At 37.7% G+C, this 124,190-nt stretch overlaps 4 protein-coding genes and 1 long non-coding RNA gene across 5 annotated transcripts; 4 read left to right on the top strand and 1 right to left on the bottom strand.

Moving 5' to 3' along the window:
- The first annotated feature begins 13,959 nt into the window (after nucleotides 1-13,959).
- Nucleotides 13,960-16,098, top strand: LOC124223640 (UDP-glycosyltransferase UGT5-like). Its single transcript, XM_046635857.2, has 5 exons — nucleotides 13,960-14,536; nucleotides 14,604-14,974; nucleotides 15,063-15,285; nucleotides 15,393-15,612; nucleotides 15,683-16,098. The coding sequence occupies exons 1-5, from the start codon at nucleotides 14,059-14,061 to the stop codon at nucleotides 15,978-15,980; spliced, it is 1,590 nt and encodes a 529-aa protein (XP_046491813.1). The 5' UTR covers nucleotides 13,960-14,058; the 3' UTR covers nucleotides 15,981-16,098.
- A 1,848-nt stretch (nucleotides 16,099-17,946) lies between these two features.
- Nucleotides 17,947-20,847, top strand: LOC124223637 (UDP-glycosyltransferase UGT5-like). The gene is made up of 5 exons (XM_046635853.2): nucleotides 17,947-18,593; nucleotides 18,913-19,286; nucleotides 19,376-19,598; nucleotides 19,667-19,886; nucleotides 19,975-20,847. The coding sequence occupies exons 1-5, from the start codon at nucleotides 18,119-18,121 to the stop codon at nucleotides 20,270-20,272; spliced, it is 1,590 nt and encodes a 529-aa protein (XP_046491809.1). The 5' UTR covers nucleotides 17,947-18,118; the 3' UTR covers nucleotides 20,273-20,847.
- A 350-nt stretch (nucleotides 20,848-21,197) lies between these two features.
- On the bottom strand, nucleotides 21,198-103,167 carry LOC138191210 (uncharacterized). Its single transcript, XR_011177552.1, has 3 exons — nucleotides 102,213-103,167; nucleotides 60,511-60,681; nucleotides 21,198-21,279 (listed from the first exon to the last, which is right to left on the bottom strand). It is a non-coding gene; the product is annotated as an uncharacterized lncRNA (long non-coding RNA).
- Nucleotides 23,014-26,454, top strand: LOC124223638 (UDP-glycosyltransferase UGT5-like). Its single transcript, XM_046635854.2, has 5 exons — nucleotides 23,014-23,643; nucleotides 23,724-24,097; nucleotides 24,187-24,409; nucleotides 24,478-24,697; nucleotides 24,786-26,454. The coding sequence occupies exons 1-5, from the start codon at nucleotides 23,169-23,171 to the stop codon at nucleotides 25,081-25,083; spliced, it is 1,590 nt and encodes a 529-aa protein (XP_046491810.1). The 5' UTR covers nucleotides 23,014-23,168; the 3' UTR covers nucleotides 25,084-26,454.
- On the top strand, nucleotides 26,737-35,074 carry LOC124223266 (uncharacterized). Its single transcript, XM_046635070.2, has 11 exons — nucleotides 26,737-27,361; nucleotides 27,451-27,821; nucleotides 27,885-28,107; nucleotides 28,810-29,029; nucleotides 29,129-29,424; nucleotides 30,113-30,168; nucleotides 30,926-31,487; nucleotides 31,602-31,972; nucleotides 32,055-32,277; nucleotides 32,385-32,604; nucleotides 32,695-35,074. The coding sequence occupies exons 1-11, from the start codon at nucleotides 26,860-26,862 to the stop codon at nucleotides 32,993-32,995; spliced, it is 3,345 nt and encodes a 1,114-aa protein (XP_046491026.1). The 5' UTR covers nucleotides 26,737-26,859; the 3' UTR covers nucleotides 32,996-35,074.
- Nucleotides 103,168-124,190: the final 21,023 nt, after the last annotated feature.

Raw genomic sequence — 124,190 nt, 5'->3', positions numbered from 1 at the left:
CGGTTAGGCTTACCCGAATCTAATTAAAATTCTGCCTTTCACAATATTATATATATATATATATTACACGTATAAGAATGCGATAAATACAATACCGTAAATATGAAGTTTGATTCAATTACGTGCCTAATTTAATTATTCGTCGTAAGTATAATAACGAAGAATAACATTAAACGGATGAAAATAATATTAATTATTTCTCGGAAGGGTTGGGTCAAGAGAGAGTGAGAGAGAGATAGATGAAATTTCTTCCACACACATACCTTTAAAATTTCCATTCTATTACAGATTAATTTTCAACGAAATCGTAAAACCGATTAAAATTTCAATATATTTGGACGTTGGTCAAATAGCTCGTGAAATAGCGCGGGTAATGCAATATCAATAGAAATTCGCCGACTGCCGAATGGTAGCAAAAATAATATTTATTCCAGCAAGTTCGATGATGCGACGTTATATAATAATTCGCGATGTCAGCCGGGTGAGTTTAACCCGCACACTAGCAAAATGGGAAAAACACAAACGCGACCCGGTTTTTTGCACCGTTTTCCCCGAGGGAAACCCGGCAGCCCGCCGCGGTTTCCGGTCGAGTTCGCTCCGCCCTTCTCATATCTTGGTAAACCCTCGACTACACAGAAATGCTGCCCCGGCGGTCATGGAGCGCAAGAAATAGTGCCAATGCCGCCTCTTCGGTATCTGGATAACCGCAAACGCGACGCGTCCTCCCTTCATATTGTTACTTCGAGTGAGCCCCACCCCCTCCTCATCCGCCTCTTCATCTTTCTACATTTTTTTCATTTTTTTTTTTTTATTTTCCTCCCACCTTTTCTTCCGAGAGATTTTAAGCCGAATTTTTCGTCAGGACGAAGGATGCGTCGTTTTTCGTTCTTTTCAATTTGTTGTTTCAACCGGGGATTGTATTTTTATTTTATTTTATTTTTTTTCTTTTTCTTCTGATAACGTATGAAAATTGAATTGTAAATTTTTATTTGAGAAGAATACAAGCTGATATTTATGTTTGAATAAATTTCGTATTTATGAGGGGGTAAAAGAAACGGAAGTAAAATTCAAACATTTTTCAAAAAAAAATAAATACAAAAAATGAAAAAATCCCTACAACAACAACGTATCGAGTATATTTAATAGAAAAAAAAATTGCGATCTTCTTTGGTATTCGTTAAAACTGTTCAACGTTTTTCCTCGCTATCCACAGAGTTTCTTTATCGTTCGATGCAAGTTTTTGAAAACAATCGAAAAACGTAAAAGAGTAGAAATCAATCAATTACAATAAAAAAAAAAAAAAAATAAAAAAAATATATTAGACAATCGCTGTTCTAGATTGAGTGAATGAAAAACACATTGTTCTTCTCCACTATATATAAATACTTTTCGTGTCATTGCCTACTACGTTTACAACAGGTGGTAAAAAAAAAAAAAAAAAAAAAACAACTAAATCTACACCACGTTTGTAAAATTCCATGCGTTAAATACACATGATGCGAATTTTAAAAATATTCCTCGTGCAATAACGAACGGAGTTAAGACGTGTAATTTATTACGATGGATCAGTTATTTTCCAGATATTCATAAATATATTACCGTAAAACAAAGGTTATAATGATGTATGATTGTGAATTTCATTACAAGTTTGAGACACCTCGAGTTTTTATTATCGACCCAAGGTTACGTATAATACGTCTAATTCTCCAACATATATCAATTCTGTGTTACACCAACAGCGGGACGAAATTATATTCGCATTAGTTTTGTATCGCATAACAAGTATAACGTTGTAGACAGAATAATTACAAAGGTGCGTGTGAGGCAGCTGGGAATAGAATAGACGGTGTTTATACAGAGCAAGCAAAAGATATCGCGAGTGTATTATATTTAGCTTAGAGCCGGCCGTGAAGCGAGTGTCGGAATCGCGAGAGGATGCCTGATATTAAAAGTCCATTAATCCGCGTAGATCGAGTTCGCAGATTACACTTGTGTTACATGTGCCTGAAATTAATTTATACGCGAGAAGTTGTGAATACAGATGAAGTGAAAAAGGTGAGGCAAGAGAGAGAGAGAGAGAGATAGAGAAGAGATGAATTGATAAAAGCTCTCGGGTAAAAATAAACTATACCCATACATACGTGCCGGTTAAAAATAATTTTTAATTTATTACCATTTGATACCTTTTTTTCCACTAAAAGGTTTGAAAAAAACAGATATGAAAGGAAACGAACCGCAAAAAAAAAAGAAAAAAAGAAAATAAAATTAAACGCATCAAATTGTAGAGAAACATTTTTCATGCGATTTAATTGATTCATGACGTTTCAAATACAATTTGTACGTATGCACGTATATATCTGTATGAAAATTCTAAAACTGATTCCCATTCTCTTACCTTCTCCCTTTACTTTACTGATTTCTCTCTTTCAACCCTTTTTGCACTTTACGCTCGGTTCAACGGGAAATTATTTCTGTTGTTGCTGTTATTATTATTATCATTATTATTATTATTATTATATACGTATACTGTGACGTATAATTGAACTCTGCAGAGTGAAAATCAATTGGCCACGATGTTGATTTCTTGAGAGAGAGAAGTTGATTTGATTTTTTTTTTTTCAATTTTTTATAATTTATTTTTATTTCGCAACGATGATTTCTTCTTCCCTCGTCCTTTCTATCCGAGAATTCAATTTCTTCGAATATTGATCATCTCACGGCATCGAATTATACACGAGTCTCGAGTGATCAAAATTTCCATTGGCATACCTGGTTGGTTATGAAACTTTGTAAAAAAAAATAAAAGCACAACAAAAAGAAAATGTCAGTTAATAGAAGAATGTGAAAATCGACGTTATAACGCTACGAACTGCACATGTAAATTCAAAACGACACTCGTCCTTCCGCCGGCTGCATCCCCCTCCAGCCCCGTCTGATATATTAGAACCCCTTTCATCGCCATAGCGCACCGGACTCCGGCAGTGATTGCCTTTTTAATTAACGCTCCGCGAGACGCGTATATAACTGCTGTTCTACTCTTTTTTACTCCTTTTCTCTTTCCCTTGCCTTTTTCCACCCCTCGTGGCCGACTCGGTTCTTCGTTCTCTTTTCTTTTTTTTTTTTTGCTGCGCGCCCTTGATCAACTTTCCGATGTTATACGTGTACGAATTTACTTGTTTTTTTTTGCTTTTTCTTTCTCTTATTATTTGATTGCAAGCTACGGTTTATGTATGTATTTCTCTTTTACCAGTTATACGTTTCTTTTTTTAACCTCTCGTTGGATGGTTACGATTACGCAGAAAACGTCACATCGCTTTGACAAACTATTATTTATTAGTTATGAAAACTAATACACGAAGATGAGTGATTCGGTGATCCGGTATCCTTTATTTCTTTTTACTTTTCATCAGCTTTGGTGATGCAAGAAATTCACTTTTTTCTCATTTCAACGAATCTCTAGGGTCCGAAAAACTGGTTTTTACAAAAACGTCGAACTGCCCGAAAAAAACTGGTTGAAAAAATTAGGAACTTACAGGATTTTACAATCTAATGATGGGCATGAAAAACTGCCATGTCCTGTTCAATTTAGACTTCCGGTTTTTCTAAATCAACAATTATGTTTTTCCCAGCTTATATGTTCATTAGAAATAAGATTTCTAACCTTTTTTTTTTTATTCCATTTTTAAAAACTTTTTTCATTTGCCTCCCAAGTCCTGTCAGTTTCAGATTCTTCACTCGGCCGTTTTCGAGATCATCGCCAAAATTTGTCAGACAGACCGACGGACTCATTCATTTTTATGGCGATGAAAAGCATCGCGAAAAGAACCGTTCTTCCAGTTTACTTTTCATTTACTTTATTTTGAATATTCGATGAGCGTGTATGATAAAAAACCACCGTCTGTATAATTTCACGTAAATACTGTGTTAAATGATTTGAATCGCGAGTTTCGTTGAAAAAAAATCGCCAACTTTCCGACTTGCACGTAAAATAAAAATTTCCCATGGAATGCGGATGCGACTCGTGAGGTTTTTTTTCTCCATCGCTTCGTATAACCGTGTAGCCAGATGTGCGTGCCTGTCGCGAATATCACATGTACGAAAAAAAAGACGAATAAGATAAAAACAAAAAAAAAAAGTGAAAAGCAAACCAAAAAATAAAAATAAATATAAAGATCAACACGCGCAGGGTGAAAAATAGGAAGTAAAAAAAAAAGAAAAGAGAGAGAGAGAGAGAGAGAAACGGAGAGACGGAGACAGTCCCGGAAAGAAAAAATTTGTTTTCGCGGAGATTCGCGAGCAGTGTGAGAGGCGTTATAGGTGGCTGGAATACGAAATGGCGTCGAAGGGCTCGGAAGGAACGGCGAGCTTGGCGGTGGTATTGAAACGTCTCGGGGTATAAGATGGGCGCAAAGGACGAAGAGGGATGACGAGGGATGCGAGCGGGATATATCCGAGGGGTCCTTCGCCACACGCGGAAGCAATAGCGGAAGAAGAGTGGAGAGGAGAGGAGACGAGAGGAGAGGAGAGGAGAGGAGAGGAGAGGAGAGGAGATGACGGTGTTTAGGGTTTCGAGTCACGGCCGCGAGTCACAGCCAGTTACAGCCAATAAAAAGAGATTAGGACGACGCTCCATTCTCCGGTAGCCTTTTTTTCTTTTTGCTTTTATTTTGCTTTGCTTTTTTACCTTCCTCGCCTCTCACCTTCCACCTTTCTTATCCTTGTTTCTTTTTATTTTCTTCGTCTCTTCTCTCTTTACCGTTCCCAATGGGGAAAAACGCGCGTTCAGGACGGTCTTCCGCTCTCTTTATCTTACTCGAGCTGTTTTTTTTTTTTTTTGTTTTTTTCACGTGTACCTGCAGGGGTTGAGAGACAAGATGAAAAACGAAGAGGAGGGAGATCCGGAGTAAAGTGCGAATACCCTCCTACCGTTTCGGCTAATTCGAAATTTCGAGAGCGATGGAAAAACAAAAAATTTAAAAACAAAAAAAAACGTAAGAAAGAAAGAAAACCAAAATATGTCGAGCTGTCGCATCGAAAGGTTTTTTTCTGTAACTTTGGTTGAATTAAGAGGGAAAAAAATTCTCCTTGAATTTTTCTTCTCAACAAGGACGAAATCGAGGAAAGGATCAGAAACAAGGATCGCTGACGACGCAGACGAGAGGATATGCCGGGCGCTCGGTTGGATTTTCGGGTCGCAATTTAGATTAGCAAACAGCAAGAGTTTGCAGCAAGGAGTGGTATTCGATGTCTTAGGAAGCCCATTCCGCCTGGCCTTCCCAATTCTCTCTTCCTCCCGATCAGCGGAGTCGCTCTTCTTATCTGACCGGCGGTGGCTAGGTGCAATTATCCGTACACGTGGTGATATCGGTAAACGAAGCTCGAACCGACTAAAGAACGCGAAACGGTTTCGAAGATAAAGAAACAGCTGAATTCGGAGAGGAAGACGAGAAACGGCAGAAATAAAAAGTAGACGAAGAAGAAGAAGAAGGAGAAGAAACTCGCGGTTCTCGAACGCTCTTCGAGCTCTGCACCTCTTTGATTCATTCGGCGTCAGCAGCTGCTTTCAGAGCTGAGAAATCCGAGTGCAACTTCGACCAGATCATGATCTCCAATTCGGTGAAGATTCGAGGATTATAGCTACCTCATTTTCTTTCTCTCTCTCTCCCCCTATGCAACATTTTTCCTTTTTCTTTCTCCTTTGAATTCAACGGAGGTAAGCGATTTGTCAATGTAATGAAATATATAACGTATACATGGGGAATTCCATGCGAAATCGACCAACGTCTGACCGTGATAATTTCTGATCTTGTTTAAAAAAATTTCTGCAATTGTCCCGACTCTGAAAAAGTACCCTGAATTTTTTCAGATTTTTTATTCAACTGCTGAATTCTATACAAATATTTAAAGTGATTTTAGAAAGGACCTTTCTTAAAATTCTCAGGAACTTTATTTTCTATTCCAAACATTTCAAGACCAGGCCTATGATGTGTCGATTTGTTTTTTCCATTTTTTTTCCAGCACTTTCAATTTTTACGGTCAACTAAAACATCGGTTGCAAGGCCTGAAGATTCCGGAAAAATTGTCAACACTTCTGTTTTTCACTTGGAACATTTCTAGACCGGTTCCAATATAGAGCGATTTTTGTCTATTTTTATGTAAATTGAACTTTCTTGTATCAACTTCATAATGAAACCGATTTTCAAATGTTCTAAGTGAAAAATAGAAGTTTTGAGAATTTTTTCGTGAAATTTTCAGACTGTTTGAATAATGTTTTCGTCGATAGAAACGTTTAACAGTGATAAAAAGAAAAACCGAAAAAAGTCGACCCATCACGAGGACAGTCTTGAAATGTTTTTAAGAATTTTTAAGAATTGTTAGAGAATTTTGACAAAGGTCCTTCTCAAAATTCCTTGCAATATTTATGAATAATAAACCACTGACATGAAAAATTCAGGGTAACGTTTCAGAGTTGGAAGAATCGCAGAAAAAGTTTGCACAAAATCAAGATTGGTGAGGTCCAAACGTTGCATGGAATTCCCCATACGCATGTTGGTACAATAATTTTGTTCTGAATTAAAAAAGAAACAAAAAAATTACCTGTTATGTATAAATTCTCCCTTTTAGTTTCCGTTTATAATTTTCTGCATCGTTTATTCTTTTACTCGCTTTTTATAAGTACCTAACGAATAAGGGTGAATTGCACAATTTATGTATTCTAGGTACTTTTAACCAATTTTCATATATTTTATTTCCATTTCCTGTTTTCCTACCTTTTTTTTTTTTGTTTAGTCTTTTTTTTTAAATTTACTCTATTGGTTTCAACCTCGATCCGGTTCCCGATTTCAGGATAAAAGTCAGTCCCTTGTTGGGTCTGCGATGGGATAGTTAGGATAAGTGATAGTCGGGTTCATTCCCGAGGGATTTCCAGCGCTGTATTTTTTTTCCCTTGATTTTTCATCGTATTGTTGATAAATTTTTTTTACTGTCAACGGTGGACGTAAAATATGCAAATTGATTAAACTCCGCACGCTGATTTAAAGGAAAAAAGGTAAATTGAACGAATACCGCTAATTTCTATATATCCCCATCTTCGTTGAGAAATAAACCGTACGCAGAGAGAAAGAATTTGTGTTCGCTTTTTTTCATTCGTGTAAGAGAATTCGATTAACGAAGTAAAACTGGACATTAATTTTTTTTTTTAAACCCTACAAGATATTTCTTTCTCTTGTCATATTTTGTAAAGTTATCAAATGTATATGTTACACATATGTGTGTAATTTGCTTTTTTTTCATGCTTTTCTTGGCATCCCTTGAAATTTCTGAGAAAACGAAAGAAAAAATAAACAAAGAAATGAAAAAATCACGCAGCCTCGTCGCAGCTTGAAGAATGGGAAAAATTTCGCAATTTCGAGACGTTGCGAAGGAAATCGAAGAATCCTAGGTGAAATTCCGAATCATTTTTAGATTCGGCAAAGTGTTTAAAACGGGGAAGTAAAGAGGGATGGTAATTGACCGGCGGTAATTGCGGCCGGCGCGGCGGCGATCGGGGAGGAGGATGCTCTCGACTCTGTGTTACGGGCGATTTGAGGTCGAGGATGGCCAGGATGGCCAGGATGGCAAGGATGGGGCAAGAACGCCACTCGTGTTTTCCCTTGGCAATCTCTCGCCCAGACGGCCGGCGGACAGGCATGGCGGAATGAAACGGCCCGCCTCGAATCCCGTCGAACCCTGGAGGAGACCTGAAAATGTGGGAGTGTTTACCGCCTCACTTTGGGAAAGCGCTGGCAAACATTTGAAGGTCGGGAAGAGTGACCGCAGCTAACCTGAGCACAAACAAATCCTAGTACCAAACTACCGGCCACTCGCTCGGCCAATTCGACGCCCTGTTTCAATCCTGTTTTGCAATTCGAGATTACGCCCAAATAATCGGTATAAGCCGATAATGATATTTGTTCGAATTAAACTGAAATCCGAATATGAGTCTATCAGAATTTCGAACCTTATCGACGTGCGATAATTGATAATAAAGGGGGATGAATTTTTTAATTTTTATACCTAAAAAAACGTTTCAAGTATAAATATACACAAAGTAATAAATTTTTATTCTATATTTTCTTGTGTGTGTGTGTGTTTTTTTTGTTTTTTAATTGCTTATAGAAACAATTGGTAAATTTATATTCATTTCGTTACGTGAATTTGGAGAGTATTTTTGTTCGGTACGAGGAGTTTCTTTGTTTCTCGGTCTGATAATTGAAGAGAAAAATTTTATTCTCTACGGCGTTTTTGCTTCTTGCAATTTCTATTTCCTTCGTGTTCGCATAATTCTTACTGCTTTTTTTTTTCTTTTTTCTTTTTTGTTTTATCTCCGGCTAGTCTAGGAAACTAAATTGGAGAGAATTTAGGAAGAGCACTGGTGGCGGGTCTCGGTGTTAAAACATTCGAATTACCCTCGACGCTCTCGCCGAGCAATGAAATTAATTCTCGGTGTTTTGGAGCAGGAGTAACGAAATTATTCCGAACGAGAAGCGAACTCGGGACGTGTGTACGGCGAAAAAGATAAAGGGGATGAAAATATAGGGAAGAGGTGGAAGAGAGAGAAGAAAATATCGAGGCAAGAAATTTAGAAATTCACACCTAAATATGTTTCAAAAATAGGTATATTATATGTAATTATTCAAGCTAAAATTTTTCCCATCATATTATCAGAATTATTGTTTATAATCTTAAATTAGGAATGAATTTTCCGACGGTATCTTTGGCTAGGTAATTATTTATTTGAAAATGCCTGTGCATAGTTACAAGAAACTTTTAATCCATGATTCGATGGTTAATTTGTAAATTTCCGTTTTCTTGACAAACAATCGTGTAGTTGATAAAAATTCTTTACGAATGATAATGATTTTACAATTTATCGACAACATGTCTTTCGTAGAAAGAAAAGAGCCAAGACTCCTGACTTGAATAACGACGTACACTTAGTGCTCACCGCAGCTTGAAACACAAAACCTGAACAATCTTTCTTCGGCTTCGTCTCCTTGTGACTTGTTACCCTTTTAACTACACGACAAGGGGAATGAGCGAGTGAGTAAGGGTCGTGCATAACATATAAGAAGTTTTTTCGGCCCGCCAAGGGTCAAGGTCAGGGTGAAAAAAAAAGTAGAACATGGAAAAAAGGAGATCAACAAGAAGAGAAAAAAGAAAAGAAAACGCGTAGAAGAATGGAAAGGGGAAAATTCTCGTCTGTTGTACTCATGCAAAGTAACGTGTGACACAAACTTGTAGATTGGAATTTCGGAAGCGTATATATACATATATGCAATTTTCGAAATTAAATTTTTATCAGAGCGGGCACAACAATTTTATCAAGTTGTTTCTTTTTTTCTTTTTTTTGCTTACACCATATTTCAGGGTTATAAAAACAATATCCGTTTGGACGTATGGTGAAAAAAATTTGAACGAATTTTTTTTCGAAAACACGTTTTTCAAACTCTCAAGACAGATTACTTGAACACCGTTGCATGGATCGATTTGAAATTTTGACAGTAGCTTCGAAATTACATTCTCTATGGAAGTGTGTAACCTTTGTTTTTTTTTTTTTATTCAACGTAAACTTTTTTATATAAACAATGTACTTGCTTATTTTTTGGTTAAAAACCGATTCATTATTTTAAAAGTGTACTATATCTACAAAATTTGATTAAGAAAAAAAAAAAAAAAAAAATCCTACGCACTTCCATAGCCTACAATACATAGATTATAAAATTTTTCAGTTTTTTATGCCAGGTCTTATACTTCGCGAGAAATTCGTCCTCCCGTGAAGGAGTTTAAAAAAAAAAATCGATTTCAAAGAAGAGGTTTTTTTTTTTTTTGGCAATTAGAGTGGCGTCATCATCCCTTAATCGCATAAATTTCCATCGCGATGCATCGTTTATGGTAGTAAAAACCAAAAACCGATTGAGAGTAAAAAATTATCGAGTTTGAAAAATAAATCGATTACTCTTTAGTCGTTCTTAGAGAATAGCCAACAAGGCTGTTCTGTTATTCGGATCGGGAAGCTAGGCTGTATGGAGGTTCCGAGTTAGGCGCACCTAATCTTTTTCGGTTAAGTAATGGATGCCGTTCTGATAAAGTTCACCCTTCACCCTTTTCATCCGTGAGCCTTCACGTCGCACCCAGCGTCGTACCCCCGGCCTACTCTGTGTTCAACCCCCGCTTGCTTGCCGCCAGACTAAATTATACATACTTAAATGATGGATGGTGGTTGGGTACCCACTTAGCCTCTCTCTCTCTCTCTCTCCTTCGCTCTCTCTCCCTCACCATTTGCTCACTTCAACTCGCAAATATCTACCATGTCCCGTGCATAAAAATTCAAGCACAATATTTTGCACCCTTATATACATACACATGTATATTAACGTTCTTGTTTCAAAATATACTCTCGCATAATTTCCTCACTTTTCGATTCATTCGACAAATTGAGTTATTATACCTCGATAAGTACATTAATGTGAGAATTACAAAGAATTGTTTATTCTTTTTTAAATTTTTTACGAAAAGAAAAAAAAAAAAGAACAATGCCTGACGATTCATTCCAAAAGTTTTCCGTATGCCATTTCTTTCAACCACCTTCTCCTGCGAATTCGAAATTAATTTTACAGCATATTCGGTGAATAATAAATCATTTTTAAATTAAGTGTACTTGGTAGATTGGTCGAAGCAGTGAAAAACTTGACTCGATATGTACATGCAAGAGTTGGAAATGAATGACGTGAGGCATGATAGCCTTTTTCCTTTTTTCACTCTCTCCCTCTGTCTCGCTTCCTCCCTTTCTACAACAGTTCCGTATTTCAGGGGAGAGAAATCTTTACGCCGCAGAGATTAACGTCTCGCGTAAATAAGGGGGATGAAATAGGAAAAAAGAAGCATAAGAGCGAAAGAGCGTGAGGAGGTAAAAGCAAAACAAAAAATAAAACAAAAAAGAAAAAAAGGTGGGGAGTGAATAAAGAATCGGTATACCGGTGCCCACAAATCTCCAACTCCCCTTCTTCCGCTCCTCCGCCCTTCTGGTAATTACCGATTAGGACCAGAGATAAGAGGCTTTGACGCCCTTGTATATATGAAAAAAGGCAAGAAGAAAAGAAGAAGACGAAAGAGAGAAAGAGAGAGAAAAAAAACAACACCGACGTCGAGTCGAACAAAATGCAAAAAGAAATGTTTTTGAAGCGAGAAGTAGCTGACAAAAAAGAAGTATAAGATATAGAAGATAAAAAAAAAAAAATAACCGTACACGTGCCCAAACAAAACCATTCTTCTCTTACATATATATATATATATATTATTAGAAGAAAAAATTTGACGGAAAATTTTTGTCTCTCTTTCCCCTAGTCAGCTTTCAAACAGGCTTGTGGGGGGTTAAAAAAAAAAAAAATAAAGCTCGTACGGCTTGAAAGACAAAATGTGAAATATGTAAAAACGTTCTGAAGGATGTAAAAAAAAAAAGTACAAGAAGAAGAAGAAGAAGACGATGCAGAAGAATAAAAGAACGAAAGAAATCAACGACAAAAAATGAGAGCTAGCAAAAGAAAAAGGTAAAAAAAAGGAATACCAATGCCATTTCTGGCACGCGCCTCGCTGCTTATCATCCCTATATATTGCTCCATCTTTTTCTCCACTCTTGTCCGCTCCTCTCTCTACGCGTCGTCGCGGGGTGTCGGGGGTTTATAATATTCGAGATGGAATCGAAGAAAATCGAGCTGAGCTGAGCAAAACTTGTGCAATCAGCACGAGCGCCCGAGCGGTGAGAAAATCACAAGGGGACTGCAGGGACAAAGAGAAATAGTCGGAAGTCGGTGGAAAGGGATGTTTCACTTGATTCCGACAACCGTACATATCCACGAGACTAAATTGTAAGTGATCACGACTATCGCGCGATTTTCCTACTTTTAGGCCATTCGCTGCTGCACCCTGAATCAGGAAAATAACCAAACACGTTCGAAAAAATTATAAATAAACTATGCGAAACGGACGAACGCTTTCCGAGTTTCATTCGCTTGGAATTAATCCGCTACCACAGGTAATTTCGAGTCTATGTGAAGTCATGCGATGATCACCACAGCTCAATTTTCCGTACACCTGACATAATTTGGATTCATTTGAAGTCGTGTAAACGTCAGAATACCACGTCAAATACTACCGTGTGTACATCAACCCGTAGTGCAGGTCCGCCTCAAGCCTTCAACTTTTGCACGAATTGTATACCTACCAACGATGGATTCCCTCGGGCAATGTGCGTTACTTCCGCTTCTGAATAGGAAAAACCTCAGTGAAGGGTGGTTGTATAAGTTGTTGGAGATGCAGTACTTATACGAGTGTAAGGTAGATTGTTTACGGATCCCTCTGGCAGTTCTCGTAAACGAAAATCAGTATATATACGGGGTAATTTACGAGGGTACAAAGAGGCTGGAGGCGGGGGTGCGATACGTTACTTTGCGAGTAGGAAACCCAGGGTTACTGACTCCAGGCTGCCGAACCATCGGCCGACTTGACCGTGAACATAAATCAACTCTGCATAGGCTCTGATTTTTCGCCGTTTCGTTTTCAAGAAAAAAACTCCCTTCGCTTTTTCATCCGATGTACATTACAACGCTAAAAACAAAATTACAAACTCCAAGTACGTGAATCATTGGTATGCCTACGGATCACCAGAATTTTTTAACTTTCGGTCAATTTCGTGCCACAGAAATCGCGAGCTTTCGATACAGTGTTTTTTTGTCAATTTTTATCTGTCATTTAAAAATAAATCATTCAGGTTAATTCGAATTTGTCCCGATTTCACTGACCTCAACGGTATCGAAGAAATGAAAATCGTGGATGCAAACGGTCCTCAAGTATACTTTGTTAATTTTAACTGACCTTTCGATTGAAGCATTCAAAAATGTTTGTACAAGGAGACCTATAAACTATTATTAAAAGGCAAAATATTTCGTCCAGTTCAAATTTTATTATCAAACTTGTTGGAGTGAGTGAACGTGAGTTAAATTCGAGGTCATGATCGTTTGGAAAATGAATGTGTACTTTAACGTTTGATTTACTTAGTTCTAACAATGTTCATCAAAGGCAAACACCCTTGCAATGAAACATATCAAACCAAATTTGATTATAATTATTAGAATCGAGTAAATTAAACGTTAAAGTACACATTTAATTGCCCAAACGATCATGACCTCCAATCCAACATTTGTTTTGGTAATTCACTCGAACAAGTGTAACAATAAAATTTTCATTTGATGAAACTTCATACCTTTTAATAATGATTCATAAGTCTCCTTGTACAAACATTTTAAATTATATAATAGGTTATGAAGATGGTTGAGCATGCTTTGACCGAAACGTCAGCTAAAACTAGTAAAGTATACTTGAGGACGATTTATACCCACGAGTCTTATTTCTCCAATAATTGTCTAAAGTCGAGAAAAAATGTCACATTAATTGAGCGGTATCGATATTTTAACGAACGAAAACTGTTCCAAAACAAACTTTCAATGACGGTCCGTCGATAACTAATTCGGCAACATAATGAATAATGATCATATCCATTATTTGACAAGTCAATTATGTTAGTGCAGCATTTGGTTAATATTGCTTTGAAAGTCAAGTGGCAGCTTGGCGCAATAATCATACAAATCCAGACCAAGTGAAGTCACTGTAATTCAGAACTAACAAGTGGGTAAAAATCTCGATCAGATAAAATCGTACCAATGGTCACTTCACTTTATATCCTAATTTGTGTCTGCATTATTTTTCAACGGGCTTAAAGACGTCTTTGTTATCGGCTCACTAACAATCGAGGTTATCTCGCATACTCGGAATGCACGGTTCAGTAATTCCTAAATGTAGAACTAACGTATACGAATCCAAGTCGACTGGATAAGCTACTTCACTTGCGTCTCCCACTTTACGGTCGAGATTTGACGGTCTATCCATCATCTGGATAATAATTTGCTCAGTTACGTTGGCAACTCAGCGAAGTGAGTCTCCGAGTTTGGTATCAGAAGTGTGATGACGTCGCAGTGTAACGTGTTTGTTGTTTTCGCGATTTTGGTAAGCTGTTACCATTGCGGTGATGGCGCGAGAATATTGGGCCTATTTCCAACCGCCTCGATAAGCCATCAAATCGTGTTCCGTAAGCTGACGTTAGAATTGAACAAACGAGGCCACGAACTCGTCGTCTTGACAACGGACCCGGTCAGAGATCCAACTTTGAAGAATTACACCGAGATAGACATCAGCTTTCTTTACGAGAAAGTGACCTTGATAGGTAACATAGTTGATTACCGGGGGAAATTCGACTGGTTCGATATGGTTTTAGCAAATGAGCCAAAGATGCGCCCTCAGATCGCTCAAGTTTTCGGGCATCCGGAGTTGAAGAAATTGTACGAACCGAACAGTGGTGAAAAGTTCGACTTGATATTGATGGAGATATTCATTACACCCATCTACTTGGCTCTTGGTGAGCGATTCAAGGCTCCTGTGATCGGTAAGTAACTTGGTCCGAATGACCTTTCGAAAATTGAACTTTCTGTAAGCGTATATGCTTATGGCAGGCATTGCGAGCACGACTTTGCAGATACATTTGGAATATGGAATCGGCAATCCTATACTGTCATCACACCCATCGAACTGGGGAATAACAGAGACGGCTGGAGCATCGTGGATGTTGTGGGAACGGTTGAAGAACTTCGTGAAATGCTGGAAACATATTCACTATATGAGGACTGTAGTTTTGTCAAATCAACAGGAAATGGCAGAGAAGTTTCTCGGGACTGGTATATCCAATCTAGCCGATTTGGAGAAGAACATTAGTTTGATTTTTGTCAATCAGCAGAGACCGATATCTTTTGCTAAACCGAGCGTACCGAATGTTATCGAAATCGGCGGCATGCACGTGCCAGACACGATAAAACCTCTGCCTACAGTATGGAATAGTTGTTTTTTTTTTCATAAAAATGTGGATGAACCAACGATTCTCATTAACGATACGGTGTTTTCATTTCCTATTACAGGATCTTCAGAAGACTCTGGACGAAGCTTCCCAAGGTTTCATTTACATGAGTCTCGGATCAAACGTCAAAAGCAACATGTTGTCGGAGAAAACACGAGACGCTTTCATAACCGCGTTTTCAAAGCTTCCTTACAAGGTGATATGGAAGTTTGAGGATGACCAGCTCAAAGGCAAACCGGACAACGTGATTATCCTGAAGTGGGCGCCGCAACAGGCAATTCTGGGTACTGAAATTCACTGCGGATGGGACGAATGAACGCCTTCTGTAACAGGCGCAATGTAAGATTGATAGATCTCGCCATGATTTTAATTCTCAATCACGTCTGTCTAGCTCATCCGAACATCAAACTCTTCATCTACCAAGGTGGACTCCAGAGTACCGAGGAAGCCATATCGCACGGTGTGCCTCTGGTCGGGATACCAATCATGGGTGATCAAGATACGAATGTAAAAAAAATGGTATCTCTTGGCGTTGCCAAGAGCATAGAGATCACTGACACGAATGCAGACGATATTCTGCTCGCAATACGTTCCGTTGCACTTGACGACAGGTGAGATGATCTTGGCTTTGAGTGCACAACCTCTCCTAAACACACATTACCGTTCACATTCATATTTCAGTTACAAACAGAGGATGTTGAGTTTACGCTTCCTGATCAAAGACAGACCTTACGATACACTCGAGAATGCGATTTGGTGGACGGAACACGTGATACGCCACAGAGGCGCTCCACACCTCCTTTCCACAACCGCGAACGATCCGTGGTACCAACGTCAGGACATGGATATAATAGCGTTTCTTTCCGCTACATCCGTTACAATTTTAATATCGGTATTACTAATAACGTACAAATGTATTATTTACAATATCAAAGCCTTCAGGTACCGGCCAGTTAACAAAAAAGAGAAAAGAAATTAGCCTCATCTTGCAATCCACGCTTACGATGACTTAGACCACTTTTATAATCAATATTCAGGTTCCAATTTCACGATTCCACGTCATTAATTTCATCAAATAAATCTTTAATAGTAATAAATCGATTATATCTGTCCAGCATTCTCTTATCTTGAATTGCGTAAGTCGACTTTGATAGCAAAATATTTGCTCGATTGTATCAGGTTGAAGGAAGTAACCAGTTTTATGATCCCACGAATTTCGGAATCAGTCTTTATCCATTGTACGCCAATCGTAAATAACGTATCCGTACCGATATCATTTTTTCCTATTGATGAAAAGCGCATTGTCACTCATTTACGTATGAATATATGTACGTTGGCATTGGGTGATCGTCCATAACGCAGGACTTGAGACCCATACGAATTAGACTCTTGAAACAAGCGCTATCGAGTGTGTGACTTTACCTGTATCAAGATGTCACCGTCTCTTATTGTCGCTGCATCGGCGTTTCTCGAGACTGCGTTGCACTCTATCGTCAACGTACGCATCATTAAAAATTTGGTTGAAAAATAGCTGAGTCTGACCAGCGGGGAAGGTTTGACTTGGTATTGAAAGAGATTTGTCACTTACCCAAATCTTGTTGGCTCTGGTCATCAGTCTGTTAGTCGTTCCGACATCAAAGACCATTATAATTCACCGAGTTCTTCAGTCCTGTACAAATTAGACACTGTTTAATGCTACAAGTTTGGAGTATCGAGAAAGAAGCGAAAAATATCATACATAATGGATACTGGGGCGTTGTATTAACTTTATCGAAGGCCTTGAACACAGTGGCAGATCTTTTTTTCGCTCAGATTGTGTAACGACAGACTTTAATGCGCTGTAATATATACCGAAATTTTTAAATATTCTTTATTATTATTGTCAGTGACTTTTTCACAAATAGGCATCGTCAGAACAATCAAAACATCGGGATTTATTCGCGAGCGGAATGTTACCAGTCCCGAAGTATTTCGGCGTTGCGCAACGAGTCAACAATAATTAGACCCGTTCATGACAACGTCTGTTCGTTTAGCAATTTTTACTCTGGATCCTTTAATCACCAAAGTCTTCAACAAATGATGGAAAAGTCAACAGTTACCAGGTGACACGAATGGAATTGTGATGTTTTTGATTGGACTGGACACGGTAAAGCAGAGTGTAATTACTGAAACTGTGACTTGCATTCTTTCAATTTTGCCAAATGATCAGTTGGCGATAGGTTGAAAGACTGACTAAAACCGAACCATGGATCAGCCCTAAATGAAATTCGTGCCAAGCCGATCGCACAGGACGTCAATTTATTTATTTTTTTAAGTTTGTACGGAAATTCGAAAAGACAGGAGGAGTATATAATGGCGTACAAAGTCACTATTGGAAGTCAGAACTTCCTCGTAGGGAACAGGGCGAAAGAGAAGTTTTTATAAGGCATTTATCTTTGGATTTTCTCTGCTTATTTCTTTTCCTTTCACTCTTTATCTACCTCTCGAGTCCTGCAGTGTCACCCGGTTTAATCCCCCTACTATTGACGAAATTCAACCCCATATAACGTGCATCTTCATGTCCCTCAACGATATCGTCGTTTTCATCTCATGACGATTTATTGACATTGAGTAAAACAAGCCAATGGTCCGGAAAAATGAATCGATTAACACCATTTTAATCTGCTTCGAAAAGTGCATCGAAGTAACCACGTAACACTGGAAATTGCAATCCAAAACTCCGACCTTCACTCACCAAATCATTGGATCCTGTCAATGTTTGTAAAAATAATCCCTGTTTGCTAAAGAGTAAACGCGAAGTTGTAATGCGTGAGCGTATTTTATTTTTTTTATCTACAGTGTGTGTACAGAGCGACCCTACGCATAACGTCTCCGTACTTATCTCACACACTGAATATATGGCATCTCACTCTAAATCTTCTATTTGGAAGTTCAGATAGGAGGGCTGTACCTATTTGCAATATCTCGCTGACAGAAAATCCCTTGGCCATTATAAACCAAGGCTAACTGATGTTACCAGCAATTTGGGTTTTGGGAGTGATTGTAGTAGCTGCTGGTTTCGGGAGATCGAGATCTTGAGAGGAACGCGATTCAGTCTGTGAATTCATCAGTGCGAAGATGTCGTGCCGTGTTATTTTCATCGTCTTTATGCTATTAGCGAGTGATTGGCACTTCGGTGACGCAGCGAGAATATTGGCTGTGTTTCCTACAGCCTCTATAAGTCATCAGATCGTATTTCAGAAGCTGACACTGGAACTGAACAAACGAGGTCATGAACTTGTCGTCGTTACACCGAATCCGGTCAACGATCCAACTCTGAAAAACTACACGGAAATTGATGTCAGTTTCCAGTACAATGACAAAGATAGTTTGCCAAATATAATAGGCATGCGAGGAAAAGTCGACTGGTTTGGGTGGTTGAAGGTTCAAGTACCGATGATAACCAGGCAAGTAACTAAGATATTCGAGCAGCCAGATCTCAAGAAACTGTACCATCCTAACAGCGGCGAGAAGTTCGATTTAATATTGATGCAAATGTTTTTCACCCCCGCCTTCATGTCATTCGCCGCACGATTCAAGGCCCCAATGATTGGTGAGTGAGTCAGGTTTATGGTAATTACTTTTTATCCGTTATAAAATCCTAACGAAAAAGACGAAAACTTTCTATTCATACATTCCAAGCACAAGAAAACAATTTCGAACTTGCTGGTGATGAGAGGAATTAACGACAACAGAGTCGGGGTGGCTAGGAGGTCTAGTGGAGTAAGGCTCCGGTCAAGCATCTCTAGATACCAGGTTCGATTCCTGGCTCCGTCGTTAATTTTTCGAATTCACCTGATTTTCAAATTTATATCTCCGACATCAAATCCTAACCTTGATTAAAATCGAAATCTCTGTAATTTTGATCAAAGGTATCCACAGTGCGAGTCTACAAACAACCATGCAGTACGCGATCGGCAATCCAATATTGCATTCCGATCCGTCGAACTGGCAGCTGGATATGAAGTTCCCCGAGTCATCATGGATACCGTGGAGAAGATTGGACAACTTCATCCAAAGTTGGAGATTCATCCACTATCACAGGACCGTGTATTTGCCAAAACAGCAGAAAATCGCTGAGAAATATCTAGGAATTGATATTCCGGACCTCCACGACTTGGAGAAGAATATCAGCTTGATATTCGTCAATCAGCAGGGGCCGATTTCTTTTGCCAAGCCGAACGTACCGAAGGTTATTGACATTGGTGGCTTTCACGTCACAAATAAGATAAAGCCATTGCCAAAGGTATAATCTTAGAATTCCATTCATCTAAATTATTTTGAGTGGATATACTCTTGCATAGTTTCATGAAACTGTTCTCATTATTTTGACAGGATCTTAAGAAGGTCTTGGACGAAGCTACGCAGGGTTTCGTGTACATGAGTCTTGGATCAAACGTCCATAGCAAAATGCTACCCGAAAAAGCACGAAAAGATATCCTCACTGCGTTCTCGAAGCTTCCCTACAAAGTGATTTGGAAGTTTGAAGACGATACGCTTACAAATCTACCGGAAAACGTGATTATCCTGAAATGGACACCACAGCAGGCTGTTATCGGTAAGAAAAATATACGGAACCCGGTTGGATAAGATTACTAAATTAATATACTCAATTATTTCCAATAGCTCACCCAAACATCAAGGTATTTATATACCAGGGTGGACTTCAGAGTACAGAAGAAGCCGTTTCAAACGGTGTTCCTTTGATCGGATTGCCGGTTATGAGTGACCAGGACATGAATGTCAGGAAAATGGAGTCTGTTGGTGTTGCTAAGAAGCTGGAAATTACTAACATAAACGAGAAAGATTTCTTTGAGGCGGTACGCACTGTCGCAGGTGACGACGGGTAAGATTCTTGAGGCTTCACGAGTTCCCTATCAATGTTCTCATTTTCCTCCATGATTTATATGTACGAACCCTTTGTTATTTTAAAGATACAAGCAGAGGATGCTGAATTTGCGTTCCCTGCTTAAGGACAAACCTTACGATATGCTTGAGAACGCGGTTTGGTGGACGGAACACGTGATAAGACACAGAGGTGCTCCATACCTACACTCCACAACCGCTGACCAGCCGTGGTATCAGCGTCAAGACATGGACATAGTAGCATTTCTTTCTGCCATGTTTGTCATTTTATCAATCCTATCGCTATTTATTTTATATAAGTATGTAATTTATAGTCTTAGAATAGACAGTGACCCGACAGTCGAGAAAAGTAAGAAGCGGAATTAGATTAATCACTACAGTTTACATAATGCATTTTCATTTGCTGACGCAAGTCGGTAGTTTGATAAATATTCCGCTGTAACGTGAATATGAAACAGTAAGTTCACTTTCCATTCAAAGCTATTAACGAATTCTGCTGAAGTTGACTGAGACTGATCTTGATGCTCGTTGTGCAAACGTCATCACACCTCATCCACGAAGAAAGAAGGATAACTTAAGTTCAATTTTTGGCAATTTTTGTAGCCAGGATTACTGAATTTCATCAAAATGAATATATTTGGGGCATTCCATGATGTTTCGATCAAGATTCTATGTCGATATCTCAAATTGGATTTCAAGTTTTTTATGTGAAAGTACGTGACTAAAAATAAAAATGCCAATTTTCTTCAGAATGTTTTAGTCCCAGCGTTTCTGAGGTACGAAAACGTGAAAAACGTGAAAAAAAAACCACTTCCTAAAATCTGTAAAAATTTAGGAAATTTGTATAAAATATTTTCAAAAAATGGTGACACCTATTGAAAGATGGAGATTTCATAAATTTTGAAGGATAAATAATAAATATGATGAAACAAAAACAAAAACTTCATATTATTCGATTGAATTTTTGACATATGAATGAAAATGAACGCTCATTATAATATGGGCCGAAAAATTTCATAGCTCATCCCAACATCAAGCTATTCGTGTACCAGGGTGGACACCAGAGTACGGAAGAAGCCGTATCGCGCGGTGTGCCTCTGGTCGCGTTGCCGGTAATGAGAGACCAAGATGTGAACGTGAATAAAATAGTGTCACTACGGATGATCTACTGGATGCGATAAGTACCGTTGCACGTGGTACGAGGTAAGATTCTTAATTTTCAATTCGTTGATATAGCAGACTGGCCAGCGGAAAAAGTTTGACTTGGTATTGAAAGAGGTTTGTCACTTAGCCAAATGTTGTTGGCTCTGGTCATCAGTGTGTTAGGTGTTCCCACATCGAAGACCTTTATAATTCATCCGAGTTCTTGAGTTCTGTAAAAATTAGACACTGTTTAATGCTACAAGTTTGCTGGCATCGAGAAAGAAGCGAAAAATATCGTAGATCATGGATACTGGGGCGTTGTATTAACTTTATCAAAAGCCTGGAATATAGTGGCAGATCTTTTTTTTCGCTTCAATTGTGAGACGACAGACTTCAATACTCTGTAATGTATACCGACATTTTTAAATATAATTTATTATTAGTATCAGTGACTGTTTCACAAACAGGCGTAGTCCGAACAATCAAAGCATCGGGATTTGTTCGCCAGCGGGATGTTACCAGTCCCGAGGTATTTCGCCGTTGCGCAACGAGTCAACAATAATTGGACCCGTTCATGACAACGTTTGTTCGTTTTGCAATTTTTGCTCTGAATCTTCTGCTCCGGATCCTTTAATCACCGAAGTCTTCAACAGATGATGGGAAAATCAATAGTTACCAGGTTACACGAATGGAATTGTGATGTTTTTAATTGGACTGGACACGGTGGAGCAAAGTGTAATTAATGAAACTGTGACTTGCATTTTCGCAATTATACCAAAGGATCAGTTAGCGAGAGGTTGAAAGACTGAGTCAAACCGAACCATGGATCAGCTCTGAATGAAATTCGTGTTAAGCCGATCGTACAGCACGTCGGTTTCTTTTTATGCTTGTACGAAAATTCGAAAAGGTAGGAGGAGTATATAATGGTGTACAAAGTCACCATTGGAAGTCGGGCCTCCCTCGATTCAATATTCCAGTCATTAATCATCCCTTTCAACGGTATACCAGCCCACTCACACACATAAATTCAGCCTTACCATCATCGCAAGATCAGCCGGGATACGAGCGAGAATTTTTACCGTGGTAAAACAGGCTGAGAAAATGGTGTATAGAAAAGCTAAGAGACAAACAGAGAGAGAGAGAGAGAGAGAGAGACCGAGAGAGGGAGGGAGGGAGGGAGGGAGGGAGGGAGGGAGGGAGGGAGGGAGGGAGGGAGGGAGGGAGGAAGGGAGGGAGAGAGAGAGGGAGAGGGAGAGAGAGAGAGAGAGAGAGAGAGAGAGAGAGAGAGAGAGAGAGAGAGAGAGAGAGAGAGAGAGAGAGAGAGAGAGAGAGAGAGAGAGAGAGAGAGAGAGAGAGAGAGAGAGAATATATGACGATGAAGAAAGACTGAGACAAGGGGTGAAAAAATTGGATCGCAGGGGACAGGGCGAAAAAGATATTTTTATGAGCGTTTATCTTCGGATTTTCTCTGCTTATTCCTTTCCCTTTCTCTCTCTATCTGGGTCTCGAATCCTTCAATGTAGCCCAGTTAAATCCCTGATTATCGACGAATTTAAACCCCATATAACGTGCATCTTCACGTTCCTCAATGACACCGTCCTTTTCCTCTCACGGCAACTTATTGTCGTTGAGTAATACAAGCTAATGGTCCGGAAAACGAACGGATTAACACCATTTTATTCTACTTCGAAAAGTGCATCGAAGCAACCACGTCACACTGGAACATTCAATTCAAAAATCTGACGTTCACACACCAAATAATTGAATACTGTCAATGTTTGTACAAATATTCCCAGTTCGGGAAAGAAGAAACGCGAAGTTGTCATGAGTGAGTGTTTCTTTATCGACAGAGTGACCCTACGCATAACGCCTCCGTACTTACACGTCATATACTGAATATATGCCGTCTCACACTGAATCCTCTATTTGACCGATCAGATACGATGGTTGAACCTATTCGCAATATCTCGCTGATAGACAATCTCACGGTTATTAAAACCAAGGCTAACTCTTCTTACCAGCAATGCAATGTTAGGAAGTGATAATAATAACTGCAGGCATCGGCAGATCGAGATCTTGGTAGGAACGCGATTCAGTCTGTGAAGTCGTCAGTGCGAAGATGTCGTGGCGTGTTATTTTCATCGTGTTTACGCTATTAGCGAGTGATTGGCACTTCGGCGATGCGGCAAGAATATTGGCTGTGCTTCCTACAGCCTCTGTAAGTCATCAGGTCGTATTTCAGAAGTTGATGTTGGAACTGAACAAACGAGGTCATGAACTTGTCGTCGTTACACCGAATCCGGTCAACGATCCAACTCTGAAAAACTACACGGAAATTGATGTCAGTTTTCAGTACAGTAACAAAGAGGCTTTGCCAAATACCATAAACCTGCGGGGAAACGTCGACTGGTTTGGGCTCCTAAAGGTATTTGAACCGACGCTGAGCAAGAATGCAGTTCAGATATTCGAGCACCCAGAGCTCAAGAAACTGTACGATCCTAACAGCGGTGAGGAGTTTGATTTAATATTGATGCAAATGTTTATCACTCCCGCTTTTATGTCATTCGCCGCACGATTCAAGGCCCCGATGATTGGTGAGTGAGTCAGATTTATGAAAATTATTTTGTAGCCGTTACAAAATCGTAACTCGAAATTTCTGTAATTCTGAACGAAGGTATCGTCAGTGCAAGTTTGCAAACAAGCGTGCAGTACGCGATCGGCAATCCAATATTGCATTCCGATCCGTCGAACTGGCAGCTGGACATGAAGTCTCCCGGGTCATCATGGATACCGTGGAGAAGATTGGACAACTTCATCCAAAGTTGGAGATTCATCCACTACCACAGGACCGTGTATTTGCCAAAATACCAGAAAATCGCTGAGAAATATCTAGGAATCGATATTCCGGACCTCCACGACTTGGAGAAGAATATCAGCTTGATATTCGTCAATCAGCAGGGGCCGATTTCTTTTGCCAGGCCGAACGTGCCCAAGGTTATTGAAATCGGTGGCTTTCACGTCGCAGATAAGATAAAGCCATTGCCAAAGGTATAATCTTAGAATTCCATTTATCAAAATTATTCTGAGCAGGTAGACTCTTGAATAGTTTCATGAAACTGTTCTCATTATTTTGACAGGATCTTAAGAAGGTCTTGGACGAAGCCACGCAAGGTTTCGTGTACATGAGTCTTGGATCAAACGTCCATAGCAAAATGCTACCCGAAAAAGCACGAAAAGATATCGTCACTGCGTTCTCGAAGCTTCCCTACAAAGTGATTTGGAAGTTTGAAGACGATACGCTTACAAATCTACCGGAAAACGTGATTATCCTGAAGTGGACACCACAGCAGGCTGTTCTCGGTAAGAAAAATATACCGAACCCCGTTGGATAAGACTACTAAATTAATATTCACAATAATTTCCAATAGCTCACCCAAACATCAAGGTATTTATATACCAGGGTGGACTTCAGAGTACAGAAGAAGCCGTTTCTAACGGAGTTCCTTTGATCGGATTGCCGGTTATGAGTGACCAGGACATGAATGTCAGGAAAATGGTGTCTGTTGGTGTTGCCAAGATGCTGGAAATTACGAACATAAACGAGAAAGATTTCTTTGAGGCGGTACGCACTGTCGCAGGTGACGACGGGTGAGATTCTTGAAACTTCACGAGTTCCCTATCGATGTTTCCATTTTTCTCCATGATTTTTATGTACGAACCCTTTGTTATTTTAAAGATACAAGCAGAGGATGCTGAACTTGCGTTCCCTGCTTGAGGACAAACCTTACGATATGCTTGAGAACGCGGTTTGGTGGACGGAACACGTGATAAGACACAGAGGTGCTCCACACCTGCACTCCACAACCGCTGACGAACCATGGTACCAACGTCAGGATATGGACATTATAGCGTTTCTTTCCGCCATGTTTGTCATTTTATCAATTCTGTCGGTATTCATTTTTTACAAGTGTGTAATTTTAAGTATTAGATTAGCCAGTCACCCGACAGTCGAGAAGAGTAAGAAGCGTAATTAGATTAATCACTACAGTTTACATAATGCATTTTCATTTGCTGACGCAAGTCGGTAGTTTGATAAGTATTCCGATTTGACGCGAATATGTAACAGTGAGTCCACTTTTTAGTCAAAGCTATCAACGAAATTCTGCTTACACTAACCGAGGCTGATCTCGATGCTCGTTGTGCAAACGTCATCACACCTCATCCACGAAGAAAGACGGATAACCTGCGTTCAATTGTTGGCGATTTTTGTAGCCTGGATTACTAAATCTCATCAAAATTATATATATGGGGCATTCCATGATGTTTCCATCAAGATTCTATGTCGATATCTGAAATAGGATTTGAAATTTTTCAGATGAAAGTACGTGTTGAAAAATGAGAATGCCAAGTTTCTTCAGAATTTTTTAGTCCCAGCTTATTTGAAGTCTGATTTAAAAACTTGAAAAACACCCCACTTTGTAAAAAAATTCATGAAAATCTTATCGAGTATAAAAAAAAATTTTGACACCTGTTAGAAGATAAACATTTCATAACTTAAGAAGATAAGTAAGAAAAATGCTAAAAAAACAATTATTTCTTATTATTGGATAGCATTTTTGACACAAGTATGAACAGAAAATCACATCATAATATCGATGAATAGGAATTTTTCGGCTTACATGTAAAAAAAAGTTTTAACACCTATCAGAAGATGGAAGATTTTGAAGAAACAAAACACCATGCATCAACGTCCCAAATGAGCTTCTACGTTTCTTCTCATGTCAAAAATCCAATCTAATAATATTGATAATCTTTTTTTCATCATTTTTCTTGCTTATCTTCTAAAGTTATGAAATCTCCCACTTCAAATACGTGTCAAATTTGGAAAAAAAAATTCATAAGCATTTCCCGGGTTTTCGCAGATTTTAGAAAGTGGGTTGTTTTCCAAGTTTTTAAATCATACTTCAGATATGCTGGGTCAGAAAATTCTGAAAAAAATTGCGGTTGCGTTTTTTGTCATGTATTTTCATACAGCAAATTTTAAACCTAATCTGAGACATTGATGTAGAATCTTGATGGTGATGTCATCTAATGTCCCATACATATATAAATGACAGAGCGTGTATAAATAAGCGGTACGTCGAAAATGAATCTACTCATGGAAAGATATTGTCGTATTCATACGAATGTATACACACGTCATGTTGGTCATTAACAGCGACGTACTAGCGAGCCTCAGTCTAACAACAGACTTCTTCGAGTTAACTCAATATTATCTAATCTAAGCGCTTGTTGTTATATTCCCGTTCATGTAACATGTATGTGTGAAAGTAGTGAAATATTACGAATAGAACTGAAATGTAAATGATTATGAATTGATAATGAACTCGTAAGCTTGAAAATTACGAAGTTTGATAACTTTTTGTCACAGATTTGTACTGATTTGTCAAAAAATTATTTCCAGATTTTCATGATTAACTAATCATAAACCAAAACAATATTTGCAAAATTTGGTGGCTGTGAAAAATAGGGCATGCCCGAAAAATGGAATACTAATTAAGTGATCCAATTTATTTAATCAATCCTGGAGTTAAGCTACTCAAGGTCATATTATACATAACCAATGCTTGATCTTTTGTTATCGATGCTTGACTGATTGGCGTCTTCACTACACTCATCTTTTTCAGTTCAGTTATATAAGCAAGTGTATTTACGCATAATTGTCAGTTGAGAGCAGTAATCAACTTCAGCCTGGCAGCCTGGGTACAAAAGTTTAACTGCTAAGACGAACGAAGTACAGAGTGTGAAGTATGGAAGTGTGGAAGATCAGTAGCAACATGCCACGGTGGACTTTTTTCACGGCGTTGATGTTACTTGGGTGTGGATTAGATTGCGGTGATGGAGCGAGAATATTGAGCATATTCCCAGCACCATCGATAAGCCACCAATCGGTATTTCGGAAGCTGACCTTGGAACTGAATAAACGAGGCCATGAACTCGTTGTTGTGACGACAGACCCGATTAAAGACTCGACTTTGAAAAATTACAAAGAAATCGATATCAGCTTCCTCTACAAGGAGAAAAACTACATCGGTAGTGCTGTGGATTTTCGAGGAAAAATAGACTGGTATTCAAGGTTGCCGATGCTTGAAACGGTTATGAGGTCGCAGGTTACTCAGATATTCAATTTTCCGGAGTTCAAGAAATTGTACGAACCAGGCAGCGGTGAAAAGTTTGACTTGGTATTGATGGAGATATTCTTTTCGCCTGCTTTTATGGCCTTAGCCGAACGATTCAAGGCTCCGTTAATTGGTGAGCGATGTATATTCATCTAGAATATTCTCTGTCAACCTATGCGTTAATTTTTTTTTTGACATATAAACTTTTTTCATCTATTCGAGGTATCGCCAGTGCGAATCTGCAGCTAGGTGTGCAATACGGAATAGGCGACCCTATATTACCGTCTCACCCATCGATTTTGGAAATGAACGTGAAAGGGGGTGATTCATGGATACCGTGGCAGCGGCTTCAAAACTTTATTTACAGTTGGAGGATAATTCATTATTACAGAACTGTCACTTTACCGAAACACAAGGAACTTGCCGAAAAGTATCTCGGCATTGAGATTAAAGATCTTCACGAAATGGAGAAAAGCATTAGTTTAATTTTCGTTAATCAGCAGAAACCGATTTCCTTCGTTAGGCCGAATGTTCCAAAGGTCATTGAAATCGGTGGCTTTCACGTGTCTGACAAAAGCAAGCCTCTGCCTAAGGTAACGTTCATTTTATGGTATCATAATCTGGTAACAAATAAGACTTTTCAATCCCTTTGACAGGATCTTCAGAAAACTTTGGATGAAGCTACGCAGGGTTTTATCTACATGAGTCTTGGATCGAACGTCAAGAGCAACACGTTGTCGAAGAAAACACGGGACGCTTTCATAACCGCGTTTTCAAAGCTCCCATACAAAGTGATTTGGAAGTTTGAGAACGATGAGCTCGAAGGCAAACCGGACAACGTGATCATCCTCAAGTGGGCACCGCAACAGGCTATTTTAGGTACTGACAACACAAGTCTGCAAAACAATATTTTTTTTCAGCTACACAGGATGTTTTTGAGAAATGTTATGTTTTCGATTGTGCTGAATTCAAAAATGACTTCCATTTCCCTCCAATACGTACAGTGTTCTTGCAAAATACAAGGTATTTGCATAACAAAAAGCATAACATTAATGACAAAAATCACCATTTTATTACAACGAACTAAACAATGTTTTTTGTAAAATCAAACAAAAAATTTCTTCATAAAGTGTGTTTAACATTCCGTATTTATTCTTTTCGCCTATGAAATACGCGTTATATCGATGCTTGACCGAACACGCTTCAGCTTTCCATTTTCTATTTCTCTGTTTGTATATATTCTCGAATCTCATTCTTATCCATATCAAATGGAAGTAAGAAATCACTTTTGCTTAGGGTTTTTAAAATCAAGAACAGGATATCTGATTTCGAATTAAACCGGAGTTTCACTCTGAATGAAACTACAAACACGAATTGAACAAACAACGTGACGTGATGGAATTTTTAGATTATTTTTTCCGGCTCCAGTGAGCAAAAATCTATTTAAAAAACAGTATAAAAAAAACCTGTGCAGTTTTTCGGTTGCAGACCTGTGTAATTCTTACGGCAAAAACGATTGTACGCAAGCAATGATAGGTGTGATGTACGTTGTCATTTGAAGCCTCAATTTCGTTGGCACAGCTCATCCCAACATCAAGCTCTTCGTGTACCAGGGTGGACTCCAGAGTACGGAAGAAGCCGTATCGCACGGTGTGCCTCTGGTTGGGTTGCCGGTAATGGGGGACCAAGATGTGAACGTGAATAAGATGGTGTCTCTTGGCGTAGCCAAGAAGTTGGAGATCACCGACGTCACCAAGGATGATTTACTGGATGCGATAAATACCGTTGCACGTAATGCGAGGTAAGATTCTCAATTTTCAATTCGTTGGTATGACATTTCTCTCTGAATCCTGGTATCAACTGACAAGTAATACCTCATGCTTATCTATCCATGCTTTAGCTACAAACAGAAGATGATGAATTTGCGCTCGTTGCTGAAGGACAAACCGCAAGATTCACTTAAAAGTGCGGTCTGGTGGACGGAACATGTTATACGACACGGAGGTGCTCCACACCTGCATTCGACTACCGCTGAGGAGCCGTGGTACCAACGTCAGGACATGGACATAATCGCCTTTCTTTCCGCTGCGTTCGTTATCACTTTGATCCTGACTAATCTCATATTATACAAGTGCGTAATCTACAGTATCAGAGCGTTCGCTGTTCATTCGGTTGATAAAAAGAAGAAACGAAGTTAACCTCCCAGACGTTGCGTTGGTTTCAATTAGCTATGTTCTATCGAAATGATATTTTTTTGATATTATCAACTCTTGAAATATCAGTCAAAGTTGGAATGGCACGAATGAAATTCTAACATGTCTCTAGAATTTCTCGCCAGGCCGCGATAGAAATAATTAAACCTACCCATCATAATATCGAACACTTTCACGTCATTGACTCATATTTTCAGTTTACTTTACTGTACTGAAGTCTTTTGAGAAATAAACTTGCAATACCCATTTCTTGGTCGAATTTGATTCCGGTATCCTCATCCAGTCCTTCAAAAGTTGACTGTAATTATGACGAGGCACTTGATTCAGTAAATCAGCTCGAAATGAACATAAGATAAATCATTGTGAAACATGGTTGTGATCGCAACGATTTTTTAATCAATCAGTAATTCAACACTTAACCATTCAATTTACTAGATTCAACCAGTGAATAATCTTTTTATTGTCCCAGCGTTGCCAGTAACTGCTCGTGGCTAAGAACCGTGCGTTGACTTATCAAACATGATACGGCATTATCTTTATCCATTAGTTTTCTTAGACTCATCATACTTTAATGCGATCACAACTTCTCTTCATGCTTTCGGTATGCCAAATGAAATTCTTATCTGTGACCACTGAAACGAGAAATGCCATCCTGTCTTTTCTCTTTTCAGATATGTTTCACAGACTAGTCAAGAGTATCGTGCTTTACAATATCACTATTTGGACGGTAAGTATATCGATTATGCTAGACCTTGTTTACACATTTGTAAGCTATACTTGGCTGCAAGTCACCGTCATTAACCAAATCGTAGACCAAGAGGCCAACTGCCGAAACAAACACAGCTCAGTTTGTCGAATTGCTTGTATACACAGCCATCCGGGGTTTAACAAAAAAAAAAAAAAAAACCACGAACCGAACAGTGGACAAAAGTTAAGTTTAATTTCTCGATAATAGAGATGCTTATGGCATCCGCCTTCATATCTATAAGAGTACAGTTATTCGTATCAAAATTTAATTCAATTAACGCTTTTCATGCATAACGTGACATTTTCTTCCCTCCTAGAGGATTTTCAAAAGACTTTGGATGAAGTTACGTAAGATTTTATATTCATGAGTCTGGGATCGAACGTCAAAAGTAAAGGTTCAGGTGTGTTTCTAGTCAATTTTTAACCTTCCTTGAGCAGCACTTAAGCCGTACTGTGCTCAACATCGATGGTCACTACCTCAGGTTGTGTTCCGTGAATCACCGACGCACTAATAGTATAATAATAATCTCAGACAAACGGGTATCACGTTTTTCTTACGCTAATCTACAATCTTATCCCTGATTCGTCGGTGAAAAACGCTGTCTCACGTCGTTACGGCTTCCACCCGCCCGACAGTTCCAAGATTTAAACGACACATCGACACGATTTGTTGTGATAATGAACAGCTTATAGTGGGTCGCGTGACGTAATAGTAGAGCGTATTGGGAAGTTTCTAGTCAGTCTGCTGGTGCGCATGGCCTGACGAGTTGATAGAAGAAAAACAAGTTAGTGCAGTGCGTGACTCCAATTGCACGAGGACAATGTCACGGTGTCTTAATATCGCCGTATTGGCGTTAATTGTTATTTGGTTGAACTGTGGCGATGGCGCGAGAATCTTGGGCATATTTCCCACCGCTTCAATAAGTCATCAAGTCGTATTCCGGACGCTGACTTTAGAGCTGAATAAACGAGGTCACGAACTCGTTATTGTTACGACAGACCCGGTCAAGGATACGAGCATAAAAAACTACAAAGAAATTGATGTCAGCTTTTTATACGATGATATTGCAAAGGGGGTCATAAATATCATAAATTTTCGCGGTAACATGAATTGGTATGTGCAGTTCACAATGTTTGAATCAATGGTGTGGGAACAAATGGGTCGGATATTCAGTCATCCGGAGTTTAAGAAAGTGTACGAACCCAACAGTGGAGAAAAGTTCGACCTTATACTGATGGAAATTTTCTTTACACCTGGTTTCATGGCTCTGGCTGAACGATTTAACGCTCCGATAATTGGTGAGTAATCCAGTTTCTCGTCTCAAAACTTTTCAAGCTATTCGGTAGCTCGACTGCGTTTCGATATACCTATCTAAGAACTATCAATAACTCTGCAATATTATCGTTGGTCAGGTATTGCAAGTGCGAGTTTGCAGCTGAGTTTGCAATACGGAATCGGCAATCCCATTCTGCCTTCTCATCCATCGAGTTGGGAACAGGATGTCAAATTTCGTAATTCATGGACACCATGGCAACGGCTGGAAGAGTTCTACCAGTGCTGGAGAATGATTTACCACTATAGGACTGTCTCCCTACCGAAACAAAAAGAGATCGCGGAACAATATCTGGGAATTGAGGTTTCGGATCTTCATGATTTGGAGAAAAACATCAGCTTGATATTCGTCAATCAGCAAGGTCCGATTTCCTTCGCCAGGCCAAATGTTCCGAACATTATTGAAATCGGTGGATTTCACGTGTCTGATAAAATCAAACCTCTGCCCAAGGTATCGTGCAATATTTTTCATAATAATGTGCTTCAACCAACGATTCTCGCTAACGATGCGGTGTTTTCATTTCCAATTACAGGATCTTCAGAAGACTCTGGACGAAGCTACCCAGGGTTTCATTTACATGAGTCTCGGATCGAACGTCAAGAGCAACATGTTGTCGGAGAAACCACGAGACGCTTTCATAACCGCATTTTCAAAGCTTCCTTACAAGGTGATATGGAAGTTTGAGGATGACCAGCTCAAAGGCAAACCGGACAACGTGATTATCCTGAAGTGGGCGCCGCAACAGGCAATTCTGGGTACTGAAATTCACTGCGGATTGGACGAATGAACGCCTTCTGTAACAGGCGCAATGTAAGATTGATAGATCTCGCCATGATTTTAATTCTCAATCACGTCTGTCTAGCTCATCCGAACATCAAACTCTTCATCTACCAAGGTGGACTCCAGAGTACCGAGGAAGCCATATCGCACGGTGTGCCTCTGGTTGGGATACCGGTAATGGGTGACCAAGACATGAACGTGAAAAAAATGGTGTCTCTAGGCGTTGCCGTGAAACTAGACATCCTCAATATAAATGTGGATGACTTGCTCGAAGCAATACGCACTGTTACACTTGACAATAAGTAAGACTCTTGAGGTCAAATCATGTGTCAGCTTTTGAATAATATTCTTGGGACATTGAAGACGAGTTTATCCCCATGTTTCTATTGCAGCTACAAACAGAGGATGCTGAATTTGGGCTCGCTGTTAAAAGACAAGCCACAAAATACCCTCCAGAACGCGATTTGGTGGACAGAGCATGTGATACGTCACAAAGGCGCTCCGTACCTGCATTCGACAACCGCTGACAGCCCGTGGTACCAACGTCAAGACATGGACGTAATAGCGTTTCTAACCGCAGGATTTGTCTCTATTTCGATCTTGGCAATTTTGATATTGTACAAGTGCGCGATTCGCGGTATCAAAATGTTTAATCACAGACCAGTTGATAAGCAAAAGAAAAAGAGAAGTTAACGTTTTCATGTACTAAATAATCAAGCTAGACCGAAGTGAAATTCCTACAAACTGATATCGGCCCCAAATCAATCAACTGATAACCCAATAGCGTCACTACTCCAACGATAATAACCGAGTGTATTTGAACAGTAAAAATAACGACGAATAATGGAAATCTGTACAAAGTGACATTTCTTAATCTGTAACATACCAAAGCTGTGGTCCTCGACCTCGCTTCCCTTAATTGCACACGCAAACTTGATCGAAGAATCTAGTCGAACAAGTTCCAAACGGTTGTTTGAATCGAGTTCATCGAGACTTCAACGACGTTGCGGTATTTTGATAAAAACTCCCGCATGATAAGAGCTTCGTCGGAAAAGGTAGAGCAGAAGCTAATTCATATGTTCAAGACATCTGAATTCTGTGAAACGAGGATGCCTTCCGACCGCGTCCGGATGTCCGATGTTTATTTCCCGCCTGTGCCAATACCGAGACCCTGTTACCACAGCTCGTTCGCATTGAGCTCTTCCGGTTTCCCGGAGGGATTCTCCACCGTCGGATTAAGCCCCCTTTGTCCCTTGCCAAATGAACGTATCGGGTATGTTTCCTGCCCAAGGGTCACAGAGAAAGGAGAGAAATCGCTAGCTAGAGCCGAACTGACGCGATGCGACGAGTCGCCCTCAGCCCTTTGATCTTCGTCAACAAAATTCCAGTCACGGCGCCGTTCGCGTCCCTTTCTCTAATTGTATGCCTATACGCAGATACGTATGGAGCATTCCACGTCAAATTATCAGCCCGTGTACCTCACCTCACCCCCTTCGATTCTGATCATTTTTTAATATCATGTTCTTACCAATTTCTTCAGATTTTCGTCAGCCACTGGTAAAATTTATACAAAATCGAAAAATCAATTACGAAAAATGCCATTTTTTCAAATACCTTTAAAAACTGATACTCATTCTATGATTCAAAATGTAATTTCTGAGCAACACACGATAATGGGATCTGAATATTGAACATTTTTTTCACAACTTTTCAGTGTTTCCATATCGTAATTGTTTTTGCCTTTTTATTTTTTATATGCCTTGATCTAAATAGTTTGCTCAACCACATTATTTTCATGATTCCGTGCTCTATTTAGATTGGGAAAAAGAAACAAAAAAACTCCAATTCCAACACAGAAAAATTAGAAACTTACGAAAAAAATAATAAAATCAAGATGACATATTCAAGCATAATAAATGGATCTCCATAGAAGAAGATGTATTGAATGTATCGACTTCAAAGTCTGAAAAATGCAGTATCAGGCTACAAAATTCATGTTATCGACCGTGTTTTATTATACGTTAATGTGGCAGAACGTGAGGTTCTTAAAAAAATTAATAACGAACGAACGCAAAAACTATCAGCTCCGTGTATTCGCCACTTTATTATGCCAACTAAAATATAAATTCAAATCGAATCGAGAAGCTTGCGGATTTATACCCGACCAGCTACACTCAATAAACGGATATGCAATGAGTCGCGATTTTTTTTTCGACGTTCTGTATTTCTTTTTTTTTTATCATCCTCTCTCTTCCCCTTGGTGATCGTAAAATATATTATCTTCTTCTTTTTTTCCTCCTTCAGTCGTTTTTAACGGTTTTACCAAATTATACTTCTGTGCACACTTGACGGTGTTGAAAAAAGAAGATTCCTTTCATTTTTAGACCCTCAATCTCCTTCTGCGAATCGTAAAAACTCGAACCCCTCGCTCGACCAACGTGTTAAGTGTGGAAAACGATATAATTAACTTCAGACACATTGGGTTTCAATAAGTTGAATTGAATTGAATTTGAGCATCGAGTTGAAAGGTTGATACGTACAGTATATATATATATGTGTGTGTGTAATTGCAAAACGCGATGCGTTTGCACCTGGTGCATGAAACAATGGTTTCATTAGCTAGTTGCAGCCTGGACGCTTAATTTCATACCGGCGACAGTATCTCCTAATGTACGAAACAGTAACTGAAATTTCAATATCAATTCCGCTCGTGTATACCTGAATTTTATTTTTCTCCTTTTTCTGAAACGCAAACAAAAAAAAAAAGAAAAACGTGGATAAAAACGATATCAAATTATTCGACACGAATTGGCTACTACACATCATTTAAAAAAGTCTTTAATCAACTTCTCGAACTGTAATTGCAAATGAAAAAAGTTATGAAAAGAATCGGGGTGAGGTTGAAGTTCCGAAAGCGCCTAATTTTGAATTATTTGTTGGCGAAATTTGAAGTGAAGAAATCAAACTTCTACGAAACAACAAAGTTTCGAATGGTCAGAAAACCGACGGCTCAAAGTTCTAAAATGCAAGAATTCGACGATTCAAAATGCGATAGAGCAGAAGTCCGAAAAATAAAGTTTTGATAGAGTAAAATTCCGAAATTTAAAATATACTCACAGAGTGTAGTTAGTTTACTCGACGAGTGGGTTTAAAAAATAAGACGACCGAAAACAACGTCAGATCAAAGTGGTGAAATTTCACCAAGCCAGAAATTCAAACAACTGAAAATCTTCGATCATTCAGAGTTTCGATGTTTCAGGTTTTTAAATTTTCTCATTTTCTCACTTTCGGAACTTCAATAAATAACTAAAAAATTTCAAATGTTGGGCAAATAGTTCGATGAGCTTCTAATGCGGAGCTAAGATCTGTTTTACACTTCGCGGGGGCGTCTGATCATCTCGTAAACCTGAACGGTGCCTGTGCAGGAGAAATTGGATTAGCATTATGTATTTCCATTTCCATAGCCACCCGAGCTACACCGACACGCGTGCTTACATCGTGATCGCGAAACTTGAAGCGATGACCCGGAAGTTGGGAATCCCGTGTTAAACTAATCATAAGTATGGATTACGAAATCCGTTATCTCTCCCAATCGCTCTTTTCTCTCGCAGATATTATTTCCAATAATAATATAATACTGCAGTTTTGATGTATAAAAAAAAAACGAAGCGAAATAAATAACGTGAAAAAGCTGTAATTTTGCAAGGCTTTATTATCGTGTAGCCTGTTTTCTGTTTACCGAATATCTGCAATGTCGTTTTGTTTCTATTCTCTTGATCGATCACCATACAATGTCTGATTTATACCGTAAATCTTAAAATATAATTAATAAACATGTTTGAAAAATCAGTTAAACAAGAAACGCGGAAAGATTTTTTTTTTTTGTCTTTGTTTTCAACATTTTTGTACACCTAAAACAATTCATTATATCCTCCTAAAGCTTTCTTCGTCCGATCTCCGTTCAATTCATTTTTCCCAATTCCCTCCGAGCACCCCCTAATTTCCTCTCCCTTGCCGATTTTCTCCACCGTTGTTTATTCGCTTATTTACCTCTCTCTTATCTTTTACTTGTACTTTTTATTCAAGGTAAAATTGGTTTCGGGACGGTTAGCTGTATTTAGCTTCACATATAGCATATACACGCAAGGTTGGCGCGAAGGGACGGAAAAAGCGAGTGTAGAAATTGAAAAGGAGACCTTTCCGTGTGTCCGAGTTCACGTGCAGGTAAAAACTTGTATAAGCTCGTGCACACGTACACCTATTCTGTGCAAGTTGTAACGACCGGTGGTGGAAATAGGGTAAAAAAGGTAGAGATAGAGAGAGAGAGAGGCAGGCGAACGATGCAGGCGTGCGAATACTCCGAAGCCTGCTGCTGGCTTCTCTGCCTCCGCACGTTTCACGAAATGCCTCTTTTGAGCCATATCTTAACCTTAATGTTTTTCTTTCGCGCATTAATTCAATTCACCTCTCTCCTTCCGTTCCCTCAGCAACGGGAACGACGACGAAAAACGGGCCAAGGGATGAGAATTTCCCGCCTCATCTCCAAGTCCCTCTCTTTCTCTCCTCCGCAAGTGCCAACTCAATGGTACCGAACGTGTCTCATCTTTTCCTTCTCCAGCTTTGCTGCTTTCAATTTTTCCTCCCTTCCTTTCCCTTCCACCACCCCCGCAAGACCCCCGCTTTTTTAGCTTTTTCTTCTCTCTTTCTCTTGCTCATTGAATTACTGGTATGCCGCCCGCGTTGCCGCGGAAAGTGGAACGAATTAACATTTTTCCGTGATTATGTAAAATTTAAAAAGCAAAACTGTCGGCTCCGTATTCCTGACCTCCTCGGCCTTGTTTCGGGATATTGCGAAATAAAAACAACCCAAGGCGAAATTGGAAATGATTGGAAATTTTCTCGAACCCTTAACCGTCCCTATATAAAAAAACAAAGACCAGAACACAAAAAACAAAAAACAAAAAAAAAAAAAAAACCAACGAGCATAGGGAATTTTTATTTCACCTTAATTCGGTTTTGCTTCCCACGTGGAATTCGATATTGCGACACATTAAAAATTGTTATAGTGTAATCAAAATTTGAATTATTACGTACGGTGACTGTAATAATTATCGCATTCAGACAATCGTATAATACAACCGTCGTTGACGTTCCTACATCCGTTATTATCTCGTACGGCGGTCTTGTTTGTAATTACCTCATTACTGTAAACACGGAAAGGCAAGAGAGTACGAAAGCAGCCTGTTGTACACATATACACATATACATATAACATATAACATATGTTCTATATGTATAAATATGTGTGCCTGTGTAGATATTATACATGTGTAAGCAAACACCTAGAAAGTTACGAGACGGTAATTAACGCTGGATGCCTGACGGTTCTCAAGTCAAGCTACGACCTGCGAATGGATGAAAACCATCTATAGTCCATTCCCGACAGACTGACGTAAAGAAGAAAGAAAATTAATAAAGAATTGTGCGTTGAAAATATTTCACCATTCACCAAATCACTATTAAGTTTGATTCCTTCGAGAAAAATGAATTTATTCCTAGAATGAAATTGTGATTTCAAATTTTTCATTTATTTTGTTCACCCATATGGTAAAAGAGGAATTAGAAAAATGTAAAAATTAGAAATTGACATCCCGTTATCGGTGATTTGGGGGGAAAAAAATATGCGTTACAAATAAGACAATATAGCGATTACGATAAATTCTAGTTTTCCAGCTGACGCGATTATCTCAGTGAGATTATTCGATGATTGACAATTAACTAGTATAACTGCGGATGTTATTCTAATTAACATAAGACGCGAACACGTTTACCTCGTGATGCTGCATAACTCTGCAAGATATTCGCGGTTGGCTTGGCTGTAATTTGTTTAGGATATAAACAGGTGGCGTGTGTTTGTTAAAACGGTAGAAACAGCAGCACCGGAAGCAAAAGCAGCAAAAGCAGCCCAGCACCAACAATTAGACAATTGCTTCTGGATTTCGTAAATTAGGGAATTAAAACTCGGCGAAAGAATTGTTAAGTGGTAAAATTAAGACGAAGAAAAAAGTAATAAATAACAGTCAAATTACAGGAAGGATAAGAAGAAGAATTAAAAAGGGACAACGTTGGGGTTTTCAGGCATTTTAATAAACGGAAAACCGAGGCTCTCTCGTTTTCTTTCAACTCTTTTATCTCTGGTCTTTCGTGATTTATCTTTCCAACTTTCGTACGGGGAAAAACAAAGTGAGCCACGTAAAAGGGAAAGTCGTAACAAACGCGTTAGTTCAATTCACTTACGTCGTTCCTCAAGCTTTTTAAATTATTCGCGTTTTTATCTTTTTGCTCTTCAGAACATCGGTTTTAATTCTCTGTTAAATATTGGTCAAGTGTCTCTGAACGAATTTCAATTAATAAAAACAGTAAAGCCTAATTAAAGCATGAGAAATTAACAAGTTGAGTATTAAAAAAGAAAAAAAAAAAGAATTTTGTGTAGATAGCAATTTGAAAAAAGTGAGATTTCAACATAATGCAACAACAATAAATTAGTATCTGAAAAAAATTGTGATTCAAAAAATGTAAAATTGAAAAAAAATCGAAAGATTCATTTTGATTTTATATAACGTCGGATTGTTTTTTTTTTTTTCTTTTTTTTTTTCGTCGCAGTTTCTCTTTCCGTCTCTGTATATCCAACCGCTGCATCTTGACTGGTTGCAGCCTGTTTCCGTTTTTCTCTTCCGGTTCCTTCTTTCAACCCCCTTCTCCTCCTCATAAAACAGAGGAGACCCATTCTTTCAACCCCACCGCCTTTTCCTTTCCCTTCAATGCCCTTTTGCTTCTTTCTCTTTCTCGACTGAGTTACCGCCACCTATTGTGTAGTTTATTTTATTACCCGGCATTCGTCTTGGTGTAATATTCAGCCAAGAAGCCTCTCCACCAGCCCCCTCCATCCATTCTTACACACCACTTTGCCCCATCCGCCTTGCTTGCCTCACCTTACATCGCATCGCATCGCATCGTATTACATTACATTACATTACCTCACTCCTGAAACTAATATCGCACGGAAAATTCGTCATTCTGCACGCTTTAGTGCTCGCCCACTTCCGTCATGTTGTTTTTTTTTTTTTTTTTCTTTTTCTTTTTTAACCAACCTTTTTTCGATGAAGAAAAACCAGTCTCTTTGATCTCCTATATTTTTGAAAACGTATCAGGATGGCCATAAAGTTTTAAGAAATAAATTCCACGACCTGAAATCTACTTTTTTCCAAATATTTTCTTCGTTCAGCTAATTAATTCTATATTCGGTTGAAATTCAATTCGAGTATAAGAAAAATATGATGTACAATAAAAGTCAGTTTAGGCCATTTCGTTTTCTCGACGAAAAAAAGTTAACTTGTTACCTCAAAAAATGATTTCTATATTCCCATGATGGAAAATTCATATTATAAAATGTTGAATATTTTAATTTCTTTCATCTTTCTTGCACCATTTCTAATTTCTTCAACGTCGAAGGGAACGGTGTATTTTCGAAAAAGGAGGGGGGGGGGGGGGGGGCGAGAGGGGAGGGGAGAAAGATACCGTTTGAATTGTCGTCCCCCTCTAAAGCGCTTATTATTTACCTTCTTACGCGGATGATATGCATGAAAAAATTTTATGTGACCTTTGCCTGATATTCTTTCACATATGTAGGTATAATATTATATATATATATATATATATATATATGTGTGTGTGTGTGTGTGTGTGTATGTGAGGGTTATAAACCGGGTGCGTGGCGTTCAAAGGGTAACAGAAAAATATCGTGTATCCGTCGGAGAGGAGCGGAGTGTTGTTGCACGGTTGTTTTATCAGGCAGACAGCCTCCCCCCCCGCCCCCCCCCTCCCCCCCGATTATGTCGTCGTTGACAAGATCATCCTGCCTCATGGAAAACGACACCGTCGACACGAAGAGACGACGTCAGTCAAAAACTGAGCCGCATTTGTCGTTCGGTCCGCGGGAGCAAAAAAGACGCGCCGGGTCTGGAGGTAAAAATTGAGGGTAAACAAATTTGATGAAATGAAAAAAAAACCGAGTATTGGAGAAGATTGGGGTAGAGAAAAAAAAAAACAATTTTTTTTTCTTTCCTCAATCGATATTACAAGACCTTGTATGTGGATGTATGAAAATTCAGGGAGATTGACAAAGTAATAACAGTTTTTTTTTTGTTCTTTTTTCAACACTCTTTCATATCTACACGGGGATTGAAGTGTTGGATTATATTTTTTCTTCTTTTTTAGAATCTATGCAATTTACGTATATTGGAATATTTTTTATACCTTTGGAAATATTGTGGAAATATTAAAAGTACAAATGAAATTTTCGAAATTTACATTGCCCGATGAGTTTTCGAATTCGCTAGTTTCAAAATTTTCTATAATAAGAAAGTCGCAGACTTTTATCATGCGTATTATTTAACGAATGTACAAAAAATTTTAATTTTCATCCACTTCGTGACAAAAGTTCTATATAATAACCTTACAGGAAACCCGATGGTAGAATAAAAAAGGTTGCCAATCTTTCCGAGTTTTTTTTTTTTTTTTATTTTTTCTTTTTTTCTCTTCATCTCTTCTTCCCCATTCACAATAATCATCGTCTGATTTCGCTCGCTCGTTTGCTACCGTCGTACATTTTACATTTTCATCCGGGTGTTACGCGGTTGCAGATTATACGCCCTATGCAGGTTTGAATAAGGGTGGAGTTAAAGAGAGAGAGAGAGAGAGAGAGTGCATCGTGCGGTGGAGTATTTTACAGTGGGTAGATTAATAGAATAGCTGCCGGTACGGTATTATAATACCGCAGAATATAGAGTTGATGAACAGCAGCATCTGGGGCAACGAGGGGTGGATAAAGAGTGAGATAAAGAGAGGGGCGGGGGGGGGGGGGGGGGGGGAGGGTTGATGCAGCGGAGAATACACGGCTAATTAGAGTACCATTACCTAGTTTGCGTCACACACGACACACGCATCATGTGTGTACCTGAAATGCTTGTACGTGTGTCCACGTGTTGTAACGAGGCAACGCATTCAATTTGCAAAACTGAACGACATCGAAGTGTTAGTCGAAACAGACGTGATGAGGAAAAAAAAAAAAAGTATCGTCATTAGAATTGTAAGGGGAAACAAATAATACCTGATAAATACGAATTTTGAGTCTGAATTCTAGATGTTAAATTTTCATTTCTTCCACGTGACTAATGAAAGAATATTTAATTTCATAGGACGAAGTTTGCATTTGTAGAAACAAAGAACGATGTTGCGAATTTCAAGAAAAATCATCTATTCACTCAAACATTTATTGTAAGTAAATGCATTCAAAAATAATAATTAATAATAAACTAGAAACGTAAAAGAATTGATAAACAAAGTTCAAAAATTAATTTCTTTCGTACTTCTTCGATTTTCGTACGGACTTGATCGTATCAAATCCGAAACTTAATCATTATCACATATTGGTGAAAGCGTTTACCGTTTTCTTCCGAACAGGCACCCATACTAGACATCAACCAAAAACTTCAAGACTTATTTAGCAACGTACAAAAGACAAAAGCAAACTTTACAAGTAACAAATAAAGTTTTTGGTTATTATTTGATGCATAGAATCGAAATTTATTTGCTTGAATAGAAACTAAAAAAATTTATATGAGAAATTTTTTTTTGTTGACTTGTGTAACGTTACGGTTGCTGTCTAAGACAAGAAATATTCCGTTAACATTATGAAAAAGAAAACTTGTAGTCCATGTATTTGAAAGAGTATCTAATTTTCCTTTTATTAAATTAATTCCACACGCAATAGTCGCATATTGGCTATTAACGATATTTGATAAAAATTGTAAACAATAACTTGGACATAATTTTTTCATTTCAACGTTCATCCAAATTAAAAAAAAATCCATTATATTCGATCGATTTCATTCGCAAGAAACTTCGAGCCAGAAATTATTAACATTTGGCTATTTGAATGAAAATTTTAACTTTGACTATCGTTTGGCTCTTTGACGCCAAAATTCCGAGTCGATAGCGAGAAAATTTTCGAGAGAAGCTAGACCGGGATGAGGGGAAGTTTAACGAAAGGAGAAGGGCACTGTAGAAGTGCGCGAAAAGGGGATCCACGCTCGATTAATCCCGTCGCACGCGTTATACAGAGTTGGCAAATCTTCGCGCCGCTGTCTCTCGGCCAATTCAGGCGTATCAAATGGTCCGGAGGGAATGGAAATACCTGTGCATACGTGTGTGAATATGTACATGGATACATGGAGTGTGGAGATAAGAGGGGATACTGAGAGCGAGAAGTGAAACCGTACTAGGCGAAGAAGAAGAGGAAGAAGAAGCGTGAGAATGAGGAAAAGAGAAGGAAGAAGAAGAAGAAGACGAAGAACAACGAGCAAAAGTGGAAGCCGCAATTTATCTGCTTAGTTTTCAGGGTTGCGAATCCGGAACCGGAAGTCGTCGAGACTTCCCTCTGAAGATCGGCTCGAAATTTCTAACCGGAGAGTAGAAAGTAAGAACACATGTATCGGGCATTCCGTGACATCTCGATCGAGACTTTACACGTCGATGTCTCAAGTTGGCTTTATAAAGCGAAGAAAAAATTATAATTTATTCTGTGAAAGCACATGACGAGAAACGCGACCGGAATTTTTTTTCACAATTTTTCGACACAAAGTATCTGAAGTATGATTTAAAAACTTGAAAAAAAAACCGCACTTCCTAAGATCTGAAAAGAATTTAAAAAATCTTATAAAGTATAATAAAATTTTTGACACGTATTAAAAGATGGAGATCTCATAACTCCAAAAGATAAATAAGAAAAATGTAGAAAAAAAAAATATTATTGTTATTATTGGATTGCATTTTTGACATAAGAATGAACATAAAAAGTCTCGCTGCAATATCTCTTTGAATAGATATTTTTCGGCCTTTATTATAATCATATGTTAAAAATGCAAGCCAGTATTATTAATTCTTTATTTATTTTTTTTCTAGTCATTGAAAATCTGAAAAATCTTTATTCCCTGCTAAAATACACACTCTTAATAATCGGCTTTTGAAAAGTCGCTGGGAGACGGAAATCGATCTTTTGTTCGATTCTCTGATCACACAGAAGCACTCTAATTCTGAATCTTTTGACGCGATAAGATAGAATTGTCGTTAGTTCTATGAGAATTTTTGATACATTGAAGCACAGTGTCTTGTTTGTTCAAAATTTTACAAGTGCTGAAACGAAGTAGAAAAAAGAAATCGTCTCATCATGAGAGAGGGTGTTAAAATTGTGTAAATGAAACATAAAATTTTCGAGAATTTTGTTGAAATCTTCAAAAAAAAGGCCGATTTTGAGATGAGTCTCAATAATCATACGAAATTAACGGTTCGAGGAAAAAATCTGATAAGATTCAAGAGTGCTTTTTTGAGATGTGAAAATCGTACAAAACATCGCGAAGTGAATTAAAAATAGTGTCAAGGTATTCCGAATATTCTAGAATCGAGAGAATAACATCTGAATTCTCTTTCCGAGCAAATTGATCGATAGTCGAAAAAAGTGTGACGATCAAGTTTGTCAAAATAACAAACAAAAAAAAAAAAAAACGCTACAACTTGTACAGAAATTTTCTAAAAAGATCGTTCGACAATTCCGTGACATTTTCCTGTACCCCGTATCCTGAATCCTGACTTTATAGCCTTTTCTCGTATTTATCCTCTTCCTCTTCTTCCTCCTCCCCACATAACTCCTTCATTTTTCATCCGGTTGCGATATTAACCCTCCGAGGGTACGGTTTAAGACGACAAGGGAAATTCTAATGAAATTAGGGCTCTGAGAAGGTCCAACGTGTCCCATTTTTCCCTCTCGCTTCGCCTCGTCCTTCTCCTCGCTATCCGGCTACCCACTCTCTTTTTAATCTCGATGGCCTAATGCTCCCAAGCTATATTCCACCCGCTGTTTCTCTCCCCTCCTCTCCTCTCTCCTCTTCACAGCGACCATAATACGCAGCTCTTGGTAATTGGAATATTAGCTTCGGCTCGACGAATATCGCTTGATATAACATCATTATCCACGTTCTGTGTACAATATTTCACCTAATTTGATACCGTATCGAAGCGGAAGATGAAAGAAAAAGGAGATCGAAAAATACACTTTTTTAATCCTGATACCGAACCGAGTCCACAATTTACCGACTTCCCGACAGAATATCATTATTATCATCATTATCGGTATATGTCACGTTCGGTGTACATGAATAAAAAAATAACAGGGACAGAAGCGACAAAAAAAAAAAAATTCGGACGTGACCAACGCAGTACGAAAATTCATTCCTGTATGAATTTTGTCTCCCCGATTGATTCAAAATTTTTTCTACATCGTTTGTTTTTTTTCTCCGTCTCCTTTATTTGCGAAAGGATGACAAAGAAAAAAAAAAAAAAGTGCATAAAACGTTCAATCGGTTATAATTGCTCACTACTTTTTTGTTTTTTTTTTGGTCCTCATCGCACCTCTCCTTCTCTCTCTTTCTCTGCGTGATATTATTTCGAATTAAATAAGACCGAATTTCGGAAAAAAAAGAGGAGAAGAAAAGTTGAAAAGGAAGCTGAAATAGAATTGAGAAGGTATCACACGTGAGAAAGTTACGCCTGTTTAACGAGTTTTCTGTTTGTTTTTTTTTTTTTTTCTCTTATCATCTTCTTGGTTCCTATTTCGTACAAATTTTTTCTTCAAATTTTTAATTTCATTTTCTTACTCGGCTTCTATTATTGTTTTAATTTTCTTTTCTTCTCTGCTTCTGTCTCGTCCCTCCCTCCTCCCGGGGGAGGGCGGGGCGGAGGGTTGGGGGAAAGGATGAATATAAATATTTACACGAGGCTCGCGGCTAAGTGACACTCTGGTTTACATGAAAAAACGGTTTACATCTCTCTTTTCGGTGAAACGCCGAAATAACATATATTAACCTCGGGGTCGGTCGCCGCGGGACGTGAAAAGGCCCACCCTCGTCGAAACGCAACAAAACGAAACGAAACAAAACGAAACGCAGCGCATTACGTTCTGTAAACCCTTCCGCGTTACGAAGGCGCAGCTGATTCTTCGAAATCAGATGCACGCGTAGAAGAACACGGGGGAAAAAATGACGCCGGGGGACTGGGAGAGACCCCCACCCCCCTCTCTCTCTCTCTCTCTCTCTCTCTCTCTCTCTCTCTCTCTCTCTCTCTCTCCATGCACTCTCCTTGATCTCGCCTCTACGAGCGTTTACACAGCCTCCTTCTCAACCGCTGCATGGTGCAGCAGCAGCAGCAGCAGCCAGCCCACTATATACAATATGATTCACGTGTTTGTTGATTTGCACCGCTTTTAAACCCGAACACCCATACACTCTGTGCATCGTTCACCGTACGCTGCATAAAATTAAGACCGGGAAGAGAACTTCACTCTTCACTGATACCGGAAAATTTTTATTAAATTGGGCATCGTTACGACGATTTGTTTAACGGTGTAACAAAAAAACTAGAGGCACAGGTAACTATTTTTACCATTATACTCGAAAATGTATAGTTAATCTTCCGGAAATAAAATCATTTCATTTCGGTTTACGATGTACTTTTTATTTTTTCTCGCCAAGTAAAGTCTTGACATTGATTTATTCTTCTACCAACATTAAATTATGCTCATTCTTACGAGAAAATACAGCAAGAGCAAGCGTCATAGAAAACAATAACGGTAACGGATACAAAACTAATTTTCATTTTGTATTCGGAACTGCGGTTTTCGGTTAGGGTGAAAAGTGAAATTATGTAGAAAATCAAAATCAGTGCTGTAACTGTAATTATAAAATCTATAACGTATGACTATTTTTTTTTTTTTTTTTGTCAATTATAATCACTCGTAAATATTAAATCGATATCGAGACCTTATTTAAAACTGAAGAAACCCGGTGATCTCTGAACAAAATCAATGTTTCAACAATTAGAAACTGTACAATATACTGAAAACTTTTACTAATTCTACCGTAACTTTTGTCAACAATCTCAACAATATTCAAACCGTTATAATATTGTAGCGATAAATATTTCACTCGGTTCTTTCAATCGACTAATAAAGTAACTACCGAAAATTGTTGTAAAAGTAGAAATAAGTAAATGAAAAAAAAAGCAAAAATGAAATCGCAACGATCTTTATTTCATCGCCCGGAACAGTGAGGAAAATTAATAGTAAAGTCAGGGTTGAAAAACCGGTTTTTAGGGGTTGAAATTCTCACAAAAATAAAACGTTCGTTCGCCGAAGGTCGACAAGTTTCAAGCTCTCAACTCGCGGCCTGACAGAGAGAAGATTTGGCTTCTCGAAAAAATATCAGGGGGTGAGAGGGGGACGTTTGCGTCTCTGTTTGCAACCCCGTGACCGTTTCCTCGCCGAAAGTAATCTGTCTCTTTTTTTCGCAGATCCGGATTTCCCGCAGCCTCTGTTTAACCGAGTTTCTTCTTTTTCCTACCTTTTTCGTTTTCTTTTCCTCTTTGCCTCCAGCTTCTCGTCCCTTAAAAGAAGGGCAAAGAAGAAGTCGCTCGGTTTGCCGATTAAACGCTTTCGACACCCCCCCCCGACCACCCCCTTCAGCACGATCCCTGGGGCCCCACGCTTCTTGTTTAAGTATCTTATACCCAATTTTCTTTCTCTCCCTTACCCATTTTATACCATCTCTCTGTCTCGCCCTATTAGCGTAAGAGAAAAAAAAAAAATCATTCCAGAGGGATGAAATATTGAAGAGATTCACGTCGTTCCCATAACGATGGAAGTAACAAGGGTGGAATATACCATCAAATTCTGATTAACCAATCCAAACAAGTATTATGATTGCGTTCTCGAAATTAATTTTCTAATTCTGATACTTTTTATAATAACAATCATAATAATGATCAGTAGAATAATTCAATTCGTTCAATTTTGAAGCGTGTGAAAAGTTTCGTGTGATGCTTATAAAATGTTGACTAATCCGGGAAAAATGTCGACTTTAATATCAGCGTGTTGTATCTGCATTATATGCGAAAAAAGAAATGGATTTTCGGATACTATTTCGTTCTTTCAACGGGTAATCTTTCTAGCATTATATTCAACGAATCGTTGTCGATATTGTAAATGTAAGGCTAAGATTTGTGTTCAAAGGAAAAGAACACGTATTTTTAAATGAACGATCTTCCTCTAATCCCAGTTTACAAGAACGACACAATTTTCAAAAATAATTTCGAAACCCTTGTCAAAAAAAAAAAGTAAATAAATAAAACAACCAAAGAACGGCACAACTAAAAAACTGAGTTTAAAAATTTTACAAAATTACATATAGCGGATATTTTAGTGATTTGAGTGTATTTTGAACTGGAAGCTCAAAGACATGGTGAACTTTTTAATAAAAATTCGTATTGAAAATATTGACTCGTATACACATGTAAGAGTAAAAAGTAAAGTAAACAAAAAATAAAAAAGAAAAGAGAGAGAAAGAGAGTAAGGAGATCCGAAATCGGGTAAACGGCGAGATGAAGTGAGTGGTTTGAAGGAAGGGGGGCGAAGTTACGAGTGCAGCGACGCCTTCTCCGCGTGTTACGTGGTGCATCTTCAGCGCCTCTTTGCACCCGACATACGTGTGCGAGATCTCGAGAAAACTTTAGTACTGAGACCTTTTATATGCGGCCGGTATAGGTGTACATACATATATATATATATATGTGTGTGTGTTATATGAGATTGCGAAGAAGAGAGAACGCGGGGCTTACGAGTGGTGTGTGGCTTATATGCCCAGTTTTATACCATCTGCCGTTGCATAATGCACCCTCTCGCCTTTGCCGGGACGAGAAATAGGTGGGTAATGTCGGGGAAGAGAAAGTAGAAGAAGAAGAAGAAGAAGAAGATGAAGAAGACGAAGGGTGGGGATGTACGTCGCGTCGGCTGGATGGGAGTTATGGCAGAATGCGGGGTAGGTAGGTAGTTCAAGTATCCCGCTTCTCTGTTGGCAATTTGTCTTAGTTCGCGATTTTTCACATCCCCTGTAATGTCCTCGGCTCTAAAGGGGGTGCGCCGAAGATGAAGGAAACAAGGGACGGGGATGATGGGAGCAGAAAATCGAACAAGAAACAAAAAGTAATAAAACAAGCAACAAGAATTATTAGTAAGAAATCGGAAAACGGAAGAAGTTTTATGTGAAAAAAAAAAAAAAGAAAAAAGTGAAACACGTACGTATAAACGAAAAATAATTTACTCGCGAATATTTTTCAGCTAATTAAATCGAATGATTCTCATTACTTGTACCACAGTGTTAAATTACTTGAATGTTTTTACGAAATTTGTGGAAATCTGATCCACGAGAAAAATGAATTGGCCGAAAAGCACTACAATTTATTATCATCTTAAACGATCGTATTGACGAGCAATTTTATTTTTCTCTTTTCAATTATCAATATCTTGACTTGACGTTTTATTCGATTTTTTTTTTTATTTTTTTTTTTTATTTAGGACACGTACTACCATAATCCAAAGTCTTTTGCAACAGGAATTTACGATTAAATCTTTTTTTTTTTGTGATTTCGAAAACAAAAAACTCGGTATTGAACATAATTTCACAGTAGAATTCCCCCTTAAAGGAAACGATTGATCGGAGATTGATAATCAGAAATATAATATTTGCAAGGCACCCGAAGAATATAAAAAATCAAAGTAGGTACACGAGTACAATATTCCCAACGCAGCTTGTAACGGCAATTCAAAAAATCAAACAATTTCTCGCTCGCAAACAGCATTGACGCGAGAAATCAAATTCACAGAATCCGAGTTTCACGACGAAAGAAATTTCCTGGCAATAAGAAAACGCAAAAGAGTAAAAAGTGAGAGCAAGAGAGGTTGAAAAGTACGGTAAGAGTGAAAAAACAAAAAACAAAGATAACAGTGAAAAAAAAAAAAACACCCTTACCGCATGCACAGGTGACTTAAATTCGAATTTAACCGAGCAAAGGCAGACCGAGGGGGAAGTTGGCTTATAATACGTGTACGTTCGTATCTCGTACTGAAATAAGAAAGAGGTTCCATTGCTCCACGGGCAATAAGCATTTTACTACGGGGGTTGTAAAGTCCGCGTTTTCGCTACACCTCGAGACACTCGACTATCGCTGAACTGCACGTGAAAAGGCAGACACATTATGCGGATACTCGGAACGCGATCTTGCAACCCTTGCCGGTCGACGCGACTGGGGGATGAGACTGGAAGGAATCGAGGGCGTTTTACAGAGGTTGAAAACAGTGCTAAACTCCGCGGAAATGATGATGCTACATTTGGAGAAAAGAAGAAGTGTCAAATAAATAATTTGGATCCTGTCGGTGCTTTTTCAAAAATCCCCCCCCCCCCCCCCCCTCTATCGAAAAACTGAACTCGAGCATACTGCATTTATTTTCTCTCTTTTTTTTAGCACCTTCGATTTTTTTCATCAATTCAAACATTGCTTAAACGGTCTGAAAATTCTCAAATAATTCTCAAAGCTTCTAATTGTCGCTTGTAACATTTATAGATCGGTTTACATTAATCGTGCCATAATGGAACAAGTCTAGAAATGTTCTAAGTGAAAAATACAAATTTCCAGAATTTTCCAGGAATTTTCAGACCGTTTAAATAATTTTTTAGCTAAACAAAAAAATTGAAGGTGTGAAAGTACAAAATGGAAAAAAACGGCTCATCATGGTCACAGTTTTGAAATGGTTTAAATAAAAAATACAGTTTCTGAGAATTTTTTGAGAATGTTAAAAAGGTCCTTTCCAAAATCCGTTTAAATACTCATAAACAATTGAACAGTTAAATTGTAAATCTGAAAAAAATGCGGGGTAGTGTTTTAGAGTTGGGACAATTCCGTGAAATATTTTTAAAAAAATCGGAAATTGTGAGGATCGGATGTTGGTCGAGATAAAAAAAAAAAAAAAAAAACCAGGATCGTTATTCAATTCACAACTGATGAGGATAATAACGATATATTTGTTTGAATTAAATAGGAAAATTCAAAAGAAGAAATAGGTAATAGAAGAAGTCACAGGTGCAACGATTATAACTGTGTGTTATTCTTGTCGATGAATTTGTCAATAATTTCCAACTGCAGAATCAGTAAGATACGTATTCGTGAAGAAAAGATTGAAAAAAAAAAATCTATAATTCTATTCATCAAAATTTATTACTGTAGCAATTATCTGACGCATCTGCTCGCAGAGACGTGTAATTAAATAAAGATTTTTTTCCAACAAGTACACGTCTGTACTTACATAACATACACGTATAAAATGCAACACACACAGCGATGTAAAACGAGCGGCGAACTTCGCGCGAAATATGTAATACGTGAGTGAGTATAATGAAAGATCAAATATGAAGGCAGAAGCGAGACAAAGTAAAAAAAAAAAAACCAAGAATAATGGTTGAAAAAAAAAAAAAAAAAAAAAAAAACGCACGCACACACATGTACACACTAACTGAGAAAAATAACGCGGACAATAAAAAATAGCGTGAGAGGAAACGGGAACAGAAATTTTTGCCCTTAGTCCCGTTTATAGCCGTAGGTATAACCGCTCGCATGCAGCTCGCATGCTGCACAGCGGCGTTTATAGTTTATTACTACAGTTGGCAAGATTCTATGTGCGTCTATGTGTCTGTGAAATATATATGGTGCAGGACACGGGGATACTGCGAAGTACGACAATAGTCGAGGGAATTGGATGAAGGAACAATACACGAGATGGAAAGAGAGGAGAGAGAATGAGAAAAATAGAGCCGCTGTTCTCTTTTCGCTTCTCTCTTCCCCACTTCTCGTTCTTTGGTTTCGGTTCATTTCCGAGGGGGACTCTCCGAAGACGACGATGAGGCTCGTCTATTTCCGTTCACCGTTCCCCTTGGGGGACAGACTGGGCCTCTTTCATCTGGTCCACGGAGTCCCCGCAGTGGTTACGAGCAAACGGCCGGCTTTCATCGCCCGATTCCCCGGCACAAACGATTGTTCATAGTCCATAAAATGATGGATTTACGAACCAGTCCGCCGCGTATGCAAGTAAACCCCCCTTAGAGAGATGACGACGTTTTTGTTGAGACGCACCGCCGGACTGCGCTGTTTATGAAAATTAACAAAACGCCCGATGGAACGGGTCGAAAAAAATGTGAGGAAGACGGAGAGCGAAATTAGAGGTAAACTTGTGCCCATCGAGTGTTTACGGTCATAGATTGTCGGGATATAAGTATCGAGTTAAACGCGATTTTACTGCAGTGACAGAAGTTATGAAATAGGTATGTTGAACAAGCCGAAAAAACAATTTTTATTGCTACGCTCTTCAAGTTTCACATTGTGAAATTAGCCTTTTTTTTTGAAATGGTAACCAAACCACTTCGTCAAAAGTGAAATTAAACCCCCCAAAAAAAAAAAAAACACATTCGGAGTGTTCTAGAATTCTCCAAAACTTTTATACTTTTTTTTCGCTGCTTTCAAGTTTTCCGTACAACGTCAAGATTTCACTGATGAAAAAAAAAAAAACCAACAGACTTCTCCAAATTCTGTAAATAATTTTTACTGTACACATTTTGTACTTGAAAATTCAAATAATTGAGAATTTTTTAATATTAACTTTTTTTTTTTTTTTGTCACCTTTACTTTTCTTTGCCCAGACCTCGCGAGGGGCAGTTTTTTTTTAACGACCTGGGCAGGTGCAGATAGGACGCCTGCAAGCTCTGAAAGTCAGGGTGGAGCTGAAAAGAGGGAGCGAATCCGTATAATGTGCGGGGATGCGGGATTGGAATCCGAGATTAGAGAGATCGGGAGGCGTAAGTACCACGGATATGATTTATGTGGGTTTCGGGGGCGGCGGCGGCGGCCGGTCGGCTGCAAGAGGGGTGGGGGGCGTCTTCGGAGCGTCGGTGTGGTACCGATTTGGAAAAAAAAGGGAAAGAAAAAAAAAAAAAAAAGAAAAAAGTTACCCCGGTGCAGAGTCTCTGTTTCGCGGGTAGGCCAAGATGGATCGCCCCGAGGGCCACCAAGAAAATATTTCACTCTTGCGTGCGGTCATTTCTTCTTTCCATTTTTTTTTCTTTTCTTTTTTTTTTTTACTCGTTTTTTCTTCATTATTTTGAATTTTTTTCTTACTCACGATTGTTGCAACGTTGACTCAAAATCGGATAAAAGGGCGGATAGTTGTAGAGGGAAATGAAAAAAGTGTTATGTCCAGGCCATTTACAAGAAAAAAAAAAAAAGAAAAGAAAAATGGGCACTTACAGTCCTTTTTGATTCCACTTTTGAATTATTATAAATTAAAAAAGACTGTCGGTGCCATTTTTTCTTTTTTTTTCTATTCAATGAAAAAATGGTACTTTGCAGCCATTTTAATTCTCCTATTCAATTGAAATAATTGAATCAAAGCTGAATCGGACCATTTTTTTTTTTTTTTTTTTCGAAAAAATAAATGGTACTTGAAGCCCTTTTAATTGTCCTTTTCAATTTCGACAGTGACAAACGTCGCGACGTCCGTGCACAAAGGAATCGAAATGATGTCACTCATATTCTGTCTTTTCTTCAAAAAGCGGACACTTTTTTGAAAATGGCGCCGGCAGAATTTTTTGAAAACGGTACTTTTAAGCTTTTTCAATTCTCCTCTTCAATATCGACAGCGATAAGCGTCGCGACGTCTGTGCACGAAGGAACCGAGATAGTGTCACTCATCTTCCGACTTCTTATTCTTATTTTTAAAGGTAAGAAGGATGGAAACATCTGTAGGGAAAGATTCTCCCGCATTTCAGAACGCTTCTAGGACATATATTCGGGATTTCTTACATATGTATACATGACTGCTGGACAAACGTCGAGGGTCAGATTAAATCCTGTACGTTCTATTTCCGGCATGTGGATGACGACGCAGTCATATAGAAACTCGATTCAAATCCATGCCGGAATAAGGAAGCCCAGAAATAGCCAGAGTTCAAAGTTAAAACTCGACGAATAACTAGAAAATAAATCTAACGTAAAACCTTACGAAACCTACGTATGAAATTTGATTGTTTTTCTTTTTATTCTTATTTTTATTATTATTTCTTCATTTACCTAATGAATTTTTCCTTCGATCAATCATTCATGTTTTCAGCTGCCAAATTTATAATTTTTGATTTCTTCAAAAATTGATACGCCAAAATATGCAAAAAAAAAAGAAAAACATTCTAAAATGTTCTTGAAATAATAAATAATAAAGCCATCAATCTCAAATTGCTCCAAGTGCTTTTATTTTATTTAAAAACAAAAAATCCTAAAAGTAGGCTTCCATGCCTCCAGCTATATATTCTCCGAAATCGGAACAACGGACGAACTGCTTGTGCGAAACTAACCGCGGCCCTTTACTTCATTCCTCTCCTCCTCTTTCGAACAAATTCCATTTCGCCGCGAACCTTCGTCGTTAATTCGCCTGTTCAACGTCACGTAAACTTTTCGACTTTTTATTTTCCTACGAGGTACGCAAAAAATAGAGACGGTCTCTTTGACCACGCGTCCAGGCCCCCCATCAAGATATAGAAATAATGGCTCTAAGTTTCACGCATTTTTCACTCACGCCTCTCAGTCTTACCTTTTCACATATTATTGCAATATCCGAACTGTCTGCCATTCTTTCTCCCTTTCATTATCCTTTTTTTTCATTATATATTTTTTTCAGTTCTATTACGGTTTTTCCCCCCTCTTCTTCGACATTCACGTTTCTTTCAGGCATCGTTATCGTTACTCAATTTTATTACATCATGTTAATCGTATTACAGTTCTCTCGCTGAGCTTTAGCAGGATAAGGAATGATCCGTATATTAAAATAAAATAAAAATAAAAAGAAGAGCTCAAAAAAATTTTCGGAAGAGGTGAAAGAAAGAAAAATAAAAAATAAAATATCAAACTACAACACCTTGAAAATTGTTCAACAATTAATTATTCGTTCTTCTTCTTTCTCTGGATATTCTTTCATGTTCGAATGACAGCACTTGCCAAAAGTGTGTGTAATAATTCAAAATAATAGAAAAAACCGGAGGCAACTTTCGAATTCTTTCAACGGCAGGATTTTGGGGAATTTTCTTTTTCTCCTCGACTTCGGCTTATTTTTTACCCCAGCTCGAAGAGCCGCCGCTGGCTATGCCCATTATGCGTGGCTGACCTATTCTGTTAGTTTCTGAATATTGCACGTATAACGCCTCTTCCATATACACACGTACGTCTGTGCGTGTAGACAGGTAGGTATAATATTCCCAACTTCCCACGCTCGAGGAAGAAGCTTCGACGTCGGAGGTTCAGTACCGACTTGGAACAAAAACCGATTATCTAGAAATTTCTCGCCCGTTTCCACATAGCAGCAGAGTTGACGCAAGTGTTCAGAGAAAACACAACCTTTCGTTGAAAATATAATGCAGAAATCGATCGATCGATTTCTCTGGTACGTATATTGCAAGAATAAGATGCAAGAGACATAAAATTGTTAACGTTGTTCATTCGATTTACGAATTTATTCCGGTGAGTCAAGTTCAGGGTAAGAGTAAAATTTACGAAACCGTACAACAATCGTTTATAGTATAAATTAGGGTATAATTTTAATATTTAAGTTATGAATTTTATACCTATAACCGATTATTACACCTAAATAATTGAATGATACGTCGAGGAATTGACTGAAGTATATCACTTCCAAATGGTGGAAAATCTAACCAGGTAAAAAAAAAAATTTTCTTCTTTTCTCTTCATTAATTTTCTCAATTTTCACTCCCGCTATTTCCAATCTCTTTTTTCTTCCGGTTCTGTTTCAATTTAAATTACCCAAGGCAAAAAAAAAAAAAAAAAAAAGAAACGGCTGATTTTGCGGAGATTTCGTGTCATGTGAAACGTGAAAATAAACAACAATAAAAAACATACCTAGAAATAAAAATACTTTATAAAAGCTGAAAGGCTCGGGGATTTTGGAAAGCCGAAATTGTTATAATTTCTCTTCATTTTGAGCTTTGTTCTTGTTTTTTCTCCTTCATTGTTGAAGAAAAATAAATAAAATTTGGAAAAGTAAGCAAGCGAAAAGAGCAAGATAGACAGCGAGAGAGAGAAAAAGAGAGAGCGACTGACTCGAGACATAATTTCGTTGGTGTTGGGGAATCGGGGCGTGATTAATCACCGTTTTTATACGAGGTTAATTATCGGCTGTACAAATTCCCTCCCAAAATCACCCTCCAGCGTCGGATTTAGGTAAAGAAAAATATTTGAACCAGGGTTTGGAAATAATTATCCACGAAGCGTTGTAACTCGAGGCTATTCTCTTCATCCCAGCAACCAGAGGCTTTTTCACTGATACCGAAAACTTTACTTTATCAACTGAAACCTTACGCTCATGAAAATTCAGTTATTATTTTTTTTTTTTTTTTCATACTTTTTTCATTACATCTTTTCATTCTTTACTCGTCATAGTTTAAAAAAAAAATGTATATTCGAGATTTCAAGCTTTTCATCTTCACACGTTCAAAATAATTGTAACTTTAGATTCAATTTTCTCTGAGCACGTTAAATTGTGTATAAAATATAAGATTTTCGAAGGGATCGCTATTTCTGTATTAAAAAATTTTCTTCCAAGTAATAACAATGATACCATTGATAAAATATAAAAGTCCACTAGGTACCTAAAATCGACCATGCTGGTATTTATTTTACTCTCGTTTCATCCGATTTGAAAGTCTCAAATGTCTCATAATTTTATTATACAATAAAATCCGTATCAGCCGTAGTAAAAATTCGATAAAAATTTTTTTTTCAAATACACGTTGATTACCGAATAAAAATTGAGAAATATCGTAATGTACATTAATTACACATCAAACGTGACGGAAAAAAGAAAAATCGTCAATCTTCCCGATATAATCGTAAAATTTTTATAATCGTACATATAAAAGTTAGACAGTGAAAAATATTTATACGTGTATAAAATATACATATTTATAACCACGAAACGGGGTTCATCGCAGAATCAAGCAGACAGTTGGAATAAAATTGGGTTACTTTATTACTCGACCCATGACTGCCACGTTGCAGTGTAACCCCCTCCCCCCACCCTCTTTAACCCCCGGACTTTTGCCGGAGTAGGAAGAAATTAAGGAATTAAACCCTTAACTTCGTTACTGGATACGACGACGTCGAGAACGAGGACGAGGAGGAGGTCGAGAATGACGAGGACGAGATGGCGAAGGGGGTGAAACGAGCCAACGAGCTAGCGAGGGAAAAATTCTGATTAAAACTTAATCTAATACACGGTCGACGCGCGGCTTTGGCGGTTCGGAATTTAACGCCCTAAGCTCTATAATAATATGTTTATATATACGAGATTGGTCCTTATTTAGAGTTCAGACGACCTTTTTTTTTTTATCATCCCCCCTACCCCACAAAATCGGCTCCAAGTAATCAAAGAACAATTCCATAATTTTTTCGGATTTTCATCTCAACTCTAATCCCTTGCCTGTAAGAAAGAGCATTACGTATATTTTATTGTAAGCGTAATAATTTTGAAAAAAAAAAAATTAAAAATAGTAATTTGTCATTGCAAGATTTTATTGGATTATTGGTGATACTATCTGGGAAAAAAAATTAATATCATCATCGTGCCGGGTGGTCTAAGCGAATTGTACACCCTTTAAAACTGACATTCTTGTCCGAGGATACGTATCGCCTATTATTATTCATCTTTCGGAAATTCCGAGAAGATATGCCGAAACAAAAAAGTGAGTTGACACGGAATGCCTTATGTATTTTTGTTTAATTTAATTTCTATACCCCGGTACCGGCAAGGGATTACAAATAAAAAGAACAAAAAAGTGAAAAGAAAAGGGTGACTCTTTTTGTCCGCAGAATTATATCGCGGAGAGTTTAGTTACAGCTTTCTATAATATATATATATATATATATATATATACGTGTAAAGGTAGAATATTGTATACAAAGTTTTTAATTATCGGATATTCGAACTGCAGAGTGGGAACAATTCAATTACACCGCGTGGGCATCGATCCTCGGGCAGCTTCCTCGGTATCCTCGACGATTTGAAAGCTGCCCTCGCCTCTCGTCTTCCGATAAGATGCCAGCATGAATTCCGTCGCAACTTTTTTTTTTTTTAATCAGGTTTTCCTTGTCTTGTTTTTTATTTTTCAAATTTTTTTTTCACCCCGCGGAATCCGAAACGTGCGGCGTTTAATTTGTGGCGAAAAACTTTGATTCGTCGCTTAACAAAAGGGCGAAAATTCACGGACGAGAAACGAAGAGGCGGGAAGAGGGAGGGGGAGGAAAAATCCCGTGCCACGCGGCTCGAGTTAACAAGGCTTAAACAAGATTTAGCGGTAGACTTTTTTTATCAAATAAATGTACATTTTTCACCAATCCTCAAGGGGAAAGGGGGGGACGAAGGGCGAACAAAGAACCTGCCTGGGACGGCACGCGGACTTCGCTCGGGGCTTAAAGCTTGCAGAGATTTAAAACTTGCCGCGCTTTCGCGGACCTCGGAGTTTCCGAAAAAGCTCGCATACTTATCCGCCCGAGAAACACTCTCAACTTTTTTTTTTTTTTGAAAATAAAACTCTTGTCACGTCGATTTTTTGCAGAGCATTTTCTAGTATATTTATCTCTATAATACAAAGATATCTCGCCGCCGCCACCGCTGTGTCACGAATTCAGGAACAAAAAATTAAAAACATTACAAATTCCGCGAAAAAAAATCACTTGTTGATTCAACAAAACATTTAGAAAGTTTTTACTATCTCAAAAGTGACTGAAACATTTGGAAACGAGTGAATAAAAAATATCTTGCATCATACCCTTGAAGAGATTTATTTGAAAAAATTGCAATAATTACTGAAGTCAAGATTCTGATCTAAATCCGTGGTATCGACAAAAATTCCGTTGCTTGTTGTAGAATTTTGTAGGTACAGAATTTTTATCCGAATCGATTTGATAATTTCGGAGGAATTTAAAATTCATCGTTGCTAGCGGGAGAAAAAAAAAAAAAAAGAAAAGAGAACCAAGTATCTTCGTTTTTTACTTTAATAATCAAAGAGAAAGTTAATTTTCTAACGAATAATCGAGCTTTTTGAGACGCGGAGGTGGATTTATTCGTGTATACAAATGAAACTAACTTGAGATACGCAGTAAGCTCGGCTTTTCGTTGAGCAGGTACAGAATCTCCCTCTTCCCGCCTCCAGCGATTTACCCAGTTTAATACTTTAATACGAGAAAGTCAAATAGAAAATTGCTAACGGCTGGTATATATTACGTACCGAGTTCACGGAATGTCTAACAACTGTAAGAAACGTTCTCCAAGTCGAGATTACAAGACCGTTATTTATTTATTCATTTTCTCTTTTCATCGAAACGTATTTCGATAACTTCCATTCGTCGATTCGATTTTCAATTCACGGATTCTGCGAGCACGTTGTTTCTCTCTCTTATAGTTTGTAAAAGGAAAAAAAAAACCATAACATTCTAAGCTTTTAAATTTTCCCAAACCAGAAATTAACGTTTCTTCGAATTTTTATCGTAATTACTTTTCATCAGCTTTGGTGATGTAAGAAAATTACTGATTTCGGCAAAAAAATCCCTTCTTCTAATTCCAACGAATCTGTTTTTGTCTCCCCTTTTCGCGACGATGAAAAGTATCGTGCAAAAACTGTTTTTCCGGCTTGTTCGTAACTTAATCCAACTCGTCCTGATTAAAAAGAGTCGCGAATTTACGTCATTGCATTTTTGAACAGTTCAACTCGACGCTAAAATTCAAAATTTTCAGTCACTTCTTAGAATCGTCACCGCAGCTGAAATAAAATGTAGCATCTTATCTCATCAACGTTTGTACATTATTTTCGTAGCAAATTCAACGCATTTCAAATCCCTGATCACGCACACGAAAAAAAGAAAAAAAAAAAACAGTCAATCAGTTCTAGATTTCCATACTTCTCCGGTATAAATCCTCTTTTTCAAAAATTACGAGAAGCCATCAAAGGCTTGTCAACCAGTTCATTTCTCGTTTACGAGTACAAAGAACATATTCTTCCTTGGCTAGATTCGTCGTGTTCAGAAATAAAATGAAATCGTCTCTTTGATAAGTTCGCATGGCAAACCTGCACCCTGTAACATTTAATACCCATATAACAACTCTGTGCGGCATGGAAAAGTTGAAGCTACAGGCTTTATTGCAGTCGGATAGTGGCTAGAAGCGAGCCAGGCGAGCATCAACTCAAAACGGGGACGAAGCTGAGATATAACCATTTTTAATAAAATCCCGTAGCTCTCTGAGCGGCTTCTCGCGACTCGGTTTTTATCCTGCAAATACGTCAGAAACGGCGCGTGGGATATACACGGAAATCCAGTTATTCTCCGGGATCTAGGACGGAGGAAAAACCTGATTCCCTGAAACCTTTCACGTTTCCCTTCATTTGGCGAAACAGATTGAAAAAATCCGTAATTAAAAACAACAAGCGAATTTTTTTATTTCTATTTCTTATCGTTCCTGGGGTTTGTTGGACGGAAATCAACACAGAGAGTGGAAAAATAACGTCGGGTGTGAATTATTCGAAGAATTCGAACGAGAAAAGGAGAAATACAATTCGTCGGTCCGATTCTGTGATATAAGAAGACGGACGATTAATTAATTAATTTTTTCATCACCAGTATAAATTTTCTCCTCCGCGTTGCGCACGCGAAAAAAAAAATATATTCATCGATTCGATGAAAGATAATTAAAAGTATTATAATACGACTAAATTATACATGCACATAAATTGGTACATATAAAACATATCGATGATTTTAGAATCTTCGGTAAAACAAAGAGAAATGTGACGTACGAAAAATTGAATAAAAATGTCACCTTTGAATTACGACGCGAAGAACGTAATTTTCTGTATCGATAAATGTTCGTCGCCTTGCTTCAATGTGGAATAAAATGAATAATACACGGTCTGATAGGCGATTGAAGTACGGGTGTGTGAGAGAAAAAACAGAGACAGCCGTCTGAAGAGGAAAAACAGTATGATAAGAAAAAGAAGAGGAAGAACGAGAAAAAAAAGGAGCATAAAAGAAGAGATAATCCGGAGACGGTCGAGTCAGTTCGTCGTTCCCATGACAAATCGCGATAATAGAGACATTATACTTGCATGATGCTTCGAGAGGTCAGACCGGCTGGGAGTTGATGCCACGTACCGTTCTTATAATTGCAAATGGATCCTGGAGCACCGATCGACGACAAAGAATCCCGATAGCCGCACATTTTCGTTTCCTTTCGTTGTTTTAAGGATGCGTCTTCGGTACAGTCATGGTTGAAATACCTGAAACAAACGAAAAGTTATGAAAGAGAAGCTCGGAAGCTTTTATTAGAATCGATAAAGAAATTCTTGGCGGTTCAGCAAAATTTTTAACTAAAAGACGTGAATAAATTTTGTTCGTAAATTTTCGTAAAATCGCATTATATAAAAATATCAGGATTCTTGATATTGCGAGAACAAAACAAAACGATGCGATTTTGTTTTCGCAAAATCTTGATAGCCTCAAATATCTTTACTTTAATTTTGCATTTTCATTTTATTTTCTCTTCCACCAAAGGTTAGGAAAAATAAAGTTCAACTCGATGACGTTAGATTTCTATGTTTCAACATTCGTTTCTGCGTTTGTTGTTTTAGCCTAAAAGCAATCTTTCGACTGGACTGTACAATCGATAAATCTTTAACAGTCACGTGACGTAGACGGCAATTTTTATCTGATTACGAAGAAGTTTCGTGGCATTACTGTCACAAAGTCCACGTGTTTCTATCGTGGGTTGTTTTTTCTCTACAACTCTTTACCTCAATCTTTTTCAGATCTTTCATTTGTCTTTATGATTATATTGGAAACTGCAGTGAGAAATTGAGGTAAGAGATAATCAAATAAAAGTAAACGTTAAAAACTAAAATTTGTACAACCGATTTTCGAAATCGGACAAAAAAAAAAAAAATGAGGAGAATCGTGAAATTTTAAAACCCTCGTACTCGATAATCCAAAATAAAAAAAATAAAAAACAAATGGCATTCGTTGTTCTATTTTCTCAATTTTTCTTTTTTCCCCTTTAATTTCATCGTTATGGCAAAATTTACGGAGAAAAGGAGGATGCAAAATAGTATCGATAAACAAATTGGTATGCCATTATCATTGCCTCATCCTTCAAACTCGCGTAAATCTGTTGTCCTGTAGCAACACTGAAAGCAGCAACACTACGTCAACGTGTACCAAGATTGATCGATCGTCTCGAAATCTTGAGACGTTGTCCCGGAGAAAATATTCCTCCAAGAGATTTTTCCCGATCTTCTTATCCTCTTTCCATAATGCATCTACTACATTCCATGTTTATTCCTCCTTACGTGAGGATTTCGCCAAATCGACTGTGCGCAGCGTCGACTTTGCACAATTTGCAGAATTCAAGCACTATTAGTTGAGCGATGATAATTTTCTACAATTTTCATACACTTTCCAAAATGATATAATTCATTTCTGTTTTAAGTCATTGATATTATATGAAGTTCTAGATGTAATTTCATCGTAAAATGAATCATTAGAATTTTTCCATAAATTTTACTAAACTTCTTTTCTCGTACATTTTTTATTTTTTTTTTTGTACCTTCTTTACTTTCAGTTGCACAATTGAAAAACTAATTCACACAGTTGAAATGTGGAATTATATATCTTTGATAATTGTTACGAGACATAGATTCGGCACGTTAAAACCCTTCGTATCTATATTATTTTTGTTTTTTAATGAGGAATTCATTTCAGACTTGTTTATTAATCGTTTACTTTCGCTTGTACGTTTATATTCAAAAATTCATAATTTCTCTCTGTCTCTTTTTCTGCGACGTTGAATGGCTTGAAAAAGATTTAGAACAACGAAAAGAAGTATGATAAAAAAAAAATTAAAAAAAAACAGACAAGAAGTGGGGGAGAAAAAAGAACGAAAGTCGGTTAACTTTTCGTCGCGTCGGCATTTTCCTGGTTTCTATAAGTTCTCCTTGTCACGCGATCGGTATACCTTAATATCGTTGAGGGGGGCACAAAGGTCAGCTCTCTTCGATATACATACATACAATAGTTTAGAGAAATTCTGATGGCAAACAAACTAATTCCCCACCCCGTCCCCCACCTTCAGTCTCCTCTTTTCCTACTTCACGATACAAAAATTATAAATAGTAAATTATTAATGTTTTTCCATCATCTTTATATACCTATATTTAGATTTTCTTCATTTCGAGCAAAAACACACAATTCGTTACTACGTTAATTTACATTCGTGGGAGGGGCAGGAGGGGGGGATAGATAATTCTGTTTCTTATAACGAAAATAATAAACTTCTCGATTCTAACGGTAGGATTCGAGAATCGATTACACCCTAGCTTCGTACACGTAGCCCCGCACACTTGTAGGTATAATATACCTTACATCTATATATATATATATATAAACCAACGAACCCAACTATAATATAATAGGGGGATGAAAATCCACGCCTGCAGGAATATTCCTACTAATTCGCGTGCCCCGAACAATATAACGTGGTATTTACGTATACTTATACGTATACATGCACACACACACACACACGAGAATAGGAGGTTGATTGAAGTTTCGCAGTTGATTATTACAGCCCACCCCTTATGTATTCCGTTGTACACCACATGATGCGTAGGATAGGTAGGTAGGTATATTAATTAACACCAAACGCCGGGAAGGTTTTGTTTGCATAAATAGTTTTGTTCCGTTCTCTGTGTGTTGTTCCACGTTAATGTTTTGTTTGTTCCCGTTGCGCGTCTTTTCCGGCTTTCTCTCTCTCTCTCTCTCTCTCTCTCTTTCTCTCTCTCGGGGAATTTATGGACGCGCGTGTGTACGTGAATATATTTTATACACAAATATACAGGTGTATTAAGCCAGGTATATTGAGGTATGGCAATCTAATTACTACTCGATTACGTACGGTATGTATAATTAATGTGTCGTACGTATACGTCTACAGGTATATATGTGTGTGTGTGTGTGTGTGTGTGTATACACGGCGGGTGTTTTAACCGCCCCGCAAGGTGTTTGCTATCAATTTCGATACGTAATATACTGTCATAATTAGCTACGTGGGACCTAACGAATTTCAATACTAGAACCAACGAAATTCTTGAGACAAGCTTAATTGATTGGGCTCGAAAATTTGGAGCTTTGCTGTTGCCGAATAATAAGCAAACGGAGGAACATAATGAAAATAAAAATAAGAGAATGAATCACGCGACGCGTTTTTCAAAAAAATTTAAGACGGTTTTAGAGATTTGGTGGATTTTGTATGGACTTGGTAAGGACTTCCACGATTCTATAATATTATTACATTTACGAGAAGAAAACTAGAAATTGGTCAGATATGAGCTGTCATATTTTTTAATTGAATTCAGAAAAGTATAAGAATAAATGCCAAAATATAACCTTTCGTATAAGCGATTTTTTTCGGGACTTGGATTTTTTCTCGAAACACAATAAACTTAAAGTTGAACGAGATTAAATGAAAGAACTGACGACATTTTTTGCACAGATGAATTTGTCCGACCGTTTTCGAGTAATCGTCTAGGGTAAAAATGGAACAAAGTAAGAACCCCGTAATTTTAACGAATAACTCAGACATGTATTTTTGAATTTTTTTTTTGTTTTTCAATGTTATTTTTTTTCGGATTGAGAAAAAAACGTTTGTCGAAAAAGAAATTCGTTCTTTTGTCAATATTACGATAAATTTTTATCTCACAACAGAGTACGAATTAAAAGTCGGGGAAAATAAAAGACTAAATGAAAAAATAAATAATATTGGAAAAATCGACCCCATTTGAAATTGACGAGAATCCGAGTCAATTAGCCTCAGAGAGCTAGAAACGGTTTCTGTTCGGATTCGAGATGCTGTTACAGTCACTATCGTTATCGCCTGAGAAAAAAACTTTACTGATTTTGACAATCATCAATTAAACCCACGCATCAATAATATGAAAATTTCATAATCGGCGAAATTCCGAATGCAATTCCTTCCCATAACACGCGCAGCAATGTAATGCCAAGAAAAAAGAAAGAAAGAAAGAAAATGCGGTTTTCTCCAATCGATGTTAAATTTTTGATCGGGATTGAATTTAGAATCGCGCCGACTGCGATACTTTCCCATCGGTGTGCAGTGATTGCGTAATATTTCATAAGAGTGGAAGAAAAGAAAAAAAAATTGAATATTTTACTCGGTCGGTAAAGAGCCGCCGTAGGATTCCCTTAATAAGAGACGGAGTTAGGTATAAGGCAAGGGGCTAAGAAGGGACAGGATCGTGACTGGAAACTACCCCTTGACACGCGAGTAGAACCAAAACCGGGAATTATCGTTGCTGTGCCGGAGGGTCGTGAGTCGTTCCTCATCCCCCGAGGGGCTGCGGGGTAGCTGCTTGCCTACTTGCTTACAAACACACACACACACACGCGAGCACGCACGCGCCTAAACTATGCAGACAGGACGACGACTCCAAGACTTGACGGCGCGGCGAACGCTGACAAAGAAAATGGTTAATTGTTTGTAATTAATATATTACATGCCGAGTGGTGTGCTGTAAGGTAGGCAAGTTGAAGAGGAGAGGAGAGGAGAGGAGAGGAGAGGCTATAAGACTGTGGTTATAATGCAACAAGGATAAGGTTATACAACCGTCCGACTGCCGTCGCACCGCCCACGTAACATTATACGATAATCATCTATTATTTACGACTTGTTAAACCCTGCGGCTTTAATACCTACGACTTCGCACAAACGAGATTTATGCATCCGACTCATCCAACCTGCCCTCTCACAACTCGAGTTCCTTCTTTTTCAAGAAGGAGCTGATTCGATCCCTTTTTTAATAATTTCGTCGTGATACGGTAATGTTATTGCATTAGCAGGCTTGCGAATAATATGTCTTTGGAAAATTACTTTAGATAAATAAAGTTCGATACTCGCGTAGAGATGGAAAAAATCAGGATCAGATGCACGCGTTAAGGTTTTTGTTAAAAAAAAAAAAAAAAAAAAAAAAAAGAAAAAAGAATACTAATGTAAAACTACATTATTTACAATAAACATGGCGGTAGTATTCGCAAATGATATAGTAAATTCTGCATCTTACGAAATATATAATATTTTCTAAAGAAATCTAACGTGTCCCTTTTTTCTGAAGTTTTGAGTAAGTAATCTGCTATTTTATTCTCTACGTGCTTCGTTTCAATAAAACTTCAAAACTGTTGAAAGAATCTTTTGAATTCCCGTTAAATTTCACTTTCCACCCATTATCCACTAAATCGTTTAAACAGATTTTTTTTCAAAATCATACATCCAACGATGCCAACGTGATGAGAAAAAGAGCGAAAAAAAAAAAACAAAAACACTTTTATACCAAATTTTCTTTGTTTTTCGTTTTCGTACAAAAAACAAAGACAGGATAAAACGAAATTTTTCACCTGTCTGAATTCTCTCCGGTCTTCTTTTTTTTTTTTTTTTTTTTTTGCCCGAAAATATGTGTACCACCAACGCGCGAATTCGTGCTAATTTATGTAAATCCTTGAAACTCATCCCCCAATATTCAATTTCCAAACATTTCTTCTCAACATTATGAATAATTTACTTCCATTACCGTGAAAAGAAGATCAGAGGAAGGAGAAAAGAAGAGAAAAAAAAAAACCAAAAAAAAATAAATTAAAATAAAAAATCAACCCACCACCGTGAGTGCCTGTTTACCAGGCAGAATTTTAATGAACACAGTTTTCACCCGGTACCATCAACGAATCGGGCTTTGATCCCGTGATAGGCATATATATATATATATACAGATAAACCTTGTAGCAAAGTATCATATACTATACATCACGATCCCTAACTACCGGCTACTGCCCTGAAGCCAGTATTTACCGATGTTGGAATGACCGGATATTCGATGGTGAGGTTCTATTTGTCTAAGACTGCCTTTGCAAAACTACGATGTATATCGATTAGGTTCCGGACGCTGGTCAGTCGGATTAGGATCGGAGTTGGAGGATAGATTTGCACCTACGCCAGATATATATATTTAGTGGTTTACGAGAAAAATGAAAAAAAACAATGAAATTAATGAAAAAAAATCAGATTTAAGATTTTTTACTGCCGAAGCGGTTCGTAAAACATAGATTGGCTGTGGGTACTTTTAAAGAGCAAAGATTCCTCCGTAATTCCCACCTATTGCCAGTTGAATATCGCGAAATGCCGCGTTGCTATATATGATTGAAAAAAAAATGAAAATTGAAATTAACGTGTTGAATAAATGAGGAAATTTCAAATTCATTTAGCGAGTACTTAGAATTAAAATTAAGAGCTCACTTTCGGTGGGAATTCTTTTTTGGATCTTTAGAGTGATATTTCGTGAATGAAGCAAAAAAAAAAAAATAATCGTCTCAAACGAAGCACCCTAATATATATCTACCTGGAAACGCGCAGACACATGCAGGTAAAAAACTATCCTTACGTAGGGAATATCATGGGAACTCAACCAAGGAGCTGAAAAAAAATGAAGAGGTACAAAATCGGCACATCATAGGCCCGGTCTTGAAATGTTCGGAACAGAAACCGCGGTTTCTGAAAATATTGCGAGAATTTTAAAAATGTTCTTTTTCGAAATCAAGAATAAAGTCTCTTTTCCAATTCCAAACAACCCTATAATTTTTCAATAACTCACATTTTTCCCACGAGGTTGAAGTTTGTAACTTAACCCTAACAACGCAGATCCAAAATTTGGAAAACCATAATAAACAACACATTCTCATATTTTGAACAGTGAACTCGTTGAAAGTATTCCCAAAATATCAGCACGATAAGCGAAATTCCAATTTCTTCGAATCTGCTTTCTCACGTTCATCACTAACGAATCGCGAGGGAATCGAACAGATTTTAACAAAATCCGGAAAAAACAACACTCCGAAGGACTCTCTTTGTCAGGAAATAAAATCGGAGAGGGAAGAAAAGGGGGAGTGGACGGCCTTTGATCAAGTTTTACTCGTCCGCGGAAAGATCGTGCCGGGTTAAAAGGAGGAGGACGACACCCCCAAAGGGTGTGCGAATATTCTCCAACGTCCCTCGGAATTATTGTCTTTGCACGCGACGCGGCGTCTGTCTGTATGCCTGCAGTCAGGGCACAGAGAGAATCTTTGAGCAAGATTTCATCCCGCCCCTTTCATTCGCTCTTTTTTCAAACTCTCCCTCTTCTCCTCTCGTCTCATCTCGAGGGTGAACAAAAAAGCTGGGAGGCTGGAGGGAGAAAAATCGCGAGAAATGACACTGGAAAATCTGTTTGGCAGGCTTGCGTCACACGTGACGAGGTAAGCAGCCTCGGAAAATCGGTCCTGATTGGTCGGAAAGAAGAACGAAAAAACAAGTCTCAACCTTGGTTTAAGGGAGGGGTAGAAGTACAGCTTGGACTGTTTAAAATCATATCTATTTTTAGGGTGTTTTAGTTTTAGTTTTTTTTTTTTTTTTTTCGAAAGAAAATCAAAACACGTAGAGCAATTTGAGTTTGGTAGCATTGTTATATGTGCGTCATACCGGCATTTTGTTATTAATTTCAATAAAAAAAATACCAAAATGTTCTTGAAACTATAAATAATAAATTGTTTTTGGTGTTTCCATTTTCTTGAAAAAACGTTTTTTTTAAATTCATAAAAATAGGTATGATTTTAAACCGTCCAAGTTGGTCCTCCTCCCCTTAATTCCATTAAAGTTAGTTAATCTTATCTGTACGTGATTTTGAGTAAATTCAAATCACAGTACAAACGAATTATGAAAATCGATTCGAGTAATTTTAAGTTGATAAACGAGTTGATTGAATGATGCCGATTCAATTTCACCTGAATTTAAACTCACTTATAGAGTGATCTCAACTGGGTTGTAACGATTTTATTCGCGATTGAAAAATTCTCCACATTACTCAATGTACAAGTTTCACAGAATTCCAAGTGATTTCAAGCAGGGCTTTAAGTGATTTTTGGTAGCTCAATAAGTGTTTTCAGGCAACTTTCGATAACTTCAAGTTAACCTTAAGTAACTCCTCAAGTAGTATTGAAGTGATTTAACACGATTTCAAGCAACTTCAAGCGTTTGCCAAGTGTACAAGATTTGCCCGAAGATTTGCGATATGAACTTCAGGTAACTTGAAATGAATAAGTCTGATTTCAACCGACTCGAAGTATTACTTATAAACGACTACATAATTTGAATAACCTTCCGCGAGTTCTATGAACTTTATAAACACCCGAGTTCAAACGTTGCATAATTATTACATAAAAAAACGCGTTTCCGCGTAAAGAAATAGACCATGAAGTAGGAAATAAAATATACATACTCCCAAATAACGTAATTATTACCATGTGTACACGATCTATATCGTCTCTCCGCGTGTGATATTTCTCTGTTAGACATTTTTCAACGTCGCAATTCAAGATTTACGATCAGTGTCAGTCCGATACGTACGAATTGGTGTATACCTTTATACACATACACACACACACACGTATGCGACATGCAGCACACGCGTAAATTTATTTATTAATGAAAATAACGAACCGTCGCGATCCTGGAACGGAAATATCATATCATCCCCTTGTTTTCCTCCCTGCAGAATCCTCGCTGTCAAAAGAGTTATGCGCTTTCACGCATACGTGTATTTGTTTTTACTAAAAAATATGCTTTGCTCTCTTTTTTATTTTGCCCCCCACCCATTCCGTGTTATTTTTCATTTCTCGTTTCACCCTATTTTATTTTTCATTTTTACTTAAATTTATTTATTTTATTTATTTTTTTTTTTTTTAACTCGCAACGTTATATATTATCAGCTATGCTATAGTTGTTTACTGCAGCAGCTGTACGTGATTGCCAGCGAATAATTATTTAATCCCTTCTGTTGCTGCAGCTGCCTCTCTGTGTACCTACAGGTTACAAAATAATACAAATAGATCCGGAACACCGGGTACCGACTAGTACGCGTCATAAAAATCAAAAACAGAATATAAATTATCATCGCCTGCAGTAAAGAGTATAATTCAGATTGTCTTCAACAGCTGTTTGAAAACTGTAAAACATTTTCATAGTTTCGTATACATTCAGTGAATACCGAACGAATTATAATTATTATAGAAAAATAGAAAGAAGAAAAACAAACAACTAGGAAAAACTTTTCCAACAGATGGACAATTTTTGTCTTGTCTTTTACGGATCGAGATTAAATATATCGGCAAGGGGTTATTCAAATATTAGCCAACGATAAAACAGGGGTGGATCATTCTGAGAAACGTTATCAATGGTTACCTTATGGTGGAAGGCCTTTCAGGCAAGCGTTAGCTGACGTAGGAAATTCGAAATGCATGCTTAAAGCCAATGCAACACCTGATTGAAAGTGAAAAAATTGAATAAAATTTCTTTAAAAGGAGACGTTAATAACGCATGAATTGCTGAATAATAATATCTTATCAAATGTAATAAACATTCGATGCATTTGAGATGAAAGACAATACGAATGTATCTAATACACACAATGAATAAGTGAATTAACGTTCCACTGAACGTATTAATGTCTATTAATAACAAATAATAATGAATATTTACTAAAGTAGGAATAAACGGCATTTCTACCATTCCCAGACAACGAATCGATTTTCGAACAAACTTATGAAAAAGCTTCAACTAACCTTAAGAAAACATTAGTGAACCAAAACAATCAAACCTTACCAATCGTTGTCGGCAGGTTTGTGGGATGAAAAAAAATGTGCAAAAAATACGTTAGCTAATACTTGATTGAAGCCTAACGAAGAATCGTCACGCTTAGTTCGCAGTTTGTCCGCACGGCGCGCGGCGTTCGCCGGTTGGTGGCGTTGTCGGCGTTTTAAGCTAATACCAGTAACCGAGAGGGATTAAGTGTCCTTAAGCGTCCTTACGAGGGGATTGGCAGACACCAAGGAGGCACTGCGTCTTCATTCTCTCTTATCCTGACGCGAGATCTTCCTTTCCCTCGCTCCTCTCTCTCTCTCTCTCGCTCTTTCGTCGGCACGTTCCGCGTCAAGCAAATCTCTTAAGACTTTCCATCTTTTGGTTGGTGCCCACCTTGCATCTTGCATCCTGAACCTGGGTACAAACTGTTCAACGATTCTTTCGTTCCAGTCTCTGGCAATTTTTTTTCTCCCAAGTCTCCCTCTCTTCTTCCTTGATCTCCAGCTTTATCGCACCGCGCGCTGTTTCTTTCCCTCACCGACTTGCTCGGTTTCCTCTTCCTCTTTTATTCCTCTCAAAAGAACGAAATTACACCAGACAATTTTATACCCGTCTTCGATTGGAACGATAAATAAGGGTTACCGTACCTACGGATATTTTTACAGCTCTCCGACAAACCCGATCTATACCGGTTACCGTTACCTCCTCGATTGCTTTCCTTATTCTACCTGTGTGTAATTCTTGCATCGACGTAAATTAATCGTGAATAAAAGAATTGCGCGACACACTTCGAACTGGATATAAAAATATTTATCGTAAAAAACAAACTACCCTCGACATTTCAGTTAATTAAATTCCTGTCAATTCTTATATTTTCATTACATACCAAAAGCTAACCGTTAATTCTTCAAATTACAATGAAACATAACTTGCACATAACGTTCCGTAATTTGTTTTTTTTTTTTCTTTCTATGTAATGTAACTATTTATCAACCTTGTTTATCCTATTTAATATTGAAGAGAAAATTGTTTCGTTGATTGAATCCTTCTCCCTTTCTCCCCGCCACTTCATTCTACACATTTGAATATTTCTACTACGTTATTCTTAGTTCCTTTCAATATGAAACTTTCGTCAATCACGTTTATAAATGTAGATTCGAATTCATATTGAAATTCCTTAACGCGTGCCGTTTATACATACAATAAAAGCCCAGAGGCGTTATTCCAAATCGGTACATAGAAGACTGCGCAGCGATGACGCTGGATCAGATAATGACACACGTGTATTTATACCTTGTGAATTTTGACGTGCGTCGAACGCTAAACGTCCCATTATCCAATCATCGATTCGTGTCGAGGAGTGTTTGAATTTTTCATTTCAATCTCCTTATTATCGTTGGATTGTGAAACGATCCACCGACTCAAAAATCCCGAGGTCTCGCAGCCGCTTGAACACGTACGCAACTCTAATATTGGAAAGTGATTTTTATCGTCACTACCTGACGACTGATGAGTTCGACAACGAGGTTTTTACTCTTGCTTCATTTTCCCTCTTTTATTTCTTTTGTTTATCTGCACTTCGTGAATCTCCAACAGAGAGAAAGATAGATAGAGAGTGAGAGAGAGAGAAGGAGAGGATGAAACATCGTTGAAAAATAAGACAGTACTCGCTCAAATTTGCGAACACTTTAAAGTCAAGAGTTACAATTTTTTTCCGTGTTATCGGATCTTGTATTTTATTTTATTTTTTTGTTTTTCCATCAAATATCAATCCATCAATCTCGCTTCATTTTCTACCCATCGTAGAATATTAACGTCAAATATATAGTCAAAATACCGCAAGCCGTTCACTTACGAATAATCATCAACATTTTCCGCACAACGTGACAAGGAATATTAGACAATAATTTCCACAGATTAAAATCGATCATTTTATATACGATGATTCAGTGGCTGGTAAAAATTATAGAATACAATGAAAAAAAGGAATTAAAAAAAAAAAGAAAAAAACCGTCTTCTCTTATCGCTTAAATTCGTCTGCGGATTCTTTTTCCTTCCTTCCTTTTTTTTTCCAAATGGCATTCACGCCTCCTTTTTCAATTCTCTTCTCCAACCGGCCTCTGTTTATCAATATAACCCCACATCCCGAACCGCGATTGCGTCTAACAATAAACGATTTCAGGAAAGAAAGTGATAGTAGGTGAAATTGGCGAAGGAAGTAGAAGCGAGAGAAGATAAAAAGATGAAAAAATAAATAGCCGAGAGGGGCGGGGTGGGGGGAGAGGGTGGGGGGTAAAAATGTGCGGGGCAAGTAGTAACACCGAGTCACGCACACGTACACCCACCCATACGTTAGACGTCTGCGAATGATATTGGCGCTTGTCGAGTGGGAACGAAGGTGAGAAGGAAGGAAGGAAGGAAGGAAGGAAGGAAGGAAGGAGTAAAGGAAGGAAGAAAAGGGGCAAGACCTGTAAGTGAGAAGGCGGAGGACACGCCGAGCCGAGTTTCTGGTCTAGCATCTTTCTTTCTCACTTTGGTGCAGGCGCGGCAAAGTAGGTAGGTACGGGTATCAGCCACCCTCATAAATTTAGTCAAATTGTATTACTACCCGTTTCCACCCCCTCACCCGACCTCTCAGACTCCGGTCCACGTGCAGCGACGTTGCGTCGGCCAGACGTCGTTGAACGGATCCCGTGCACCCGTTCTCCGCGTTTTCCGCGTTCTCCGTTTCACCCCCTCCCTCCCCCCACCCTCTCAACGTCTACATTTTTCCCGGTAGTATCCTTCCTTCGACACGTCGTACAAGTGTCTCTATACCTCCATTGTTGCTGCTCCAGGATTCATCCTCGTTTGGAATAAACGCCCCGCTTTTAAACGAGATCAAATACAGATGAAAAACGTAAGCTTGGAAACGGCATTTTCGTGATACTTTTCATCGGCGTAAAAAGGTTGGAGTTCGTTGGTATGTTCGACAAATTTATGCGGATGATATCGAAAACGACGGAGTAAAAGAATCTGAAACTGATAGGAATTGGCAGGTAGATGAAAAAGTTTTGAAAGATATATTGGGAGGGGGGGGGGGGGGAACACGTCTGATGGATCAAAAAATTTATACTTTTTTTTAAAAAAAACATGATCGTTTGTAGAGGAAAAAAAAGTATATCCATTATCGATGAAACATTGAAAATCGATTTATTTTCGGTAGAACCGGAAGTCGAAATTTAACGGTACATGATCATTTTTTTGCCCACCATTTGATTGTAAAATTTTGCAAGTTTCGAATTTTTTCATTCCCGTCGTTTTCAAAATTATCGCGGAAGTTTGTCCGATAAATCGATATTTTTATAGAAAACCTATTTTTCGGATTGTAAGAGTCCAAACACGTGAAGACTTGTTGAAATTAGAAAAACTGATTTTTGATCTAAACCAATACTTTTCCTCCAAATCACCAAAAGCGACAAAAAGTAAATACGTATAGTAAATCTCTTCGCTTATAAAACGGTTCCTCCAAATTTTCGAAATTCACACAATTCTTACCAAGATCTTCGATAAAATATTCGTGAAAACTTTTGAAACCCGAGCGATTGTTTTTCGTTTTATTTATTTTCGGTGAAAAAATGAATTTAAAGAAAAAAGAGAAAAAATCGTCAGATTTGAATTCAGATTACCTAAAAACGTGTTCAACGTTTAGAAATTCGGTTCCAAAATTTGGTAAACCTCTGATGAATAACGGTTAGAGAATACCAAAAAAAAAATAAGGAAAAATGCACAACGATTCTTTCCCCCATAAAAAAGCGTAAAAAAATCTTGGCATTTTTTCTCACTTCTTCCGATTCTGCTACTTATCTTTACCTTCATTCGCGCGTCTCCTTCTTTCCTTAACGTTCCTTTTTATCGCGACATTTGAAACAATTTCCGACGGTCCATAAGTGCGCGCTCAGGTTCCGGTCAATTGCACAGTCCGCTTTATACACCTATTCTTGCGCTAGTTTTTCTCCTTCGTTTTTTTTTTTTTTTTTTTTCCATTTCTCTCATCCACCTCTCTTCTCTCATATCGCGCGGCGTTACGAGATGGCCGCCTGCGTTTCACAGCTGCACCGAGGTACCGCCGCTTTTCCCCAATGGCTGAACACTATCATTGAGCTCTAAAACTTTCGAACCTTAAGCGAGCTGCGCTTGCATGGATGCCTACTTGGAAAATTGCAAGTCCGATATTTTCGTTCGAGTGCAATAGAGAAAGAGACGGATAAAGAATGAGAGAGAGAGAGAGAGAGAGAGAGAGAGAGAGAGAGAGAGAGAGAGAGAGAGAGAGGAAAAGAGACGAAGAAACAGCGGATGGAGGCTTTTGTTCTGCTCGGTCGGTATCGTTGCTTACTGAACTGAAAGAAAAATATGTAGATATACCCATCCTCGTTGTGATTATTCCGAAAAATTTCCATTGAATTTGTTTTCTCCCTTCATTTTCTCAGTGTCCAATTTTCACGGTTTTGTTTACGCGAATTTTTCGCTTCTCTTTCTTTTGTTGTCATTTTTTTTTTTTTTTTTATTTTAATTTTATGCAGACGAATTTTATACGTATCAGTCAAAATTCATCTCAACCCAATTGTTCGTGTGGATTTTCCAGCATGCTTGATTTCAATTTTCATTAAAATCGTGTTTTTGAATTCGCATTCAACAGGGTATAATTCGAGAAGCATAGATGATGAAAAATTTCTACAAAGCTCAAAATGAAGCCAAAGATCGAAGCTAAATTTTCATCCCTCATCGAAGCCTCAAGCTCCACCAATTCCTGAGTTACAGCCTTGGGGATGAATTGTGAGTTTAAACCCTTTTGGTCACACATTTTTCAACTCAATATTTTGGCCTGAAATTTATTGGTCGGGGGTTTTTGGGATTGCTGATCACGAATCTGAAGTCGGAATTTGATCATATTTTAAATCCAAGCTGTAAATAAAGTGTGACAAGGCTAGGAGATGTAAATTTTTTAGGTGAAACAACGCTGATTATTCCGCTGTGACTGAAAGGGTTAATGATCAGATGCAAATGAATATTGGCAAGAGCAATTGGCGGGATTGCGTTGGTGCACGGAGAGGCATACGTGCCAACTGTGGCCCGTGAGCCAATCAGAAAGTTGGAAACTAATCTCCTTCGGAGAAACTAACACAATAGGAATAAGCGCCTCTCGCGGATTTAAGCTGCTCCTGTGCATCTGCACTCCGGGAATATTGTTAACAGGACAATCGGCTTCATTACCATCAAGATCCCGACAAGACTCGTGTGCGTCGTTCCAATTTTCGAGCCGGGTTTCTGCGAAGGACCCGATTCAATACACCAACTACGCTCGATACCTCATCTCATCTCATTGTCAGTATACCTGATATATACGGGAGGTTCGTATTACGAAATCAAATTGAATTTTCACACCGTGTATTACATAGCGGAAGAGAAATATAATAATCACATGTAAACTGACGTGCGTCGAATATTCCTCACTAAAAATTTTTTTTTTTTTTTTTGAAACATTAGCAAATTAGTCGTGAATTCTCGACTTTTTCAAGTCAATCCACTTTGCTTGAATCAACCATTTGCCAAACAAATTCGAGTTACCTCACTTGACGTAATTTTTCACACACCTTCGCTTGAATTAACGTGACTTTATGCGAGATTAAGTAGCTTTACATGAAATGACTTCGCAGAACTTGAACAAAAGTCAAACTAATCCGACGAACGATGGCTTCGTGAAATTGAATGAATTTAGATCCCTCTGCTGATGATTTCGTTTCACGTGGCTTTGGATGATTTAACATGACTTTAGAGTAGTTGAAGTAACTTCGCATGACTTTGAATGACATAAATAGTGACTTCGTGGTACTTGACGTAAATCCAAATTACTTACACCAAATAATTTTCCACGACCAACCAACGTCATAAATTATCTAATGAATCCAAATATTGTCCTTTATGAGTTTACTTGACCAGAATTGACGTGAATAAAAATGTTGTCAAGTGACTTTGCGTAATTTCAATGAAATAAAAATAAAGTAGCTATAGATGCCTAAAAACTATTTAACTCTTTGAGTCACACATTATGTGCCGAGTCAAATTTTATAACAAGATAGTGTTCTTCGATTTTTTGAGGTCACTGATTACGGATCTGAGATCAGATTTAAAAAATTCACGATGTTGGATCCAATATGGCCGACGAATATTTTAAATTCAATCAAATCTGGTCAAAAAAACTTTATTCAATGGTTTTTGGAGTCCCTGATAAGATTCCTCCGGTTTTGTTAACAGGTACCGTTAAAAATCGACCGATAAAAACCAGGACAGTAGGTGAACCCAACATATTTATACCGTACATACATTCATTATTCGTTCAACTTATAAATTGCCTCGGCAGTTTCCGCAGTTTGCGTATAGAAAAAAAACAGAAACTGATGAAAGAAGGTCTTTTTAAAGAAGAAGAAAAATAGGAAGAAGAAGACTCAGCGGAGACAGTGACGAGCGGCAAGGGAACGGCGACAAGTTGAGAGTTGTCCCATCAATCATTAGATCCGGAAGCCGGTTGGATAGAGAGGGATGAGGGGGAAGAAAAGGGGGCCGGAGGACACATTGCCGGAACTGATGTCACGCCTGAAATATCGACTAATAATTTATACCCTGGTTACCAGCAACGTGTTGAGACACCGTCATTGGGACAGAATGGAACAGGGCAAAACTGTTGAAACCGTGGCAGCTTTTACGTCAATCACGAAAATGTGTTGGTTAATTATCGGATAATCAGCCGAATTTATCAATGATTTTTCACTGCACTTGGGTGAATAATTTGAATTATTGATCGCTGCATTGTGCATTTGTTTTTATGGACATATAAGTGTAGAAACGAAGATGCGGAGTCGATTGATTTGAAAAAATTCTGCATTTCTCTTCAACTATGATATTCCAAAGCAAATTAGTTGTAGCTTTGGCGAAATGATATTTTGCTTGTTGAAAAAAAAAAAAAATAGAAAAAAGAAAAAAATGTTGTAACACAACAAAATACTGGACAATGGTTCATTCTAGTAAAAGAACAAAAAAATCACGACTCACTGAATTTTCGATAGTTTGAGTTAAAAATTCACAAAGAAACTTTCAAGGAAAAGAAAAATATGGAGATTTATTGCGCGATGAAAAAAAAGGTACTTATCCAAGTGAGTGTGTTTAAATTTTTGGTCAAAGAATAAATTAACGATTTTCACCATATTTCATTATTTATCTTGGATCAAATCAGATTACTTCAGATATTTTTCATACAAAATTTACGGTAAATATTCCGTGAGCTCATTTTGACCTCGATGTACAGTTTAAGGGTTGATAGTGTTATATATTCATGGGTGACAGCTGGATTCAGCCTCGAGTATCTGCATGGCGTTTAGTCAAATAGTTAAACATCATTAAGGCTCGAGGAGCCGTTTGTCAACTGTCAGGTAATGTTAAAGCGGACGGATAGATCCACAAAACGCGATGAAAACGCGACGCGGGTGAAATATCGTTTTGAGTATAATTTATTCTTCATTTTGTTTTTGCTCTGATGCCTGTGTTCCTTTTTGTTTTTGTGTTTTTTTTTTTTTTACTTTTCTTTTCTCTCTCTCTCCTTCTTCACCCACTTCGTTGTTCAACACATAACGGTAGTTTTTCCTTACGCGTTTCGCCGAACAACATATCGCGACTGGATATATATATATATAATAATAATAAAATGTAACAGAGTAGACGATAAAAAAAAAAAAAGAAAAAAAGAAGAAAAAAAAAAAAAAATCCACCCATCACGAAAAGTGCTAATTTATCAAACGTTAATTAATCTTCAACACTTGCAATTTGTCCGTGTCTCTGTGCAGTCAGCCAGCCAGTTTTCACGAAGGATCATCCCAAAGCGGAATATAACAGGGCAAATGATCAAGCACAACGTGATCAGCGATATTTCGTCGAAGGGAAGAGAGAGATATTCGCCGCAGCAGCTTTGACGGGGATATCCGAGGAGGCGAAAGAAACGAGTGAAAAAGGCTGGAGAAAACAAAAGGGGGCCATGAGATACAGAGGAGAGAAAGCTTCGGGACGAAAAACTGTCGAGGGTGAGTGAAAAAATTTCAACTGTAGAAAAAAAAAAGAAACAAAAGAAACAAAAAAAAAAAAAAAACAAGAAAGTTTCATCTCGCTGAGACGCGCACCGTGTGATTAATCACGTGGAGACATTGACAGTGTAACTTCGAGGGTCTAAAGCTGTGTGTATAATTTATAAGACAAGCAGAAAGTGAACCAAGGAGCTTTTCCTTTTCTTTGAAGAAGATATTGAATATCGTTCCTCGGTGAATTTATTGAAAGTTGATTGAATCAAAGACAATGAAGAAATTATGAGTGGAAAGTTTTTGTTTTTTTTTTTTGGAAATATGCTTGCGAAAGATTTTAGTAATCAAAATATCTGCTTATCGTGATTGAGAGGACGGGATTGGCGTTCCGAATTTGAAAAATTCCGAAAGTGCTCAATTCCGAATTATTTTTTGGCGAGACTTGAAGTGAAGAAATCAAACTTTGAAGAAGCGACGAAATTTTGGATGATCGGCAAACCGATGGCTCAATGTTCCGAAATGCAAGATTCCGAAAATTCAAGTTAGGATAGAATAAAATTCCGAATATTAAAATATATTCACAGAGCGTAGTTTACTCAACGGGTGAGTGTAAAAAAAGTGAGAATGATCAGGATTCCGAACGTAAAAATATCGAAAATCCAAAACAAAGATAGATCAAAGTGGTGAAGATTTCACCAAGCCAGAAATTCACAGAACTGAAAATCTTCGATCATTCGGAATTTCGATGTTTCAGATTTTAAAATTTTCTCATTTTTGCTTTTTCGGAACTCTGCACTTTCAAAATTTTGAGCGAACTTCGATATTTCATCAAAAGTTTGATTTCATTACTTCGAGTTTCGCCACCCAAAAAAATCGGAATCCAGTTCCTTCGTACTTTTCAAATTCAGAATTTCAACCCCGTCCCCGATTGAGTTTCCTTGGCAAAGAAACAGAGGCGATATTTTTTAGAAACCAGCGGTGAATTGATGTTGCCACAATACGAATCGATCAGCGGTTTAAATCGTATTTCAAACAGATTAGATGTATTGAGAAACAGAGTTCGTGCCATGAGATGTGTACAATTTTATTGCGTATCTTACACAACGTGGAACGCACACTGTGATAGCGTTGAGCTCGAGTGACGATGTGGATTAGAAGATATCAGGAGAGGCTTAAAACTTGGCAGATCCGATCGTCTGGAGGTTATATATACAGAAGTATAGAGCAAGGCTATAAAGCCCAGTTGATATGGTAGCGATTAGGAACGTCTGCGAGAAGAACAGAAAAAAAAAATATATATATATTCGACCCAGACATCGCAGATATATTCGCGAAATTACTTTTCGACGTATTTCGCGAGCCGCGAAAAATTTTCGCGAAGATATAATCGCCCGACATCAACGAGTTGAACAATATTTTAGATGACATGGAAAGTTTGATTAAATTTTTTTATTTATTTCTCTTTATTTGTTTTGTTTCTTTTTTTTTTGTTTTTTTTTACCCCCTTCTAAATGATAAGAAATTATTTCAATTCACCTTTTCTTCGAGTAATTTGAACGATGTTTTTTTTTTCCAAACTTGAATTTAGTCTCTGAACTTGATTTGCTGAAATGAACTAGGGAGACGGATTTGAAAATTTCATGTGAAAATTTTTCTTCGATAGTAAGAATTAATGCTCAATAATACGTATACGATAGAAACGTCTAGATTCTATAACGATTCTACGATTTGCTTCGTTATTATATTCTTATTTATTCCGATCATTCTGTACCTGGTATTTCTATACTTAAACCTTTTCCACATTTTCGTTTTTATATGCTTAAACTTTCTAAAATTTGAAAACCTAATGATATAAACTTTTGCATCTTTGAAAACCCGACATTGCGACGCTTTCGTTTTATTCCTTTTCTCCATTTTCACCTTTACCCCAAATCTCCTGATTTCAACAAGAATATTAATACATGTTGGCGTCTTTCAAATATTCAAATTACAACATTTCCATTTTTTAACTTATCTAAATTTTCACCTTCGCCCCAAAAATTTTGGATTCAAACGAAGATTTTAATAGATTTCTGCTTCTCTGAAATATCAAAATTGTGACGATTTCGCTTTCTAACGTTGTTTTTTTTTTCATTTTCACCTTGACCCTAAATTCATTGTGACAGTTTGATTTTCTAAGTCTTCTCCACTTTCACCCCCGAATCTCGAATTTTCGATTCCTCCAAGAAGCCAGGTTAATTCTCGCATCCCCTTAAAAATATTTCACCGTTCCGCAGACTAAAATCTCATCGAGGTGTGAAAGTCGATCCTTATCACTCGTTACTCGGATTATCACTCCGCGAGTCTTTCGCGTATGTAAAAAATTCCGTATCGCATAATGGGATGATCGAGGATGCGGTGGCGGGTATTATGTATTTTTCGCATTCCGGTATCGCGATGCAGCTGCGGGTTCCGCATCCTCCTATAAGATGCATTATACTACCAGGTGAAGCTTTTCACGTCGTTCAATCCTCGGCAAAATTCTCGCACCGCACCGACGATACCGACGACGACACTCGCGGTACAAGCTTGGTAGTCTATAAATTTATTCGAGAGGAATTGTCGCAAGAAATATGGAATATTGAGTACGTAGCCGGCGAACCTTTCGCTGGGTGAGAATAGAAAGGTGCGACCGTGTCGCCACCGCCTTCCTAACCACTTCCGACATCCGTCTAGATGGGCTCCAGACTCTCTTCCCGCTTCTCGTTTTATCGCTATGCGCTTTCGCGTCGGTTGAAAAATTGCCTCGATGCAATAGCGAATCGATAATATCCGCAAGTTCGAGGTATTTTTTTTCACGGTGCGTAGCTTCGACGTTTCAGCGTTTAGCGTTTTTACATCGGTACCAAAACGAATTTTCATTCTTGATTCTACATGTGTAAGATTTTGACTTCTTTCACGCGATCGATGAAAGAGAAAACATTTTTATTCGACGTAGTTTGCTTTTCTAGTTTGGTTGTTATTCGATGTATAGAAACGAAATTTATTTATTTCAATGGGAACTCGGGGATTTTAAGCCAAGAATATAAGCTAACCCCCAATACTATTTATATCCACCCCTAATAAGGGATGAAAACTATCCCTATGCATTGAATTTTGTAAATCTAATAACCATTCTGAGATCTCTGTTCGTCAACCGACGAATTCCAATCGTTTTTAGAATATTTACGTTTATTATCTTTGATTGAGCACCGGTTTCATAGAAATTTCGAGATGTAAATAATTTCTCTGGTTTCTCCACGTCACATTCCCCCCCACCCATCCACAATATTATTCATAATTATAAAAGCTTTGTCTTCTCGCCTAATAAATGAAAAAAATATGAGAAATAAAAAGTTTCTTGTTAATTTTTTTTCATCCTCACCGAATTACCTAGAGCCACGGTTGTTCTGCAGCACGAAACGCGTAACGTGGTATATCTGAATGAAAAAAACGTAAGAAAAAGGGAATAAAAAAAAAAAAAAAAAATAAAAAACAAAATAAAAAAAAATAAAAAAATAAAATAAAAAAAGGAAAATTGTACAAGAGTCCAGAGCACGTGATAAAAACCCGTACTTCTAAAAAGTTTCACAATTTTACTAAAGGTGGAAGAAGAGGAAAAAAAAAACCTATGAAAAAAACTGAATTTTTCGGCGAGCAAAATTTAACCCCGGGAAAGGTGGGAGGGGGAGGGGGTGGTTTTCGTCCCGTCGACGTTAACGGGAGGATGGCAGCTCGGAGGGTCACGTGACGTCGCTGCAGGATAGTCGTTACTTCCGACGTCGCAGGGACAGCGGCGTCCCGGAATTTTGACAGTGACGAAGCGAGGTATAAAAACATCGAGCACCGCCAATAAAAACTTTTCCCTTCTCACTCTCTCTCTCTCTCTCTCTCTCTCTCTCTGTCTCCATCCCCTTAACCTCTTTTCAAACGCATCGCGGAGGTCAAGAAGGTCGCTGAGGTCACACGAAGGGTCGATCCTCTTAACCGAAAAATGTCCGGAAATAAATGCACGTTTTCCACCATTAGAAAAAGGTCGTGAGCGACGAAAAGCGAATATCCAAGGACCTTTAAAGTCGATCATTTTGAATCCGATCTCCGGAACTTGGATCTTCGGATCGGCAATGATTGATATTCGAAGCCGTAAGAGTAACGAAATTTATATTCTAACAATTGCTAATTTCAAAACTTGCAGATCAGACATTGAGAATTTCAATTGTCTATCAACCTCGTTATAAGTACACGTTTAAAATCTCAACATCAGGAGTGAAAAATAGATCAAACCTGACGAGAATTGACGTGATACTTGATAATGAATATCAAATTGTATTCTAGAGTTGCAAATGTTGACGTTATATCAAAAATATCAAAGATCGCGAAATACTCTGTAAAAACAATTTTCACTCGAATCGAATGACTAATAAAATTTGTTTGTTCACTAACTAGCGAGTTACGAATGAAGAGACCAAAAAAGTGCAAGAGTAAATCTTTCCCTTCGAGAAAGAAGAAAAAAAAAAAAAAAATCGTAATCCATTATTTTTCACACCGATTTCAGAAGCCCGGATCTTGAAAAATCCATTAAAATCGATGAATGACGATCATCTCTGGAAGCTGATCTCTAGTCGATGAGAATCTCCTGACCTTTTCACGTCAAGAGAGTAAATCGCAACAGCCACGTTAATCCAACCAGACCGTAAAGGTGGATGGCGGCGGCCGCAATGAAATCTGCTTGAATTGAGAAAATAAAATGAGCATAGAGACGGATCCTTAACGCGTGGGCGGATATCGCGTGGGTCGTGAATCGTGCGGAAGGCTAAAAGAGAAAGAGAGAGAGAGAGAGAGAGAGAGAGGAGATTACTCGAAAGTCAGACGGATCAAGACCTTAGCGTGTTGATGCGTGAATGTAGTTTGACACAGGTGGATTATTGTACGCCAAACTCAATGCAATGGCGTCTTGTGAGTAATGACAAAGAGAATGGGAAATTAAAGTTTCCACTTTTGTTCTAATATCTCTCTCTCTCTCTCACTATTACCTATTTTTGAATTCTCTAATTTTCTATTAATTTCTAGTTATTTCGTCACTTAAGTCTGTTTTCTAGCACTTTTCATAACCTTCCTGTCATTCTCTTTTTGATTTCTCCAAACTGTACTGTTCTTTTTATCACCGCAGTATACTTATTTCAAAGTTTTTTCTAAATAATATGTATGTATGCACGCGTGATATTGTCGAATATTGTTGTACACATGATTAATAAATCTATCCATCTATTTGTCCTTCTGTCGTTTTTCGGCTTCTCCTGTTCATCGTTGTTTTCAGGATCTTCGACAGTGAAGAAAACTGATTCAACTCTGTGCGTAGAGTTCTTTTTTAATTTTAGATTTCGTTAGCTTTACGATTCCTCATCCTTGTATAAAAAATTCGAAACTTATAGAATTTTACAATGAAAAATGTCCGTATCCTGTTTAATTTGAACTTCCGGTTTTACTGGAAGTAAATCGATTTTCAAAGTATAATATTAGCAACAAACATATACTTTATCCTCCTTGTCACTTTATCTAAATAAACGATTATATTTTCCCCAATTTACATATTCAATTTTATAAAAAAAAAAAACAAAAATGTATAAATTCTCCAGCAATTTTTTTCTCCAAACTTTTTCTTTCAAAATTTCTACATTTGGCTGTCAAGTCCCATCAGTTTTAGATTTTTCACTCGACCGTTTTCCAGATCATCGCGCAAGTTTTTATCAAACAGATCGACATGGCGACAGACTCTTTCCTTTTCATGCTGATGAAAAATATTTAATTCCTTTCTTCCATCCTATTATGTCTCATTGTCACATTATGCCTGGAGATGACAAAGCTGATGTGTCTATACGGTCAGTATAAATATAAAGAAGAGAAAGGAAGGTGAAGAAGTTAGATTTGCGTCGTGACGCGGCTCTCATCTTCTGTTTGTTCTGCTTCCTCACTTTCCATTCCCTCAATCTCCATCTTCCTTTGAAGATGTTTCAAGCGTATGTACAGTCCATTCAAAAAAGTGTCAAAACGACGAATCAAGAAATAAAATCTGCGACAATCAGTAACCGAATTAGGTTCTCACAAGCTTAAGCTGTAGAACAAAAAAAAAAAACATAGAACCGTAAATTTTTATTTCAAATGCTTCAGTGTCATGATCACGTTTCAGTCAATTAAATCAGAGCTTAGTAAAAATCTCCATTGACAGAAGAATGTTTGATAATAACCCATTATCCCGAAAAAAAATAAAAAAGAACAACGATTTTTTCAAACTCGATATTAAAGTGTAAAAATTTCCCATCTTTCCACAGTCTTTTGCCTAAATGTGTTACATAGTTAATTACTTTGACAAGTTTTAGTACCCCGATTCAATCGCTTTTACGTTGTCTTCACCGAGCTGTACAGCCCCGACAAATCTGTCGTATATGTATAAATGTATTTTTTATTTACATCTTCTAAAAGTTCCTGCTTAAGACGAGGGTCAGAAGATTCGCGTTCATTTCCTAAGAGTACTACAAATTAGATGAGATTATATTTGAATCAATTATATCTGAAGTGGGACCCGTTTCGTTTCGTCTCGTTTCGTCTCGTTTCGTCTCGTCCCTTTCCTTTCCAGTTTGTGCTCCTCAGCTTCTCTTCTCGTCGTCGTCGAAATCATCGAGTAAGAGCACTGTGTCTTGTTAAGACGTTATCGTTACGGCTGATCGTCGAGTGGTAGCTGCTCGAGAAGAGAAGCGCGTCATCTTCGTCTGAACGAGATGCAAGTGAAGACGATCACATCGACAGAGAGAGAGAGAGAGAGAGAGAGAGAGAGCGAGAGAGAGACAGAGGGAGAAAAAGACTCGAAACATCGACCGAGCCTTAAAACTGTATCAGTGGAGCAGATTTCTTCCACTCTCTTTTTATCCCGTCCATGGCTATCATATTTTTCACTCGACATGCAGGCGTGTCACTCAAATACGGTATCACGATTAGAAGACTGTCAGATTTTAGACACCCGGATAAAATTTCAACCACTCCTATCCTCATATTCTATCTCTATTTATTTTTCTACGTCATAGTCGCCGATTGTTCACCAATCAAAAGTTAATTTATCATCAAAATGATAATAAAATGATGGATAATTTTATCACTGCACTTCACTTAGAACCCCAATTTAGATTAGTCATAATTCTTCTTTTCATCCTTCGCTTCTTCAACCTTACGTTCATTATTTCGTCTTTTTTTTTATTACATATTTATTCTAACCTTCTCATCGATAGTCCAAAAATGACTAAAAAAAAAAAAAAACAAACACATCTTCGGAGGATTTTCAGCCCTGATTTGTTCGAAGTGAATAACAGGATGGAATTTTCGTTTACCCGGCCAACGGTAATAATAATATCTTGTTTTCCGTTCCAATTCCATCATCCCCTGTTTTATTTTATTTTTGCCTTTTCGTTGGCGTTCCTCCTTTTCGGGGGATGACGACGAAGCCCCTGAAAAGTTAGCTACGTAAATATAAAGCACGTCATGCATGCACTCACGCGATGCCCGGCTTTAGCCTCCTCGCAAAAAGAGGAGGAGATCACCGGCTCTGCTGCGACTCTTTTTGATCCCCGCATCGGGCTGTCGGATTTGTTATTTCTCTCTCTCTCTATTTTCCTCTTTTATTTTTCATTTTGCGTCACATCGCGTGACTCCGACGCTTTCGTGGTTTTATCGGTGTTAGATAGACAGTACTCGGTATACAGGGTGTGACGTTTTTTAATGGACCAAGAAAACACGAATGGAAATATAAATTTGGCGATTAATATCTCGGAAACTCCACCTCGCTTTGATGATCTCGCACTAAATGCGACGAAATATCGGAAAAGCCTTACTTCCGGAATAACACGAGGTGTATTTATCATATACGGGGAATTTCATGCGAAACCAACCAACGTCTGACCCTCGCCATTTTTGATTTGGTGAAAAAAAATTTCTACAATTGACCCAACTCTTAAGCCGTAACCTAATTTTTTATTAAGATCCTCTGAGACGTAAAAAAAAAAAAATAAACATCCTTTAGATTAAAAAGCATTTGGAATTGCATAAATTTTTAAACATAAATTTACACCGTCTTCAAAAAATTTATTTCAATCTCTCAAATCCTTCTAAATGTTTCCGATCCGTAATAAAATCTCTCGAAATTGTCTCGAATCTCATCAAATATTGCTGCAAACCGTTTAAAATCTCTCAAATTCCCATCAGATTATATGAAAAACTTTTAAAACTTTTCAACTCGTTCGATTCATCCCAAGAATCATTTCAAATATCTAAACTGTCAGAAAGAACAAAGTGTGCAAAAAAAAAAAAGTAGTCAAGTTTCACCGTAACAAGTGGCTCGAACCGCAAAGTACGTACAATAGAACTAAAAGCAAAACATAATGCGCCAAGAAGTAACAATCATAACGGTGGTTATTTATCACATCCGTTCAAGCCTTGGCAGCAAACCCATTATATGGCAATAATGAGGAATAAAAAAAAAGTGCTGGGAACCATTAAAAGGCACGATATTCGACACAATAAAATTGTTTTCCAACGTCGCGACGTTATTTCTTTTTTTTTATAAAAAACAACTGCAGAGTATAGAAAAGAAAAAGAGAGAGAGAGAGAGAGACAAAGAAAAAAGTAATTGAAATGAAATGAAATGAATAAAAAGGCCCAACGTTAGAATTATTTCTAGTGTTATTTATAATATTCTCGTTATTATTGTTGCTGTCGTTGTCGTTGTAATTATTGGAACGATATATTATATGCGTAGAGTAAAAGTCTCGTCACGGCGTAGCATTAATGCTGAGAATATGGGATTAGATTCGGCTGTCGAGCAAGCCGGCTCTCCGAGCTTTAGAGGAGAGGAGTAAAGGGGTTGTATTTGTGGCTCGACGGTTTGTCGTCGTCCAGCAGCAACGGCGGCACGGCTAACGAGATTACAGAACGATGATAATAACAACCGACTTAAACAACGATGAAAGAGAGAGTCCCGAAATATTGTAATGTTTAAAACGACTTTTGCCCATATTACACAGACATCTATATACATATATATTATTATATATACGTATAAGGCATTCCACCCACGTCAATTAGACTAGGATCTGACCCTCGTCCTCTGGGATTTGGTCCACGATTTTTTATATTGTTCCTTCAACGCTAAATGGCATTCCGATTTTTTATCCCACATTTCTCCTACCATCCCCGGCAATTTGACAACGATTTCAACATTTATGAAAATTATGAGAAAACAAAAAAACAAATTACATACATTCTGTGCCCGAAACCAAAAATATTCCAGTCGAGGTTGAAGTGGGCAGGAATGTTTTTTTTTTTTTTTTTGCAATATTGACTCTTTTTTGAAGATACAGGGTTTAATAGTAACAATCTGTAAATTGTAATTAAATTTCAAAATTAAAAATCAAAATTACATGAAAAAAATGATTTCGAAGTTGAATTACCTTTCTTTTTTCTTATCTTTTTTTTTTTGCGCATCAATCGAAATTTACAGATTGTTGTTGCATAAGGGAAAATATATCGAACCCTGCATCGTCAATAAAGAAAGAAAGAAATAAAAAAAACAATCAAAATCACTAAGAGAAATTGATTTATAGGTAAAAAAAAAAAAAAATTGATAAAAAAAATTACTGTCCTGCCCGTCAACTTCAATTTTGATTGCAATATTTTTCGTTTTCTCCACACAATTTATGTAATTTTTTTCTCACCAACTTTAAAAAACGTCGCAATGAATGCCACAATATCCTCATTTAAGGATCTCCGAGGACGCCGTGGAGGCTAGAAAAATCTGAAAAAAAAACAAACAAACAACGACAAAAAACACAAATGCCCTTTAAAGTTGTAACAATAACATAAAAAATGGTGGACGAAATCCAAGACGGCGAGGATCAGACCCTGCTAAAATCGACTTGGAATGCCCCACATAATATATATATATAAATATATATATATATATATATATATATATATATATATATATATATATTAGGGTGTCCCAAAAAAACCGACTATTTTTTTTTTTTCAAAGAACATTGAAAAATCGTCAGAGTATCTCTAGAAAATGACCCTGTGAAAATATAAGCTCTTAATATTAATATTTAGAGGTGGCGATTTGTAATTTTCTATTTCCCATTTAAATAACATGGGAAAATTTTTTTTTGAACTTTGGAATTTTGTGATGGGATAACGAGCTACTTCATAAGTATGACAAAATCAGGTCTTATAGGAAATTTGATGCTCTACAAAAAAGATCTGATTGACATTTTGCGTAAATCCAGCCGTTTCAAAAATATCGAGCCTCAAATTTCGGACTGTTTAAAATTATGCTTTTTTTTCGTAAATACAACAAAAATTAATTTATATGTATTATAAACCCAGAATTATCAACTGAACAATAAATATATGCATATATTTGACGGAATGCAGATCCGAAATTATTAATAGATCCGAAATTATTAATATAATTTCGGATCTGCATTCCGTCAAATATATGCATATATATATTGTTCAGTTGATAATTCTGGGTTTCGGATCTGCATTCCGTCAAATATATGCATATATTTATTGTTCAGTTGATAATTCTGGGTTTATAATACATATAAATTAATTTTTGTTGTATTTACGAAAAAAAAAAGCATAATTTTAAACAGTCCGAAGTTTGAGGCTCGATGTTTTTGAAACGGCTGGATTTACGCAAAATGTCAATCAGATCTTTTTTGTAGAGCATCAAATTTCCTATAAGACCTGATTTTGTCATACTTATGAAGTAGCTCGTTATCCCATCACAAAATTCCAAAGTTCAAAAAAAAATTTTCCCATGTTATTTAAATGGGAAATAGAAAATTACAAATCGCCACCTCTAAATATTAATATTAAGAGCTTATATTTTCACAGGGTCATTTTCTAGAGATACTCTGACGATTTTTCAATGTTCTTTGAAAAAAAAAAATAGTCGGTTTTTTTGGGACACTCTAATCTCGTATACAATGTCCGCAAGAGAGCTAGAGCCGTGATTAGAAAGCTCACCGCGTTACGTTGTTCTATATATACGTACAGTAGTACCATAACGATACACTATATATACGTACAGTAGTACCATAACGATACACCTACATGAATAGAGAAACGCTCGAGTATTAAATAACGTGGTGTAAGTTGTACACGTGTTGTAGGTACGCAGGTTGGTAACCGAAGGGATTCGACCTTCGTTTAGAAATTAGCAGACTTTATGCCCCTGGCTTTGCAACATCTACACCGTGTGTTGATCGTCGTCGTGACAAAGAGAGAAACTCACCCAACAGATGTACAATTCACGTTTGCTAAGCCTCGTTTATACCATTACGTATACATATATATATACATTATTATTATTCTCATCTTTTTATTTATTTTTTTTTTTTCTTGTATCATTACTACCAATCATATTCTTAGAACTTATTTGCACTCGACTATTTCTCGCCCACCACTCGCTGTAACAAACGTATGGTGTGTACTGTATACAAAAATTGTTCTTACGACATACTTTTTTCTCCTTCTACATATTCTTCTCGGCTTGGTATTCTTACGGTACGGGGTTTTTTTTTTTTTTTTTACATGCTATAGATTATGCTTATTTTTATTTTCATTTTTATTCTTTTCTCTGTGTGTCTCTCTCCCTCTAATCGTTGTTCGTGAATGAAGTCATCGCCACGATGACGTAGAGCATGAGAATGGATTTTATTTACAGATGATTATTCGCGTTCAATTGCTGGTCATAATGTATCCGGCTGGGGGGGACAGAGATGGAGATAGAGAGATAAAAAGATAGAGAGGGAGAGAAAGAAGAAATGAGAAATATCGTCGATGTCTTGTTGATATAGCTATTGCCTTATGGAGCCGATTGCTCTAATGGGAATTCATATCTGATTCGATAAAATTTTCCGTATGGGAAGAAGAAGAAGAAGAAGAGGCTAGACGATGATTGGAGTGAATTGGTAACTAATAGTCAACGTCACGAATGTCGTTTGGAGATCTTTGAATAGAGTAAAAATTTTCAAAATCGTAATATTTTCGTTTAAAATCGTTAATCGCGAACGAATATAAATTTGTAGTTTGAAATACGAATTGAATATCAATATTTTGTTTTTTTTTCTTTGTTCGGTGAACTTTTGAAACCTGCAGCGTGAAAACGAAAAGTTCGAGGACTGTCTCAATGTCAGCCTGAGTAACTTTTTTTTTTGGAAAAAATGTCAATCGCAATCTTTTTCTTAATTCTCCTCTTCAACGATGTGACAAAGAACAATTTCAATCAATGATAACCATGGAAAATAAAAGCGACGTAAATTTTTTCTTTCGGAACAATCTTTCGTTACCAACATTGACGTATATTTTTATACCGAGGTATACGTAGATTATACAATAACACAGTCGTTAAGTGTAAATCCCGAATTGGGCCAAAATTGGGCGCATAACGACAAAAGAAAAATCGGCAACAAGAAAAAAATCGTATTGATAACAAATTCGCTAGTTTTGCGCTCTCCGTGCGCGTGTTATCAAACTTTGAGAAAATTTTGATCGAAGCTCGTTGATGATTTTGGAGTGTTAAATTTTCGTGAGCTGCGTTGCGTACGAGGTGAAAATACAAGCGTGTTTAATTCGCCCCTTTATCAATGTTTGACGCCGCGGAAGTTTCATCGGCGTGTGCATGCATCGATCGATAGATAGATCCGATCGATCCACGCGTGCAGCAGCAGCACAGAGGAAGGTAATTACCAGCGTAACTGACGCGCAAATGCGTTTCGCGTTTCGTGTTTCGTGTTTCGCAAACGGGCGTTAGAGTTTGGCGAATAATTGCAGGTATAAGGGATCATCCGGGCGTGTTCGTCGAAAATTCATCCACCTAGGTATCTATGGATACCGGTTTTCCCAACTATCGATGTAAACGTTAATTTTCAAACAACGAACATCCGTTGCAGAAAGAAACAAATTTCAGAATAAGTATCTGCAAATCTGTGGGTACTTGTTTCTTTATTTCCGATAAAAGTTGAGTTTTTTTTTTTTTTTTTTTATACATATTTATATATACTCTTTTATATTTTATATAAAAGAGAAATAATAAAAAAAAAAAAAAACTGTTTTTCCGGTTCGTTCTTTTTTTTATTTTTTGTCACTGATGTGGAAAAAAAAAGAAAAAAAAAAAAAAATCAACCCTCGATTTTTGATTTCTCGTTTTTTACAATCGTTGCGACGCCCCTCATTTTCTTTCACCGAGCAGCGTATAACTCTCGTGAGAGGCGCAAAGTAAGCAACACCAGTGATTGACCTTTCACGACAAGCCCTGGCCAAATGGAGTCGTTCCATCGCTGAGAACGTCGGGGGTTAATTGCTACTTTGCATAATAATTCAATAAGGGCAAAAAAGAAAAAAAAAAAAAAAAACTAGAGGTAGCGGCGGTCTGACGAAGGAGTAAAGAGCCGGTTGCCCAAAGGCCAGGAGAGCCGGATGGGCGGATGCTGCGAGTGACAAGCGGGAGAAGGGACGGTCACCGTTGTTGTTGTTGTTGTTGTTGTTATTATTATTATTATTATTATTATTATTATTAACATACCTGTATAGAAAAACGAGTCGCGAGTAATAACTGTGCGTATGAATTATTTGAATAAAGTTATTTTGTCAATGGACTAACACAAGTGCGGATTTGACTTCTTGAAAATCATTGCAATGTATGTGTGTAAGAATTTAAAAGGCTTGTTTATTGGTTTATAGTTTGAAAATTATTTCCAAGTTGATTAAGAGTGATTTGTAAATGTTAGTAGTTGTATTTTTGAAGAATGAAACTGTTCGTATAAAAAATATTCCAATGTCAGTTATATTCTACCAAACATTCATTCATATTATTTCAGTTTTCCAAATATTCGCAGCAAAAGAATGATCGAAACCGACCGTTCTGTTACAATACACAACGCTACAAATGTTGTCGTAATTGATTGTGGGAAAGCAGGAATAAGGGTGGAAATGGGTAAGGGACAAGGGATTTCTATCGGCTTATTCATCCCGAAGGAAGATCACCGATTGGGACGGGAATCTCGGGATTTCACCGGCGATGTTATAACACAGAATGTCGCGTATCGATAATAATCTCGCGCCTCGAAATCCCTGCGAGGATAACATCCCGAAACGCCACCCTCGCCTCACGGATCCCTTAGTCGCCTTGAATCTCAATCGGGTTTCAGGTAATATCCCAGAGACCGAGATCACCGTCGACCCTGGAGCTTCTGAACTTCGGTCTTATCGCGAAGGTTCGAATTGTCCTTGTTCTTGTTCTTGTTCTTGTTGTTCTTCATCATTTTGACGAAGGTCCGATTTTTTATCGATGAAAATTCCTCCCTTGTAATACCCCACCCAAGTTTCCATGTTTCGCAATACATTTTAATTTTTTTCCATTCCTTCAACGAAAATAATTAGTTAGAATCATATCACGATGAGACCGCGTGTCCAAAGTTTGCACAAATTGTTTGAAGAATTTGATATGGTTTTCAATGTAATAAAACTCTTTTCGAAAACTTGACAAGTTTTAACTTTTATCAGACAAAAATTTCCCAAGTTTGATATTATTTTAAACATAATTAAACGCATCATTCAATCTATAAAGTCGTTTAAGACCGTTTTTGAGAACCTGATAAACTTAGTACGGAATTTCGAAAAATTACTTTCAAAAGTGACGATCAGCTTTCATTCATTAGTTGTTATTTTTTTACACCATATTTTTCCTACATATTTTAGTGTTTTATAAGTCTATATTATAAATACATTTGGCTGGTTTTTTAAACTTTTTTTTCCTCTTCATACATACCCTTTGCAAAGTTACTTTTCAGCCCTCAAACTATGCCTCGTGAAACCGGAACTTGGTAGCAAAATTCTAAAACCTACCTCATCCGGTTTGAATTTTCTCAAACACTCCAACCGAAATATATCTTATAAAAAATTTGATTATCTGCAAAATGAAATCAAAAACAGCTTCCCAACTTGTACAGTTTTCGAGATACTTTGATCCCGGTGTTTGAAAAATTAAAACCGGACGACTCACCTTTCAAAATTTTGCCACCGAGTTCCGGTTTCACGAGGCATAGTTTGAGAGCTAAAAAATAACTTTTCAAAGGTCACGTAAGAAGAAAAAAAAGGATTAAACAAAAAAAAATAAATAAATAAACAAAAAAAAAAAAAAAAACCAACAACACTACCCTAACGTACAAATTTTTTAATATTTAATACATATTTATCCTGTCCCGAAAGTTATAAAACTATCAAAAGTGCAGACGTAAAATATTTCCCAGATTAATAAAGAACTTGACAAGTGGCAGGTGTGATTTATCGTGTTCCAAGCTACGTCTTCATTCCATTCCCGTTCTCCAAGTTCCCTTGAGCAATTACTTCTCGCCAAGCCTATCCCATATATTTTACCGACATTCAACCTTCTTCCAACTATTCTAACCGGCATTGACCACCACCGCAGGTGAATATCCGATTTTCACCCCCGCGTCGTCATTTTCATTCTCAGGCGTTTGTGTTTCAGATTCGCCGTCCATGCATCGAGTCTTGTCTGGCTCCTCGTTCAAGGAATGCGGAGAAACGCCGCTTGAGATATACGTATACGTGTAGAAACGTGCGGGGATATTTAAGCGACGCGTATTTATAACGTGCATGCATACAATGTCTCGTTAGGGTTTAAAGTGTCCCGATAAATCGGGCTAATCAAATCCTAATGACTACGGGCTTTGTATCCATCTAACCCAAAGAATAACCCATGGGAACGTCTCGGCAGTCGTCCGATACAATCGCGCGACTAAAAAACCACCCGCGTTTAAGTAAAATTGGCACGCTAGTTTCACAGACCTGAAATACGAACGAAAAGGATCGCGAGATAATTGTTTCATAAATTTTCACTACCTTCCGGACGTGTGGTATTATTTATTTTCACCAAGGATTAAAAAAAAAAAAAAAAAAAAATTAAAATTAAAAAGAATAGAAAAACGTCACGAGTTTATCTTGAGAAATCGTTGTTCACTTATAATCATAGACTATTATAAAACGTTTCGTATGAAAATCGTAAAACTGTTAATTAGGTGCAAAATATATTTAAGCTTGTTAACCGTCATCAACATTTATTAATTATTCAGTCTGGTTGATATTAAAATTTTAATTACTTGCATATTTTCTTAACACAACTAGCTAAATTAAACTCTAAGTAACTTTCTGCAAAAGTGTTACTTTGTTTTTTTTTTTTTATGAAAAAGTAGGTATTTTGAATATCATGTATCTTTCTTCCTGAAGCAAGTAAAAATATAAATCACACGGTATTTTAATTGAACAAATCGTAGGTACCTGAAGTAGCTGTGTAAAAACAATCTTTAAATTAAAACTACTTACAGTGTCTACAATTGCATACAATCAAGACGCGATTTCTCGATTTCTCGACACTTTTTTCTCGTCTCGAGTACGATCAGAGAATTCCCAAGAATTCTCGCTCCGAGAAGAAAAAATTAAATTAAATTACAATTTTAAATTGCTTTCGTTTGGGAAACCCGCTTAAACTTGTTTTCGAATTCTCAATTCTAACATCGTGAAAGTTAATTAGCTACTTATACATTAACATGTCTAAACATTAATTTCTTTCTTGCCATCGAGGAGAACCGAACCTAAGCTAACACACCTAAAAAAACAAATATCTCTCTTGCGTATCAAATCGAAAAATGATCGTTACGTTATAGATTTGAAAAAATGAAATTAAGGATAAGGAATAGAAAAAAGGTGGAGACCAAGTGGCCGATTAACCATCGAGCAGAACTCAACCTAACCTAACCCAACCTGGGAAGGCCCAAACCGTCTGAACAAACGTCCGAACCGTAGTGAATGTATCTTCAACTCCTGTGTCTCTGATACTCCTAAGAAACTTGGAGCTCCAAGCGTAGAAACTTCGGTTTAGAAAATCCGAGCGGTACTCCTCCTCGGCCTCATCGTCGTTACAATAACCATTACCGTCGTCATCATCATCATCATCATCATCATCATCATCATTATCGTTATCATCATAATTACAATCAACGGTTGTTGTTTGATTGCTTAATTCGAGCTATTACCATTCAGCGGAGAACCCGCATGCATGAAAGATACAATGCACGGTCGGATGATGGATGACGATGAGGGCAAGCTTGAATTCACACCCATAGACCAAATTCACTATCTCGCAATTTAGACACCATAGTCCAATTCATTCGGCGTAACATTAATCGCGATTCAAACATGGTTACTGTCGCTTGTTTTGTCTCCGCTAAATGAACGATCTATCGCCATCTTGAACAATGGCTCGAAACTTCGTAGCAGGAGCCCAGCTATCGAGAAGTCTGAGCTAAGCCCCATTTTAGGTGTTCCAATTTTCCATAACAAGTTGATGGTTCTTGGTCTCGTTCTTCGCGCGAACAAGGCAATTAAAGAACGTCTCTTTTGTCGGTGGAAGAAAAAGAAAAGAAAAAAAAAAAAAAAAGAACCACCATCCGTTAAACCCAACGCAAAAATTTCAACCCCTCGTGTTTGGGGTGGAATCAAGACGGTTTCGGTTCGAGACTGATCGTCAATTTCCCCCAAGTGAAATTGGCCATTCTAAAACTTCTGTATGCTCTGCGTTCATCGTCTGAGTAACAAAGATGGGAGTATAAATATAGATTGCCAAACTTTCGTCCGAGCTAAACCATTAATGAACAGAAGTGTATACATTATACATCCCTGTGCACTAGGGTGGTTCATTTTTTAACTGTTTTATTTTTTTTTAAGCAGCTGCTCAAAAAATTTGTGACATGTACTGGAAAAAAATAATTATAATAAATAAGTAATTGGACCACGACTCAAAAAAAAATAAACTAATATATATGTATACAAGTCCGTAAGATGTACACGTAAGACTGAATACAAAATATTACAATAATTGGTAACAACCTCTAAATATTTTCTTACTTCCTCCAGATTTTACATCAGTTTTTTTTTGTTTTTTTAAATATTTGTCAGAAATTTTTTCAGTGGCACCTTAAAGAAGAATAGTTAAAATACGAAGCAACCTGCTGTACACAAATTGTAAGTTTCGAACAGTTATAGTTTAGAATTTCGTTGGAACGGATGAAAATCGATTGAGAATTGACGCGATCTGGGCTTTCTTTTCAGGGTTCGAAATTTCTCGGCTAATTTCTTATTCGTAATCTGCGCGCCACGCGATGCTCTTGTCGAAGAGTACAAAAAATAAAACAATAAACCGTAAAAGTTGATGAGTGAATTGAAGTTAGAATAATAAACAAGTGGAAGTAGAAGAAGATGATGAAATTGAGAAAAAAAAAAAGAAGCTGTACAAGAACCGAGAACGAAGAAGAAGAAGGAAAAGAAGAAAAGAAAGTACAAGAAAACGGATCTTTCGACCAGGAAAACAGAACACCGTGAGAACTTCTCGTCACAGCTTTTCTCCTGAGCGCCTTGCCTTACAAGTAGATCCGGAACTTTTGGTCATGCGCGGACAAAGTTTGTCATGAAACATAATCGTTATTCGGGTACTTGGTGGGCATAGTTTTTATACACTTGCTAGTTGAACACCGGAATTATACACGGGGGGCGTTTATCCCATAGAATTGTAAAATCATATGTAATACCAGTAATATAGATCATTTTAAAGAAATGAGTCAAACGATACGATCAAATTTCCACAAGAAAAAAAAAGAGAGATGCAGAGAAAAAGTTTTTAAGAAAGTTGATATTAATAATTACGATCTTGCAGATTTGAGAAAAAAGTGAATTATTCCTACCAGAGATTTCACACTTTTTATTCAATTGTTGTTGCAATTTCTTTTTTTTTTTGTTTTTTGGTTCACCCTTTCCTCAAGTTTTATATACAAAAAAAAAAAAAAATTAACAAAGAAATAAATAATCTGCAACCGGATTCCGCCAATTGACGTACTTATTTCAACCTCTTTCTATGATCAGTACACGTATTTGGTATTATTCTTCCACTGTCTTCTCGACGCTTTTTTTTTTTCTTTTTTTTTCTTTCCTTTTTCTTGCCCAGATTTTGATGGGTTCAATCTCAGACCGCACAGAAACAACATATAAACTTGAAGGGTGCGAGATGACGAGATGGTGGTGAAAAATGTGAGGCAATGTGGAGTACGGAAAAAAATAAAAATAAAAAAAAAAAAAAGACCAAAGACATGTGAAACGAAGAAGAAAAAAAAATTGAGGAGTAGGTGGAGAGATGTTGTACAGATTTACATACATAGATCAGGAGGGAGGATCGAGCATGCTGGTATAAAAGAATCTTCTTTCTTTTTTTCCCCCGCGAAGTGGCGACGACGAGACGCAACGTATGTCTAGCTTGAGCTTTGTCGTCGTTGCAGGTATATAATAATAATAATAATAATAATAATAATAATAATAATAATAATAATAACAACAACAACAACAACATATGCGTAGTGTTGCTTTGCGCAATATGGAATTGAATGTTGCGCCGGTACCGTTTGCCGATTACCGTTAATCGTCAACAGAATTTTGCATCGATCAACTTTCTGCAAAGGAATAATGTTACGTTTGAATAAATTAAATTTTTGACAAGAGAAAAATAAATGAAACGCGAAACAGAGTGAAAAAATGTCTGAAACTCAGAATCGTAAGCGAGAAAGAAGAAGAAGAAATGGAGATGTTTGCAATTGGGAGTCAGAGTTATCGAGGAAAAGAAAGTTGGAGTGAAAATATTGTCCTTCACTTTCGGAAGAAGAAAAGAGAATGAAAAATGAGACGTTTGTTCATCAGAGGGCGAAAAAACGGATAAATCTAATCATGTAATTGGTGTAAAAACAAAAAAGAAAAAAAAAAAAAAAACAAAGGAGTCGAGTTTTTTATTTTTCTTTTATTTTACGGTCCTTGATTTGACACGTTTTGTTTTATTTTTATAATTTTTATTTTTTGTACACACTTAAGGATCAAGGTTCATCTTTTTACCATTTAGATACAAGCTATTTTATTATTCATGCCCTTACGCGTTTCTGGCTTAGCTCATGGCAGCCATAAACATAAATTGTAATAAAAATTTTTTCCTCGCCCTCGCAGAAACAATGAAAAAAGTCACTCTCCCAAAATTGAAAAAAAAAAAAAAAAACAACAGAACGAAGGATAAATAAGAATAAATGAAGAAAGAAATAAAAAATTATAATCGTCGGTTGTTTCAGCCGTTAGAAAATCCTGTCCAAGTTATATTATTGTCTGGTCATAATATCTTGGGTTTGAATGTAGGTGTATAATATATAATACGAGCAATTAAAATATCCATCCTGTTCTCCGTCGATCGAGTGAATCACGATTTGAACATCAGTAGCAAAATTAGCACAAGTGTAAAAAACGGAAGGAAAGTACGAAGAGTACGAGTGAAGAGATAAAGGTGAGAACTGTAAAGATAGCAAAATCGAAGACAAGGAAAATGAAACAGTATGTAAAAAAAAAAAGAAAAAAAAAATAAGAAGAAGAAAAAGATGAAACAAAATTTCGGTGAAACAAGAAGAATCCGAAGACAGTCCAAACACAAGGAAACCCAAGGATGGGACAAACGGGGCGGCAAGAGTAATATTATTGCTGTGAGGTAAAGATAACAGCGTCGAGTGCCCCGCATATGTTACAAACCAGCCATTCTCTGAACGAGGACGAGGCTGCCTGCATTTGATACTCGAGACTTATGACTGACGGATAATATGCAGCGGTGGAGGAGCAGCGACGTTGCGGAAGAAGAAGTAAAGAAACGATTTCGTCAAATTATCGTTATTATTGCATCAGTGATGCGGGAAGATTTATTGAGAGAAAAAAAAGAAGGAAAATACAAGAACAGAGATTACTGGAATTTTGAGAAATGTAGGAAAATTAAAGTTAGCTTCAAGATGATACAAAAATTGTACGTTTCCGATGATAAAAAGAATGTCCATGAAAGAAGCCAAGCCGTAAAAACTGTTACATATGTACATATATATATACATATATGTGTGTGTGTGTGTGTGTGTCTTTCAAACGAAAGACATTTGAGAACTCATTGAAAATGGGATAAAAAATATCCATACGATTTGATTGAATCGTAGACGTTTCAATTGTACAAAAGTCCAGAAGTGAAAATATTCAGAATTAAACAGAGAATTTTCGAAACGTTTGAACATCGTGTTCCGTTTGTTTAAAATTTTAAAAGTGCTAAAAAGAAAACAGATGAAAAATTCGTCCCATCATGGATCGGGTGTCAGAATGATCCGGCTCAAAAATAAGATTTTTGTGAATTTTTTGAGATTTTTAAAAAAGCTCAATTTCTGTTAAATGAACCAGACTTGAACCTCAATATTTAACATACGACGGTACACGGCATATAAATTTATACAAGCAGGCCACCATCGAAAAGGTCCGACGGGTTCATCACGATTAGTCTCGGCACGAGTAACCTACGCTAAATGACGTACTTGGACGGGTATGACATGTAAAAAATCGTCGAGTTGAAACGAGAACTTTCGATACATCGGAGCTTCGAGCATACACATATGTGTGTACGTACTTGTACGTACATAGACAGGAATGCCGCAGGTGAAAAAAATATCTATAATGCGCACGTATGTATGTACCTACCTACAGCGGACGTTTATATAATTCAAAAAAGAAAGGAGAAAAAAGAAGAAAGAGAGAGAGAGAGAGAGAGAAAAAAAATACCAACACACACGCCCTGAAGAATGAAAAATTGTTAAAAATGGATAATTACCCATCGTCAAATAACTCACTGCCTCGTGACCGGCTATTTTCAACAAACTCAAACTCGTGCCACGCTCTTCATCTATCTTTCTTTATATTATACACGCGCACACTCTCTGCACGATTGTGGCGATTATTATTATTGTTGTTGTTGTTGCTGTTATGGCCCAACTTTGAATTTATCCGTAAACGAATTTCTCGTACATGGTTAGAAATAAAAAAAATGTGCCGAGTTAAATTTTTTTACCTGATTTAACGATTTTAATGTATCAGTTATTTTTTAATGTATCATTTTATAAAATAAGTAAATAAACAAACCGACAATTACAAATTGAATGTTAATATGCCAATTAAAATGTTAACAAATGATGCAAATGTAAAGTGAAACTGCCGAGACATTATGCTTGGGTTGAATTTTTCCAACAGTGACGTCTGTGAAAAAACATTTGATCGTAAAAAGATATTCTTATTAATATTTTCAAACGTTTTATCAAAACATCGAAAAGAAAAGAAGATGAAGAAATCAAAAAAAAAGAACATTTTACCAATGATACGCAATCGATTGACGGTAATTTTTTGCTCTTGTTTTTTTTTTTTTTCCTTTCCTTCTCTTGTCAATTTCATCAAGCAGATACAAGACTGAGGTGAAGCAAATTTTTGTTTTCTATCGCGTTCTCGCAATTTTCCACTATCGTTCAATTACTACGGTAAAAATCGACCGATACATACTCCAAATGAATTGTTTCCAAAAATAAATCCAAAAATACGATAATTATTTTTTATTGGTTCAAATAAACCAATCGGCACATGACATGTTTTTCAAGTACAACAAAAGAGACAGAGAATTAATATTAAGCTCGAGTTGTCGAAAAGAGACGATTCGTGAAACGAGGGGCGGAATTTTAGACGAGCACAATTTATTCGAGGGGTGTAGGTACGAGGAGGGACGTCTTTTCTTCTTTAGCTCCCCCCCCCCCCCCCCCCCTTTCTTCCTCTCTCGCCCTTTCTCTTCAGACCAGACCTGCATAATTTAACCCTAATTAAGTAACAGGATCACACGAGCGCACTCGAGCCCTCGAACTAATCGTTTAAGCCCGACCGACCGGTTGTGCAGCACGGTGTGGGTCACGTGGTCGTCGATGGCAAAAACGTTAAGGGGCGTTTGTCACGTGACGAGCCTGCTAGGGCCGAGAGAGGTTCTTTGCCAGGCTCCCGGAATACAGTCTTACATACTAATTCCTCTATAAATTCCCCGGTATCATACGTGTAAGGTAAGCGTGCAAGATTTCGAGCTCGAGAAACGATCATCGATATTATCGATATGATCGAGATAGCCTCGATTCGGTTTCTCGCGACTTTGTCGACACACGCGTCTTGCGATCGCGCGGAGGCTGAAATATTCGAAAAAACGCTACAGCGTAAATAGAGATTATTTTATTCAATTATTTATTTATTCAGCGAATCGTGATTGTTGGGTATTCAATGAATTGCACGGGCCGGCGATGGTTTTCCCTCATGAGAAAATTGAGTAAATAATTTCGTTGCGTATGAGGAACGAATTTGTGAAAAGAAATTCTGTCACGTAAATTTCGATGGATTTTTTTTTCTCTCTCTCTCTCTTGTTTTTTCTTTACTACTAAAGTGAAATTCTAATTTCTGTGTTAAATATGGGTATATATATGTTCATCCAAACTCACTAATTGTTGTTGTTTATTGTGATTTTAAACATATTTAGATCCACTTAAGTACAAGGAAAAAAAATTGAAGAGGAGTTTTTGAGCAATTGAAAAAAGATATCGTAAATCTTTTTAGTTTATGTAATCTCTTAATATACTGATAGAATAACGTTGAACAGCATTTTTTTTTCTCTCAAACCACAAGGTATCGGTGCTTTGCCATGTCCCGAATACAAAGCCTGCGCATGGCGATCTGAATTTTCGATTTACGGCTTACGTGGTTTCATTACGACTGTTCGGTAGCGATTGGCGTCGCTCTGAGCTCGGAAACACCGTACGAGTAGCACGTAAAGGGATGACATTTTGGAAAAGTTGCCGTTGCACGCAGTGTCAATTAAAATTTGTTGGCGACTTTCTACCGAATGAAATTTGCGTTTACGCTGTTTTCTTACCTGCAGCGAATAGCTGAATGCTCTGATTGGTCAATGACTCTGGTGTTCTCTTCAGCACCTCTCTTGACGCAAAAGTTGCCGTTCGAAGTGGAATCAAATCAACTTTCTACAACAGTTGTTTTTGATTATTCCGTTGCCCTGAAACACGAGACAAGAGGGTCATTAAAAAAATAATATTGTACACCTCTGATGTGTTTCATGAATACTTACGCCAAGATTCTTCATTATCGCAACACACTCCGCGATTTTTATCCCCGTGAATTAGCCGCCGACTTGAAAGCGCCGCGCTTTCTCTCGGAACCAAAAAGTATCAGGCCGACGCGAAACAGGCGCGGTCAATTGAAGCTTGAAACCCGGTTGTTGGTGAAATAAAAATTGATCGAAAAGCTGCAGACTTAACACATCGAGAGTTCTTTACTTTTTCATATACCGTTTACGAAATCGATAAGAAAAAAACGCGATCATTGGATTCGCATTATCAGGGTGGCGACAATTTTGATCAAGTATAATCCCTCGACTTTTCCCTCACTTTTCCAGTCAAAAAATTTCGAATTCCCTGACATTTTCCCACGAAACTTTGATATTGTTGAGCAGCTTTTACGACTTCACAGCTCGGGAGGTTGTGCACCTTGAATATATTAATTTCGATCTAAAAAACACGTAGCATTGCTTCGTTTGAGACGAATAATTAGAAATTGAACGATTCCATTTCCGAAGGTCCGTTTAACTGAATTTATGAAGCATAGTTAAAGATTGATAACGATTTATATGAAAAAAAAGTACGTTTCTCCATTTGGTCGATCATATCTCCCTGACTTTTCCCGGTTTTAAAAGTCTCTCACCACGCTGCTCGATCACTAGATCACTCGATCACTCGATTCAACTGGCTCACTCGAATCGAAACTCAGATCACTCGGGTCACCGGATCATCCATTTTTGGGCCACTGGATCACTCGATCACTCGATTAGTCCCGGAGGCAGCGTCAAAAATTTTCGGGTCATTTCCGTAAGCTTCATCTTTTTTAAGTTAAATGTTCAACATATAATATTAATACGAACGTCTGTCAAATCACCCTCATGGCGGGGGATTGCGGCGGGGTTACAATTACAGCAAAATAAATTGAAAAAAATAAACGTATTGCCGAATACGCGAAACTTATCGTACGCATTAAATGAAACATAAGAAGCTTAGAGAATATCGACGGTTGCGTAGAATAACCGTCTATCTCGAATGATCGTTGAAAAACCGGGTATTTCGCGTTTGAAATTTTTTGGCCGCAAATTACGTTGATAGCACTGTCAGGCTGAATACGAAATTCGCCAGCGCCTCACAAAATTAATACAAGCTCCGTTTTGTGAATGTAGGTATTTACACATTTAATGTCACTATCAATTTAACGTCATTATGCCGAAATGATAATCTTTAATTTCATCTCAACATACGCTTGATGCTCGAGATAGCCGTTCATTCTACGCAACCGTCGATATCGTCTTCTACCCACATAAGTAGGCGGAAGAAAATAATTACAAAATTCCCGCCCGCAAGGATGAAATTGATTACAATGCTTCGTTTTATGGTAAAAAACAAAAAAGTAACAGTCTTCCACCGATAAAATAGAATAAAACCGTTCGAAAAGGCCTTTTTGTATATTTTGCTTCACTCCGATATTCTTGCACTTTTTCATTTAAAAAATCGTTCACGTGAAAAAGATGGATTGAGAAAAAATTTGTCACTACTGCCCGAATCACGTTTAAATTTCGCAAAAGGCTATTTTCGGGCATTTCAAAATTGAGATATCCTCGAATCCTTCGATGGCTATGTTTTGTTGAACAAAACAAAAGTTTTTACAAAACTTGACATTCGGGCGGTTTTTCGTTGTACCGAAAAATCTATCTTGAAATGTGCTGCAATATTTGAAAATTATGAAAAATTGGTTTTCGCAAATTTCAACGCAGATGTTTCGGTACTAAAAAAAATCGCACGCATCTCAGGTTTGATAAAAACTGTTGTTTCGTCATGCGAAACATAGTCACCGAAAGATTTAAGGACATCTCAATTTTGAAATTTCCGAAAATAGTCCTTTTCGAAATGTCAACTTCCATGAGCTGGTTGTAAAAAAAATTTTCCAGCCCAGCCCGTTTATGTGAGCTATTTTTTAGTAAAAGAGTGCAAGAATCTCGCAGAAGAGCGAAATCTAAAAGAAACCCTTTTCCGAACTGTATCTAGGACTGTTATGTTTGCGTTTGTTACTATAAAAAGAAGCGTTGTAATCAATTTTATCCTTGAGGGTAAACACTTTTTAAATTTGTTTTTTCCATCACTTATGCGGGTGGAAGACGAGTTGTGTCGTGGAATTTAGACGAAACATGACATTTTCTAAGCTTCTTACGTTTCAATTAATGCCTACGATAAGTTTCGCGTATTCCGCCATGCATTTTTTTCCTCATTTTCTGCAGTAATTGTAAGCGTCGTGTACCACCCCTCGTCGTGGGGGCGCGTTGGAAGACGTTCGTGCTAGTCTGTTGTATGTAACACGGATAACTCGGACAAAAAAAATGAAGCTCGCGAAAATTGTGCAACGAAATCTGTCGTTACCTCCCGGACTTGATCACTCGATCACTCGATCACTGGGATCACCTTGGACACCTTAACCACCGGATGGAGTCGATTACCGGATCCCACCGATCCCTCGATCACTGGATCATTGGATCATCTGCAGGATGGCGCCGATTGTGCTCAAATAAAATTACCTGACTTTTCCCGTAAAAAAATTCAGAACTCCCTGACGTTTTCCCACAAAACTTGAATATTGTTGAACAGTTTTTACGATCTCACAGCTTCGGAAGTTGTACAATGTACATCTTGAATATATTAATTTGGATCTAAAGAACGTAAATAATATTACTTCGTCTCACACGAACAATTAGAAATTGTACAATTCTATTTCCGGCAGTTAGCTTGGCTGAATTTACAAAACACGGCTGAAGTTTGAAAACAATTTATAGAAAAGTGCGTTCTTTCCAATGTTTCGTCATAATTCCACGACTTTTCCCGATGGACAAAATTCTCCGACTACTCCCGGTTTTTCCGGTTTGTCGCCACCCTGATTATTAATAATCGCGCAAAAGGGCGCGACCGATTTACCTGCAAAAATACCTTAAATATCTAGGACTTGTCGCGAAATTCTGCAGAAACCCAATCCGCATCCGCGTCTTTTCGAATCCGACGCGTCGCGATGCGGATTGTTCTTCCGAGATGCGGGTCAAGTCCGGGAGGGAGGTTGGAGGGCATGCATTACCTATATTGTGTGGCGTGACGGTCGGCGTTCCTCTTCGACGCGAAGTCTTCGAGCTCAGCATCTCGCCATCCAGCGTACCACGGAACGCGATGGATGGTCGAGAGATGCGTTTTGCCCATTCGGACGATCACAGAAATCAATCGAATGGAATAACGATCGGTGATGACTGAATGATTGAATTGAACAACAATGGAAAAATGGTTGCAGGGTGACAAGAAATGGAAAATTCTATCTCGTTATTATTCAAACGCTTACAAACGGTCGAGAGACTCGAATACCGATTCTTTTGGGAACAAAATTTCCGTGATCGTTCGACGCTGTGGATTACAAAAGTTAGCAACATCGTGGTACATCGCGACCTTCCTACCCTTGCCTGTTTCCCAACGGAAAAGAGAGACGCACACGCACACGCACAAACCCCGCGACGGATCCGAAAACGTTCGCCTACCTGCCCGGTTACCTATATTCGATCTAAACGATTCTCCATTCTTTCCAACACACGTCATTCTTCGTCATTCGCGCCGTGGTCACTGACTTACATTTTCGTTGTTTACCTGTCGGGAGCAAAATGTTTTTGTATCGTAGTCTGCCTACTCAGAATACAGTATCGCGGTTGTTTCCCGCAAACCCTAATATCGCATGTATCGTTTTAGCAAATATTGGCAGACTTTCGGTACATCAACCTTTTGTAAAATTGATTAAAAACATCCTGTATGCCAATTAGCATTTTTCTAAGCGAGCTAAGAAAAAAAAGCATTTGATCGATACTTGTTAAATGTTAAAATATTGAAAATGACGTATAATATAAGATGCAATTTGATTGCGTTACGTTATGCCAGACTTTGGAATTTGATCGATATAACAATAATGTGAATATTCGAATACGTTAAAACCTCAGGTGCAGCCACCGCTTAAAGGACATCGTCGGTAAATTCAAACGTGGATTATTACATCAGTTGCGAAACACAATTCGATCTCGCGAGTGCCGAGTAAGCGATGGTTACCTGTCGCGATGCTCATTCCGCTTTTAGCAACGTGTAAAATTTCTAACTTCAAGTGAGCTACGGTTAATCAAATTGCGAAACGAAAATTATCCGACCAAAAGTCAAGCACGTTGCGATCGCTAATGAGCCTATGCATGCAGCTAAGAAATCCAAGATTTGCGTAACAATTGTTACCGCCACGCCACGTGACAAGGGAATCCCAGGGAAATACCCGTAACCTAAATACGTGCAAACTCACCGACGTTGCCGAGTAATGGAGAAGTTGCTCGGATGTCTCTGCTTAAATCTGGAAAAGCAAAAAAGGAGGCCCGAATTAATTCATGTACAAAGCTGCATTGTCAGTTCTCGAATTAATTATCACCGTTGTTTACAGATTACGCAAGGGTTAAAATTATGCTTCAAATGTACCACCTTGAACAATCAAACGGCCATTAAAATGAGTATTCTTACCTCCTTTGGGTTGCTCCACACTTGAAATGTAGTAGTTCGCGTAGCATCTCGCAATCAGCTCGAATGGTGAAGCGTCGCACTTTTTACACTGCGATAAGAATGTAACGGAATATTACTCATTGAACGTACTTGGATCAGATTTCATGTCCCTACAAACTGTGTGTTTCAAAATAATTTTTGTTTTTTTAACAACATTTCAGGGGTTTCCGTTGTGTTAATAAACCAACTGTATAAATGAATAAGAGAAAGTCAATGAAACAGGCACAAGTACCGAATATATGCATGAAACCTGCGAACAGCTACCACTATTTACGACCAAAAGCGACAATGTGATCAAGAATCGTATTTATTACGTACCTTCCACTTTTCTCCACTCCAAGGGATGGTCCAGTTTTCACTTTATTTCCAGAGATCAATCGATCGAGCCGACTCTTTCGGATCGTTGCTAAATTAGTTCAATCACACTGTGAAACGTGGTACTTCCCTGTAGTCAGACAAGAGATAACATTTTGTTAGTATTCCGTGTTCAAAATAAATTCACGCTCTATTGAAAATCGGCGATCATTATTACGAAACATAATCAAAGACCGAATAGCGATAAAGTTTAACCGAAAGACAAACCTCTGAAGTGACGAACGCGCACCTAGGATGGTTACTTGTTTCGAGAGGTGAGACGCACGAGTCGTCGCGCTTGTTGTAACGCATTGTAACGACACAGCTTCACATTCGTGAATAATAACACTTCCGTATTCCGTTAACGAACCGATAATTTATTTTCATCCAATAAGAATGACGCCTCAATGAACCACTCACTGATAAACACGTTACAATTGCATTACGAACTCGTTGTCAAACGAAAATCACCTTCCGCAAGACCCGTTTTTCGGAATATTAGAAAGAAAACCGCAACGGAAGATTATCGGAGTGTTTTCTTGTCACAAGACGCTTGTGACGAGTCAAAAGTTTTCCCGAGAGGAATTTCAATATGTTGCTAGCCTGTTCGACAAGCTTCGGAAAGCTAAAAATCTGCAACGTGATAATTACACTCGATTCCAAGCCCGTTCGCACTCAACGCGTCGTAGCTGACTGCTCGATAAGGACTGATTGTGAGTTGAACTTGTCAACAAGTGCTACGCACTTTCCTAAGGTCGGCCGCACAAACAACAACAGACAACACCCGACGCGGAGAGTCGAGAACCGAATTCGCCAATACCTGAAGTTGCACGTTGGAATGAAAATTTAATACACGAAACTCATCTTCGATGTCGCAGACTGCTTTTATTTCAGTAACTCGGTTATTTCGTGGGCCAGACGCTGCATGCCGTTCTTGTATTATTCGCAATGAGTTTTGTAGAATTTAAGTCTCGTTTAAAACTAATTCTCTTTATTTTATACCTGAACATTCATCATTTTTATATTCATTGTAGTTTTTTTCTTTTTTTTGGCTAATAAAAATTGTTAAAAAATCTGTCAACATGCGTATTTTGCATGCAAATAAATCTCGACTTGCTGTAAAAAAAAAGAAAATGTTATCTTCAATTCATTCCATAAGTATTTATCCGAATGAAAATACGAAACTCCTTGACTCGGGTTATTAACACCGAGAAATTTGAATCTCACTTACGATTGGTGAGAAATAACTTAAAAATTCGATGCAATTCATTTATAGTTAAACCTGAGCCCACAAAAAAATTGTAGATTTCAAACCTTAAGGCTTTGTGCAATGGCGTCATGACTAAAATTTTCGAAAACTTGACCGAATCCAATGCAAATGCTTGATTCAATAATTTTACGCATACACCGAAAAATCATAATCTTGCTTGTATTCAGCGGCAATAATTTCTAGACAAAACCTAACCTAGGAAAAAAAAAACGCAAAAATATTTAAAATTCATGTAAAGTATGATTTAGAGTAAAACATCTTTTGGACTTGACTTTTTGATGCGAACAATGCAATTCAATGTCCAAAAATACAATCCAATAATAATAATTTTTTTTCTTTTTCCATTTCTCTTATTTATCTTCTGAAGTTATAAAATCTCCGTCTTTCAACAAGTGTCAAAATTTTTTCTAAATCTTTTTCACACATCAAAAAGGGGAACAATTTTTTTCGAAGCTTTTAAATCATACTTCAGACACGCAGGGTCGAAAAAAATTGTGAAAAAATGTGCTATCTCGTTTTTCGTCGCGCACTTTGATACGAAAAATTGTAAAACAAATCCGAGGCATCGACGTAGAGAATTTTGATCGTGATATCGTGGAACGCCCCGTATATACGCACACACATATAATACGGTAGTCGTGCAAACGGTAACGCATTGTTATAATTCCAATTAAAAGTTGGGGCGGTGAGAACGCGTGGCAAAGCTTCTCAGAGCTTACAATTCTCTCAGTGACCACATTCAGCGACTAAACACTAAATACGACGGCACGCGCGAGTGTGTAACACGCAACAATATCAGTAGTCACACGTGTTACGTGTTCAATATACACCCACGGAAGGTATTTTCAATTCCCGAGTAAATATCATTTCTGCAAATGTACTACACGGTGTTTGCGACACAATAATAATAATATGCGGGACACTGCATTTTCCTACGTAACTATAACGATAATGCAGTTCATAAAGCTTCGTTCCACGTTTGAGAATGAAAAGAGTTATAAATACTCGAGCGCTTTGTGTAACAAAAGCTTTGGAAAACATACACTCGGTTTAAATTATCAACCTACTGTTAATTAAATTCTACGTATCGGATTTGTGTGTCGAAATTCTGGTTTTTAATAAATTTATTTATTTTTCAACCACAGACAATTATTACTACGGTATTCTAGTGATATTTTTTTCATCAACGTTGGGGATTAATTTTTTTTAATACAATTTTTTTACTCATTATCATTCAACTCTATTTTCACACCGAAAAAAAAAAAAAAAGTAACCTTGCATAAAATTTTCAAACGCTCTGAATTCTCGACAAGTAGAACGTATTTTTCAAAGTTTGTTGGAATCTTATAATAATATCGCAATAAAATATTGTGTTATCGGAAATTTCGTTTTTTAACTCGTCATAAATTTTTCCCCTCAACCCTGAATTTTCCAACTTCATACTTGGCAAGGAGAAGAATATAAAAATAAATAAATTTAAACACATTGGTATGAAATGAGATTCAAAATCATTGAAGAAGAATCGAAAAGTAATTATTTTTATAAAAATCTCGCTAGCATTCATATTGTTATTCTAAAAAGATCCTCTTGGGAGAAATTTTTTTAAACTGATGAATTACATAATTCCAAAGAAAATAGCAAGATTTCAGAATAAAAACAAAAAAAAAACTTCGTTACACGTTCCCCTTTAGAATTATATGAACAAATTTTTGTTTATTACAAATATGAAAAACGTAAATGAAATTGAATTAATGAACCGATTAAAACAGCGCGTTTTGGATAATTTTTTTTCACAGTTTGACGGTGATTTTCTCCTTCCTGCACTTACAATCAGTCCGATTCACTCCGTGCATTGAAGGTTAAGGGTAGTCATCGGCATGATATAAAGGGATAATACGTGGGATCGAGCGATCTCGGCATTGCGGATGCATTATTCATAGGGCTGCGAATCTGCGATATAGTCGGAGAGAAACGACGGCTAGGAAACGCCGGGTTGCTGCACCATCTGCAACCGAAACTCACACCTAAAATGCGAAAATCTAAATGCATATCGGAAGCGTAAATCTTTCCCTCAAAAACTGAGCTGTAGAAGAAATTTTTGTGTTTGGTAGAAAAGAAGAGGAAGAAAAAAATGGGACGGGATTGAAATTCCGAATTTGAAAAGTTCCGAAAGCGCGCAGAAATGGAATTATTTGGTGGGGAAGACTTGAAGTTGAGAAATCAAACTTTGAAGGTACCGAAAATTCAATTTACGAAAAGTAAAGTTCCGACACATAAAAATTACGGAAAATGAACTCTCGATAGAGTTAAATTACGAAAATTGAAATATAACAACACGGCGTATTTTACTCGATGAGTGGCTATAAAAAATCAGAATGACCAAAATTTCGAACGTAAAAATATCTAAAATCCAAAACAAAGAAAGATCAAAGAGGTAAAATTTCACCGAGCAATAAATTCACAGAACTGAAAATCTTCGATCGTTAAGAATTTTTATGTTTCAGTGTTTTAAATTTACTCATTTTCGCACTTTCCGAATTTTGACTTGACGAATTTATGCCCAATCGGAACTCCGATAATTCGTCAAAAGTTTGATTTCTTCGCTTTAAGTTTCGACACAAAAAAAATTCGTACCGTGTCGCTTTCGGAACTTTACGATTTTTGAACTTCAACCCCGCTCCAAAAAAAACTGTGCTTCCAATTTTTTCGAGAATTCGAAATCCTCTTTACGACGAGGGATCTTTTTGACTGTTTTTTACGAATATCTCGCTGCAGAGTTTGAGAAGCGAATAGCTGGAGGAAAAATTTTTGTAGAATATTTAACGAGCGATTTAGCGACTAAAATCTTGCGGAAAATTGTGCAAAATATACAAGTATAGAAGTGAAACTGGGTTACTCGAGGTAAGTAATCTGTTCATTTTTCTCTGGAGAAGGGTATAGTTACGAGGCGACGTATCCTCTTTTAAAGGGTTTTCCGTTAGTTATGGGCAGCTCCGCGTTCGCGGTTTCAGCAGTAAAAGCGTATTGAGCAAGTAGGCGAAGTGCGGGAAAAGTATTTGAAATTCATAGCTCTTCCCCTGGCTCGACAAGCCGCGTTTACAAACGGAATGCAACATTCGCACGTTCTTTATATAAATTCATACCTGCGATAAAATCGAGCCGTGTTCTATCGGGATTATTAGACATATTGCATCGCGTGTGACGTCGTGTTTACCGACCCATATTTTCCTGAAAATTGAAAGAATAAAATTCGAAACGTCGAATATATGTGAAAAAGTACTGAAATTCTAGCAATTCGTCCGATCGAATTTTCCAAAATTCGTGAAAAATACGACTCGGCGTTTTTTCCTTTTTGAACGATATAATCGCGAGGGGATCGAGACGCTGACAAATATAAGAAACAATGATAGAAAGAAAGAGATAGAATGAGAAGGGCAAGAATTATGGAGGAATAAAGGCAGGAATACGTCGGAGAAACGGGCGACTAGTCGCATAAAGGAAGTAAAGAAATGGTAACGGCGTCGATAAATAATGAGAAAATTACCCGGGCCTTGGAGTGTAGTGTAATACAAAGGAGGAAAGAGATGTTGATGGGTCCGTGATAGCGGAGGAGAAGCTGAGACGCCCGTCATTCTCCGCAAGGTGGTTAAAGAAAAATAGGAAGAAGAAGAAGAGGAGGAGGAGGAGGAGGAGGAGGAGATGAGGAGGAAATGAGAGGAGAACCGAACGAGCGCGTCTCTAACTCGCTGGTAGTAAATGTTTACGGTTTAAATTTGTTCCTCTTAGATACCTGCTCGAAACCAAACCAAACCCAATGAAACTTCAAACCCGGTGCAGAGAGCTCTATTCCATATAGGATATTAAAGACGCCCGTGTGTCGGACGTACAGTCCGATTAAAAAACGAATATGAATGTACGTGAAAAATGTAACGTGTAGAAAAAACGATGTTGAAATCTGGCAAGTCGACGGAGAAAAGAAAATTTTCAAACAGTGATTGCTAATTTTTAAGATATATCTAACTCTAATTAAACACTCTCATCGATATTAATATCGTTACCTTATTTTTTTATCATTTTATTCTTCCTCAAGATACAGAGAAAACGATTTTCAAATATTTTCAAATCATGTCAAACTGGAACAATTAACAATTTATACAATCATTCGTCGAAAATTCGTTTATAATCTAATTCTGCGACAAAAGTTTCTCCAAGCCGGTGTAATGTTTAAAAAATAGACAGTGTTGAAATTAATCAATTGTTTTTTTGCTTTCAGAGAGAATTTCGTGAATGAAATAAAAACCGATCAATCGATCGATCGGATCAATTCTGCAATGTGACTTGAATTGATTTGAGTTTGTCGTTTGTCTCATTCTCCGAGGTTACGTTCTGTTCTTTTCCCCTTCTTCTTTTTCCTTTTTTTTTTCTTTTCTATCCTTTAACTCGACCGTATCTTTAACATCGCAGGCCGTTAAACATCAGTTCTAACGACGTAGGTACAGGAAAATACTGGATCTCGGTTATAGTTTCTCCTGAGTTATCGCCCTCAAGGTATATATACACAAGAAGTAAGGTACCTGTGATGGTTTTCGATAAACTTCCTCGGAATCCGGCGAATGAAAGAAAAAAAAAACAAAAACAAATGGTAAATAAAAATTCTGGTCAAAAAAAAAGTCTGACCGAATTTCTCAACGATTTCTGGTATAAATCGTCAAATGATAATATAACGACGAGTCGAAGGATGGAAGAAAGTACAAGATAAAGAACAAATGGGGAGAAGACGAATAATCTGGAAACGCATGGCGTCGGGACGCTGAGCAGATACATAACTACTGGATATTTTTATAAGGATGCTGGCGGGGTTTCTTCTTTCTTCCAACTTTTCTCTCTCTCTCTCTCTCAACGTAGCCGTAGTTGGTAGGTATATTATTTTTCACCCAACGGAGTGAGTTTTACGCGCGTTTCGATCCTGTCCAGGATGTGTAAACCGAGTAAATCTTGGACAGCTCGTTACTCCGTGCGGTAGTAGAAATCACAAATGCGAACCGGAATGCAAACGTGCGTGGAAACCAAAGGCTGCCGCTGCCGCGCCGCGAGGAAACGTTTTAAAGATAAAAAAAATCCAACCAGAACCCCAAGATATTCACTGCAGTGTAAATAATCATCGGTTACACGCCGAGCTTTCCCCGATTCCCGTTGGTAAGCGCATTCACACTTTCTTCGTTTCGCTCATTTTATTCTCATCGCCTCAAACAAGTTCGAGTAATTTATTTTAAAAACGAGGCGATACTTATTCAAATACGGGTCAAAAAAATTAACGACAATTTTTCAAGGGATCGGCCGCTAAAATAGGATTCATAACATCTTTAATTGTAGTCATTTTATAATCATAAAAACGTAGGAATGACCAAAAATAATCAATTTTCGAATTAAATCGATCATTTTTCAAGTGCAATATCGAATTTCCAAAAACTGAAAAATATATCTCACAGAGTGTTCGAGAAATATAGAATGTCGAGGTAGAGAAAAAAAGACAATAACATGTAGAAAGGTGAAGTAAAGAAAACCGAAATTCAAAATCGTCAAAATTCATCTTCGTCTTAACACTTCTGTTATAATTGCATTTCAAATCTCGATGTGGAAGAAAAAAAATAAAAATAAAAAAATTCCGATTCGTTTTAACGTTGTTGAATAACTACTTTTTAAATTTTCATGTTTCAACACTTATCTCTGTATTACAAAACAAAAAAAAAAAACTGGTATCAAATCAATCTTCGCGTCTTCCAAAATCGTTATCGAGCCCCTTCCGTTTCCCTATCTCTTCCCACTTCAACCCCCACCTTATATTTCATCCCCCCTGAACGACCCGCCTCATCCAAATTCCCCGCAACGATATCCAAGCCCACAAACCTTTCGGCAGAGTTCCTCCTTACCGATCGGCAATCATTACACCGAGAACAATATTCCCTAGTAAGAAGGTCGCGACGGTTATAATAATCTAAGGTTCTCGTTATCGGTAGCCGGTCCCTTTCCAGCGCGGGCAACTTCCGGTTTCCAAGTCTCGCCGTGACTTCGTTCCCTCCGGGTGTGTAGCTGAATGGGTCCGAGAGAAAGAGACCGAGATAGTAAAACGAACGGGAGATGCGCCCCGATCCGAGCTTCGGTGCAGCTATTAATTTGCATATTATTATCCTCACCGGGGTTAAGAAACCGCGGAGAATCGCCCAGTTATACAGTTATAACGATCAGAGAGCGGCAAAGAGCTTCGAGTATATCCAACGGGGCAGCAAACTTCGCCCTTATTCTACCACCGCGATGCAAACTCGGTGGCATAAGTTCAACCCCGGCATTCAATAACGTTGCCCCATTGTTCGCCATGGCAAGCAACGTTTTCACCGAAGCCTCGTTATACGCGCCGTTTTATTGTTCCCGTTGATACCGCAGCGAGAGCGTTTAAAGTCCTTCTCGAATTTGCTTCTTCCTTCATTTTTCGTTCATACTCGATGAAAGCGGAGAGGCTCAACGAATTTCAACCGATCGAGTAAACCATTGATACGGATATATGACTCTGAATTAATCAGCAGATCCTCCCGAATTGAATCAGGATTCTCACAAAGAGTATTTCGCCTCAAGTATTACCGACCAGGCTTCGTTAAGATACTTCGATGGACCGAAACATCGATATTTTTTTCATAAAACAATCGATGCATTTTTTTTCGAATATCAAATTTGATATTTCTTCTTTGAACGCAGTTCAGTATCCAATTTCGTGCGTTGCGTGTATTTATATTGGATGAATTTACGCACCCGTTCGATAAAACTTTCCATAACTTCTACAATTGTTTACAATTTTCCAAATTTTGCTCAAATATTTCGACGGTGTTTTAAGAATACTTTTAGATAATTTTTTTTTCACCCAGTTTTCTCCATCCGCCCAACTCTCGATTCGGAACGTGCTCGCGCTCCGATTCACGAAAGGACGAATTCGGCGATGGAACGAAATTGAAAAAGGATGAAAGGGCGGATCGAGGGGCAGCCGGCGTACAGTGAAATTACATAATGGGTACGAGGGCGTTATTAATCGTCGGCGTCCGGGCGATATCTGTATTTACAGACCCCGCAAGCCTGAGGATTTATCACCTGGCAAATGCCACCGGCATCGAGGATCCGAACCCCGGCTCAAAACCGGCGTCGACGAGTGGGATTCGCGTCCTTTTCCCAAACCGCTCGACCAACGACCAAAGAATTATAGGAGCTGATCTCTGCAGTGTTGTTTGGGAAACGAGACAAGGGCGGAGGGCGACTTGAACCCGGTTCGGAAAGTAGGCATAATGCAGGTCAAGTGAAAAAGAAGAGCCGTGGAGTCCGGTAAAAAATCCATAACAAAATCGACGGTATTTTCAGGGAATTTTCGGCTTACTTGAGAAATTAATAAGAGAATACACGGTGCGAGAAAAATTGAAGAATAGTTTTCAGGACTTTTAAAGGACAAGAAAAATTCAAGGACATTCTCAGGTTATTCAAGAAATTAATAATAGAATATGTCCAAGACACGAGAAAAATTCAGGGATAGTTTACAGAACTTTTGAAGGACGAGCAAGATTCAAGGATATTGAACGTAGAATATTTAAAGGACGCAAGAAAAGTTCAAACATAGTTTTTGATATTTTAATAATTTGTAGGATGAGCAAAATTCAAGGACAACTTCAGGTCATTCAAGAGGATTGAAAATAGAATATTTCCAAGATAGAAACAAAATTCAAGGATAGTTTCCAGGACTTTTGAAGAACAAGCAAAATCGAGGACATTTCCAGGATCACCGGACACAATGTCTGAGCCGGAAAAGGACGTTCGCATGATTTCGTAAAATCAAGCTGATCGGCGAGATCATTGATTGAGAAAAAAATGGGGGAACGGACGAGAGATGAAAAACGGGCCAAGGGCCGGAGATAAATAAAATTTGTTATCCGGTAGAGAAAATCCGTGTGGCGATTTATTTTGCGAGCCCTTCGGTATCAATATGATATCAGTATCAATTCGGGTTGCTCGGAGAAAAAAAAAGGGCTGGACATAACTCAAATTACGTATCTTGTTCCGCAAAAGGTTTCTTCCGTTCTGAGTTTCTTCGTCCACGGTTGATCATCGTTTGTACGTGCCTTTACTACGCATGGCGGATAAGTAGAAACTACGTTTCGTCGTCTATTTTTCATCATGCTTTGGTCAATGATCGAACGATATAAGAAAGGAACTCAAACTGAGAATGGTGTACGATTATACAGCAATCAGTTCTACAGAGCAAATATTCTACAGAATATTTTTGTTTTACGGAAAAAAAACTCCTTTCCTATCTCGCGATTACAACGGTTTGTAAAATTATATCATCGTAATAAAATTGGTGCTGAAAAAAAAAAAAAAAAAAAAATCATCGACTCAACTTAGACATTCCCGTTTTTTTTTGTCACTCTCTTTATTTTGTTTTCATTCGCGTTTACGTGATACGATGTTTTTATCTTTCTACATCGCATTCGCTCGCTCCTCTCTATTTTCCTCTAAAACAGGCAAGTATCCATTAATTTATTCGACTAACCCCTGTTGTTACTCACTTAGTTTTACAAGCCGTTCATCCAAGTCTGATTAACGCACGCCTTGAGTTTAACCTCCGTGTAAGAGAATAATATTCTTACGGTGATAAAGGCTGAGAGAGCAAGGTGCTGCTACTGCTGCTGATGCTGATGCGGTTGCCGCAACTTCAAAAAGCGAGAAAAAGAAAAAGAAAAAAAAAAAATGCGAAACCAGGGGGGAAAGAAAAAGTGGAATAAAAAGAAGCATTGATGGATTTATTACGCCTTGACGGAGGAGAAACCAGCCGGTTATCTCTCTCTCTCTCTCTCTCTCTCTCTCTCTCTCTCTCTCTCTCTCTCTCTCTCTCTCTCTCTCTCTCTCTCTCTCTCTTTCCCGCATTCTCAGCACACGCTTCTACTTTTTTATGTTGATGCATACCTCATTATACCTGTTATGCACCCCGTAACACATTCTTGCTTGTATTGAAAGAAGAGTCACACGCTTGTTTCAGGGTCGCATCAACCTTTTATAATATATATATATATGATGCATTCAGTCTATTTTTTATTCGTTTATTTATTTATTTATTTGTTTGGTTGTTTCGCGAATTGAAAGTTTCATCGGATAAAAAAAAAAAAAAAAACAAACAAAAAATAAATAATCATAAAAGGAAATCAAAAAACAGTCGAAAACATCAGGAACGAAATAGTTTCCGAATTTTCAGAGCGTGAATGGTAAAAATTTGAGAAATACTTCCAACAGAAAAACTTCAAACAAGCATCGTCACAATTTTTCACTTTCGTTCTTCTTTTTATTTTCCTTGTATTTTTTTATTTTTTATTTTTTATTTTTTTAATCCATGACTGATTTGAATATTGTTAAAATTGAAAATAAAATGGGCATTATTGCAAATAAAAAGGGGAAAAGAAATGAAAATTCTCTGTCTAATAGATCCATATCCAAGCCTGAACTGATAATAAAATCTGTGCTTGTAACAAGATATTTTTGTCATGAATTTTATTCACAAGTTTGAATCCCTTTCTAATAATTATACAGGCACGATCTTCGAATGAAGAAAAAATAAATAAAAAACGAAAATCAATCTAATAGACAAAGATCGGATTACCGATATATTTCTAAATATATTGCTCTAATTTTCTGCCTATTTAAAATTATTGAATGAGAATTTTTTAATTTTTTTTTCTTTTGTTAAAAGAGGCAAAGAAAATTTTTTATCTGTTTAAATCTGACTAGAATTTTTGAACACTGTTTTTGAATTCTCTTCGAATTGAATAATTCCGATAAAAACGAGACTGTTTTCCAACCTCCTCGAGAGAATTTAGGGAGAAGAAATAAGAATCGCACGTGGTAGTAAGCCGGTAAAGTTAAGTTCCGGTGTATCTTCAAGTGGCACAAAATGTATCCCCAACTGTATCAGCGAAATTTAAAAACAGAAATATTGCTCCGCGCGTACGAAGATGCCTGATTTTCATCCGTCTCGTTAGAGAAGGAGAAGGAGGAGGAGAAGGAGGAAAAGTTTCTCTCCGATCTTCAGACATATCGGATGCCTCTCTGCCCGGGTTCGAGTTCGAGTTCCCATTCGTTCCTTCCTTCCTTCCTTTCTACCTTCCATATACAAGATCCTGAATAAATTACACGCTTCAAGGTCGGGGTTCTTAATTAAGGCGCCCCCGTTTCTGCCTCCCTCGTTTCCAAACTCTCTCTCTCTCTCTCTCTTACTCTCTCTCTCCCTCCTTATATCAGCCAGTTAACGGAACCCCAGGTGTTTCGAAACAGTCTTGTATCATTTACAAGCGAAAAAAAACCCCCCAAATTCTCACCCATTCTCGTCGTCGCCCAGATATTTCACCCTCTGAGATGATGCATGCGATATACATACATTTATATTGTCTATAGACATATATGTATAAAAATAAGGGGATGATCGTAATTTTCAATCTAAACTTCTCAACTCTGGAAACGATAGATGATTACGAAGAAACCGCGTGTGAATTATTTCAGATTTTTCGCTCGGTTCGAAAGGGTGCCGAAATCGATTTGAAATTGAAAGTAAACGAAGAAAAAAATGAACATAATCGAAAAATCGCAATTGTTGAGTAAGAAAGAAGAAAACTATTTCCTAATGTAATTCATTTTTTTTCATTCTTACTAAAAACTTGGAAAAAAAAATCCTTCCATCCCGAAGTTGAAATATGAGGTGGAAATCAATTTGACAAATGAGAAGCGTTTTAGAGCCTACCGCACTGCATTTTCTTTTTCTTTTTTTTTATTTATCCAAATTGCAAATCGATTTTGACACCCCTTCAAAGCAAGCTAAAAATCTGAAATAATTCTAATTCAATTTATTCACGGGTTATACGCGTGTCAAATATTTTTCTTCAAAGAATTTATGCAGATCCTTTTTCGTATCACTTAAAATCAAAAAATAATAATCAATCTTTCTCTGTTGATGATTTTTTATTTTTTTGTTTTATTTCAAACAAAGATGAGTCTATTGATCTCAGGCACCAATTTCTTTTCTTTTTTTTTTTCAGGTTCAGTCTTCTGTTTATTTCAGTACCGCAACTAAAATTTCTTGCTGCATAGTTTAGAAGGAAATTTCAGGAGAAGCCGACGGGGAAAACCGAGGGGCTTGAGGGTTACTGTCAGGAAAAGGAGGAGCTCAAGGTTCACCGCTTTCTGGATATATTATGCACAAGTTCGCTGACGAAAGATTGAACCGCGGTCAGTTGGTAGACCTTCCTGGACAAGCTACGTCGCACAATCTTTCGAATCTGATCCCTTGCGAGGTGGATGGACAAATTATTTATTAACACAGATCCCCTGAAGTGAGAAAATTTATTGGGGAAGGAAAGTTGAAGCATAGAACGGCGAATAAAAAGAGAAGAAAATCTAACCATCAAATGCATTTTTGAATTACCTTACTCTCAGAAATTGGAAAATACGACAATTATATTCTGGGAACTTGAACAACGTTTCACGAATCGTTTCGAAATCAAGATTTAAATTAATTGGGATTTTATTTCGATTCTCCATTTTGGATTTCTCAAATCTGACCGCAGATTCGCGATCAGCGACCCAACAAACCTTCGAATATCAATTTTCAACAAGTTCAAATATTTTTAATTTTTTTTCATCCTATTGGAATACGCAAATTTTAAATTTTGCAAATCTGACTTAAGACTCGTGATCAGTGAGTCAATAAAATCATATGAGACCAATTTTCATTCCAATCCATTTATCTATTCTCAAGATATAATCATTTTTATTCACTTTTTAGGAATTTTGTTATTCAAGTATTGAAAACTGAATCGATCAAAGCAAAAATCTATTCAGTTCTAAGTTTGGAAAACTCGCGTCGATTGAGACGAAAAAAAAAAAAACTCATTTAAATCCGTTTAACTCGTTTTCGAGATATCGTCGAACATAAAATTTTTTTTCAACTTGTCAACTTCTCATTTTCGGTGTAACCACAAAATAACTTCCTTCTTATTTTTGAAAAAATCGAAACGTGATGTTAAAAAACTTCTACGTTCCTCGTTAAATTATACATGAGAACAGAGAAATTTGTAATTAAATAATATTCAGGGCTGAGTGAACCTTTAGGAATTATCCGAATGTCGACCACCTCGGTTATTTTCGCAAATAGGGCATTCGGTATTCGGTATTTGGTATTTGGGTAGGAATCTCCCGGGCTCGGCCAGCCTTGAATCAATTATTCGGTGTGCAGTAGCGTGCCAGCTAGTCAGCGTAAGATTGTTCCTTTGAAAGATGGGAGGCGAGGGATCCTTGTCAGTAAGTTTCAGAGCAAACGGCGATGTGTATTTAGGATTAGCGAACGATTAAGACGCTTAATGCTATACGGAGCGGCAGCTACGTTCAGACGTCTCGCGCTCTCCCGGTTTTCGATTCGCCTCTTCGACCCGGAACGAAACGTTTTACTTCCTCGCTAAGGGTTCGGTTTAGGCTAAGTAATCACGAATCGCGCTTCTGGACGCCGAAGATACACACAAGAAGTTGAGTGAAACATCGCAGCCTGCTTTGTGTGCTTGGCCTGCAAGCTTTGAAGAAAATTTTGAAGGCAGGAATAATGGAGAGAAGTGAAGTAACAAACGAATTCACCAGTTCTCGTTTTGATTTATGGAATTTGATGCAGAAATTTTGTTTCTTTGTTCATTTTTTTTTATATAGATGCATCTTACTTTTTCTCTTCATGAAACGAGATGGTAAAAAACCTACCTAGATTTCACAGGAATATGTGCGAAATGACTGACTTTCTTTGATGAAAGAATTCGATTTTTTCAACCCTTGAGGCAAAGATTCGTTGTAGATTGTAAATCGAATATTTTATACAAAAAGTGCATTTCGATAGTGACACTTTGAATTTTTAACTTTGACGATAGGATTTAACGATCAGAAGTTATTATTTATACACACTTGAGAAGATTTTGTGCAGCTAAAATCGTAGGGAATGAAAATTTGACATCGCAAAATACGTTCGAGATAAAGGTATGAAAAAAATACCTAGTAGTAACTCTGTCCTAAGGAATGTATTAAAATATTACCAACAGAATCAAAAAGAGAAGGGGGTTGGTCGATAGTCAAATTTGATATGCACTAATATTGGACTTCCTGACTTACATGTGTGAATAAAGTGCATCGAGATGCAATTTAAAAAAGAAATTCCGTTGCTATTATGTACATGGAAGACTTGGTAATTTTTATCATGTACGCTATTTTAGCAGAAATTACTTCCTACTGCGAGTAGGGGAGCAGAGGAAGAAGAAAAGTACTCCGGGAATTAGTTTCATGTACCGCACGTTGAAGAAAATAATAACTAAATAAAGAGACACAGAAATTTAATAAAGCAAGGGGTTGTGTTTTTTGTGGTTTTTTTTTTTTGCAAAATTTCACTATGCAGAAGAAAAGAAGTAAGAACCGAGGGTTGACATAATTATGTATACTCAATTGACTGGGAGAAGAAACATAAATAATACGTGCGTGATAATCTGCAAGTCGCTAAGACGATCGTTTAAAAATAGGTTAAAGCATCAATGGTAAAACGTTTGCGATGTTGTGATAAATTTGTTAGAATTAATCTATGAGAAACTTACAGACTAAATCATATTAACCACTGATAACCCGAATTTCGGTTCAGCGCCAATTTACACAAGGCTGCAGCATTCCGAACGAGCAAGAAACGTGCAAAGTACCCTATCACCAGAAAAATAAAAAGCAAATTAATCATACCGATTGCCTCAACGGTGAAATTTCCCACGTTGAGATCGACACGTCGCAGTTCAGCATCCAGCGCCTCGTTTCTGTGGTGTTTGGAAACTCGAAATCTTGGAAATGGTACCACAATCAATCGCTGAACGTGTCCCCTCGTTGCTGTAAAAGGCACAGAAATCGATTGGTATGGTGCATTAATTTACAGGCCATCCTTGCATGTTTGGTGACGGGGGTGAAAAAGATGTATTTTATCACGCAGGTTTTATTACACAGAACAAAACATCAATTTTGGACGAGGCCGCTTCATTCACCTTTTTCAGTCTGCTTCTCTCATTTATAAGTGATGAACGACGTACAGGATATATTATACAAAGATGCATGAATTTCGGGATGGAAAGTTGTCGATGGTTTGAGGAGAATGTAAAAACCATAATTCTACACATACATGACATAATAATACACAGGAGGCATTGAAATCAGACGAAAAGACATAAACTTACACGTTATTGCGTCGTATCGCGTTCTCTTCGGTTTGGCGTCTTGTTGTGAGTGAAGTACGCCGCAGCTGCAGTCGGCCATCTTTGCGTTATCGTTGACATTCTCTCTCCCCATCCCCGAATCACAGAAGATAATTACCGGCGATTGTTCTCGCACCTTCGACAATCCTCTACGACGTACGAAACGCGGTTGATCAGCCCGAAGTTTTCTTCGGAACGTTGCGACTGCCGAGAGTGAAATAACTCTCCGTTTGTCCTAGATACGCGTGTATTTCCGTTTGATACGATCGGCGACAGCGCCGATACACGGGACTGACAGATTCTGAAACGAGTAACGATGTTATTGTCGAGAGGATAATCCCCGAGCATCGTTCAAGCTCGACACGTCACTCGGTTTAATCTGTACACGTAATTGTGTTCTTACCTGCGATTTGTTTGACGTTCTTTCGCCAAATATGTCTCGGAGCGTTGCAACGCCTCTCGATTCTCGTCCGGCGTTCGGTGATGAGTGAAGCTCGCCGCGGCTGGCCGGCCGATCGTCAGATTTTTCTCGAGCCACGTTCAGCCTCCCCGGTAACAAAATGATAGCAAATACCGACAGGTGAGTTTTCCAGCTTCGAGAATCTTTTACGATGTGCTAAACGCGATTGATTAGTCCGAAGTCTCCTTCGGAACGCTGCGACAGCCGGAAATGAAGAAACTCTCGGTTTGTCCGGGATATGCGAGCATTTCCGTTAGATACACGATCAACGGCAGCGCCGTTACGACAAAACAAGCGTCGATGTTATTGTCGAGAAGATAAACGCCGAGCGTCGTTCGAGCTTGATATATCACTCTGTTTAATTTATTCTAGTGAATGTGTTCTTACCTGCGATGAGTTCGACGTTTTGCCATCAATGCAGGTCCAAACACGTCTCGGAGCGATGCAACGCCTCTCTTCTCCTCCGACGTTCGGCGATGAATGAAGTTCGCCGCGGCTGGCTAACTAATCGTTAGATTTTTCTCGAGCCAAATTAAGCCTCTACTGTAACAAAATTACACCGGATACCGACAGGTGAGTTTTTTAGCATCTTTGAGAATCTTCTACGACGTGCGAAATGCGTTTGATTAATCTGAAGTTGTCCACCGGATGCTGGAAGTGAATAAAATCCCCGTCGTTGACAAGCGTGACAAGCAAATTCGGAAGCAAATGACAACGTTGTTATTGAAAACAAAATGGTCGCATGCTGTTGAACGAGAAATATCACACGGTG

The sequence above is a fragment of the Neodiprion pinetum genome, chromosome 7, assembly GCF_021155775.2.
Source record: "Neodiprion pinetum isolate iyNeoPine1 chromosome 7, iyNeoPine1.2, whole genome shotgun sequence".
NCBI lineage: Eukaryota > Metazoa > Arthropoda > Insecta > Hymenoptera > Diprionidae > Neodiprion > Neodiprion pinetum.
This window is presented reverse-complemented; position numbering and strand designations above follow the sequence as displayed.

Bases quoted from the DNA above. Each gene is read 5' to 3' on its own strand.
- LOC124223637 (XM_046635853.2), top strand. From the start codon at position 18,119: ATGTCGTGCCGTGTTATTTTCATCGTCTTTATGCTATTAGCGAGTGAT. The intron at 19,287-19,375 runs GTATAATCTTAG...TTATTTTGACAG, and splicing joins AGATAAAGCCATTGCCAAAG to GATCTTAAGAAGGTCTTGGA. The intron at 19,887-19,974 runs GTAAGATTCTTG...GTTATTTTAAAG, and splicing joins ACTGTCGCAGGTGACGACGG to ATACAAGCAGAGGATGCTGA.
- LOC124223266 (XM_046635070.2), top strand. From the start codon at position 26,860: ATGGAAGTGTGGAAGATCAGTAGCAACATGCCACGGTGGACTTTTTTC. The intron at 31,488-31,601 runs GTGAGTAATCCA...ATCGTTGGTCAG, and splicing joins ATTTAACGCTCCGATAATTG to GTATTGCAAGTGCGAGTTTG. The intron at 32,278-32,384 runs GTACTGAAATTC...ACGTCTGTCTAG, and splicing joins GCCGCAACAGGCAATTCTGG to CTCATCCGAACATCAAACTC.
- LOC124223638 (XM_046635854.2), top strand. From the start codon at position 23,169: ATGTCGTGGCGTGTTATTTTCATCGTGTTTACGCTATTAGCGAGTGAT. The intron at 24,410-24,477 runs GTAAGAAAAATA...AATTTCCAATAG, and splicing joins ACCACAGCAGGCTGTTCTCG to CTCACCCAAACATCAAGGTA. The intron at 24,698-24,785 runs GTGAGATTCTTG...GTTATTTTAAAG, and splicing joins ACTGTCGCAGGTGACGACGG to ATACAAGCAGAGGATGCTGA.
- LOC124223640 (XM_046635857.2), top strand. From the start codon at position 14,059: ATGACGTCGCAGTGTAACGTGTTTGTTGTTTTCGCGATTTTGGTAAGC. The intron at 14,975-15,062 runs GTATGGAATAGT...TTCCTATTACAG, and splicing joins CGATAAAACCTCTGCCTACA to GATCTTCAGAAGACTCTGGA. The intron at 15,613-15,682 runs GTGAGATGATCT...TTCATATTTCAG, and splicing joins TCCGTTGCACTTGACGACAG to TTACAAACAGAGGATGTTGA.